This window comes from Ceratotherium simum, chromosome 11, assembly GCF_057802395.1.
Source record: "Ceratotherium simum simum isolate JZ-2026a chromosome 11, ASM5780239v1, whole genome shotgun sequence".
Classification (NCBI taxonomy): domain Eukaryota; kingdom Metazoa; phylum Chordata; class Mammalia; order Perissodactyla; family Rhinocerotidae; genus Ceratotherium; species Ceratotherium simum.
Genome location: NC_141910.1, coordinates 3,883,430 through 4,027,608, shown reverse-complemented (window position 1 = coordinate 4,027,608; position 144,179 = coordinate 3,883,430). Strand labels below are relative to the sequence as shown.

The following is a 144,179-nucleotide window of genomic DNA, read 5'->3' as shown; positions in this document are numbered from 1 at the left end:
TGCATTGATCAAGGTCAGAGATGACATTTGAGATGCCAAGTTTAAAAATAAGAATATCGCCTAGTGTGGGTTCAAACTGTTTAATACAAAGTTACAGCAAAAACTTTAAGGGATGCGAGAGAGAAAATGTATCACAAAGTTTGTACAAATATCAGTGAGGTTTTTAAATAAGAAAAACGGAAAAAACGGAGTTGAAGCATAGAGTTCATGTTCCCTAGTAGACATTCCATGGGTTTTGAGCAGGATGATGTCACTTCTTTGATCTATTCACCACTGCCTACAATGAGATTGAGATGAGGATGTTGACTTCAAAAAATTTGGGAGTAGGGTTATCTCTTTGCATCTTTGGGCCATTTGGAAGCAAGAGTTGTAAATATGTTATTTATTCATTTTTTTGGTCTGGCTTCACTATAACATTGCTCCTACATAATTGAGCATCATGGGAAAACAGAAAGAACAATAGTAAAAAATATATAATAAACAAATAAATAAACGTACAAAATAAATGTTTCTCTTTGCTCCAATAGAATTTCTAAGACTAAAAGAGGCAGAGAAGTTGTGGATGTCACTGTGCCATTAATACTTCTCTTGGGTTCCAAGTCAAGATGGCGGCGTAGGCAGACTCTGAACTCACCTCTTCCCGTGGAGACAACCAATTTACAACTACTCGTGGAAAAATTACCCCTGAGACAGAACTGAAAACTGGATAAAAGGAACTCCTGCAACAAAGGACAATCCTAATTGAGGTGGAAGAGGCAGAAACTCCCTTCTAGAGAGAAAAAACGCCACCTTCACAAGCCACCAGCTTCACGGCCGCCAAAGCAGCCCACAGGTACGCAGCCCTCCCTGGAGGAGCAGGGCCCTGAGCCAGGGAGCGCCCCACTGTAGGCATTTTGTGGACCCAGCACAAACGACACAAGTGGCATAATATCTGACTTTACCTGCTACTAAAACATTGGGGGGTACCTTCCAGAAAAGCTGGTTCACAAAGAAATTAAAACCGGCTCTTAAAGGGCCCACACGCAAACTCACACGGTTCAGTAAGCAACCTAAAATCACCAGAAAGAAAGGTGCACGGTGCTTTGGTGAAAAGAGACTCACCTGATAGACTGTGAGTGCATCTTGGTGAGAGGTGAGACCTCTCCAGGGACTGGGACATTGGAGGTGGCCATTGTTGTGGCCTGGTATGGGCATGCTGACAAAGACACCATTGGAGTTCTCCCTGGGACCTGCTAGCCCAGGTCTGCCCCACCCACTAGAGCACCGATTTAATCCAGCTTAGCCAGGGCAGGCAGCCCACTGAGGGACTGGCCCCATCCAACAACAAACACTCAGGCAACTTGTGGGCCTGCATAGATTGGTGACAGGATTCTCTGCAGCCTGGCGACTGAGCCTACTTCAGTGGGGCAGGGATGCACAAGGAGCGGGTGGAGAGTGTGGGGAGGTGGTGGAGTGTGTTGGGCTCCCACTGTGGAGAGACTGGGTCCACTTGGGGAGGTCGGGGCGTGCACACGGGGCAGGAATGTGTTGACTGTGTGTGTGGACCTGTGGGCAGCAGGGCTTGTCAGCTGCAGAAGACTTGTACTTCTCAAAGACTCACATAGGGTGTTTGCCCCACCTTCCAAAGCCTGAAACAACTGGGTGCTCCCATGCCTGAGGCCAGCCCCACCCAGCTGCAATCCTCAGACAGCTGACAAGAGACATAAGGAGGCTTATAGCAATTGTAAGCCCCTGAGCCTAACAACCTGCCACACGGGGGGCCTACTCGCTTAAAAGAAATACTGCAACACAAATGTGGTATTAGAACTTGCAGCCAACTGTGCTGGGGGTTCCCACACCTGATAAAGAGATGGAAGGGCCCACAACAACCACAAGCAGCTGAGCATTACAACAGCTGGCCAGGAGCATAACTCAGCCTCCCTGGGTGCCTACAGGGAGAGCAAACATGCCACAACAGAAGGACACACATAGCCCACATAGGCGTCACCCCTGGAACACTGAGAACTGAGGGAAGCACACTGTAGGCCTCCTAAGGCATCGCTTATATGAGGTCACCTATCCAAGAGCAGGAGACGTAGCTGACCTACCTAACACGTAGACAAGCACAGGGAAAGAGGCAAAATGAGGAGGCAGAGGAATACATTCCAAGTAAGGGAACAGGACAAAACCCCAGAAAAGGAACTAAGTGAAACAGAAATGAGCATCCTACCTGACAGAGAGTTCAAACAAAGAGTGTTAAGGATGCTCACTGATCCGAGGAGAAGAATAGATGAACTCAGTGAGAATGTCAACAAAGAAATGGAAGATATAAAAAAGAACCAATCAGAAATGAAGAATACAATACTGGAAATGAAAAACTCATTAGAGGGACTCAAAAGCAGAGTAGAGGATACAGAAGAACGGATCTGCGAGCTGGACAAAAGACTAGAAGAAATTACCCAAGCTGAACAGGTAAAATAGAAAAGAATTAAAAAGAGTGAGGACAGTCTAAGGGACCTCTGGGACAACATCAAGCACACTAACATCCGTGTTATAGGTGTCCCGGAAGGAGAAGAGCGAGACAAAGGGTCAGAGAATCTATTTCAAGAAATAATAGATGAAAACTTCCCTAACCTAAGGAAGGAAACAGACATCCAGGTACAGGAAGCACAGAGAGCCCCAAACAAGATAAACCCAAAGAGGCCCACACCAAGACACATCATAATCAAAATGTCCAGAATTAAAGATAAAGAGAGAATCCTAAAAGCCACAGGAGAAAGACAAGTTACATACAAAGGAAAGCCCATAAAGCTGTCAGCTGACTTCTCAGCAGAAACCTTACAGGCTAGAAGAGAGTGGCACAATATATTTAAAGTGCTAAAAGGAAAAAACTTACAGCCAAGAATACTCTATCCAGCAAGGTTATCATTCAAAATGGAAGGAGAGATCAAGAATTTCCCAGACAAGCAAAAATTAAAGGTTTTTGTCACCGAGAAACCAATGCTACAGGAAGTGTTAAAGGGACTGATTTAAGGGGAAAAGAGAAGACCACAAATAGGTAAAACTATCTATTTCCATGATAAGAGGGTAATGGATACAAAGGCACAAAAAAGAGGTTATATATGTTATCAAAAACATAAAATGAGTGAGGAAGGGAGTTAAAGAGTAGAGCTTTCAGACAGACGTCAAACTAAAGAGACCATCAATTCTGTATAGAAGGAGAAAGGAACAGAGAAGGAATACTAAAACACTGAGAAAAAAACATTAAAAAATGGCAGTAAGTACATACTTATCAATAGCTACTTTAAACGTCAATGGACTAAATGCTCCAATTAAAAGGCATAGGATGGCTGATTGAATAAAACAACAAGACCCATATATATGCTGCATGCAAGAGACACACTTCAGACCTAAAGACACTCACAAACTGAAAGTGAAGGGATGGAAAAAGATACTCCACGCAAATGGCAATGAAAAGAAAACTGGGGTAGCAATACGCATATCAGACAAAATAGACTTTAAAACAAAAACTATAAAAAGAGACAAAGAAGGGCATTACATAATGATCAAGGGAACAATCCAACAAGAGGATATAACATTTGTAAATATCTACAATGCACCCAATATAGGTGCACCTAAATATATAAAGCAATTATTAACAGACATAAAAAGAGAAATAGACAGTAAGACAGTAATAGTAGGGGACTTTAACACTCCACTTACACCAACGGATAGATCATCCAAACAGAAGATCAATAAGGAAACATTGGCCTTAAATGACACACTACAACAGATGGACCTAGTAGATATATACAGAGCATTCCATCCAAAAACCGAAGAATACACATTCTTTTCAAATGCACATGGAACATTCTCCAGGACTGATCATACATTAGGTCACAAAACAAGTCTCCATAAATTTAAGAAGATTGTAATAATACCAAGCATCTTTTCTGACAACAACGGTAAGAAACTAGAAATCCACTATAGGAAGAAAATCAGAAAAGCCACAAATACGTGGAGACTAAACAAAATGCTACTGAACAATTATTGGGTCAATGAAGAATTCAAAGGCGAAATCAAAAAATGCCTGGAGACAAATGAAAATGAAAATACGACATGCCAGAATTTATGGGATACATCAAAATCGGTTCTAAGAGGGAAGTTTAGAGCAATACAGGCCTATCTCAACAAACAAGAAAAATCTCAAATAAACAATCTAACAATGCACCCAAAGGAACTGGAAAAAGAACAACAAACAAAGCCCAAAATCAGTACAAGAAGGGAAATAATAAAAATCAGAGCAGAAATAAATGAAATAGAGACTAAAAGAACAATAGAAAAAATTAATAAAACCAAGAGCTGGTTCTTTGAAAAAATCAACAAAATTGACAAACCTTTAGCTAGACTCACCAAGAAAAAAAGAGAGAAGGCACAAATAAGTAAAATCAGAAATGAAAGAGGAGAAATTACAACAGACACCTCAGAAATGCAAAAGATTATAAGAGAATACTGTGAAAAGCTATATGCCAACCAATTCGACAATCTGGAAGAAATGGATACATTCTTAGAATCATACAACCTTCCAAAACTGGATCAAGAAGAAGTAGAGAATTTGAATAGACCAATCACCAGTAAGGAGATCGAAACAGTAATCAAAAACCTCCCCAAAAATAAAAGTCCAGGACCAGACGGCTTCCCTGGTGAATTCTACCAAACATTCAAAGAAGATTTAATACCATCCTTCTCAAACTCTTCCAAAAAATTGAGGAGCGGGGGAAGCTCCCTAACCCATTCTACGAAGCTGCCATTACCCTGATACCAAAACCAGACAAGGACAACACACAAAAAGAAAATTAAAGGCCAATGTCACTGATGAACATCGATGCAAAAATCCTTAACAAAATACTAGCAAATAGCATGCAACAATACATTAAAAAGATTATACACCATGATCAAGTGGGATTTATTCCAGGTTTGGGGATGGTTCAACATTCACAAATCAATCAAGGTAATACACCACATTAATAAAATGAAGAAAAAAATCACATGATCATCTCAATAGATGCAGAGAAAGCATTTGACAAGATACAACATCCATTTATTTTAAGAACTCTGAAAAAAATGGGTATAGAAGGAAAGTACTTCAACATAATAAAGGCCATATGTGACAAACCCAAGCTAATATCATTCTCAATGGTGAAAAACTGAAAGCTATCCCTCTAAGAACAGGAACCAGACAAGGATGCCCACTCTCACCACTCCTATTTAACATAGTACTGGAAGTCCTAGCCAGAGTACTCAGGCAGGAAAAAGAAATAAAAGGAATCCAAATTGGAAAGGAAGAAGTGAAACTCTCACTATTTGCAGGTGACATGATTTTATATATAGAAAACCCTAAAGAACCCACCAAAACACTATAAGAAGTAATAAACGAATATGGGAAAGTTGCAGGATACAAAATCAACATACAAAAATCAGTTGCATTTCTATACACTAACAGCGAAGCAGCAGAAAAAGAAATTAAGAATACAATCCCATTTACAAATGCAACAAAAAGAATAAAATACCTAGGAATAAACTTAAGTAAAGAGGTGAAAGACCTGTACACCGAAAACTATAAAACATTGCTGAAAGAAATGAAGAAGACACAAAGAAATGGAAAGATGTTCTGTGCTCTTGGATTGGAAGAATTAACATAGTTAAGATGTCCATACTTCCTGAAGCCATCTATAGATTCAATGCAATCCCTATCAAAGCTCCAACAACATTTTTCACAGAAATAGAACAAAGAATCCTAAAATTTATATGGAACAACAAATACCCCAAATAGCTAAAGGAATCCTGAGAAAAAAGAACAAAGCTGGACATATCACACTCCCTGATTTCAAAATATACTACAAAGCTATAGTAACCAAAACAGCATGGTACTGGCACAAAAACAGACACACAGATCAATGGAATAGAATCAAAAGCCCAGAAATAAACCCACACATCTATGGACAGCTAATCTTCGACAAAGGAGCCAAGAACATACAATGCAGAAAAGAAAGTCTCTTCAACAAATGGTGTTGGGAAAACAGGATAGCCACATGCAAAAAAATGAAAGTAGACCCTTACCTTACACCATACACAAAAATTAACTCAAAATGGTTAAAGATTTGAATGTAAGACCTAAAACTATGCAACCTCTAGAAGAAAACATAGGCAGTATGCTCTTCAACATCGGTCTTAGCAACATCTTTTCAAGCAACATGTCTGACCGGGCAAGAGAAACAATACAAAACATAAACAAATGGGAGTGCATCAAACTAAAAAGCTTCTGCACAGCAAAGGAAACCATCAACAAAATGAAAAAACAACCTAACAATTGGGAGAAGATATTTGCAAAACATACATCTGATAAGGGGTTAATCTCCAAAATATATAAAGAACTGATGCATCTCAACAACAAAAAAAACTAACAACCCAATTAAAAAATGGGCAAAAGACCTGAACAGACATTTCTCCAAAGAAGATATACAGATGGCCAACAGGCACATGAAAAAAGATGTTCAAAATCATTAACTATCATGGAAAGGCAAATCAAAGCTACAATGTGATATCACCCCATGCCTGTCAGAATGGCTGTAATTAGCAAGACAGGAAACAACATGTGTTGGAGAGGATGTGGAGAGAAGGGAACTCTCATACACTGCTGGTGGGAGTGCAAACTGGTGCAGCCACTATGGAAAACAGTATGGAGATTCCTCAAAAAATCAAGGCTAGAACTACCATATGATCCAGCTATTCCACTGCTGGGTATTTATCCAAAGAACTTGAAAACACCAATGTGTAAAGATACAAGCACCCCTGTGTTCATTGCAGCATTATTCACAATAGCCAAGACTTGGAAGCAACCTAAATACCTATCAAGGGACGAATGGACAAAGAAGATGTGGTATATATACACAATGGAATACTACTCAGCCATAAGAAACAATGAAATCCAGCCATTTGTGACAACATGGATGGACATTGAGGGTATTATGCTAAGTGAAATAAATCAGAGGGAGAAGGTCAAATACCGTATGGTCTCACTCATTAAGTAGTAGATAATAACAACAATAAACAAACACATAGAGACAGAGATTGGATTGGTGCTTACCAGAGGGGAAGGGGGAGGGTGGAGGGCGAAAGGGATAATTCGGCACATGTGTGTGGTGATGGGTTGTAATTAGTATTTGGGTGGTGAACATGATGTAATCTATGCAGAAATAGAAGTATAATGATGTACACCTGAAATTTATACAATGTTATAAACCAATGTTACTGCAATAAACAAAAAATTAAAAAAAAAATAAATTAAGAAAATAAATAAAATTAATATCATAATAAAGAAACAGTTCTCTTGTCTAATCAGTAGGGTTATGAGCTATTTTTCAATTCTTTTTCTTTATAATACCTCAGCATTTGATTATTTGTGGAGAAAATTTATTTAATTCTATTACCATTCAGCTAATTTATAATTACTAATTGTAATTTTGTTACTTATCAAACTTCGAAAAGTCAGTGTTATTAATTTTATTGATGATGAAACCTTAGTTCTGGAACCTACAGAAACTTGTCCAGATCCAGGACAAACTGGATCAGATCCGGGACAAACTTGTCAGATCCAGGTGGATCTGATTCCCAAGACCATGCTCTTTCCATGAGACTGTACTTGCTCTCTTCAAGCCTCTTCCACCTGCAGAGTTTTTATCACTTTGAGTGATTACCAACTTAAAGAATCGGGTGCAGTCTTTTTTACAGGCTGGTATAATTCTGAAATTCAGTGGCATTTTAGAAGATTTCTAGACCAAAATCTCATCCAATGTAAGAATAACATCTTCATTTTATGTGAAGCCTATTCTTTCATCCTTGATCTAAATATGCCACATAATAAGGAGTTTCAGTATTTCAGAAGGAAGCTATTGTACTAAGCAGAAATTTCTTTATTTTGTTAACTATCACTTAACAAACTTTTGTCCTGCTGTGTGGTGCTATTTAGAAAAAAAATCAATCCTTCTTGTACATGACCTGTAAAACATTAAGCAATGGCTAAATCATTTCTGTTCTGGACTAAACATCTTTAGTCTCTCAAGTTCTACTATGCCATGAAACCCCTAGGAAATCTTCTATTTGGGCTAGAAGGTGTATTAGTCATTTGCCAAGTAACAATCTTTCCTTCACCGGGAAAATGGGAGTTTTATAAAATGTCATTAATTAATTTATCAAAATTAAGACAAATGAAGGAAAGAAGTAGAAGCATGCCATGTTCTGCCAAGCTCAATCATCTTGATTTCTGTCCAGATAAATTATACACACTTGCTATTTTCTAATTATTCTAGTCTTAAATAGAGAAAGCCCACTTTTATCAGAGTCTGAAATTTAGGAAAGATATAACTGCATATCATTCTCATTCATCTGGGCCAAGTAACTTAAGTCTTGGGGAAGTAAGGAAAGGCTATATCCATTTATCATGGCTCTGGATGAATCACTCTGACTTGAGAGGCAGGTTGAACTAAATGAAAATGAAGACACAACTTACCAAAATGTATGGGATGCAGTGAAAGCAGTGCTTAGAGGGAAATCTATAACATTGAAAGCATATATTAGAAAAGAAGAAAGATCTAAATTTAATAACCTAAGTTTCCACCTAAGGAAACTTGAAAGAGAAGAGCAAATTGAATCCAAAGTAAACAGAAGAAAAGAAATAATAAGAGTTAGAGTAGAAATCACGGAACTTGAAAGCAGGAAATCAATAGAGAAAATCAATGAAACCAAAAGCTGTTTCTTTGACTAGTTCGATAAAATCTATAAGCCTCTAACCAGACCAACTAATAAAAAAAGACATATGATGCAAATTAATATCAGAAATGAAAGAGGGACCGCCACTATAGATCCTATGGACGTTGAAAGGATAATAAAGGGATACTATGAACAACTTTATGCCCCAAAATTTGATAACCTAGGTGAAATTGATTAATTCCTTGAAAAACACAATTTTCCAAAACTCACACAAAAAGAAATAAATTATCTCAATAGACACATATCTATTAAAGAAATTGAATCAATGATTAGTAAGCTTCCAACACAGAAAGCACCAGGTCCAGATGGGTTCACTGCTGAATTCTGCCAAACACTTAAGGAAGAAATTGTACCAATTCTCTATTATCTCTTTCTGAGAATAGAAGCAGAGGGAAACTTCCTAATTCATTTTATGCGGCCAGCATTATCCTAATACCAAAACCATACAAAGACATTACAAGATAAGAAAACCAAAAACCAATATCTTTCATGAACATACCTGCAAAAATCCACAACAAAATATTAGCAAAACAAACCCAACAATATATAAAAAGAATAATACTCAATGACCAAGTGGGATTCATCATGGGTATGCAAGGCTGGTTCAACATTAGACAATGAGTTAATGTAATCCATTACATCAATGGGCTAAAAAAGAAAAATCACAAGATCATATCAATAGACGCAGAAAAAAGCATTTTACAAAATCCAACACCTATTAATGATAAAAAAAATCTCAGTAAGCTGGAAATAGAAGGGAACTTCCTCAACTTGATAAAGAACATCTACAAAAACCCTACAGCAAACATCACACTAATGCTAAGAAGCTTGAAGCATTCCCAAAGGTCAGGAAAAAGGCATGGATGTGCCCTCTAACCTCTTCTTTTCAACATCATACTAAAAGTTCTAGCTACTGCAATAAGACAAGAAAAAGAAACTAAAGATATATAGATGGGGAAGACAGATATAAAACTGTGTCTGTTCAAGACAGCATGATCTTCTATGCAGAAAACGACAAAAAAGCTCCTGGAACTAATAAGTGATTATATTAAAACTACAGAATACAAAGTTAATACATAAAAGTCAATTGCCTTCCTATATAACAGCAATGAACAAGTGGAATTTGAAATTAAAAACACAATACTATTTACATTATCACCAAAAAAATAAAATATTTATGTATAAATCTAACAAAATATGTACAAGATCTATATTAAAAAACTACAAAATTCTGATGAGTGAAATAAAAAAATAACCAAATAATTGGAGAGATATTCCATGTTTGTGGATAGGAAGATTCAATATTGTCAAGAAATCAGTTTTTCCCAACTTCGTCTGTAGACTCAATACAAACCTAACCAAAATCACAGCAAGTCATTTTCTGGATACTAACAAACTGATTCTAAAGTTTCTATGGAAAGGCGAAAGACCCAGAATAGCCAAGACAATATTGAGGTAGAAGAACAAAACTGACACTACCTGATTTGAATACATACTATAAAGCTACAGTAATGAAGACGGTGTGGTATTGGCCAAATATAGTCAAATAAATCAATGGAATGGGCTAGTCATCCCAGAAATAGACCAACATAATTATAGTCAACTGATCTTTGACAAAGGAGCAAAGGCAATTCAATGGATCAAAGATAGTCTTTTCAGCAAATGGTGCTGAAACAACTGAACATCTACATGTGAAAATTAACTCAAAATGGATCAGAGACTTAAAAGTAAAGTGTGAAACTGTAAAACTCCTAGAAGATAACATAGCAGAAGCCTCAATGACCTTGGGTATGATAAAGACTTTTTAGATACAACACCAAAAGCATATACATTAAAGAAATAATTGCTAAATTGGACTTTATTAAAATTCAAAGCTTCTGCTCTGTGAAAAACAATTCCAAGAGAATTGGAAGGCAAGCCACAAATTGAGAGAAAATATTTGCAAAAGACACATTTGATTAGGGACTGTTATCCAAAATATACAAAAAATTCTTAAAACTCAACAATAAGAAAACAAGTGACCCAGTTAAAAATTAGGCCAAGACCTTAACAGACACTTCACCAAAGAACATATACGGATGGCAAATAAGCATCTGAAAAGATGTTCAATATCATATGTTACCAGGGAAATGTAAATTAAAACAACAATGAGATACTACTACATACCCATTAGAATGGCCAAAATAAAATCATGCAGACACCAAATGCAGGCAAGGATGTAGAGCAATAGATACTCTCATTCACTGCTCATGGGAATGCCAAATGGTACAGCCACTTTGGAAGACAGTTTGCTGTTTTTTAATGAAACTAAACTTCCTGTTATCATAAGATCCAGTGATAGTGTTCCTTGGTATTTATTCAAAGGATCTGAAAACTTATGTCCACTCCAAAACCTGCACATGGATGTATATAGCATCTGTATTCATAATTGTCAAAACTTGAAGCATGCAAGGTGTCCTTCAGTAGAGAAATTGATAAATAAACTGTGGCACATCCAGGCAATGAAACGTTATTCAGCACCAAAAATAAATGAGCTATCAAACCATGAAAAGACATGGAGGGACCTTGTTACTAAGTGAAATAAGCCAATCTGAAAATGATACATAGTATGATTCCAAATATATGACACTCTCAAACAGGCAAAAATATGGAGACATTAAAAAGATCAATCTTTGCCAGGAGTTAAGTGGAGGAAGGAATGAATAGGTGGAGTACAGAGGATTTTGGGGGCACTGAAAATACCCTATGATTCCATAATTCTGGATACATGTCATTATACATTTGTCCAAATCCATAGAATGTACAACACCAAGGGTGAACCATAATGTAAACTATGGACTTTAGGTGATTATGATGTATCAATGCAGGTTCAATTGTAACAAATGGTAAAGTATGTTGATAATGGGGAAAGCTAAGCATGTGTGGGGCAGGAGTAGATATGGAATCTCTGTACCTTCCCTCCAATTTTGCTGTGAACCTAAACTGCTCTAAAAAAAAAAAAAGTCCTAATTAAAAAAAAGGGACATTTAAAAATACTTTGATTTCTGAATTTGGAGTTTTTAATTTGTTCTCACCAGTATATAAAGAAAACCAATTAATTAGAGCTTGGCCCTGTGCCAAAATACCCTAAAATAATGACTACAGAACATGACGTCCATACCTTTGTCATCTGGTCCTAGATTTGTGAAAATTCTCTAGTTTGTTAGTTGTTATCTTTCGTGCTATATTTTTGGTAACAGAAAATCCAACTAGTCATAAACCATCACTGAGTCTCTATCTTAAGATGTAACTCTATGAATTAAAAGACAAAAGAACTTTATTCTTCATGCAGTACAGAGATATTTACATGGTTTTCTTTGTGCCAAAACTTCCTTTCCCTGGGGGAAAACTGAGGGAAAAGTCATATTTTGAGAGAATTTCTGGGTATTGGCAGAATGGTTGAATGACTTTGACTGTCAGATCCAAGAAAAAGGGAACAATCAGAACTAAAAATGAAGTGGAGAGTTAAGACATATTAGCCAGAGAAGGATTTAATTAAGTCAGCATAACTCACCATCAGAACCAGAGATGTTGGAGTTCAGAGGTAAATTCAGTGCTCATAGAGAGAGGGATATAGGACTTGACTAGCGATAGATCAGAGTGGCAAGAGAGCCATCCTAGCCAAAACTATATCTAGGGTGGAGCTGCTGCCTATGGTTAGGTATTCTCTCGAGTGTGTTTCTGAGGAAAGCTGGACATTTTGGATTCTATATATTTGGGAAGCTCAGAAGATTTCTGACCCGATCTAATTCTTTGAACTCTTCTGCACATGAATGACTCTAGAACGGACTATTTAATTACATATGTATATATATAGTTACTTATATGTATATACATGCATACTTATATATACATACTTACATATACATACATACAGAGGATATATGTATATCTCCTCTTAGGTTACCCAGATAATGTAAAACTATTATGTGAACCTCCAATCAGTCACTGCTCTCGATGTCCACTTATAATATTTTGAAAATTGGTTTCCTTTAAGGATTATCTGCTTGAATACATTTTCTAAGTCCTATTGAAAGATTTACCAGGTGTGGAAGACTATGGCCATTATGCCTTTGGATATAATTAATATCAGTTTTACAAAGAATGAAAACAAAATAACACAACAACAAAAACAACAGTAACAACAACACTGCCTTATCTGATTATATTAGTTTCCTAAGGCATTCATAACAAAGTGTCACAAACTAGGTGACTTAAAACCACAAAAATGTATTGTCTCATAGTTCTGGAGACCAAAAGTTCAAAATCAAGATATTAGCAAAGCCATGCTGCCTCTGAAACCAATTGAGGAGAATCCTTCCTTGCATCTTTCTAGTTTCTGGTGATTTTTTGGGCAATCCTTTATGTTCCTTGCTGGAATTTGCAATAATTCAATCTCTGCCTCTGTCATTACATGGCATTCTCTCTGTGTGGCTATGTCCAAATTTCCTTCTTCTTATAAGGACACCAGTCATATTAGATTAGGGGCCCATTGTGCTCCAGTATGACTTCACCTTAACTAATTAATCTGCAACGATCCTATTTCCAAATAAGGTCACATTCTGAGTTTTGGGCGTTAGGATGTCAACATATCTTTTCAGAGGTCACATATCACCTCATAACAATGACATTTTACCAGGCTAGTTGATACTGTAGTAACAAAGCCCAAGATATATGTGGCTTGCAGTAATAAAGACTTATATCTTGTTTATGCTGGATGATAATATTCTGCTTATCATAGTCATTCAGGGATCCAGGCTACATGAGTCTTGTCATGCACTGCATAATGACGTTTCAGTCAACAATAGACTGTGTGTATGACGGTGGTTCCACGAGATTATAATGGAGCTGAAAATTCCTATTGCCTAATGACAGTGAAGCCATCGTAATGTTATAGTGCAACGCTTTACTCACGTGTTTGTGGTGATGCTGGTGTAAACAAACCTACTGTGCTGCCAGCCATATAAAAGTATAGCACATACAATTATGTACAGTACATAACACTTTATAATGATAATAAACAACTATGTTATTGGTTTATGTATTTACTATACTATACTTTTTATCATTATTTTAGAGTGTACTCTTTCTACATATAAAAAAAATTTACTGGAAAACAGTGTGCCAAGTTACACCAGCAGCAGCCTCATATATCTCGTTTACTGCATCTCTTGATTGCATCATTTCTCTTATGTTGGATTTAATCTCATGTTGTTTTGTTCATCATGGCCACTAAGCATACAAAATTCACTGCTAATGTTGCCGGTAAGAGGCCATATCAAGTGATTGACATGGAAATGAAATTAAAAGTGATCAAGAACTACAAAGGGGGAAAATCAGTGACAGTTATTGCTCACCAGTAAGGCGTGTCCCATTCAACCATAGCTATAATCTTGAAGCACAAGAACAAAGTGATGGAAGCTATTAAAGGATCTGCTTCATTGAAGGGAATCAGACTAACAAAATGTTGAGAAGGGCCTATATCAGATGTGAAGAAATTTCTAATGACCTTGATTGAAGACCAGACACAGAAGTGCATCCCTCTCAACACCATGACAATCATAGCCAAAGAAAGTTTGTTTGTGATGTTGAAAGAAAAGGCTGGACCTGACTACGATGTTGAATTTACTGCTAGCTCTGGGTGGTTTAAATGATTCAAGAATTGTTATTCATTACATAACGTGAAAGGGAGTGGTGAGTCTGCAAGTGCTAATGTGAAGGCAAGTGAAGAATTTTTGGAAACTATAGACAAGCTGATTGTGGAGGAAAATTACTTGCCGGACGAAATATTCAATCTGGATGAAATTTCCCTATTCTGTAAATGGATGCCTGAAAGGATTTTCATCCATAAGGAGGCCAAGTCAATGCCAGATTTCAAGGCTTTTAAGGACAGAATAACAGTCTTGTTTGGGGGCAATGTTTCAGGCTACAAATTGAAACTCTTTGTGATCTGGCACAGTAAGAACCTCAGGGCCTTCAGGCATATCAACAAGTGCACACTGCCAGTGTACTACAGGAGCAATAGGAAGTCATGGATGACCCATCGCCTCTACCAAAATGCCCTTCTAAATTGCTATGCCAGTGAAATGGGTAAATACTGTTTGGAGAATAACATGTTTCAAGATTTTGCTTATTGTTGATAATGCTCCCAGACATCTTCCTTTTATTGGTGATCTTCATCCCAATATCAAAGCAGTGTTTCTCCCTCCAAATATCACCTCTTTGATCCAACCAGTGAATTAAGGAGTTACACCAACTTTTAAGGCCTACTACCGGAGGAGCACTTTTGCTCAGGCTGTTGCTGCAACTGAAGAAGACACTGAGAAGACACTGATGCAATTATGGAAGAATTATAACATCTACGACTGCATCAGGAAACTCATGATGTCACCAAGCAGTGTATGAATGGCATCTGGAAGAAGACACCCAAGAGGTTCGTCCAAGACTTCAAAGGATTTGTCAAGGATGAGGAGGTTGCAAAAATCAACAAGGATGTAGTTGAGATGGCAAACAACTTTAACCTAGATATGGAAATGGATGACTTTGAGGAGCTCCTAGAGGTGGTTCCTGAGGAACTGACTAATGAGGACTTGTTGGAGCTGAACAAGAATGCATAGCTGAGGAAGAGACAAGAGAAAAGGAAACTACAGGAGAAGTAAAAGAAGAACCTCCAAGAAAATTCACAGTGAAGGGTTAGCAGAAGCTCTTGCAGACCTCAGCAAGCTCCTTAAAAAGGTTGAAAATATTGACCCCAACATTGAAAGGTTTTCATTAATAGAGAGGAATGTTCCTGGTGCATTATCTGCTGACAAGCAAACCTATTATGAAAAAAAGAAACAAACCAATCAAATTGCCACGGACATATTTCTGAAAAGAGTGACACGTCCTCAAGAGCCTCAGGCAGGTCCTTCAGGAGGTGTTCCAGAAGAAGGCGTTGTTATCATAGGAGAGGACAGCTCCATGTGTGTTATTGCCCTGAAGGCCTTCCACTGGGTCATGATATGCAGGTGGAAGACAGTGATATTGATGATGCTCACCCTCTCTGTAGGCCTAGACTAATTGTGTTTGTGTCTTTGTTTTTAAGAAAAAAGTTTAAAAAGTAAAAATAAATAAACAAATAAAAAGGTTAAATATAAGGAACCTTATAGAATAAAGATGTAAAGAAGGAAAATATTTTTGTACAGCTGTAAAATGTGTCTGTGTTTTAAGCTAAGTGTTATTACAAAAGAGTCAAAAAGTTTAAATAAATTTAAAAGTTTATAAGGGAAAAAGTTACAGTAAGCTAAGGTTAATTTATTATTGAAGAAAGAAAAATATTCTTTTATAAATTTAGTGTAACCTAAATGTACAGTGTGTATAAAGCCTACAGTAGTATACAGTAGTGTCCTAGGCCTTCACATTCACTCACCACTCATTCACTGACTCACCCAGAGCAATTTCCTGTCCTGCAAGCTCCATTTATGGTAAGTAACCTGCGCAGGTGTACCATTTTTTATCTTTTATACCATATTTTTACTGTACCTTTTCTATTTAGACACACAAATACTTACTATTGTGTTATAATTCCCTACAGTATTCAATACAGTAACATGCTGTATAAGTTTGTAGCCTAGGAGCAATCGGCAGCCTAGGTGTGTAGCAGGCTATACCATCTAGGTTTATGTAAGTACACTCTATGATGTACAACAATGAAATCGCCTAACGATGCATTTCTCAGACTATATCCCCTTCATTAAGTGACGCATGACTGTAGTAATCATCCCAAAAGTTGCCAGTCACTGTGCCAGATAGAAAAGAGCACTGCAGGGTCTCACAGGTGGCCACTGAATATTCATCAGCCAAAGGGAGCCAGGAGTGTAGTACTACAATTTGACCAGAAGCCAGTAGGGTCAGAACACCACCGACGTCAGATGCTTTCAGCCACAGAGAACAGAATGTTAGTAATATTAGCTTAAATCTCAAGGTCATTTTTTGTTACTTAGCAAGGTTTACAGTGATTAAAAATCAAAGGGTTGATTTGTTGCCTTATTGATGTCATCAAGAACCCAGGAGTCTATCTATCTGTATATCTGTATCTACATCTATATCTATATGTACATCTACATCCCTCTCTCTCTCTCTGCCTCTTACAGTCTAGTCCTTAAGCAGTCACCACCAGAGGTGAGCTAGGTTGCCATCATTAGCTTGGACCCATCCTGATATATCCCTTGAGGCCGAGGATGTGGCCATTCAAACTAAATTGGCGCTGTTTGCAAAGACAGGGAGTAAACTGGTGAATTGCTGTAGAACAGGAGCCATGTAGGCCACAAACAATGATGAAGTTTGTATTTAGGTGTTATCCTACAGCATATACAAGAGATGAACATCTTGGTAAAAAACAATTTTTCTTAACATGAGTTTTTTAAGTTATTAAGAAATAAGTAAAATTTGAACATGGGCTTTAGTTGGCTAATATGCCTGTTCAAGTGTGTTTAATAATTGTTCACCAAATAATAATGACAATAATAATAATAATAATAATAATAATTTCTCCCAAATGCATAATGTTTATTATGTATATTATCATATACATTTTTTTGTTTCTCAGAAAAAAATGTCAGGGAGAGAGAATTATTATTTACCTTTGTTAAAAAATAAGAAAACAGACATAAGTGAGTGCTCTGGGCAGGACTGAGGATGGAATTTCCTAATCCAGATCAGTGCATTTTCCACTACCCCCCGGCGCCTCCCCCTCTTCTCGTGCTTCGTCCATTTTTATAGTAATGCATATTCTCAAGAATAAAACCCATGGAGCCAACTCAATAGCACATATGGTTAATCTTTAGATTTCCCTTGAACCAAAGCGCAACTAAAATTACAGACTACTTGAAATTTCAAGGAAACAAACTTTATCAAATACATTTTGTGTTTCAAAAGAGAAGAGAAGATTAGATACCAAATAGTACTACACAGAGACCTTAAAATATGTCTGATTTCATAAGATTTTATATTGAAAAGTGTGCTCTTTAAGAATTTATATATATGGATGTGTGTGTGGAACTGGTGATGTGACTAGCCCCTAAGCCATCATTATAAAGAGCTTCAACATTTTCTTTAGAAATGCCATGGTTATCGCAGTCACTCAAGAGTGATTCCACACATTTGATTGTTCAGAATTGCAACAAAAGCAACTCTAACTCCGATGGGATTTTATCATGCTGAGGGATCTCACAGCATTTTGAAATCATATTAAAAATAAAATGTGAGTCAAACTTGAAATGTTTGTAATTCATGAAAGTTTGATGAGTAGGTCTCAGCACCAGCATCAGGATCAATGTTAAGTGCTTGCCTGTGGGGATTGTGGCATCATTGCTAGGTACCCGGGACAGTCATGTCATACAAAACAGAGACAGCGTGTGTCCCTGCCTGACAGATGCTGATAAAATGGTGACAAGAATAACAAGTGACTAAAGAGATTGTTATGCCAAAATCCTCTGGCTGGGACTACGTATAGTGCTATAAACACCAACTGTAGTGGTATGTGACGCCCCCCACCCCAACCAGACCAATAGACCCTGTCATGCCCTGCAGAAACAGACAAGCAGTATTGGCTGGGAGGGATTCCAGACCCTGCCAAAAGAGAAGATGTGTAACTGGTAGAGGTGTTAATGGCATCAAGGCCAATATATAGAAACAGCATCAAAAAGACTGAGCGTTAGAGCTACAGAAGCTGGTGACAGTTAAGAATAAAGATCCTGGCAGTTGTCAGCAAAGAGCTGACAGAGAATAAAATACAAGTAAAGAAATTCAATGTATGCCATGAATCCTACACACCTGCTCAAGATGTGTCTTCCTGGATGGCTGGCTTAGTGCCTTGCTCACAGTAAACCCTAAGTAATAGTGTGCTGAATGAATAAAAAGTTATTCCTTAAAGAAAACTCAATTGTGTTAAATTATGTAGCAATTATTTATCTTTCTTTTCTTTTTTCTTTGGTTTACTGTCCTTCTTGATCACTGGACTATGAAGAGGCCGTGTTTTAATGGCTGTGTTCTCATTACAACCACCAGTGCCTTTTAGGTAGAAAAAAGCCAGAGGGCGTAAGTAGACATTACTTCTGGGTAATCAGTGAGCAATATTTACTAAAGGGAAGGAAGGAGCCCTGCTTGATGACAAGCATAAAGATGGTGAGCATAGACCCTGCCAGCTGCATTCTCAGATAGAGGTGAGATTGACAGAAAACAGGTTTTGATTTACATCTTCCATAGCACCATGTATGGAGCAGTGTTCACCTCATGGCCATGACGGGTACTGTGGACAACCTCTGGCTGCTAATGTTGGATCTTTCTCCCCATTAGATCTCTGCAGGTGTGGCCTTGCCATCCTGAGCCCCACTGATCTCTCTCCCTCTTCATTTCTTTTTGTTTTCTCTTTCTCCTGTTACTGGGAAAATCTTCTACTGTCTAGGGTGAGATAATTGTTCTAAAGATTTTCATCACCTTGCAGCCTTGGCTTTTGAAACTAAAACTTGTTCTCTGTATTTCTGTTTTGTCATTTTTTTCTCCATGACCTCAGGTATCTCAGAATCTATCTATTTTAAGGAGAGAGGGGCATCAGGGTAGAAAGAAATCAAACATTTGCCTTGCTTTGTCTCACAGATTACCTTTCTCATTCATCATACTCCAGCCATAATGGCCTATGCTCATTTTCTTGAATATTTCAATCTCCTAGAGCTCAGCACCTTTACACATTCAGTTCTCACTTAACAACCTCTCTTTCCACCCTCCACAAAGCTGATCCTTTTCTTTCAAGTGTCAGTTGCAATGTCATCCCTTTGAAGCCTTTCCAGGTCACATAACCTGAAGTGGATCATGCCTTCTCTAACACTCAAATACTCTTTATCATAGCATTTGTTTTTTTTCTAGTATAACATTTATTACAATTTGCAATCAGATGAGTTTGTTTACTTGCTAGCCTTTTTTTTTGTGTATGAGGAAGATTACCCCCGAGCTAACATCCAATGCCAATCTTCCTCTTTTTGCTGAGGAAGATTGGCCCTGGGCTAACATCCGTGCCCATCTTCCTCTACTTTACCTGGGACACCACCACAGCATGGCTTGACGAGCAGTGTGTAGGTCCACGCCCGGGATCTGAACCTGCGAACCTTGGGCCACTGAAGCGGAGTGCACGAACTTAACTGCTATGCCACTGGGCCAGCCCCTTTGCTAGCTTTTCTTCCCTCAATTACCATAAGTTCCCTGAGGGACTATGTTGGTTTTTGTTTTTCCTTTTTTATTGAGGAAGATTAGCCCTGAGCTAACATTTGTGCCAATCTTTCTCTGCTTTATATGTGGGTCACTGCCACAGCATGGCTGATGAGTGGTGTGGGTCGATGCCCAGGATCCAAACTCGCGAACCAGGTCCACTGAAGTGGAATGTGCCAAACTTAACCACTACACCATGGGACTGGCCCCAGGACTATGTTGGTTTTGTTCAACATTTATAATCTGAGCCTAGGACACATGGATGCTTAAAAATATTTATTGAAGAAATATACAGCAAACATAGATATGGCCAATATCCAATTTCCTCTTCTTTCTTAGAACCACAGTTTTTTTGAGATCCTGCTATTTATTACATGCACAGTTTTGGTACTTATTTCTCAATACTCCCTTAGATGAGGCTCTTAGTGCAAAGTTTTGCCCAACTTAGTGTGAGTCAAATTATCCTGGAAAAGGTCAGACTCAGTCTTTTGTATTTTTCTTTTGCCCACTATATGTCACCTGGAATGTGGAAACAATATCTCAAAGAGGAGAAGCCATCATAAGAGCATGAACAAAAAAGCCACACGCTAAGAATGATGGAGCAGGAAGCTAGCAGGTCTCGAAGTCCTTCATGGCTTCCTTGAGTACTCACTCCAGGCTTGGGCTCTGCTTCTGGAGCTCTTCGTGCATGAGAAAAAAAACCTTGACTCGGTTAAGCCAGCACAGTCAGGTTTCTGTTATGTGCAATCCCAATTCAAAATGCGATTTTAGGAAAATCACTTCATATCCAGAGGTCCTAATTTAATCATGTTGTCATTGGACTAGACAATTTCTAAAATTACCAGTTCTAACGTGGGGTTTCCTTTGAAATAAAAACATAGTTTATCCAAACATCAGCATATCTTTGAATTTAAATTATCCCTTTAGTTTTGAAAACCAATGTGATATATGAATTTTTGAATAACTACTATGTATAAGACAATGTGCCAGATGGCTTAATTAACAATATTTCCTTTTTAAATGCACATGTTGTACATTTTCCCCATTTTCCCTGCATTTTTTTAAGTATCAACATGTCATTAATTTAAATGCTTGTAATTAAGTATTCATGAAAAACAAGAAGGGACAGTTTTTCAAATTTATTTTTATGCAATCAAATATTATTTTCCTCTGCAAATTGTACTGCAGGCCAGATTGTAGAGGGGCAGGGAAGATGTGTAATTTGAGGCAGTGGTTCAAAAATGCTGATTTAGAAACCAGCACTAAGCAAGCTATATCTGAATCACTTGGGGAACTTCACAGTCCCATCCTGAATCCCTATGTGTAGTAAAGAATTTAACCTTGCCCAAAGAGAGATCTAGCCTTTGCCCTTGGCTTTTGGGAGGTAATGTCCAAGCCCTTGGAATGTCATGCCTGATCAAGTCTCTCTTTGCTGCCTTGAGCCAGTCTGATAATAATAATGTGATTAAGGGTGAGGACTATGAGCCACAGGATAACTGTAGGTTAGGGTGAGGACTTTGGGTCACACAGTATCATCTTGACCTCCCGAGGGTTTGGAAACTGACATCAGGCACGTGGACAATCAACCATGCCTAACTGATGCAGCTCCAATAAAGACTCTTGACACCAAGATTCAGGTGAACCTCCCCAGTTGACACTACTCTATGTGTGTTCTCACACATCATTGCTGGCAATAATTGATGCTGTCTATGACTCTATGGGGAGGGGACCTCTGGAAGCTTCATGTTTGGAACTCTTCTAGGCTGTGGCCCATGCATCTCTTCCCTTGACTGATTTTAGTACGTATCCTTTCCCTGTAATAAACTATACTGCAAATATTACAGCTTTCAGTGAGTTCTCTGAGTCCTTCTAGTGAATTATTGAAATGGAGGGTCATTATGGGAACTGTCTGAACTTGCAATTGGTGTTGTAAGAGAAGGCAATCTATGTGGGCTGTGTTCCTTAACTTTGCAGTTGCAAAGTTGCTATTAGTAACATAGTTGCAAAGTAACTATTGCACGCCAGATAATCTGATTTAGTAGGTCCACGGTGTTTACAAATACCCTGATTTGGAAACCATATCAGGAAATAAGTTGTGTTAAACAACTAAGAAAGAGCCATTTCTGTGTTAATAACCTGTACCATACATAGTAACAATAAGCGTTTGTTTATTTTGTTTATGTTCCATATTTGTGTGTTTGTGCATGTAATGGCAGATGTGGATAATCACAATCATTTCTCTAATTAAGCCAGCTCAATGGGAGTCCTTCTTAGGAAAATATTTGGTTTGATTAGGTAAAGTTTTTATAGGTAATTGACTGAATAAAACATTATTTTCCCTGGAGTAATTTTACGTAGAGAGAAAGGAGAAATATAGTTAAAGAACCTGAATTCAGGTTTTACTATGCAGCTTAACAGCTGTATATCTTAATAAGTGAGGTAATGTTTTAGAAAGACAAAGTGTAAAATGTAAATCACATACAAATGCAAATTAAGATGTTTTTAAAATCTTTGTTTCTTCTCCGACAATTTCTCAAAGGGTGCCGGGATTATCAAAGTGCTCTGGGGGCACATTTCTTTCTATGTTTGTTTTTCTTCTGTAAGAAAGTTAAACCTAACCTATATACTCCTACTGTAGCCCAGCCTTGTCATCCACGCTTGTTTGATTCCACCAGCAGGAAAGCAAAGCAGCTAGAGGCCACGGATTCAAAGATTAGTATTATTTTTAATTATATAAAATAAATGAAATAATTTCCTTGCCTTGGAGTTGGAAAATTATTTAAACAACTTTTCATGTTTGCCTGCTATCTTTCTGTTAGTTTATGCCAATTGGGGGTATGAGGGTGATCTCAAGAAAGACCAGAAGGACAGTAGAAAAATAAGACAAGGCAGGGAAGCAGCCAGTAAATGGTCACTTATCTAGCTACTTGCTACTGTGGGAGCAAAATCAGCCTGGGGAGCTGTGCGAATCTGTGTAGAACACGTGCTTCAGCATATCTCAGCAAAGGGACAAGTGAGCTGGGATATTTACGCACCAACTCTTGTCAGTCATTGGTTCATGGCTATTACTAGCCATCTGCTAGTGCTGATAGGTAGAGAGATTTTTGGCCTCTAGAGAAAGCCATCAAGCAATTAGAAGTCGAACCCACCTTGTACTACAATGGTAAGGCCCATGAGGTATGGACAGTGTTTACTATATGGTTGATACATACTTGGTACCAAGAGTGATTTTAGGAAATAGACTTAAAAAGACCGAGTTCTATGATTAGTTTAGCTATAGTTCTCGGTTTTGAATGCAATGGGAAATGGCGCTGTTAAACACATGGCCTGCAATGGCATCATGACTAATTGGAAAATCACCTGTGGTTTGCTGAAACCAAGTGCCTATTAAAAGGGACATACCTAGGCAGACCAAGTGGCTTATGCATGTTAATCTATGGCAGTAATGAAGACTGCAAGGATGGGGAGTGGGATTGTTATTTCTAAATGCACTAGAGAGATAAAAGAAAGAATCAAATATTAAGCTCAGAATTTTAAACTCTCAGTTCAAATCATGATCAGAGATCCTGAACTTTTCCAGGGTGGCCCTAAAATGATCTAGTTCTTTTAGTGGCAGGTCCAACCTAAATGAAAACCAGGCCCAAATTTTGCTGGTGGCAGAGTTCTAATGGAAGTTCAATTCGCAACCTTGCCATACTGCTTATGTGAAAATAAGGGCATATTTTAGCCACAAGTGAGATCCAGAAGCTTAGAACAGAGACATCTGTGTGTACTGAGACAAACTTGGGAATCTCGAATCCCTAAGTCTCTCTGAGATATCATTGCCCGTATAGCAGCCTGCACCCTCTTGTCTGAAGTCATCCTAATTTGACGACCATGTAATAACGTCATTTAAGTTAGTTTACAAAGGGAGGTCTATTCTTCTCAGGACACACTCCAACAATTCTTTATTGCTTCCAGTCTTGTAACTACAATGTGATCTTATCCTCCAGAGGGACAAGAGCTCAGCCTGACCTGGGATGAAATAGGTTATACTCCAAAAAGGTGCCAGATGTTACTATTTCATTTCAGTAAAAACCTGTAGAATATGCATGGGAATGAAAGCCAAGGGAATCAATCCAAAGAAGATGGGGTATACTACTGGATCTTTTATGAGTTTATCAGTGTGGCTATGTTTACCAGAGATTCCAGAATTATTATGCTATCTCACACTACAGGAAACACCTCAAACAGTTGCTTTGGTCGATTGGAAATTGGAATCAATAATGGCCTACTTTCAATAAGGATGAGATGCCAGAAATTCCCTAGCCTAATGTGGAGGATGAAATCAAAAGCTGAGGGAAATAGAAATGATGGAGTAGAGCTTTCACATGTAAACTGCAAACAGCCTCCCCGCAAAACACACCCACACAAATACACACTATATGCCCAGAGAAAGCTCAGCGGACACTCTTGTTATTAAGACATTGAGAAAAACATTAGTGAGGGAGCACCGTGTCCTCAAAGACATCTCTGGTGGCTGTCCTTTGTAGGTTGGGAATGATGGTGGAGGTGCCATCATTGAGATGAGCTCCCTGACCTTTATGGGATTAATGGCATGCTAGAATGACAGGGGCTAAATGCCAACTATGATGCTCCAGAGACGAGATGGGCTGGATTACTGTAATAGGTAGCAAGAGTGGGGTATTTTAACCCACAGGGCTCTTTGGAATGCCTAATTATCGTGGAGCCTCTAAATATAAAATAGATGAGAAACCTACTGGATAAGAAAGGATTAACTCAGCAGGCCTCCGTTGCTCAAATACTGCACATTCCAAAGAAAGTTTATTTACAGGACTGGTCCTTGGCTGCTTCCTGGGATATAACCTCTGAGTCCTTAGAATATTCTGCCTGATAAGAGTGTTTTTGTATGCCTGAGGCCTTGGGCCTTGTATCAGTTTGCCCAGAGGAGTTTATCCTAACAGTGTGACACATGGTGGAAGCCTATTCTTTTCTGAGAGTCAGGGTGGAGTCGAGTAGCTGAGGTCAGTCACGTGGGTGCTGCCTGCCTATGCGGCTGACCCCCAATAACAAGCCTGGGCATCAGGATTTGGGTGAGCTCCTCGTTTGACAATACTTCTCACATGTTGTCACACATTGTTGCTGGGAAAATTAAGCATGTCCTCATGAGACTCCACTGAAAGAGCGTGCCTAGAAGCTTTTTCTTGGTTTCTCCTGGACTTGACCCATGCGTCTTTTCCCTTTGCTGATTTTGATCTCTAATCTTTCTGTGTAATAAATCATAACCATGAATATAACGGCTTTTCTGAGTCCTGTGAGTCCTTCTAGCAACTCATCAAGCCTGAGGGTGACCTTGGGGACCACTGACACACCTACTAAAATATTACTTCATTTATATAACAGGGAAAACTCTAGATCTGGTCTCTAGAAGCCTGACTTGAGTCACCATAAAGGAGAGTAATGGCTTCTCACCCAGGTTTCCAACGTAAACCAGTAGATTGACTGGACAACTTGATTAAAATGAAGGCCCACTGAGGAAACAACACAGCCTAAAGTATACATGGTAACTCTTCCTCCAAGATTTTCCAAAAAATCATATGGCCATTTATGATGGAAAAGTAAATATGGAGACTATCAGGGATTACCAGACCCTGGCTCTGAAATGATGCTAATTCCTAGAAACCTAAAATGTCAATGTGATCCACCAGTCAAAGTAGGAACTTAAGATTGAGGAAGGAAAAAAAAAAGCAAAACAAACAAAAGTTCCCACACAACTAAGAAAAAATTGATTATTCTAAAGTTGATGCATACACACGCAAATCTCCATGTTTGATTCACCATTATTAGTTTATTCCTTTATGTGGGATGGAAAGTCTATTAATTTTATCATAAAAAAAATAGTATGTCCAATAACGTGACAGACTTTGCTTTTCAGAATCTCCTACTGTATAGTTAACAATAGTTATAATGTATAGCTATAAATCATTAAGACTATATCGATTTGACAAACATGCCAAAGTTTCTAATAATAAACATAAATCCCTTACATCTTCAGGTTTTTATCTTATGCAATACATGGATTCAAAAGAATCAGCAGACTCACTAAATTTGTGGAAAACTCTCTAAAGAATTTCTTTCGTTGATTTTCTTAGGGAGACCACATTATGTTCACTTTTGTTATTGTTGTCATTTGAAAGATGATTTCATTTTCCAGAAAGGTTAAATAAGCATTTATAGACAAATATAGTAAGTGGCTATTAACTGGGAAGCAATGATTTGATTAACTAAAAAAAAAAGAAAATTTCCGTTAAGAATCAAAAGTGTGTGAGAGTGTTGGCATGCAAAAAAAACAAAAAAAGGAATCAATCAGGCAACCATAAATTTTGTCTTCAAAAGGTCTATATTATGAGTTCTTTTCTGACCAACCTTGTGGGCTGGGATTCTGCAACAACAATGTCATGAATGTCAGAGAGAGAAATCATTATTATCTTCACCTGTTATTTTGACACGCATATTTTCTCAGGTCTCCTGGGGCCTGTGTGGTTTGTTTTTTTTTTTTGTTTTTTTTTCCCCCCAGCAAGCTGTGATGTTTTGTCTCTGGGTCATTCTAGAAGCACGATATTTTATGATCAGTTGCTTCTTTATCACAAACATTGTCTCCTTCAAATTCTATGGAAAAATCAGAACAAATGTCAAGCTGTTGCTGCTTGTCTTCATCACTCAAATTAAATGGCATGGTTTTTTTTTTCATATCTTATTGTTTTTCAAAAAGATTGTTTTATCTGATTGTTCTTCAAATATACTCACAGTAAATTGCCTATTGAAATGAACCAAATCTCTGAACTTTTTGTTATTTTATCAAGATTGTGGGAAATTGTCTGCCTATGTCAGGTACCCATAATTTATATCTTACTCCCTTTTTATATATTTGGAGTCAATTTAGATACACAGTTCCTTGACGTTTCTTTATCCCCATCTAATTGCTAAATTTACAGGCAGAATTGCTTAACTTCACACAAAAATTTACATTTAGTTTTTGTTCTATGAAATTGTTACTCATTTTTATACCAACACAGAACACCACCCACATCTACTACCCACATCTGTTCAGAAGAAAAAAACAGCTCATGTTCATCTCAAAAGTTTTGTTTTTGTTTGTTGAATCTCATTGGTGATGGTTCTTAGCTAAAAACACTTTTATTCTACTGTTTAAAATCCAAAACTCAAAAAAGAAAACCTTTCATTATTCTATCACCAATTAATTACATTTTGCTAACGTATAAAATTGAAGACATTTCCTTCAGGATGAAGGAAAGCCTAGATTCAAATAATATGACCTTCTGAAATACCAGTGTAAACAATAAAGTGCCATTCAATATGAGTTAGAGACTGTAATTGCTGTTTTAAAGCAAATTAAATGTGATATTTACCTAAGAATTAATCTCACGCTGTATACCATTTTAAATCAAGATATATTTAATTTTTATACTATATAGCTTTCTCTTTACTTTTTACATCTTTTACTCTAAATTCTAAAGAGCTTGCACCCCTGTTTTGTTATCTGCTGCAGACATCTTATGAAGGCCATTCTTCAGCTAATAGGATAATAAGAAAAAAGCCGACTACAAGTTGCCCATTATTGTTTCCCATCCCCACAGACCAAGGAGAAAATAAACTCCTGACTCCTCTTCCCACAAAGTCAACCTGTAGAACTCCATTCCAAGCTACAGTTAAATATGACCCAAGTCCTTAGTAGACAATCAACTCTGAATCCAACTTGCCTTTCAGCTCTATTTTCCTTACTCATCTCTATACTTTCTCTGATCACATATTAGTTAACTTTACTTCCTGCTTAACAAGATAAATAGAAATAATCAGATTGGAATTACCATAAACTCCCACTCCCAAATGTATGAAACTACCAGATTCTAAACCCATTCATTCCTCTTCTCTATTACTATAATAGATGGATTTCCCTTGTCCTATCTGAAATCAACTAGATCTGACCCTCCACTCCCACACAACTTCTCAAGGATTAGACCATCCACCACCACTTCTCCTCTAAAATCATCCCATCTCCCTTCTTAGTGTTTTGTTTCCTCTATTACTGTTTCAGCACGTTAGCACCATTCTCTCTTATTCTCTATTCCTAATTGCCTCCATCCCTTCCTCACTAAGTACTTCTCTCCCCAACTCCTTCCCAATATCGTTAATATTTTAATACAGTTAATTCTCACTTTCTTGAAAAATAAGAATGAAAGGAAGAGGGAAGGAAGGAAGGAAGGAAAAGGGAATGAAAAAGAAAGGAGAAAGATAAAAAGAAAAGAAAAGAAAGGAAAAAAAGAAGGTCTCAGACTGACATAACCTGTTCTCATCTTGGTTCTGTCCAATCCTTCACTTCAACAGAAAAACTTCCTGGAAAAATCCCTATCTCATTTTCCAACCTTCTGTGTCATGTAGGATGTTTTTAGTTGCACATCACAGAACACGCACTGTAGATGACTTTAGCCTTAAGGGGCTTATATCTCTTGTAATGGATAGGACATACAAAGATAGGGCTGCATTGGAGGGCTAACTCAACTGCTTAACGATGTCATCAAGGGCTCAGGCACTTTCCATCTTGATATATATCTATATATAAAATCATATTCAGCAATATCTTTCCTTGTGGTCCCTGGATGGTCACAGAATTTCTGTGTTTCAATGGCAAGCATGATTTATCCAGAGAAGAATAAATTTTTTGCCTCAGCATTTCCTTTGTGTTAGGGAGGAAGTCCCTCCAGCAAGCACTCACTCTTGATCCTATGGCCAGAACTTGATCACAGTCCTATGTGTCAGAACTTGGTCACAGTCCCATGTGTTGAAAGGGACCTGGGGAAGACAGTTATGTGACGTGCAACCTCTACTGTGGAAGACGAGCTAGTCAGGAAGGAAGGGTGCGTGTGTGTGTGCGCGTGCGCACGTGCGCGCATACAGGGTTCGCATGGGGATTAGCTCTTGAGAAAACAACCTATGTTGTTTCCCATGCTTGCGCTCACTTTTTAATCAGCATACATCTGGCTTCTGTCCCTGACCCTGCAACCTCCGCTAAGTTCAAAAACAAAGCCCAGATCTCTAAGCTAAGATTTCCAGTTATCTTGTTTGATATCCGATCAGTATTTGACAAAACTGACCATTCCTTCATTACCAAAACACTTGTATTCTGTGGCTTCCACACATTACCAGTTTTCTTCTATCACTGGGTTCCTTTACCAACCTCCTTTATATCAGTTATTAAATGAGGAATTTCCTTATGGCTACTTCCTAGGCCCTTATTTTTTAAACTCTGTACTCTTTTCCTGGAAAGTCTCTCCTTCTCCAATGGCTTTGCTTATTTTCTACATGCCAGTGGCTTCCAAAGGTGTGTATCTGAGTTAACATGCTCTTCTGAGTTCCAAATCTCTATACTCAAAGCTTTACTCAGCGTCTTACCTCAGAAAGCTCTACAGAGTCTCAAGGTCAACATATGTGAAAATACATGTGTTATTTTCCCCAAATCTTGAACACCAACCCAGTTGCTCAAGCAAGAAACAAACATACCGTCCTTCACTCCTATCTACTCCTTACCTCCCACATGCAACCAAATGCCAAGACTGAGACTATAAAAATCCTTAAATCTGTATTTTTCCCTGCTATCATCATTAGTCAAGAAGCTGTCATCATCTCTTACTTGGGCTACTGCCATTGCTTCCTGACTGGTTTTCTTACTTAAGCTCTTTTATAAAATTTATTTTTTTAATATTAAAACCAGAATAATCATTTTTTAAATGCAGAAATGATTTTCTAACTCCTTTGATTAAAATCTTTTAGTGGCTTTCTATTGCCCTTAAGATAAATACATTTTTAGTATTAACCGTAAATTCCTTTATAATTTTGTCCCTGCCTACCTCTATGACTCCTCTTACATCATTTAGTTCCTCACCATAATCCTACCTCACTTCCTTCTGTTCCTGTTCCATGCTTTAGTCTTTTATTAATTTCACAATCTTCAAACGTTTTGGTCTTTGTAATGACTTCACCCACCACCCTCGTTACCACCACCATCTATTCCTTTAGCTAACCCCTATACGAAAGTCCAGTCTCAAATTCAGTATTTTCTGCTAAACAAAACCTTCATAAAACTTCTAACTTGATTATATTCACCAGGTCCCTACTTCAGTAGTACTCACTCTGCACTCTCCTTTCAAAACACCTCTTTGTGGGGCCTGCCCCGTGGCGCAAGTGGTTAAGTGGCCACTCCGCTGCTGCGGTCCAGGGTACGGCGGCTCGGATCCTGGGCATGCACCAACGCACCGCTTGGCAAGCCATACTATGGCGGCGTCCCATATAAAGTGGAGGAAGATGGATACGGATGTTAGCCCAGGGCCAGTCTTCCTCAGCAAAAAAAGAGGAGGATTGGCGATGTTAGCACAGGGCTGATCTTCCTCACAAAAAAAGAAGAAAAAAAAAAAACACCTCTTTGTGCTTTTAAGTACTCATAGAATACCTATTTACATACCCATCAGGGGAATGTAAATTTATCCATCTTACAACCAGCCGGAATTACTACTTTTTCTTTTCAAACCTGTGAAAAAATACAACCGACTTCTCTATCTTTACATGATGAAGGAACTCAGAAAATTTAAAATCCCCAAAAATATACAACATGGTTCAGTATAACTAGTACAATGTTTATCTTGCTTACCACACTGTTCCCAGTATCTTCCACAGTAAGTGGCACAAGGCATATGCTTTGTTCCATGAGAGTTCTAAGAGTGTTTGTATCAGGGAACCTAACTGAAGAGGGGGGAGTTTTTTACTGTTGTTTCATCCTGGTTGCCTTAAACCCTGAACCTCCGTAATTGGCAAGCAAGTTCCTTGGTTCCGCTTTAACTTCCCTGTTAAAAGCCCTTTTATGTGATTTGCTGGAGTTCTCTGTAACTGAGCAGTTCAACCACCGCCATCTGGCCCACTGTCCTGTGTAGCCTCCCACACTTTCCTCCTCACCCTTAACTCCACATTTCAAACATTATTCATTCATTGTCTCATTTCCAATGGGTCTTACTTGTTAATGTCAAAAGTGTTTATTGGTTGATAAATTAATCTATTATAAAATATTAAAAGGTAGTAGGATAATGTACCCCGTTAAATATATGTTTCTGGAATTCAAAGGAATCACAAGCCATTAAGCCAAAGACATTTTTGTTTAATGACAAAATGTGCAAGTATTGTAAAGTTCACATTATGGAGATATTTTGGGGTTGATGATGCTTTGAAAAATACCCAAATCATGCTAGGTAAATTATACCTTATTCTACTTCATCAAAATCCCCCTGTGTGTGCTCATGCACACACACACACACACACACATACACACATACACACCATATGTTAGCACAGATTTTTATGTGGCTTTTGTTAAGAAGTTATTAAGTAATCTTTCTTCATCTTGTCTTGGGGAGGAGATAGCCCATAGTTAATGCCTAACTTGTTGAGGGGATTGACAGTCTTGCTTCTATCTCTTTTTCCTTCTCTTTTTCCTATTCCTCTTACGGTTCTACTCCTTCACAACCATTGATCATGATTACTGTTAATGTGGGGTAGGGATTTTACCTCTCACACATCGCATGCATGTCCCAGCTTCCATCCTTGTCAGTTTCATGGTGTGAGCGGGTTACTTAACATCTCTGTTTCCTTATATTTATTTTTGGAATTATAAGAGTAGTCCCATTAAACAACAGTACTTTGCTTATATCTCCTTAGTTAGAAGTAGATCATATAATGCAAGATTTTTTGTTATTGTCTGTTTGTAGTTTTGATCTAGGACTGCCAATCTTCTAACAAAATCAGATGTTATGGGCTGAACTGTGTTCCTCCAGAATTCATATATGGAAGTCCAAACTCCCAGACTCAGGATGTACCTTGGAATGTAACATATTTTGAGATAAGGTCTTTAAAGAGGTATATATATAAAAAAAAAAAGTAAAAAAAAAAAGGCAACTCTGGCAGGTGCTACATAATCTGAAATAAACTAATTGGATTAGGATGGGGCCCTAATCCAATCAGACAGGTGCCCTTACAAGAAAAGGAAGAGACACAAGGGGGTCATGCACAGAGGGAGACCTTGTGATGAGGCAGTTAGAGGCTGGCCATCTCCAAGCCAAGGAGAGAGGCCACAGAAGAAACCAACTCTGCTGGCATCTCAGTCTTGGACTTCCAGACTCCAGAAATGTGAGAAAATACATTTCTGTTAGTTTAAGCCACCCAGTCTGTGGTATTTTGTATGGCAGCTGTGGCAAACTAATAGATCAGAGTTTTGTTGTTAAGGAATGAAGTCACACACACTATAGGTTTGAGAAGAGAGAAGAGAGTATCAGGTCCCTCGTTTTTGCATCTGGCTACATCATTTCCTCATCATCCTCCAGGTAAATTTCTAAACCCTTCTGGTTTACAACCAGAGGTTCTCATTGAGAGTACTCATGTATCTGGAGATACTAATAGCACTTACGTTATTGGATAGATGACATGATGATGAAATGAAATAAGATTTATAAACTTATTAACACAGCGTCTGCTTTTAGTAAGTTCTCCATCAAAGTTATGTACTTCATTTGTTACAAATTTCAACATAATAGAGTCAATTCTTTCACAAATATTTTTCTTTTCCTTGAATATAGTGATCAACCTTTCTGAAATCTCATATTTAAATACACACATACCATATTTCTCCCTGAGACCTCTTTAATCTGCTTATCATGTTATTTCTTTGCAGAAAAGAGTTGATAGGGGTTTTCCTTATTTTGAAATAAATATTCATTTGATTAACGACATTTTACAGACACCTTCAATAAGATAAATGCTCTTCATGTTAGCTTTAATTCTTTGCTTAACTATTTTCTCATAGCAAGAAGGAAATAAGTTTTCAAAAGTTTAAAAGGCAGCAGAAGGAGTTGCATGCCATTTTCCAGAAAAAGAGCAGCCTGTGACAGGTTTGCAATCTGAACCTGAGGTTAGTGCTGAACAGGGGTTGTCGGAATGGGAAATACCAGCTGCTTCCATTTCTGCAGTCACTCGAGAGAGCAAATACGAAGGATGGTACCAAACAGAGTTGGGGGCTTTGAAGTGGCGATCAAACACACTACAGAAACAAATGGAAGCAAGTGATACTGTGGACTCGGGGAGGGTACAGTTCATCCCTCACATAACCAGCCAAAATTGCTATTTGTTCTTTTCCACCTTGTGAAAAGTTGAAGCTCACTTCTCTATCTTCAGATGGAGAAGCAACTCAAGAGATTTAAAACCCCCAAAATATACCACAGGACTCAATATAACCTTACATGAAGAAAGGGATTAGAACTAGAAATCTGATTAAAATATCTATCTGATTATCAATTAAATATATTTGTATTTTTCAATCATTTTTCTTGCATACTAGGGCACTTAACTAATTTTATATCTCATAAGTTTAGATACCCTAGGATTTACTTACTATTTTTCTGAAAATATGAGATTGTTTGAAAATAATTCTAATTATCTAAGCAATTATTTGTTGAATTTGTTGTATAAGTCACTTCTCACATGTTGGTTTGAATCCTCTCTTCTCTACCTGTCTCATGTTCTATCTGTTGTTGCTGCAATTACCAGCTCTATGTGGACATTGCCCAACTTCGTGCCAGCAAACCAACCTGACGGAGCATCTCCTGATGCCCCTGCCTTCTGCCCCATACCTCACACATCCTGACTCCCATGGCAGGGCTGCTCTGTTGACCCTTAAGCAAACTCTACAGTAGAACTCAGAAAGATTGGTATTTATCTATGTGGCTCAAGGGCCATATGGAAACTGGAGGCAGGCCAGATTAAGCCCTATAGTTTGTGAATCTCTGCTCTAAACCTATGAAAAGTGATTTTTTTCTGTGTATTATCCTTCAGTACAAAGTTTTAAAAATACAGCCACTTTGAAAGGATAGCAGAATAATATTTAATTAAAATACTTCAGAATATATTCTTGCAGCAGACTAGAATTTAACATCCAGGCTGATATTCAGCTGGTAAGTTAGTACAGTGAAATGGCTAGTATCCAGGCCATTCTGATTGATTGGCCCTTCTGGGTTACTATTATTAAATATTTTTAGTATCACTCATGATATCTTTTTTTAAACAGATTTATTGAGATATAATTCTCAAAGCATACAATTAATCCATTTAAAATGTACCATTCAATGATTTTTGATATATTATGTTATTAGTGTTTTTAACTTGTCATAAAATATATCTAACAAAATTTGCCATTTTAACCTTTTTTTTTTTTTTTTTTTTTTTTTTTTTGCTGAGGAAGATTTGCCCTGAGCTAACATCTGTTGCCAGTCTTCCTCTATTTTGTATGTGGGCTGCTGCCACAGCACAGCTGATGAGTGGTGTAGGTCTGCGCCCTGGATCTGAATCCGTGAACCTGGGCCACCAAAGTGGAGTGTGCCAAACTTAACCACTACGCCATGGGGCTGGCCCCCCATTTTAACCATTTTTAAGTGCACATTGGCACTTAAATCAGTGGCATTAAATAGCTTCACAATATTGTGCAACCATCATCTCTATCTACTGATAAAACTTTTTCATCAACTCAAACAGAAACTCTGTAACCATTAAGCAATAACTCCCAGCCCCTGGTAGCCTCTAATCTAATTTCTGTCTCTAAACTTGCTTATTCTAGGTATTTCATATAAGTGGAATCATAGATTATTCTTCCTTTATATTTGGCTTATTTCACTTAGCATAATGTTTTCAAGGTTCATCCACATTTTAGTATGTGTCAGAACTTCATTCTTCTTATGGCTGAATAATATTCCATTATACATATAAACAACATTTTGTTTATCCATTCATCTGTTGATGGACACACAGGTTTTTTTCCACCTTTTGGCTATCATGAATAATGCTGCAATGAACATTGGCATACAAGTACCTACTCAAGTCCCTATAGCCATCCTAATAAGTGTGAAGTGGTGTCTCACTGTATTTTTGATCACCTCTAATATCTTCAACCACAACAACATAAACACATTTGTTGAGTGCTTGCTGTGTGCCTAGCATTATGCTAGACCCTCTATGCATATTTTCTCATTGAATCCTGATAGTAGCTCAGTGAGGTCAGTGTTATAATGTCCATTTTACAGATTGATGACTGACTCTTCATCAAGTTAAATAATCTGCAAAAGGCCATATAACCAGTGAGTGCATACATGAGATTCAAATCCAAGTCGATTCTGAGTGCCATCTATGATAAGAGAGCACAGAAGTTCTGCAGTCAGAACAAATTCTCTCTCCTTCCACAGATTCAGAAACTCAAGATTTGAAAGAGATTCTCTAAAATTTGTTCATTTATTAATCAATTAAAATTAATTTATTTATATATCCAAGTATATGTACATTTTACCAATTTACATGTGTATCTATTTATATAAAAATTTATTCATATTATATAATAACTGCACCCACTAAATAATCAATCCATAAAGATATTAAATGAAGAGAAAAGATATCTGCCCCCACTGCTACCCTGTCCTACACCCAAGAGATGAACACCTTTAATCATTCTTGTATTAGTTCTTCTCTTGGCTAATAGTATAATTCCAAATATTATACTGATATATCTATTTCTTGATTGTATTGATTCCACCAAAGTATTTATTGATTCACCACAGACCATTTTGTTTACTACGTCATTAATTCTTCTATCATGTACATTTTCAGCCATAAGTAACATACTTAACTCTCCTTGCATGTTATTTGAATTTGTGTCTTCATTTAAGATGAGGATGTTAGGGTCCCTACTCCCAGCCTTCTTCTATAATTCCTAAGTTCACTTGCTTTTACATCACCAGGTTATACAACTGTAACTTTTCCTTGTTTTGTCTATAGGTTAATTCTAAACAACAATGATAATAAGGTCAACAATTATGATTATGTAACTATTAAATTTAGAATCAAATAGGGTTGTTCTGTAGTTTTAGAACTACATATTAAGAATACAATTGAGTCTCTAAATTTATGACATTTTAAGAAAAAATATTTATACATAGGTTCAAATATTTTCATACATTGCATCAACTACTCAAAAAGAATGCCACAGTCAATTCTGCTTTATATTTTATTCTTAATTTTGTAGACAGCTTTTAGACTAAAAGCTTAAATCTAAAGATTAAAATTGCCTATATTTTGAATTTTCTACAGAAAAATAAATGTCTTCTTTTTAATGTCTGTAATATCATCATCCAGTTTTTTAATGATGCTGCTTAATGGAATGGTAAAATATAAGCTGATTTTCTAGGTCTTTTGAACAGCTGTCATTCTAGGAAGTCTTTCACTGCATCCCTGTTTTAATGTGATTCTCTCATGTATTTTATCTTCCTCTCTTGGTTTTCTTTTTTTATTTTGATTTAGTAATTCTTAAAACATTTCTGAGACTTTAGAAGTATGAGAGTATCTTTATCTTGCCCTCCTACGTTATGCATGGTTTGATTTGGCAGAGAAGTCTTCATTCAAAATCAGTCTCACACAGGCCTTTGAAGGCAGTATGTCCACTAGCTTTTAGAATTCAGTGTTGTTGATGAGAAATATGATCTGCATTTGGTTGTAAGTAACCTGGGTTTTTATTTGAGATTTTCTAATAATTTTTTAAAATTCTATATTCTAAAATTTCTTGAGCATGCATTTGAGGTTTTTTTAAAAATTATTTTTAAATTTCCTTGTTCATTCCTTCTGTGTTTTTTAAATATGAAGGTATATATCCTATCAAAACTCTGGGGGGCTGGCCCCATGGCTTAGCGGTAAAGTGCGTGCACTCCGCTACTGGCGGCCCAGGTTCGGATCCTGGGCGCGCACCGATGCACCGCTTCTCCGGCCATGGTGAGGCCATGTCCCACATACAGCAACTAGAAGGATGTGCAACTATGACATACAACTATCAACTGGGGCTTTGGGGGGGAAAAAAAAAAAAAAGAAAAACTCTGGGAAATTATTTTTTATGTTCTTGAAATTATACAGGGAGAGGCCAAGACCTAACAAGTCATACTCATAGAGTAAAGACAGGACCTGCAGAGAAGTAAACCAGAAAGATGACTAGAAAGAGAAGATTTGGTCAGCTATCAAAGAGTATATTAACATCTGAAAAAGAAATGGCAATATAAGTTCCAATCCTAACAGTCAGAGCCAAAGTTGTCCAAGGATGTCCCAAAGTGCATTGAACATAGCTCTGGAGAATGTGGATAAAGACAGATCCTAGGATGATTATCACCCTAAGAGATTGGCAAGAACAAATGAGAGACTCATGAATATGGTGTTATACAGATCCCTATATCCTTACTTTCAAAAAAAAGGACAAAGTAAAACACAGACATCAGAGCTGGAATGCAAAGAGAAGGCTACGGCTCAGAAATGAAGTGAGAACCAAGACATCAGCCCCGGAACAGAGCATCCCATTACTGTTGGATGAAGTAAGTGCCCTGCTGCCTTGTCCTTAAATATGAGGCTATTATCTTCTGCTCAGGCCCGGTAGTTCCAAAACTGAAATGGGATTTAGCCTGCAAATCTGGATAAAATGGGACAGTAGGGAGCAGAATATGGGGAAAAGATGGCTCCAAAGGTATTTAAAAGCACATAGGATGTAAATTGAAAATATTAGTTGCCTAGGATTAATGTTGACAGGGATCAAGTGTCAAAAGGTGGCCCTTGGTTTGACTTATATAATAAAATTGTTTATCCTGGGATAATTATTATTATGCTTATTCTGTTATGAGTTTACTATTTAGCTCAAACATTCAGGAAAAAACCTTAGTTTTAATATGTTTCATAAATATGTTTTCCACAAACCATTATTTCCAACATCTTTTCTTTCCCTTTTCCCAGTGACAAGAAAAATGGGTGAGATTTTCTACTGGCAAAGGGTTTCATGAATCATAACACTTGAAATGTACAACCTCAGGACATTCTGTCAGCAGTTATATACTTATGTAAGATTATTTGAGGTGGCACATTTCCATTTTTGGGTGTTAGAACTACAGTCTAAGAATGATGGTTTTATCACTTGTGGACTTCATGGTTCAAGGTTTCTTGTATAACTTTACTCAGCCTCAGTTTCCTCATCAGTAATATTGTGACAGTAACAAACAAGTTGTAGAGTTATGACTAATGAAGTACACAATCTATACTTAACTATTGATATTTTATTTTACTTTTCAAAGGTCAAGTCACTCACTGTGACTGATCACAGCCTTTCCGTTTAACCTTGGATAAGTCATAGAATCTGTGATCTCTCTGGATTCTGTTCTGCTCTATAGAGTATTGATTTTTTTTTCTGTTTAAGCAGGGAGTTAACTGAGTTGAATTCAAACTCTAAACTCTTTCTTCCTTGCAATAGGCAGAATTAAAATCTCTGTTTAGTTCCTTTAAACTTAGCTGGGTGTTCTGGAGTCTGTCCACATGTGGGTACTGCATAGGTCGCCAGATTGCTGGACAGAGTGTATGTTTCTTTTTGCAGCTGTGGTCACAGTGAACGTTGTACTGTCCTTCCTCACGTAGTAAGAGTGTATTTTTTTTTTGTTAGTTTTAGTCAGCCCTCAGGGCAACAACTAGGACCTGAACCTAGATGAAAAGTCATAAAACAGGGAAACTTTCCCCATGTTCTCAGACAAAAAGTCTTAAAACCAGGAAATTCCAAGCAGTGCTTCCCTTCTAGAATTTGCCTGCATTTGGTCACTCTGTAGTGCCTTCGGACATTTAAAAAATATTTTGTTTAGTGCTTTTAATTGTTTTTGGTAAGACGGTTGATCTGATATGAGATATTCTGCCATTACCTGAAGTAGCATTCCAGATTTATTTCTAATGCAAAAATTCTGAGGCTTTTATGAAAATGATTACTTTTTCTTGAAAGATACCCAAAGTACATAAATAATCACTCTAAAGTATTTGTAAATTTTCACCTTTCTCTGCCATTTCATCAAAACAGACCAATAATAAAAATAAATGAGCTGACGTGCATCCTGACAGCAAATACACAACAGCTAGCATCTAGCAAGTGTAGAAATCTGTACTGATCTTCATTACCTATCCTGTCTCATCAGAATTCCTCAGTGTGGGAATGAGGTCTGTGACTAAAAGATAATGGCTGATCACAGCCACGTAAAGAAGTGAGAGGCAACATGATCTCAAAGGCACCATGACTAATTCAAAATATTTTCATACCCAACAAGAAAATTGATTAAGCTTACAGTAGAAATAGGGTAGGGTTATTTCTCTTACCAATAGAACATTTTCCTTTCGTCTTGAGGGAGGCCTTGTTATAAAGATTAATTTTTGAAGGTCATGCAAATGATGTCTCAGTGCTAACTGCTTTAAAAGGCTGCCATGCGAAAAACAACTCTCTGCGGGTCAATGTCACAGTTTGAGAATTAAAGGTCTCAGGGGGTTGCAAGTGGCTGAAAGTATCCATGAGGCTTTGATTTGGCTGAATCAAGTGACATTGACATCCCTCCTGCTGTATTTCTCCGTTGGATCCTGTTTAACTTTCTTTACTGTCTTTTGGTTTTAAAACTGTTAAATTTATTATCACGAGAATCAATTCTTTGTTCTGACTGGAATTACCACTATGGATTATGACTCATTTGTTGCCCACTCTTCTGCTTATCTGTTTTGACCACAGTTGGAACCATATAAAATTGCAGATTTAGGCTCCTATAGCACTCATCATTTAATATTTTTGTTACTAAAATACACAGGAAAACTCCATTTTAGGCAAGTCTTGTATGTAGGGAATAGAAATTAAAAAAAAAAAAAAACAAGAAAGGCAAATGTGAAGTATTGGTATATACAGTGTGTCCTAATTTTAAGAACTGCTCACGTTATAGATGTACAACACAATATACAATAATTGAAACCTTCATTATTGTCCGTCTGTTAAATGAAAATATAACATACCTCAATTTATAAAATTGGAAGCAGTGGTGGAATGTCAGCCAAGGTTTTTTAAAATATACTTAATATTTTCAATGTGTCTAGAATACATAGTGGAAAAACTTGGGAAAAAAACAGAAAATCCTGTTTGGTCAGGAGGTCTAAAACATTTCAATATCTATCTGGGCACAGTCCCAAAATGTTCAAGCATAAAAGGCAAGGAATATTTTAGATAAATTTGATTAAATGTAAATATTTTATCATAGTACTGGGACAGAAGATTATAAATTATGTTGAACAGAAGGTTATGAATTATGAAAAATTAGTCGCTTCTGACTTCTCAGATATAAAAAAGAAATCACCTAGATTAGAAAATAAAGCTCAAATCCCATACCCACCAGCCATTGAGATGGGAAGTTTTGACTGTCCTAGAGACTGGTGCTGAAAACTTGCCTTGCACTCCAATAGCCCTAAATATCAATAACTGCATTTCTAATACTACCACATTTCTAACATTAGTCTGAGAAATCTTATCAATTCTGCATCAGAAGGACCTAAAATTTGTTTCCGTTGTTGTTATTTTTCTTCAGAAGGAACCAAAGATCTGCAGAGCACTATTTCAGTAGGTAGTACCAAACAGTCAGGGAAAGGAGGAAGAAAAGGCTATTATGTTAATAATCTAATAATTTTGACCTTATAAATGGCCTTCTATGTTTAGAGCCCAAGAATTAAAGGGCTTCAATTTGAAAGGAAAGTAGGAAGCACAACATTTACTGAGAGTTATAATTTTTCTCTGTCTGCGTGCAGACGTAGCTACGGCCCTTTTATACTACCACATACTCAAATCACATCAGATATGTCAAGTGCACTTCTGATTTGCCTGGTCTGTCCTTTTCCACTATGTACCTCTGTATAGTGGCCTGACATTTTAGACAAAAGTTTGAGTGGTCGGTTGATTAGATGCCTCACTGAGACCATAGAGATAAAAAATCAAAAACAAAAACAAACTCCAGAAAGTCTCCTTGAGCCTTTTTTTGAACAAGCAATCAGGGAAGAAAAGAAGTGGGGTCAGAGTGAGATATATTAGCTATATTAGATATATTAGCTCATGAGGAGTAAATTTTCTGGTGATGAAAATATGCAAAATGTGTGTGAGGTTGGTGGTAGAGGTAGAAAGTAGGATAATGAGAGAAAAATTCAGTAAGAGTCTTCCTTATTGGGTACATCATCCACATGCTGTTGAAGGCAGTGAGAATGATGGCAAAGTCTTGATGGAAAGTAAAGCTGGACTAAATGCAAAAGTCTTCAATGAATGAACAGGGGTGAATAGAAGGGAGTAGGAGTCAATATTGTGGATGTGAGAAGATTGTGGCTGTGTGTCACACTCAAATTGTCCTTATTTTTCTATCTTTTCTCATGCCATCTCCTCTATTCATAATTGTTTCTAAAATACCATGCATTTTTTAATATAGTCTGTCTCAAAAGGTTTTATGCAGTTTTAAGTTTTATTAACTTAATAAGCATAAATGTCACAAACAAAATAAACATCAATTGGAAGGTTTTCCATTTCAATTTGGTACATACTCATGAAAGTTTTAATTCTTATTTTTTAGTCAGTGTGTACTACTTTTAATCAGATGAACCAAAACAAAAAAATAAAATTAAAAATTTGTTACACAAAATGCACAAAACTAAATAAATCTATAAAAACTTGAAATAAAAATTTCGAATTATTTTTATGTTTGTATCATTTATCCTTCTGAAGTTATTAATTCTTAGAACTGCTTCAAGACTTTTAGGATGCCCTGTATTAAACTTTCCAGGCTATAATTTATTATAATTATGTGCTTATGTATCTACTTCACAAAATAAATTCTAAGTGTCTTAAAGGTAGGTAGATACCGTATTTTATTTATCTTCTTTATCCCTTGGAACATAATGGGACCCAGAATATACTAGAAGCCTGATAAATAATTTTATTGATTGATAAAATAAATGAATGAATGTGGGCCAAGCAATATGTGTATGTATTTTCCACCACATTTGGTTTATCTGAATAATTTCCTTCCCTGACTTTTTCATGTTAGAAGGGCCTTGAATCACAGGTGGTTATAGGTCCATGCACATTGCCAGACTATCAAAAAAACACTGTGATTCAGAGCACTTATGACATGCCCCACATTGTTAACTCTCTACATGTCCAACATAAAAGACAAATCATTCCTGATAGTTAGAAAGCAAAACTATCTCCTTTCCCAAATCCCCTTTTTCTTTATGGCAGATATATAGGGCTGCAGACTCAAAGCGTAGATATTATACTGAAAGTATTTATTCATAGCTTTAGTTCCTGGTTCATAAACTAACATTTCCTCTTTCCAGCCTTAATAAATTTGCATTTCTGAGCCTATATAAACAACATGGCCTGGCTCATCAAGTCCATGATTCAAGTGACACTAACACACTTGCATCCATAAGGAGAATATACTGTTTATGAAGGGGATTCACAGCAGACAGAGACAAACCCGTTCTCTCTGGGTGTAGGTGATACCAGTGAAAACTGGTGATGGATGTGATTAATATCTGTTTTTCCTGGAGATGGATTAAATGGATCTAGGAGGTAGGCAATCAGAGAGGTAGAATGGTATTGTAAAAATATATGTTCTTTAGAATATTGCAACCATGGTTTTGAATAATGTGCACATCACTTAAAATGTATGGAATTTGGATGAAAGCTACACACATTATGTGAATCTCACATTTCATTATGAAAGTAAGTATGACAATATTAATTTAAAAAGTTGAACAGAACCACATGAGATAAGAATGAGATACAATTAATGGCATATACAGACTATAAATATATGATCCTGGTATTAATCTGACTACCTGGTTCATTCCTACTCCAAATAAATATTTAAATTGCAGAGCCTACCTGTCCATTCTCTGATACCCTAAGCAACAGGGAGTCGTTTTTTGTGTTTTTTTTTTGTGAGGAAGATCGGCCCTGAGCTAATATCTGCCAATCCTCCTCTTTTTACTGAGGAAGACTGGCCCTGGGCTAACATCCGTGCCCATCTTCCTCCACTTTATATGTGACGCCACCACAGCATGGCTTGACAAGCGGTGCATCGGTGAATGCCCAGGATCCCAACCAGCGAACCCAGGCCGCAGCAGCGGAGCACACGCACTTAACTGCTTGTGCCACCAGGCCGGCCCCAGGACTCAGTTTTGATGTCCAATTTCTTAACAATAAAATTACCTCAGTGGAAGTAAAACAATCTTTGATATTTCCCCCCATTTGCTTGCAAATTTCTATTCCAGCTGATTAGAGAAACACTTATAAGGTAATTAGAAATTAATATAAAATTAAAATAAAATTTAGGATTGAATAATTTCAACTATATTCATATGAAAATCTCTCTATATTGAGAAAAAAGTGCAATCACTTTGCTTAATCTAGACTGAAGTTGAACAGTTTCAGTATATTTGGTTTATTTTGGTGGGGGGGTCCCATTTAAAAATAAATATGGGCTGTGGTAGATACATAATTTGATTGTATGAAATCCTTTTATCTAAAACTGAAAATCCACAGCTGGGAAATTCTCCAATGGAAACATGAGCAGGACAGAGACAGTTTTCCTTCCTAGGCTCTTAGAAAAGTATAAATTGCATGGCAGTTTCTAACCCAAAAGGAGAAATCATGGTCAGATTTGTTGAAATAATCTTACTGATTTTTAGGCATGTTCACAAACGTGACAGTGCTTATCACCAAGAATAAAAATTCAAGTTCAAAATGAATATCTGCTGTAATTTCTAAATCCAGCTAGATAAGAAATAAATTTATAAGTCCATTTGTAGTTATACTATTGAGTTTTCAACAAGTGCCTGAAATTACCGGGATGATGTTTCTTGAGTTCATGACAACAGCATTATTAATGGCTCCAAAAACTTGGATATCATTTCCTGAAAGGATTGTGGAACATAAAATGGGATTTAATTTACTTTAATCTAAATAATTCTAAGTATAATTTTAATTTTAAACATTAAATTTAATCTTATAAAAAACAATGAAATATTGAAATTGCCAAAATTTTGATATATTGTGAAAAACATAGGATCAATCATGTAAAATAAAATATTTTTAGTACCAGAGCTATTAGTCACCTTTTTTAGTGAAAATATTTCAGAGGATATTAGAGTTACAAATGATATTAATGATACTGAATCTAACATTCTCATTTTACCAATGAGACTACCTAGTGTAAGAGAGAATTATTCTTTCCAATGTCACATAGCTGTTAAGGGCAGCTTTGATTCAAGAACAACAGAAACTTGATTCCTGGTATAACATATGGGCCTTATCAAGTCATAGCATTCTAGATTTGTATAGGTCATTGGAGAAGTCATAAGTTAAAAGCAGATGAGAGTAGGATGGGCACAGTCTTGATTAGAATATAAATTGGAGCAAACATTTTATGATTCAAAAGTATTAATAACAAAAAATATGATAATATATAATACCTTTCATGCACTTTAGGCAAGAAATACTGGTAATAATGTCTTAGCCTAAAGTACTCATATTTAAATGTCTGAAATACATAAACATTGTCTTCATCCTATATTTAAAAGCTTGAGTATTGGTAGGAGGCAAAGATTGTTCCAATATAGAAGATGAAAGGGTCATATATTAATTTTCTCAGAACTTTTTGCAGCTAGGATATAAGGATGTGGCTCTGAATTAAAGTGAGAACTCAAGACACAAAATAAGTTGCATCAAAAATCTATTTTGGTGATGGTGAGAGCATGGGCGTAGTGTCATAGTGCTAACAATAGCGCCATCTGCAGCACGTGGTGTTGAGCAATGAAGATGCCACTGTCATTAGACTAGTCTGTGACATGCCTGTGGTCATGGATTCTACAGCCTCCCCTCCTCTTCTATGAGCCATCTTATAGCTTTTAAATAATTTCCATATATATATCAGCCACATTCAATTTTTGTGGTATAATTAAAACCATGATAAGTGCAGGAGTATATCGGTTCAAACAACCCAAATATGTAAGAGCTCTCTGTGATTACTGGTAAGCTTAATTATTAGATTTTAAGATTACAAAACTTTTTTAAAAGCTTAATAACTATTCAATTATTTTATGTAATAGATTTTCAAGGCACAATGCTACTGACTTGAGAATTTATATAAAAGCACATATATTGTCTGTCATTTCTTCTTATCCAAATGTAATACTTTTGTCCTTTTTTTCCAAGCTTATTTCTACCTGACTATTCTCTTTGAGACTGTTTCACATATTATTATATCTTTACATGCAAAATGATTCCTAATGTAAGAAATTGTTACTAGAGGAAGGGAATGAGATCTACATTATGCAGTGCCTCAAAGCAATTTGAGCTTCTCAATTACACTATATATTTTAAAGGATGGTCAATAATTTCATTTGGCTATTTGGTCTACTTGGTATAGGCACTGAGCCAGATAATGACTAGTATTAGCTTTCTTCCTTGTTTGGGAATCATTCTGTCTTGGAGAGCTGTGCATCTTTTGCAATTACATCGAATCAGCACAGTTGTCTTCTCTTTATGTTTTTTAGCACTCTCTCAATGTGACTTTCATTGCCCCGTGGCTCAGCATCAAGCAGTATACCATATGTATAAAGAAAGGTTCATATTTATTTCTTAAGTATTAAGAAACATTTAAATAAGTAATTGCTGCAAATGTTCCTAAACTGATGAAAAATATAAATCCACAGACCAAATAAAGTCTAAAGAAACTTAAGCAAAATAAACACAAAGAAAGCCATGTAGCATCATATTATAATCAAATTGCTGAAAACCAATGATAAAGAGAAAAATCTTAAAAGCAACCTGACAAAATTATCCTTGAGGGACAATTTAAAATTTAAATGTGAACAGTATGATATTTCTTATATAATGCTAATTTACAAAGACATGAATACTTTTGATTAAATACAATAGTGTCTTTATTTTTAGATATACATGCTGAAATATTTAAAGGTGAAGTATCGTGATTATTGCAACTTATTTTTAAATGGTTTGGTAAGAAATAGATGATAGATGATAGATCAATAGATAGATCAATAGATAGGTAGATAATATATTAACAAGGGTACATGGATGTCCATTGTACTATATCGTCAATTTTTCTTTGAGTTTGAATTTTTTTTGAAATGCCATATTCAACCTCCAGGGCCTGAACAGATTTGTTTTGTGAGATGTAAAGGAAAGAACCGTCAGTTTCCCTGGAGCATGTGGGAGGGAGGAGATACTGGAGGAGCAAAGGAGGGAATATGGTGGAAGGCCTCAGGCATTTGCTGAAGTGATTTCTCTCTTCAATGTTACTAAACTCATGAAATGTGCAGGCTTATGCTCAGTCTGTCTTTCATGGAAATTAATAATGGTGTATGCTACACATTACTGATGCAGACAGACAAAGGCAACATGTGTGGCTGGAACATGAAGACAGGGAAGAGAATGAGGAATAAGCTCCGTCATTGGATGGCATTTGGTCTTTCATGGGCCTATGGAATCAAGATGCAGGAAGCAGAATGCAGCTAGAGCGGAAGCAGGGAAGCCCAGAGGACACCTGTATCATAACTCCCCAAATTATTTTTATAAATCAAGTTTTCATCAGGCTACTTACTTGCTCTTGAATGCTCCTTCAATGACTCAAGTTCCAACAGAATAAAACTAGTATTTTTAGCCTGAAGTTATAGCTTCTCAATCATTGGCAATTAATTCAATTTCTCACACTTCTCCTTGACTTGCTATATGCTGCAGCCAATCCAAATTATTCTGTCTTCTATGCTGTATTTATGTGGACTTTTCTGACTCTGTGCCTATTATAGCTCCACCTGGATGGCCTAACCCTCTCTCACCTGCTAAACATTACTAATACTTAAATACAAGTTCACATTCCACCTTTTCTAATGTCATCAACAGAAAATAGACAACCTCTTCCAAACTTTCAGATGACTACATTTGTTTCCTTCACACAACAGGTCTCAAATTTGCTTTGAAATGTAATTTTAATGTTTTGTCTTTTGTGCTTGATTAGGGGTATAAAGGGAACTCAATAAATTTATAATTTTTTAGAGATTTAGAAGTAAGACAAAATATTAATTTGGAACACCAGAATATCACCTTTATTAGTTAATAGAGACAATTATGGTTGCAACATAGTGTGAGATCAAGTAGGTTTTAAATAATAAACCACTGTGGTTAGTTTGCTTCAAAAGGAGGGGAGGTAGAGCTGAGCCAAGTATAGCCAGCTTCCTGTCTCCAGTTTCCATATTATCCAAACAGGTAAGTCACTGTACCTTTCTTAGGGTAGAATATGTGAAAAGGTGGAGAGAGACAAGCAGTATATGAACTCCCTTCACATAGAAAGAAAATTCATGAGTGGAGGAAGCCACACCTTTCTCTAAAATACACCTCTAGAAGTCCAAGCTCGTTAAAGGCAGGGGTCACATCTGAGTTCTCTTTGTGTCCCTCATTTTGTCAACCAAACATAGTGCTTGTACCATTGATAGGCAACTAAGAAATGTTTGCTCACTGATGAATGAATGAATTTGTATCAGTGCTCTTGAAGGAAACCAGAATATGTCATCTCAAAATATGCCTCAAATTATTTTGAGCTGAAGATAATTAAGAAGCAGCAAATGCAGGAAAAACTATATCCTCTCCTCCTCCTGTCTAAAGACTGTGTGGAAGGTGATTACAAAACAGAGTCACCATGTCAAGGGCACCTAAAATGGAGCCAAGAGGCCATTAGGCAAGTGGGGCTTGTGCAAGTCTCCACCGAGGTGGAATGTCAACTTTTGACCTGTGCTTCACCCCTATCATCCTAACCTTCTTCCAAGAGATATGCTTACTCCCGGAGATAAGACCTTTCTGCCTTAAACATGGCCTTAGCAACCAATCCTGTATAGCCAAGAAGTAATAGTTGTTGCCAGCACCAATCACAAATCTTGCAAAACAACCTATGTGACTTTGCTGGAATTTATCTCTTTTTGCCTTCATAAACCCTTGCCTCTTTTGTTCTCCTCAGAGCACATTTGAGTTTCTACTTGAATCTCTTTCTCCTAAATTGCAATTCCTAAGACCCCAAATAAACATTTTGATTCTCTTACAGTTTATAACTCTTATTCATTAACAACTGGATATAAAGTCTCTTCTGGAGAAGACTTTAAACTCTTATCAGTCCAGAGATGGCACCAGAGGAATCTGCAAACAAACGTTGTTAACCTAACCATTATCTTCCCAGCTTCTTTTCCACCATGAACTGCCCTATCCCAAGCCCCTTTGTCTTGTCACAGTTTCACAATTTACTACTCTTTGACTGACTTAGTATAAAAGCTGTTCAGGTGGCTGGCCTGGTGGCGCAAGCGGTTAAGTGCCCACGCTCCACCGCGGTGGCCCGGGGTTTGCCAGTTCGGATCCCGGGAGCACACAGATGCACCACTTGGCAGGCCATGCTGTGGGGGCGTCCCATATAAAGTGGAGGAAGATGGGCACGGATGTTAGCCCAGGGCCAGTCTTCCTCAGCAAAAAAAAAAAAAGAGGAGGATTGGCAGATGTTAGCTCAGGGCTGATCTTCTCACACACACACAAAAAGCTGTTAAGCAACAACCTCTGCTTTGGGTCTTCATTTTTCCTGTGTAGGCTCCCTTGTATGTATGACATATACATGTTAATCAACTTTTGTTTTTCCTCTTGTTAATCGGTTTTTGTTACAGGGACCCCAGACCCTACTTAGAAGGGTAGAAGGAAAGATTTTTTTTTTTCTCCTACATACTCAAATTCAAATATTTTCAGAAGCAAGGTAGAAAAGATAAATGTAAGAAGAGTGGACAGGCAGTATCTGCAACTAACTGAAAACACGGGTCCTGGCAATAAGACATTCAAAAGGAAATAATAATATTCATAAGCATGTGATAACCAACTAAAACCAAACAGGGGATTGACTCAGCCCACCAGGCCACCTGTACATTAGCATTAGTTAGTTCTTGCATCAAGTTATTTGCATTTTTACCTTTCTCCTTCTAAGCTGAACAAGTCTAAAGAGAACCATTAACACCATAATCTACGTAAATGTTTTCACTTGGAGTTCAACCTTCCATGGCCTGGGGGATCTAAAATCCTTTATCTCAAGTTAAGTGAATTACAGATCATATCGAGTTGTAAGAAAATTATGCATTTGTTTATATATCTTTCCATATTTTCGATGCAAAATAACCAATAACAATTCTATATATAAGAGAGATAGGTGAGTTTTACTTGAGCCAGGATGAGTATTATATCCCAGGAAGCCCTTTTCTAGAAAGGAAGAAAGTGTTCCTGGGAAACAGGGTTTTCAGTGCAGTCTTATACCTTTTTAGAACAAAGAACATACGTTAAACATGCCCAGGAGACATAGTTATCAAAGTTTCAAAGAGGTATTCAGTTGCAAATTAGTGGGTCAACGTGACCGTGATGTAGGGAAAGGGACTAATATGGGCGTTACCAATAGGGCTTGGAGGGGAAGTATGCATTCTTATCTTAAGAGACTCCATTCCTTGCCTCAATGGTTAAAGCATATGTATGATGTGTATTTAATAGGCCATGAGTCAGGCTTCTTTAGTACAAGCTGAATCAGTTTTGAACCAGAAGAGTTACCCCGTATACCTCAATATGTGAAAATCTCTTGTCAATATCCATATCTATATCTATATTTATACATACTTTTTTTTTTGGTCTAGATTAACTTACTTAGGCCATTGAAATCATATTGTATCATATAGGCTCTCATCTCTGGCTTATCTACCTTTGTTCACCACCAGAACTTGCCCAGTAAAATGGAAATGTAAGAACACTGTGATTGTGGCATAAAAGAAAGAAGAAGAATGAAGCAAATAATCCAGACTATCTTTAGTTGTTTATGCTTAAACACGTTCTAACTCTTTTTGCAGAGCTGATCAAAATAAAAGATGATGTAGTGACTTTAATCTTTCTTTCCTTCCACTATATTTTATATTTAATTGTGGTCTACTTGAAAGCTCTTTGAATGCACCTTTCTGACAACACAATCTCTGCAGAGGATTTCCTAATGAACACTTCCCTCTCCCTGCCATTTTTTAAAAGAGAATATGCATGTCCAATATCTAACAGGCACGTTAGAGATCTTAGACTATTACAGAACTTCTGAAATCACAATGGCTTGGGTTAGCAGGGAAACAACTTAAAATATTTACCTTTAGGGAAAAAGATTTTAGATGTTCACAGGTCTACCAAAACCTAAGAAACTTGAAGATAATTATTAACTTCACAGAGGAGAAGAGCATTTTGTTAAAGGTACAGGTGAAACCAGATTACTATTATAATTGTATTTTATATCCCACATCCAACTCTAGCACATTTTTGATAGCCATATAAAATAACAAAATACTTCGACAGAACAGCTTTGTTAAAAACAGTCATCTTAATGACATTTCTAAGAACTTGGTGTTACTAATGCCTTGTCTTCCTCCAATTCTTCAAGATTTCTTAAATGAGGACTTAAAACTTCTCATGAGCATAATTTATGTCCATAAATTCATTTTCCTTAGTAGCACTTACCACCGTCTGATATTCTGATATTACATTATTTATAGACTTGTTTATTTGTTATATCTTTCTACCACTCTACAGAATAAGCTTAATGAGACCTGGAGCTTTGTTCATTTATGGTTGATGCTCCAAGTCTACAAAATATTCCTGGTTCATAATAAAAGCTTCATAGATATTAGCAGAGTGCTTATAAGTAAAGGCAAATTTACTGAGAGGAAGATGATGACAAGGAATGAAGATAAGGGCTTCACAGAGTCCTCATGAGGGGGGAAAACCCATGAAGAAAATGGAAAGACTTAGGGTCACTCCTGTCTCCAAGTGTGTGTAGGATTCAACTATAAAACAGAAATGTCTCTAAAATGAACTGAAATAATAAAATAGCAACACAAAGAAATAAAAATAAAAACAGTGGTTTGAGGGAAAACATGGACCAGGAAAAAAAAAGCAAATAATTCATATCTAGAAAATATAAAGAGCTCATTCAAGTGTAGAGAAAAAAAAAGAAATCCCAATAGTTAAATGTGGAAAGGATATAAACTCACAACTCAAGCAAACATATAGAGGAAATTGTACAGAAACATAAGCAATTAAATAAATGCAAATTAAAGCAATGTCAAGGCATCATTTCACATGCATAAAATTAGTCAAAAAACAAGAAAACACAATGCTTAATGTGGACACTATGGATTGAATTTTGTCCCTTGAAGGAGAGGAAGACTATCCTCTACCCATTCTGGGTCCTTTCTGGCTGAGCTACAAATTAAATTGACATGAGACCAAATAGCAGAAAATCAAACAAAGCTTTATAACATGTATAGATGGGAGAAACCCAGGAAACTGGTTAACTCAACAAAATGGCGGAGGTTCTCATCTATACTATCTTTAGCTAAAGACACAGGAGGATGTTGGGCATGGGAGGAGTCAGCTGTGGGAGATCACCAGAAAAGCATGGTAAATAAGAGGTTAATATTCAGATTTAAGTCTTTGCCTTCTGCACTGATAAGAGTTTCTAGAGGTAAGATCATCCCCTTTTCCTGGTACAGAGAGGGATATACCTTTACAAATGGAGATTTCTCTTATAAATGTAAATGTCTCTTACAAAGCATAGCTTTTACTTTTACTTGATTTTCAGAGCTTTGATAAGAATGGGCTTAGCAAGGACCCTCCCAGTCTATCCATACCCAGAGTTATCTATGGTGATGGCCTGTTGTGGGGACAGGCTTTCTATCTTAAATTCTTTTAGGCAGTTAGGGGGAGGGAGGTCAAAGTTTCTTTCGGAGTCTCCTGTTCTTGAAAATAATCAAGGTAAAGAGATATATTTTGAGGTGGCCAATTCTGATGCCCTACACCTCCCAAAATTAAATGTTGAAACTCTCATCCTCAATGTGGTGGTATTTAGAGATGGGAACTTTGGGACATCACTAGGTTTAGAGGAAGTCATGAGAATGGGGCCAACGAAACCAGAATATGTCACCCCACAGTGTGCTTCTTTGACGTAAAAGTTATTTTATGCTGAAGGCAATTAAGAAACAGCTAATGCAGAAAAAGCTCCCCCTTTTCTGCCTAAAGGTAGGATATAAATTATTGTTTTACTGGAGACTGAGTCTTATCAACCCAGAGATGGCACCAAAGGAACCTGTAAACAAGCCTTAACTCCATTGGTTTCCACCCATATATTTACCTTCCCACAATTTGCCACCCTTGGAAGCCTAAAACTGCTCTCCTTTTCCTGTTATTTCTCTACAAATTTGTTGTTCTTTATTGAAGATGCTACGTAAGCTGGAATTCTAAGCTATCATTTTGAGTCATTGTTGGTTTAGGTTTCTCTCATGTGATGTGCACTGCGCATGTTAATAGACTATTTTTCTCTTGTTAATCTGTCATTTTGTTAGAGACCCACCTGAAAACCTAAGATGCATAGAGATAAATTTTGCCTTCCCTACAGGGCTCTCGTGATGAGATTAGTGCTCTCATAAGAAGATACACCAGAGAATGAGTTCACTTGCTCACATTCAAGAAGAGAGCTCTCACCAGGCCCCAACCCTGCTGGCACCTTGATCTTGGACTTCCAGTCTCCAGAACTGTGAGAAAGAAATTCCTATTGTTTAAGCCACTCAGTTTGTGGTATTTTGTTATGGCAGCCCAAGCTGACTAAGACAGTGGACATGGTTGAAGCCAATTTGGAACACCCTTATGATGATGATATCTTTGTAAATTGTTAGTAACATTTTGGAGAGTGAGTTACAAATCCAAATCAAGAGAAATCCTGCATTTCCACTCCTAGGAACTTATCTAATGGAAACTATTCTGCAGAAAACAAAATAATCTTAGTACCTACTTAGTACCGTAGTACCTATTTCTAAAAATGAAATATTGAAAAACAACGTAAACACTCAACATCAGAATAATAAATATATAAATTATGATACATCAATCTGATGGAATATTATGTATCCTTAAAATTATCATTATGAAATATATGTGGCTATGTGGAAAATATAAAAGGTATTTCAATAGAGAGGGGAAAATTTGGCTGACCTCACAAGTGAGAAATCTGTCAGTGTTGTAAGGAACTTTACTGTGATTAAAGGATAAAGTGCACTGGACGTGAGTTTCCTGGATGATCTCAGAGTCCATGGAAATTAAGGAGTCTGGGAAACACAGGGGCAGCATAGCTCCCCCCAATAGGAGAACTATTGGACACCAGCCCCCAAGTCCCTTCTTCTTCCCTGGTCCAGGAGCCAGAGTTTCATCAATTCCACTTATTTCATCCTTGGCACCACTGAGCCCTCTCCCCTCGAGAGTGAGCTGGTTGGTTTCTCCCTTGTACTAGCTGCATTTTTACTTTGCTGAGTTGTGGATTTGTGGTTTCTCACATGCAATCCTGACATTCTGTTGTCCTCTCCTATAGTGTCACTGCTTATCATGGAAGTCACCAAACTTAACCCCTGGCCACAGGGAGACTGGACCATGGTGTACATAAGCTGGGTCCTTCTCCAGAGAACACAGGTAGGGACAGAATCCACACCCTGAACGTCCACGTTTGAGAGACAGGTGGTCTCTGTCTACTGTGCCACCTTCTGCCTCATCTAGCTTAGCATCCCTTGTTTTCCAGTTGTCTCTCACTGAATGACACTGGGAAGTTCTGCAGCTATACTAGCTGTAGTTCGTGAAATTGATTTCCAGATTTCGGCTTTTCCTCTGGATGACAGTCATTTAAATAACTATTTTTCTCTTTGTTTTAATGAAAAGGAAGTTGAGTTAATCAATGATGTAATTTTGACAAATTAAAAAAGGTATTATAGGAAATATCTAGGGGTTATGAAGTCTTTTAAGGAAATACGCCAGAATTGGTAATTAGTTAGTTTTACTTTCTGATCATGGAAGTACTGTCTGTTTATGGTAGAAAATATAGACAAGAGAATAAAAGGTGCTACTGAACCCAGTCTTTAAATTTTGGTATTTTTTTTCCCTTTTTTATGAGTGTTATTTTAGATTGCCACAGATACATTTTCATTTTTTAATACAATACTTATATATTTTCCTGTTATTATTTCTTTGCACACATAATTTTAATGTCTGCATCAAATTATACATAATCATTTTAATATTCTAAAGCTTTATCTACTTATATTAAGATTGTTTTTATTTGTGCACATCCTTTATTTGTTTTACAGACAAGGAACATCTTTGCATAAATATTGGTTTGTATTTTCTATTGGCTTCTAAGGATAAATTGAAAAGTAGAATTACCAGGTTAAACATGATGAAGAATGTAATTCTAATTATATTGTCTAATTGTTTTCTAAAATCTATCCTTGCTTCTGGAACCTGCATTGAGCTGTCTCCAGGTGATATTTAAGAATGTGACAATAAGTTTACAAAAGCAATTTTTAAAGTTGGTCTGGCCACCAAGCGGATACTCGTTTAGGATGACATTCTGTTTAATCTTCTTGCCTACATGTATGAGAAATTCAGTTTAGTAGCAAATTCCTGTGCATATAGGATAACAGAAAAATCTACTTTCCTTCTTTAAAGCATAATAATTCCCTTGTCATAGATAAAATTTCCTATCTTCTCATGTAAAGTATTTCATTTTATTTAGCCTGCATAGTAGGAACCTGATAAATAAATCAGCCACATATATAACAAATAAAAAATTGGTCATAATTATCCTGCATAGAGCCCACAGATGCATTTTTTCTTTGGCCTAATTTTTAATTTAAATGCCTTAATGTGGCATGTTTGCCTATTAGTTCAGCTACATGTCTTATACTTCCTATTACTACCAGAGTGAGTTACACATTGATGTTACCTTCCTGGCCTCTGTAGGTATGAGCTTTTGAATGCAGGGTAAGTACACTATTACTTAATTAATTTACTACATGTTCTAGTTCTTTGTTTAGAAAATATAGTTATTGCAGATACAGGGCTAAAAATTTTTTAAAGTTATAATCTATAACTCCACTCTCTGAAATCTCTCAAATATGGATTACTTCCAAAATCGGATGCGCTGGCTTTTCAAAGTATAGCAGCCCTATCTCTGAGCTTCCTCTGAGCAAATGTCCTCACAAGCCCACAGTGTCATATTGCTTTTTCTAAGATGGCCTGGGCTTCATTTGACAAAATATGTGTACAAATCATCATTATAAAGTTCAGCATTAAGACAAAGGAGAGATTGAAAAATAAAAATAAAAATATGGTAGTTAAAAGGGGCTAGGCATTTAAAGAAGGCATTTTCTTTTCTTTTATTCAAGATAAGGACATGTCTCTTCCAGTTTCATCTCCAACATGTAAAGAGCTTGGAAGTTGTTTCTCTCATCTTTACAACAACAAAAAAGCTGAACAAACTGAAAATCAGTGACTTTTCTTGGACTAATCAGAGAATATAAACCATAGAGCAAATTGACACCCCACAATCTAGAGTAGCAGACAAATACAGAGATCTATAGCTGAGACTGATTAACCCAAAGCAGAAACCACAAGAGCCATAAATTGGTAGCAACATTTAATGGTAATTTTGATAAAATGCTGGAGGCTAAGTGTGAAAGGAAAACACTCATAGAGGTCTGCATTCTTAGGTGGGTCCCCCACACTTTAATGGGCTTTACTTCAGGTGCTATACCAGGTTGTCACCTGTACCCGGTGAAGAGTCAAGAAAAATCCTCTCATACTTCTGGAAGTGGGAGGGTAGAAGTAACAATTTTGAAATACTCCCAGAGCATTCTCTATAACAAAGGCCTACTCTCCAAGGGGGAAAGACTTTATCAGAGCCTTCTCCCATTAGGGGGATGGGCATTCACCCATGGCCAATCTTGTCTAGCCTTCCTGTCTCGCCTAAGGCAGCAGGAAGCTAAGAAATACTTGTGAAGGTCACAGGCCATGGACACAGGCTCAGTAAATCACTGAGATTTAATCATAACATTGTAGAAACCTTTCCCTCCCCCACATCTAGTCAACGCATCAATAGGGATCCAGTATAGTAACAATGGATGGCAACTAAAAGAGCTATAAGGTGAAAACTGTATTTACAAAGTTGTTAGACAAACCCAGAGACAACTTGAGGAATTGAAGCCTATAGCACCTAAAGTTATAGCAAATGTAACACAGCCCAACACCTAGTCAGATTCACATAAAACTTCAAACTAAAGACTTATTTACATTAGCCACTTTTCCCTGATACATATTGTCTGGCTCTCAACCAAAAAACTACAAAGTGTGATAAAAGGCAAGAAACACATACAGTCAGAAGACACAAAGTAAATATCAGAACCAGACTCTGATATGACACAGATTTGGAAATTAACAGATGGAAAATTTTAAATAATTGTTAATAGGTTGGGCCTCTAATAGAAAAAGTAGATAACATGCAAAAAGAGATGGATAATGTAAGCAGATAAGTGAAAACTCTACAAAAGAACCAAAGGAAATGCTAGAAATCAAAAACATGTAACAGAAATAAAGAATGCTTTTATTGGACAGATCATTAGCATGGACAGAGCCAAGGAAATAATTGGTGAGCTTGAAAATAGTCAAGAGAATTCCTGAACTGAAATGCAAAGAGAAAAAAATCATTTATAAAACAGAATACAAGATCCGAGAACTGTGGAACAATTTGGTAAAACATAAGGTGTAACATGAGTAATTGGAATACCAGAAAGAGAAGGAATAGAATGAATATTTGAAGATTGGACATGATTTTTCTGAAAGCAATGACAGACATCAAACCACATATCTAGGAAGCTTAAGAACACCACGCAGAATAAATATCATAAAATCTATTCCTGGTCATATATTCAACCTGCAGGAAACCAAAGACAAAGTAAAAATCTCAAAAGAAGCAGCTATGGTGGGAGAGTGTACCTTATCTATAGAGGAAAAAGGATAAAAAGTATAGCTGACTTATTATCAGAAACTGTGCAAACAAGAAGAGAATGGAATGAAATATTTAAAGTATTGAAAAGAATATTAGCCTATAATTTTACATTCAGCAATATTATCTGTCAAAAGTGAAGGAGAAATGAAGATTTTCTCAGAGAAATAAAAAGTAAGGTAATTCGTTGCCAACAGACCTGTCATGTGAGAGATATTAAGGAAGTTCTTTGGAAGGAAAGTGAAGAAATCTGATTTACATAAACAAAAGAAGAACATCAAAAAAGTAATAAATACAGGTAAAAATTTTTAATGTTTTTATTTTTAATTGATGTAATAGATATCTGTTTCTTCAAAAGAATAATAGCAATAATGTATTAGGTGATTATAGCATACAGGTAGGGAAATGAATGACAGCAAGGTAATAAGGGTTTGGAAGGAGGAAATGGAAAGACATTTATGGGAACCTGCACTATTCATGAAGTAGTACAGGGACTACTCTAAAACAGACTTAGATAAATTGTAAATGTATATTTTAAGCTCTAGGAGAACTGCTAATTTAAAAATAAGTATAATTAATATACTGAGAGGAAATAAAATGGAGTCATGTGAAATGCTCAATTAAAACCAGAAAAAGTAGAAAAAGAAGGAAGAAAAATATGACAAAGAACCCGTGCAATAAATAGAAAAAAGTTATAAATACAGTAACTGGTAATTCAGCTGTGTCAATAATCACTTTAAGTGTGAACAGTCTAAATATGTCAATTAAAAGACAGAAACCATCAGAGTAGACAAAAAGCAAGACCTAACTATATGTGTCTAAAAGATCCACTTTAAATATAAAAACATGGATAGATTAAAATTAAAGGGATGAAGAAAATATACTATGCTAATACCAATGAAAAGAGAGATGAGATAGCTATATTAATTTCAGACAAAGCAGATCTCAGAACAAGGTCAATTATCAGGAATACAGAGTGGCATTAAACAATTATAAAAGGGTCAATTTTCCAAGAAGATATAATAATCCTTAACATGTATGCACTTAATAAAAGGCATCAATATATGTGAGACAAAAACTGACAGAAATGTAAGGAGAAATAGACAAGTCCACTATTACAGTTGTAGACATTAACACCCGCTTTCAGTAACCGATAGATCAAACAAGCAGAAGTTCTTGAAGGATATTGTTGACCTCAGCAGCACTATCAATCATCTTGTAACTGATATTTATAGAATGGTCCATCCAACAACAGCCGAATACATATTGTTATCATGCTCACCTAGAATATTCACCAAGATAGACCACATTCTGGTCCATATAACCCATTGTAACAATTTTTTTTTTTCTCCCCGAGCTAACATCTGTGCCAATCTTCCTCTGTTTTGTATGTGGGTTGCCGTCACAGTATGGCTAACGAGTGGTGTAGGCCTGCGCTAGGGATCTGAACCCACGAACTCAGGCTGCAGAGGCAAAGCACGCCAAACTTAACCACTACGCCATGGGGCCGACCCCTTAACAATTTTTAAAAAAATAGAAATCATATAGAATATGTTCTCAGGCCACAATGAAGTTGAACTAGAAATCAATAACAGAAAGACAGCTGGAAAATCACCAAACATTTCTAGATTAAACACACTTCTCAATAACACATGAATTAAAGAATATGTCTCAAGAGAAATTTAAAAAATATTTTGAACTAAATGAAAATAAAAATAAAACTTATGAAAATGTGTGGGGTGCAGCAAAACCAGTGCATAGATGCAATTTTATAACATTGAACGCATATATTAGGATAAAAGAAGGATCTAATCAATACTCAAGACTTCTACTTTATGAAACCATAAGCCTAAAGCCAGAAGAAAAAAATAATAATAAAAATTAGAACAGAAATTAATGAAATTAAAAACAAGAAATCAATAGAGAAATTGAATAAAACTAAAAGCTGGTTCTTTGAGGAGATCAATAAAATTGGCAAAACTCTAGCCAAGCTTACCCCCCAAAATGAGAGAAGACACAAGTTACTAACATCACTAAAGAGGAGTTATCACTACTGATCCCATGGACATTAAAAGAGTAATAAACGATGAACTACTCTGTGCCCACAAATCTGATAATGTAAATGAAATGGACCAATTCCTTAAAAGATAACAAACTACCAAACCTCACACAAAAAGAAATAAATAATCTGAATGGCGTATATCTATTATTAAATAAGTTGAATCAATAATTAGTAACCTTTCAAAAAAAACTCACCAGATTCAGATAATATCACTGGGAAATTATACCATACATTTAAGGAAGAAATTCTCTTCTCTATATCTATATCTAGAGAAATTCTATTTTCTATAATCTGTTCCCAAAAATGGAGGCGAGGGAATACTTCCCAGCTCATTCTATGAGGCCAGCATTACCCTACTACCCAAACCAGATAAAACCATTACAAGAATGGAAAACTACAGACAAATATCTGTAATGAATACAGATGTAAAAATCCTCAACGAAGTATCCAAAAATGTACAAAAAGAATTGTGCACCATGGCCAAGTGGGAGTTTTCCAGGTATGCAAGGCTGGTTTAACATTTGAAAATTAATTATTGTAACCCACTAAATCAATAGGCTACAGAAGGTAACTCATATGATCATATAAATTGATGCAGAATATGCATTTGACAAAATTCACACCCATTCACGATTGGAAAAACAAAAACTTCTCAGTAAACTAGGAATAGAGAGAAACTTTCTCTACTTGATAAATTACATCTTCAAAAAAACCTAGTGCTAACATGACATTTAATGGTAAGAAACTATACACGTTTCCTCTAAGATCAGGAACAACACAAGGATGTTCCCTCTCACCACTCTGATCCATCATTGTATTGGAAGTCCTAGCTACTGAAATATGACAAGAAAAGTAAATGAAAGGAATTAGAATGAGAAGGAAGAAATAATACTGTCTGGATATACACATTAAAAAAAAGAATCTAAACACATATCTAACACTTTTCACGAAAATTAACTCAAAATGATAATAGACCTAAATGTTAAAAAAAAAAAAAAAAAAACCCAGAAACTAGAAAACATAAGAAATCCTCTAGGTTTGGTGATGAGTTTTTAAATACAACACCAAAAGCACATTCTGTGAAAGAAAAGATAATAAGTTGGACTTTATTAAAATTAAAGTCTTCTCCTCTACAAAAAAACAAACAAAACTTAATACAATGAAACACAAGCCAGCTACTGGGAAAAAATATTTGCAAAACATATACCTGATATATAACATATCTAAAATGTACAAAGCACTATTAAAACTCAACAATAAGAAAACAACCACAATTAAAATATAGGCAAAAGAACTGAATAGAACCTTCATCAAAGAAGATATTCAGGAAGCAAATAAGCATATAAAAAGATGTTCAACATAATTTTTCATTAAAGAATTGCAAATTAAAACAGCAATGAGATATCACTACACATCATTTTGAATGGCTAAAATCCAAAAAACTGACAATAATAAATGCTGACAAGGAAGAATAGCAACAGGAACTCTTGTTCATTGCTGATGGGAATGCAAAATGTTACAGCCACTCTGGAATACAATGCAGCAGTTTCTTACAAAGCTATACTTAACGTTCCTCTTCAATGCAGCAAATGAGCTTCTAGATATTTACCCAACTAACTTGAAAATTTACTTCCACAAAAATACCTGCATTCTAATTTTTTGTTTTGTTTTTTTGTTTTTTGTTTTTTGGTGAGGAAGGGCATCCCTGAGTGAACATCTGCCAATCCTTCTCTTTTTTTTGATGAGGAAGACTGGCCCTGGGCTAACATCCCTGCCTATCTTCCTCCACTTTATATGGGACACTGCCACAGCACGGCTTGACAAGCGGTGAGTCGGCACATGCCTGGGATCTGAATCGGGGAACCCCAGGCCGCCGCAGCGGAGCGCGCGCACTTAACCACTTGCGCCACCAGGCCCGCCCCCCTGCATTCTAATTTTTAATATCAGCTTTATTTATAATTGCCAAAACCTCTAAGAAGCAATCAGGCAGCCTCTCAATAGGTAAAAGAAAGACCTGTCTCTGATTAGCAGTAATCAATTTAGTATAAGTCTATTTATACACTTGAAATATCCATAACAAAGTTCCAATTATTTCGTGTCAGTCAGTTATCTACTCTCCCCAGAATAAATTTTTAACAAAAATCACCACATAGCTTCATTAGCTACTTACTCTGATAGGACAATAAAACAAGTAAAATGTATCTTCTTGAGAATTACCCAGAGAAGCAGGGAAGGATCTTGCTAATGTTCTTGTTCAACTGCTATTAGGAGAACCATGGGAATGTGTGTTTATTATAACAATAGCTTACGTGGACACAAAACAAGAGATTTCTGAATTGCCTTGTTGTATGTAACAGAAAGACTCCTTTGTATTTATGAAGCTCTTGTGTAGTGATGAGGTTTTTTAGTTTAATCCCCATAGTGTGTAAGCTCCACTGCAGAAAAGGAAGCACTTTCCAAGCGCCATTCCCTCTCTCCTTTCTCTAGAGGATATTTTGTAAATTACAGCTTCTGCACACTACATAGGTCCCTAGTGGCCTGCTATAGGTAATATAGTTCCCCAAAGTGCATAATGAGTCCCAAGTTGCAGCTTAAATAGTGGGGAATTATAATGAATGATGGAGAGTGAGAATATCCCGGGTTCCTTTTCCTGGGAGAGTGGACAGGGCTGGCCCTCTAATGGTACCAGATGAAGTACAAACAGCATCAGCTTCAGACTTGTTCCCACAGCTTCCCAGCGTAGAAACAAATCCCAGAGACAGACACTAAATAAACGAAAGGGATTTTTTCGTTCATATTCTTTGTACCTGATTTGCAGATATTGTTGTTCTGGCAATGCTTTGTCATACATTGAAGTTACAGAAGTGCTTTTAAAATGCAAAGTGCTTTCGAGATGTCTCTATAGTCTCACCACTTAAAGGCCTGAATCTTCTCACTAAACAATGAAATCATCCATATATTATGTTAGCCTGGGTTTGTTTCTAAAAATACTGTCAGGATCACTCTGGCAGTAAAAGATGAGTCAGGAAACTAGTGGTTAGAGATGTTAAATAGACAGGCAGCTATGAGAGTGCTCAAGTGCAGACGCTAAGAATTCTCCAATGTTATCAGCAGTGTTGTCCTATAATATTGGCAATGTCTAAATCAAAGCCATAGAAACACGACTTGACTTGTAAGAAAGCTTCCTAGAGACAAATAAGGAAATTTCACTATGGCAATATAGGGGTTAAGAGATGAAAAGGGAGATGGCCTGATTGGGCTACATTTGGGTAGAAAACAGTAGCATTGCTATAGGCCACTACTTCCCCATTCCCATCAGCAGGCTCATTGTGCCCCATATCTGACCCAACCAACACCTGACTACCTCCAAAAATGACAGTGTCTCATTATCCCAGATATCAACCCATATCCAGGGCTTTAAACTAGACCAACCATCCTACAATGTATCAACTATTTAACCTTACCTCAAACGCTCTATCTTTGTCCTATCCACTATCTTACATTGTGTTATGTTCTTGAATCTTCTAGGCCTATCTGTTTCTTGTTAATACCTATTTTTTCCTGCTTTGTGGTATTCTTTAAGATTTGATTATGGCTTTTGACATTCATTCTTTTCTTTTTAACATTTTAAAATAAAATTTATTTATTAAATTTTTTTGAAATAAATAATACGTTAACAGTAAAAAGATTATCTCCTGCAACTAGCCTCTTTCAAATCAGACCCCATCTTCCAACTGCCACAACAAATGATTAGTACTATTTTTGATTCGGTCAAAGTGTTACCATGCAAAGTGCGCAATCTTCTCACCACAAGACAAAAGCCAGTCTGTCAAGGGGCAAGACAGTGGTAGAGAAAGCATGTTTGTTACATGATGAGCCAGCTAATCAGAAGATGGTGGAATAATGTCCCAAAGAACATTAGGAGGTATATGGAATCTTGAAGTAGTTATATAGAGCCATTGGGCTGCAGAGGAGGGGGTCAGGGATGTTGACCATCTGGCACTGTAGACTGGGGACGCCACACCAGATCTTTCAGCTGTCATTGATGATGGATACCAGTATGGAATTTCTGTTCAGGGGCAGTCACATTCCTAAGGAACTCAACAAAGTTACTGTCTCATTGCAGCTGGGAGATATATAGCTAAGCAGGGGTCATAAATCATGAAGCATGCAGTTTTTTTTATGTTTCAGTTATTTATTATCTAGCCTACATGCAAGCCAGATTATGTCCAGCTGGGTTAGTTACTTAGAGGTCATCCATAGTTACGATATGGCTTCCCTCATGCCAAACTTGTGTTGAGCCAGTATCAAAAGGGTCCTTAATTACATATGCAAAATTCCTTCATGCTTGACTTGTAACTTGAAATAATCACAGCAGTGACAGCGGATTACTTTTTACCATATTTATTGGTTAAGAAGCAAGTTATAGGTCCAGCCTACACTTGAGGGGCTTGGATTATACAAGGGCGTGGGTCTTTAGGGATCTTCTTACAATTCTGCCTACCACAAATATATTCCTTGATGCGAAATTGTGGGGTCAGTTACAAGTTTGAAAAAAATTGACAAAAGGCCCTTCCTGGAGAATTACACTTTCATAAAGCAGTACATTCCTGTTTCCTTATACCAGTACTGTGCGTTAATACATTTTGGAATGGTATCAGTCGGATAGGTGAATTGAGGATTCTCAGTATAGTTTTTATAATCTTTCTCTTACTATAAATGAGATTTAATAGCTTTTCATATGTTTAAGTACTGTTTATATGCCATTTTCACTAATACTTTTATTTCTTCTCCCATTTTCCCACATTGGGTTATTGGTCTTTATCCTATTTATTTGAGAAGATTTTTAAAACTTAGAGATATTAGACCTTTGTTTGTGATAGGAGTTTCAAACATTTCTTATAACTTTATAAGTTTGCCATTATATTTTTACTTTATCATCTTTTAATTTGGAAGCTTGCAAAAGTTTTTATTTTTATGTTAACAGATTTACTTTTTTTATGATTTTTTGAGTTTAAGTAATAGTTGATATTGAAAAAAGAATTGCTAACATTTTCGTGTAGTAATTTATGGTTGTATCATTTTACACTTACTTATAATGGGAATTACATGTTGGGAATTTTCTAGTTTATGATGTTAAATATAGATCTACATTTTTCAATATGCTATGCATACCATTTATTCAATAATTTGTCTTTTTCCATTTGAATGTAACTCTTGTGGAAGATTGTATTTCACAAAAATAGCTGCATGATTTTCCTAAGTTGAGACCTGTGATATGGCTTCTACCTGTCTTTCTATCTCAGGAAATGTGCCTTTGGAACCTTGAGTGACCATGTAAGCAGTCCAGCTACCCTGACACAACCTTGATGGATAAACCGTGTGGAGAGACAGAGAGATGCCTGTGGAGCCCTAGCTCTTTCATTGTCCAGCTCTCAGCCCAGACACCAGACGTATGAGTGAAGAAACTCTGAGATGACCCCAGAACTAGTGAGAGTCAGAATTTCACAGCTAAGGTGCTCCCAAATTCCTAACTCACAGAAATCATGAGTGATTATAAATGATTGCTGTTTTGAGCCATTAAATGTTGGGGTGATTTACTACACAACAATAGTAACCAGATTGTCCCTCTATTATATACCAACTTATTTCTGAATTTGTGTATATGTATGAGTTTAATATTCTGTCCATTGTCTGATCTATCAATTCATGTACCAATACTGCACAGTTTTACTTACTGCAGATTTAAAATATCAGCTTTTAATGCGATTTTTTTTGTGTGTGTGTGAGGAAGATCAGCCCTGAGCTAACATCCGTGCCAATCCTTCTCTTTTTTGCTGAGGAAGACTGGCCCTGGGCTAATATCTGTGCCCATCTTCCTCCACTTTATATGAGACGCTGCCACAGCATGGCCTGACAAGCAGTGAGTTGGTGCGCGGCGGAGATCTGAACCCCGGCCGCCAGTAGCAGAGCGCGCACACTTAACCACTACACCAGGGGGCCGGCCCCTAAAATATCAGCTTTTAATATAAAGTAGTATTAATCTCCCTTTATTCATCTACTGTTTCAGTGTTTCTGGCTATTTCCTAATTTTTCATATGAATTTTAGGTTCACATTTTCTACTTAAAGTTGGTATTCTAATTAAATTGGAATAAATTTATTAAAAACTATAGGAAATGTATTTCTTATACTGAATCTTTTTTTAATTGAAGAATACATTATATTTTCATATTCAAATTTTTCTTAATACCTTTCAGTAGCATTTGGAAATTTTCTTGATACTTTTGTTGAAATTTTTAAAATTTTATTGCTGGGTATTTACTTTGTGCTTGCTACTCTTGCAAATGGAGTATTTTCTTCTATTTTATCATCTAATTTAAGTAGATTGTACATATAAATGCTATTGAATGCTATACATTATTTTTATAATCTATTATGAAAAAAAATATGATTTTTTTTGTGGTTTACAAAATTTTTAAAATATTAATTCTCCTAGTTCTGTTACCAGAAACATCCCAAATTTTAAACTTCAATTTATCTAATTTCATTGGATAATAGCACCAAAGATAAATAGTATTGATAATAGAGGGCATCTTTCTTTTGTTCATGCCTATATCAGAAATGCTTTTAGGGTTTCCTCATTAAGCAAAATGATGTCTTTAAAGCAAAATAAATAGTTTAAATTTTACCAAACTATCTATACATTCCTACTTTTTAATGAATGTCCCATCCTAAAAATATGACTATTATTGAACTATAGGGGAGGAAGAGAATTCCTCTACCCATCTCTAGATCCTTCTGGCTGGCCTAAGAATTAAATTGACATGAGACAGAATAACAGGAGAAAATCAAACAAAGCTTTATAACATGTATACATGGGAGAAACCCAGGAAAACTGAGCAACTCAGCTGGAAAGTCTGAAACTGCCACCATAAATATCATCTTCAGCTAAAGACAAAGGAAGGTTTTGGGGGTAGTGGTTTGGGACTTCAAAGGCGAGGAAGGCAATTCACATGGAAATAGAAAAGCAAATGTTTGGTAAACAGAACTTTGATAATGGGCTTAGCAAGGGATCTCACAGTCTACCATACCCAGAGTTATCTATGGTGATGGCCTGTCCTGGGGATAAAATCTTAAATTCTTTTAGGCAGTTAGAGAGAAGGTCCAAGTTTCTTTCAAAGTCTTTTGTTCTTAAAAATAATCAAGGCAAGGCAAAGAGACATATTTTGGGGGGCTGGGGGGGGCAATTCTCGTCCCCCACAGAACCTCTGGCACTTTTCCCTTCCAATGCACAGGACATAGTCTCCACTGACCGAATCCAGCTGCAGAGACCTGAAGGGAAACAAAATGCGCCACCCCAAAATGTGTCTCTATAACATGAGGATTATTTTAGGCTGATTAGCTTTAAGAAAAAAAAGACTCGGAAAGTTTTTTTTGTTACCTCCCCTTTAACTGCCTAAAGAATTTAGATAAATGGCCTGCAACAGGAAAAAAGCTATTACCAGAGATATCTACAAAAATTATGTGCTGTGTGGTGGGGGAGACCTGGCAGGACCCAGAGATCAGGGTCCTCTCCATATCCCACTGTCTCTGCATGGCATTGAAAATGTTTGTTTACCAAACATTTGCTTTTCATCTCCATGTGAATTGCCTTCCTCCGCTTTGAAGTCCCAGACCACTACCCCCAGCATCCTCTTTTGTCTTTAGCTGAAGATGGTATTAAAGGTGAGGGCTTTGACCATTTAGGCAAGTTACTCAGTTTGCCTGGGTTTGTCCCATGTATACACATTATTAAATCTTGTTTAATTTTCTCCTGTTAATCTATCTCATGTCAATTTAATTCTTAGACCAGCCGTAAGAACCTAGAAGGATAAAGGAAAATTTCTCCTAATTGTGATTCATAGTCTTTGGCTCTACTCAATGCTATAGGAAACTGGATTATTTATGTATTTTTTATTATAGACTATTTTCTATTCGAATGTTACCACATGTAGGAAAGAAGTCCTTAGCCCTGTAAGGGCACACATCTCCAAGGCGTTCCTTTAAGAGAAGCATTAAATCCTACAGTCACCTGTAACCCTCAAATAGTACTGTGTGATATTTAAATGCTATATATAACTGTAGAGAAAATAATTTCTCCTTTCCTCCCTTCCCAGGACTTAATATGTATTTTTTGAGAAGCACTGTATTTGTTTAGAGTATTAAATGAGTGGCATATTGAGAATATTTAAAATTCATGAGTATTCTATTTATATCAAATGCGGAAATAGTGTTTTATATTTCAAGAAATTTTCTGTGCCAGATTGCAGAAAAAAACAACAAAAAAGATAATTTATGAAATTCAATGTTGAATATCCTGCTATCACTTTGGGGAATCATCTATTTTACCCCAGATTTCAGCAATTTATAAATAGACATGACAAAGAAGATAAAGGAAAGTTTTAGATGCAAAGAGCTACATGTGTTTAATGAGGACATTAGCCTCACTGGGAGGTACCATGAAGATATCACACAACCAGCCCTCAGTTAAGGCTGTTAAGATCATACATGGTCTATAATTTCTACAGGTTTTTTTGAAAATGTTTATGGAATCAAGGTTTGCTAGTTTCTTTAAGGGTAGATATCAATTACGCACAGTCCCTACTTTCAGCCTTTAAAAAAATCCAAAATATATCCCTTCCATTGGAGAATAAATTTTTTTACCTAATTAACTATCAGTGAGTATCAACTCTCTACAATAACCTCATATTCTTTTATTTATTTAATGAGGGCCATTGTCTCTCTGTCCCTCTTTGTGCTAAACACAACTCTATCTTTTCTCACATAGGCTTCCTTTACTTCCTTTCATTGAATAATTTGGTAATGTTCAGTGAATGCTTAATTTGTACCAAGAACTGTTCAACTGCTGGAAATATAGTGGTAACTGAAAAAGACAAGGTCCCTATTCTCATAATAAATATTTGTGGCGTAAATGAAGGAGTGAGTGAATAATTAGTTGTTATTACTATTGCTGTTTTGTTGAAGTCAGGCATCACTCCTTTTTTATATTTGCATCCTCTTTGCCTGGTATTGTCCCTAGGTGTTTAATAAATATAAGTTTGTTTAACAAGGATATGATAGAAACATATTCCAACAGAAATGTTTAGTAAGCAGAACCAGTGTATAAATTTAATACCAATTTTATTCTGACAATTAAATGTAAGAAGATAGCTGGAGTTGCGCTGATGAGTGAGAGGGGAAAAAAAGAGCATAAGACTCAACCTTTGGATAGATACATAGCTGAGAGTGGGGAAGTGGAAATAAACAGAAAGAAAAAACGGAACAAAAGAAAGTGAGAATTGATAATGGGAAGCAGAAAATTTTTGAGAGAGGTAAAGAAATAAAACTTTGTGGCATCATTGAAGCTAAATGAGCAGTGTATTTCAAGCACCGAATCTTTTTTTTTATTCTTTACACCAATTTTGTTTTATTAGACCATCAGCATATTTATGAATACTCATCTTTCTGCTCCTCATGTAATATAGCTGCTTGCTCACAGCTTTAAAAACTCAGAGGAAACATTGTTCATGACATGGAGCCCATATCACATCCCCTGGCTCACCTCTGAGACAGTTCTGACTTACTTCATGCTCACAGAATCCTGTCCCAACACCCTACCACATGTCTTTCTGCATTCATCAAGCACCTAATCTTGGTCCACAGAGGCAGGTCCGGAAGAAGGAAGCTGGAGAAAATGTTCTCAGATCTCACATGATGTCACAGGTTACTTTGAGAGCCCAATTTTTTGATAGTTTCATGTGGGTAAGATTTGTCTTCTCAACAATTTGTAAGCACCTGTCACAAAAGCAAAGACTGTATTTTAATTTTACTCAAATTGTTTATAACTTCTGACCCATAAATGTTGTCAAATAGAATTTGCTTTGTAGAGGAGGAATAACATTTCCTCTACCCTCTGGGTCCTTCTGGCTGGTCTAGGAATTAAATTGACATGAGACAGAATAACAGGAGAAAATCAAACAAAACTTTATAACATGTATACGTGGGAGAAAACCAGGAGAACTGAGCAAATCCCAGAATGGCTGAGGTTGTCATCTTAAATACCATCTTCAGATAAAGACAAAGGAGGATGTTGGGGGTGGGGAGAGTCAGTTACTGGAGATTACCAGAAAAGGACAGTAAACAAGAGCAAGGTTATTATGCAGATTAAATCCTTGCCTTCCGCATTGATAAGAATTTCTAGAGATAGGATCATCCTCCCCTCTTCCTGATACAGAGAGGAAGACATCTTTACAAGTGGAGATTTCCCTTTCAAATGTAAATGTCTCTTACAAAGGGTAACTTCTACTTCTACTTGGTTTTCAGAGCTTTTCCCATCTCTGCAGTTTTTAAAAGTGAACAGCCCAAAATAATCCTTATGCCAAAGAGATACATTTTGGGGTGGGCAATTCTGATCCCGTACAGCTTCTTGAAAACATTCTGACTTATCTCCACCATTGGCCACATGACTTCCATTGTTCTCTATCTCTATTGACTTTTTATATATCACAAATTTATCTTTTCTGCTTCCAGGACAATTTTATGTGTTAAATATCCTATTCAATGGTTCCATCCTTTGTTATCTTTCTTTTTTCCACCTTTGAAAAATCCTTATGAATATTAATAGTCAGGAGGAGTCACTCCCATTAGCTAAAGCTGGATCTACATAAAACACATAAGGAGCTAATAAATTTAATTAGAATCTTTGCCGCATACGTATAGAATAGATTAAAAAAATATATTTTGAGCAGTTTGAAGCTGACTCTATTTACTAATATATCCAACTTTGACTACCAAGACAGTATACTTTGATGCCCTTGCATTTAAATATGAGTTTAAATTTACTGGGAAACATCTGGCAGGGACATGCCTCCTCTATGGCCACGTAAGTTAGTCTTATCTGCATTTCTCTACTCCTACACCTAAAGTCATCCTGGCATTTGCAATCAAGTCATTCTTCTGATTATATAACTATTATTTTTAATAGTTATATTATTAAACAATTATTACCTTACATACTTCAACTAGAATATTTGATCTCTGTCTTATTCCTGAAAATCTTTGTTCCTCGATTCACCTATCCATACTAGTTTCTTTATTTTCTTTGCCTGTGTCCATATCTTGGTACCATGCACAGTATCACTGAGTCCTCTAGAACTAGGATCTAAAAGATTGCAGGAAATTATTGAAACCCTGTCTGGATCGTGCTTTCCTAGCTTCTCTATAGAACAAAAGTCTTAAGATACTGAAGGAAGGGCAGCAAAACTTATCACCTTAACAGCATATGGAAAGGCCCATCCTGGGCAAGGGGCGGGAAACTCCGGGTCCAGGCCATTAGAGATCCCCTACTAGTTGGAGAGGGGCAGGATCTCTGAGAAGGCCCCACTCCAAAGATTCAGGAACAAACAGCTGATTAAGTCTGAGACTGAACGAGAGCAATAGATAATGCGGCTCTCTCTCGCCACCTTGCTAACAAATGTCCAGCGACGTGTAGCAGCAGTCTCCTGCTGGGGGTGGGACACGAGCCTGGGAAGAGAGTGTCTCTGAGCTCAAGATACAAAGAGAAATCATCAAGTTGGAGGTGAAGCACACACTGACCAATTCTCTCTGACCAACTGGTTGGTGCCCATCCTAAACAGAATGTAATGCTAGAGGACTTTGAAGCCTATAGTGCACTGAGGGTAACAATAGTGACCACAAAGCCCAAACCCAGCACAACACCTGATTCGATCGACTTAACCTTACCCCACAATAAAGCCTAGCCAAAAAGAAATGTGCCCATTATCTGGCATGAATGTTATTTATCTCAGTTTCCACTGCCCCACACAAGGTGTCTGGCTTTCAACCAAAGCTTACATGAAGCACAAGAAAACAAGAAGTAAAACAATAGACTCAAGAGAAAAATCAATCCCCAAAACCAGCCTGAGAGGTGGCCCAGACGTTGGAACATCTGGACAGGGAATTGAAGATAATTATGATTAATATGTTAAAGGTTCTACTGGAAAAGGTAAACATCAAGAATGAACAAATAATTCCAGCAGAGATATGGAAGGAGGAGAGAGAGAGAACAGGTCAAAATAAACATTTCAAGAGATGATGGTTGAGAATTTCCAAATTTAATGAAAGAAAATAAATCAAAGATCCAAGAAACCGAGAGAATACCAAACAGGATAAGTACCAAATAAATAAGTATATAAATATCAAATAAGTAAATGAAACACAAAGAAACCACCGAGATAGATCAGATTCAAATTGCTGAAAATAATAAAGAGAAAATCTTGAAGGCAGCCGGCAAATAAAAGACACATTACATGTGGAAGAACAAAGAACATCAGGATTCACCTGAGAACTTATGCAAGCCAAAGACAATTGTGTAGTGCCTTTAAAGTGCTGAAAGAATAAAGTCTATTGACACAGAATTCTATAACCAGTGAAAATACCTTTCAAAAAATGAAAAATAAGATTTTTTTCAGACAAACTAAAAGTGACAGAATTCTTTGACAGTACATTTGAATTATAAGTAATATTAAAGGAATTTTTAAACAAAAGGAATAATATCAGACAGAAACTTGGAACTATACACACATACAGACACACACATCAGTGAAGAACATTAGAAATTACATAAATTAAGGTTAATATAAAATTCAATTCTTTTTTTATTTTTCAACAGCTGTTAAAACATAAGTCTGAAAATAATAACAACGTATTATATATTTATGGCATATGTAAAATTAGAAAGTATGACAATGATAGCACTAAAAAAGGGAAGAAATTGGTAGTGTACTTCTGTGATAGCCTCCCATTACACTTTAAGTCATATAATTTATTTTAAGGTAGACTGTAGCTAACTGAACATGTATAAACTAGCCCTCGACAAACAGGCAGCACACGGCAGTGGAGAAAATGAGATATATTTCACATTGACTTCTCCCTGCTGCCTGTGCAGAGAAAGCCACCCTCAAACAAGGAGAAAGTGTCCAGAAGCTTTAGGGGGTAGCTATAAACAAGCTGAAAATTGACCTGTAACCCAGCAGAGAAGAGTAAGAAAGGTCCAACACTGAGGGTCAGATGTAAGCACATGACTCACTAGGCAAAATTCCTCCTTTCCCCATATATACAAGGTAAACCCTGAAAACTGACACCGCTGTAAAGGACACTTAAGAAGTCCCATTTGTCATGAAGCACAGAAGATGTTTTATAAATGCTCAGCATCTATGATACACTGATTAAGAAACAGGGATGAGAGCATCCTTCCTGTGCTGCCTTGGAAACGTGAAATCATAATTTAACAGGCTCGCTTCCCTTAAAAAGGCACCATACCATGTTAAGATGCAAAGAGTTACAGCTACTAAAGCTGGTCCCGGGTTTGGCTTAAAGTCACATTTAGACCTGGGTAACTTGGGGTCGGTTGTAAGAAACAACTCACAAAAGGCCATAAACAACCACCTACATCAGGCCTAAATCCAATACTTCAGGGACACAGGAGTGAAGTACTCACTCCAAAGGGGCCATGCTCAATACATTTGTATACAGAAAGACTAACTCAAAAGCCTCTTCACCCTGAACATCAATTCTGCCCTTCTTAATACCTGGTTCATGTGGAGACAGTGGAGTTTAGAGCACTGCATGCCCAATGGCACCAAAAAAAGAGACTGGTTTTCAGAACAGTCATTGAACCAGAGGCTTATTTCCCATCCAGACAGTGTCCATGCCAACAGCTAAAGGTTTATGTTTATATAGTAAATTACCAAGATAAATATTGGCAAAGAACCTATCATGCTAAGAAATTTTATTCTTCTAATACTGATCCTTCTTAAAAGCAACTTTCACTCCAACATTCTCTGCCCTCCTATGTCCGCCCCCATCTCCTCTGATTTCTAGTGCATTCTCTAAATCTGTAAAACATTAGCAGAGAACTTCAGACTGGACCCTTGGAATTCTTTCTGATTTAGAATATGGTTTCTACCTTGGAGCCCTAGATAAAGCAGCACAAAACTTGAGTTTATTTTCCTCTCTTTCCATGCTCTTGAATGCTAAATGTATTGCTACGAGAAGGTTGAATGAAAGATTCAGGGAGAGCCCTCAGCAAAGCAGTGCAGTGGGGAAAAGATATCTTTGGTATCACCTGCAACATTAAGTTCAAGGCCTTGCACAATTAGGAAATATCTGCATTATGTTTCCACTGTGGAGAAGTAGAGATTCAGATTTGAGTTGAAGTCTACTTTCTGCTACCTAGTAATTTGATGACTTCAGCTTCCTACATTGTGAAAGGAGATCATGTCTATCTCAAGGCTGTAGTGGTATTTAATTAAGGTAACAGGAATTGTCCAAACAGCATCTGACATGTAATGTGTAACTAACATTCCTCAGTGAATGCTAACTTCTTTATTTTGGCTTCTAGAGCTTAATTTATATAATCTCCTTTCTTTATCTAATGTAAACTATATCCAACCCATTTTTTGGAAGAAGAAAGTGTACAACTCATATATTTCAAATTAAGAGATTAATGTTGCTTACGATAGGTGCTCCAAAATACATATAAATTTTTATTGCATTGTTTTATAATACAAATTAATAGTGTAAAAATATTTAAAACATTTGACCAGTTAATTTCTGTATTCTATTCTAAGAAAATAATCCAAAATAGATGAATAAAAACTAAAAAAAAATTCATGCAGAAGATGTTTATTACAGTATACGTGTTGGGGGGAAGTGTAAATTTTCTAAATGCTCAACAATAGGCGAATGATTAAGTTAATGTTGGGCCATTCACAGAGTTGAGTGCTGTATAGCCAGTGAAAAGTTCTTTTGTGGAGAAATGTTATTAAAATATTAAAACAAAGCACGTTTTTATTATTTGGTCAAAAAAATAGAATACAACATTTTACATAGATTATTAGATTAATAATATAAAATACATATTTATATTGTATGTAAGATATGTAAAATACAATATACGTATACAAAGATACGTGTAGACACATATATACCATTTAAATATATTAAAAATATATGCATATTATATATGTATACATGTAAAGAGTGTCTATATACATATAAAGAGTGTGTGTGCAGATGTGTGTATGCATATGTATTTATGTGTATATACAGATAATATATATTGGGCATAAGAATATTTACTGGGCATTCATTAAGGATCAGGCAGTGAGCTAAGTGTTTTATATGTATTATATAACATTGTCATGTAAAAACCCTGGGTTAAGTTCTATCATCTCTTTATTTTGCAAATAAAGAAACAGCCTTTAGAGAGGTTAAACCATCCAAGAATATTGTACAAAGTCCCATAGCTGAGAAATGGGGCAGACTTGGGAGTTGAAATCAAGTCTATCTGACTCAGCGTGGATGCACCCTGCCTCTAAGTCTCTAGGTTCGATGGGCATTTATTGAAGCTAAAATGTGCCCGACAGAAAGTTAGTGGTTTTCGGGCATATTGCCTCATTGAAGGTCATGACTTAGCTCTTTTATTGAAGTGTGGCTGTAGGGGTTCACAGACTGTGTTCTCTCTGTGATAATGCTGCGGTTTCTGTTTTTGACCCTGAGTGTTTCTGAGACATTGACCATGAGCTGCTGCTTCTTTCGCTGATTTCAATGCTTGACCCTGACTTCAATCGCTGACTTCTGTCTCCTGACCTTTCATCTAAAGAGTTAATTTCTATTTGTAATACTCAGCTTTAGCCTAGGACTATATTTATTTATTTATTTATATTTTAATTTAAATATAAACATTTATATATATATATAAAACACTTCTATTTCTGGTATACAGTTGTACAGAACAGTGGGTCTAGGAAGCAAAAAAACTAAATTAAAATACTAGCCTCAATATTTTTTATCATGATTTTGGGGCACTTCACTTTAGTTCTGTTTCCATATCCTTAATGATATCTACCTCAAAGATTTTTTTTTTTTTGTGATGAAAATCGGCCCTGAGCTAACATCTGCCAATCCTCCTCTTTTTGCTGAGGAAGACTGGCCCTGAACTAACATCCATGCCCATCTTCCGCCACTTTATATGGAATGCCGCCACAGCATGGCTTGACAAGCGGTACGGCGGTGCGCACCCGGGATCCGAACCAACGAACCCCGGGCCGCCACAGTGGAGCGCGCACACTTAACTGCTTGTGCCACTGGGCCGGCCCGTCAAAGATTTTTTTTGAAGACTAAACAAACAATGTATGTAAATGTGCCAAGCATAGTTTCTGGCACGTTGTAAGCATGTTATAAGTTATCATTATTATTACATTTTTTAGCTTCCTGTGTCCTTCACGCTCTCCCCTCTTCACCCTCATATAGACAGCCACATTATTTGGGGTGATTTTGAACAGTGTGTATTACACAATTAAAATTTATCAACATTTTTTAATCACAGCTGAAATCTCACCTTTGTTAAATAGGTTCAAACACTCATCTGCCTTCCACATCAGTTACTTGCTTCAATGCAACCTCTGTAACTACTCAGGAGGAGGAGTACGAATGGCCCCTCTGTTGACTAACCACAAATCTGCTGGCATGAGAAGGTAATTTGAGAATAATGAACATTTCTTCAAGGTACGCATTGAATCTACTGTAAATTCTTCCCTTTAAGTTTACTCATCTATCAAATAGAACAGGAGGTTTTCACCTTATCTTCTGGAAATTGCTGCCAAGTGTATATATTGATTTAGCTGGCCATTTAATGGGCTGGATGTGTATTATATTTTACCACATTGGTAAACGGGGTTTATTTAATCTCATTCTCAGTTTAAAAGATTTCAGCACTGATAAAATCTGCAAAGACAGATGTGCAATAAATTGTGCTCTTTTAATGGAATTACTACAGAGAATAAAATGCCAAAGAAAGATGCTCACCCCAAAGCATAAATCGCCTAAGTATTTCTCTACTTCAAATATGTTTTGGAAGAAATGCTGTTGACAAGTTGAATTATTTAACCCTTGTAAATACAGCTTCTCTTTTAAAAAAATATTTTCCTCGTGTCAAAGTCATTTGCTAAAACAAGTAAAGAAAAGAAAAAGAATGGAAAATTATATCATCCATTGGATTGACTTATTCAGCAAATTGGAGTAATGCAAGCAAGATTACATTTAATTTTATACCTATGACCTACATCACCTGGCCACAGTAAGCAAACTATGCACATTAAGTTAAATATATATATATTTATATGTTTGCCTCAAAGTTCCCCTTCCTGCTTGCTCCACATCTGACAATCACTAGTTTACTGTATATATTTCTGGCTGTTTTATGTCCAGTTTTTTGTTGTATATTCCTCACCATATTTCTTATTCTGCAAGCCTCTTAGGAATGATTAAATTCTATTCTTCATTTGGCTTCCATAGAGATTATACGCAAAATAACGGTAACTAAATATAGGTGAATAATATTTGTATTGGCAAAAGACTGATTCACACTCATAATGATTTCAAAAAAATGTAAAAGTCTAGAAAAGAATGTTGAAAGAGTAAAGAAAATGTACAAATCAATCAAAATTGGTCATTCTTTTCATTTGGTAAATTTCCATAAGATTGTGCTGTGTGTACAATTTTATCTTTTGCTTTGACTCAACATTATGTCATAAGCATTTCATCAAAACTTTTAAGCATTTTTTATGGCTGCATAGTAGTCCATTTAATGGATGTATCATCATATTTTTGGATATTTACTTTTATTTCTGAATTTCTGCTCTCATAATTAATGCCACAAGAGATAACCTAAATTTGAGATTTCCCCTTAAGATATCACTAGATCAGCATGTGTACATTTTTTAAGTTCTAGAGAAATATTGCCAACTGGTTTCCAAAAATACTATAAAGTGTACAAAACCTTATCTGGAATTCTTAAATCCAAAATACCCTGCAACCTAAAAGTCTTTTTATAACTTAGTAACAAAATCTGACTTACCCGAACTCATTGTGTGTCAAAAGCTGACCTAAACTGATATAATGTGAGGTGTCAGTGCTTTGCATCCAAAACTATTAGGAACATATCTACAGTTGAACAACCTGGGTTTATTACTTGGTGTAAAACACATACCATGAGGAGCCCTGGGGTATCTCAGTAAGAGAGTGTTAGAAAGAACCTATTACAGGTCTTGGGCTTTGCTTGGGTGATGTTGGATTGAGTCTGCAGAAGTGGAGTTGGCTCTAGATTGGACACTGTCAGAAGACGGGCAATTCTTTGATTGGGTATCTCAGTAAATCTTATCTATAGAGAAGGCAGGCTATAATGACAATAAAGCTTTACCAATAAACAATTGGTAAAGAAGTAGCAGCCACTCATTTTAGTCCGGAGAGTGAACAATTGACATTGATTTTATTTGCGCTTAGACAAAATTATGAAGTAGCCATGTTTTGTCTCACTTTATGATGGAATCGAAGTAACCTTGTCCTAGGTTAGTGGTCTGAGATTGTTTATGTGAGATGATAGGAAAATACCATGGTCGAGCTGTGAGGGCCAGGACAGCTTTAGGATGTGAGAGGCTCCTTTTGTTTTACTTTCTCAGAGGCTAATTACACACTTTGTTTGTTCTAGTTTATGAAATATCCATATATTTTGCAGCAAAAATAATAAAATGTTCATTATGAGTGCTGAAAATTGTCTTCACCTTGTACTATCTGAAAAAAAGTGCATTCCATTATACATTTGTCTCCAGGCTTTTAAGATAAGGGTGTTTGGACTTGTACCATTTTATAATTGTATGTGCAAATAAACTGAAAGGGCCATTTTATTGCATACTTGTCAGCACTGAGTATCCTCATTTTCAGAAAGCTTATTTTATTGCATAAGTGGAGTGATGTGCCCAGTTCCTAATGGGATGTCCATGTGACGCTCTAATATTGGAATCGAGTATGACAAAAGTTACAGTCCACAGGCACTATAACTTTTTTTTCTCTCTTTCTATTTCCTGGAGATGTCCAATAACTGAAGCCCAGGGAACAAAGAGAGGGAGAAAAGAAACCACTTCTTGTTTATGCCCATGTCGCCAAGCTTCCTTCGTATCAGAGAGTGATGATAATTTGAAGTTGATCAATATTCATATTGTTTAACATAGTAAACAAATATTAAAACTACTATTTAAATTAATTAATGCATATAATTTATTGAAATAAAATCAGCAAAGCATCTTGTTCTCTGGACCATGCATCTACCAGTAGTCCAAAAATTTATACTACACTGAAATATCTTGAAGTAATTGTTCAAAATATATTTTCTCAGCCTTCACTCCATTATATTCAGAATGTGGATGCCTGTGGTAGAGCCGGGAATCTGCAGTGCATGGATTTTGTTGTGAATTACTCTATAGTGAGGTACTCTCCCTCTTTGAACCTGATATATAAATCAGTTATCAGCTTCTCCCCTAACCATGGACACAGTTAACAAGAAAGTCCTGGTAAATGAATGGGTATTTCAGGCAGCGTTGCAGTCATGAAACGCTTTGGAATAGGTTCCAACAATGATTGTACAATACTTGGAGCATATGGTCTTAGTGTTAAAGTGTGAACATGGAATATACAATTATTTTTAAATCTTGATCTTAAAAATATGCTTATCTGTGAAAAGCTTTCAGAGAGAACTTCTCTATTGAGATGGCTTTCCTGAAAAGATCTTCAGAGTGGCAAGTAATACTTAAATATTGGAAGATACAACTTGAAATTGACACAACTTCAACCCTCCCCTCAGAGAACTTTGGATTGTAATCTGAACTGTTTAAGAAAGGAGCCTGATACTGCAATTAGGTACCAATATTTAGCACAGGGCTCTATGATTCCCTCTAGAAGAATGCTAATGGCCTCTGTTGCTAACGCAGAATAGGATAGCAGAGACACCTCCTTCTTGTGTTTCTCAAGTGGACAAATAGAAGGAATCAGTAGAAGTGAGTGTAGGGGTGGAAAAGGCAATGATCAAGAGACGATTCAAGATGCTTGCAAGAGGGCATGAAGCAAATCAGAAAATCAAGCAAGTCATCACTAAGTAAAAGAAGAAATTGAAGAGGAGCCCAGACAAGGTCCATTAGCATAGTTATGAACTCAAGGCATAGTAGGGACGTTTAGGAAGTAGATAAATCGATTGTTCATCTACTCAGATCTTTCCTCCTGGAATTAACACTTGCTTGGTATTTCTTGGCTTTACTGAATAGAACTATCCCAGACTCCTTTTCTTTTCCTAAACCAAGTATCAGCCAAATATTTCTGCTCAAAAATTCATACTGGATTATAATCTTCATTAGAGTATCAATTTCTCACTAAGTAGGGCATTATTATTCAATTGTCATTCAATTCACATGCCCAATTTTATTTTTTAAAACCTGAAATGAAATGCAAATGCAGTTTAAATAATGCCCTGTGCAGGTGCTGATGCTTCACACCCGCTGGACTCCTCCACACCGGGAAAACAACATGAGCCCATGTGGGAAGCTGCCCATGGGTTCTCCACAGAGGGGAGAGAAAGAAGAGACAAAGGAGAAGAAGACAAATACATAAGCCAAGTACCTCATGGAAATGACTTTCTGGCATGGAGCAGTTTTTCAATTCCCTGTAGACAGTACAGCTCCATTTTGTACTCAGTGTAGCTGCTAAAGAAATCCTACTTAAGATTAAGCCATGAGTTGTGTTTTTTTTTAATTCATTTCTGATGGACTAGGTATAGTAACATGTCAATTTATCCTCAATTCTTAGACTCACACACTAATGTTAATGAAACCACATTGGTTTCCACACAATTAGGAAAATGTTCTGAATTTTCCACAGCAATCCTGATTTTAAACATTATTTTCTTCTTTCCTCACAAAATATTGAAATACTTGGAAATACTATGTTTTCATAACTCACAGTAGTGAAAATAAAATGTTTTTCAATTTCAAGCCTTGATTTCTGGTTTATAAATCATTATCTTATTTTAGAATATACAATCATGTGCCACATAATGACATTCAGTCAACTGATGGACCACATATACAATGATGGTCCCATAAGATTAGTACCATACAGCCTAGGTGTGTAGTAAGCTACACCATCTAGGTTTGTGTGAGTACACTCTCTGATGTTCACACAACTGTTAGCGCATAAAGGGCCCATCTGCTCACCACGAAACAAAAGCCAATCGTCAAGGGGCAAGATAGTGGCAGAGGAAGGGCATTTTATTACAGCTTGCTAGCAAGAGGAAAGATGGCCAACTAATGTCCAAAAGAACCATCTTAAGGGGGCACAATATCTTACGGCAGTTATATAAGCCGGTGGGTTATAGGGGAGGGGGTTAGGAATGTTGACCTTCTGGTGTTACAGACTGGGAGTCACCACACCAGATCTTTCAGTTTTCATTGATGATGGCTATCAGTATAGACTCTCTGTTTGTGGGTCATCATATTCCTAAGGAACTCAAAAGAAAAGAGTTACCATCTTATCGCAGCTGGGAGGTACATGCACAAGCAGAGTTCATAAAATCCACAAAGCAGTTAGATCTCCTGGAGGGTGCATACCCAGCTGGGTTAGTTAGTCAGAGGTCATTCAAAGTTACAATAGGGTTTCTTTTCTATAATATGTCATGTCAACCTTGTCTTGAGCTCATATCAGAACAATGAAATCACCCAACAACACATTACTCAGAACGTATCCCCGTCGTTAAGCAGTGCATGACTGTATAACATTTATATAGATCTATCCAGTTTGAAAAATGAAATGTGAGACAAGGAATGAAGAGGAGTGTTTCAAGTTCTGGTCCTTTGGTCATTTTACTGATTATGACACTGCACTAGGGCCCTTGAGCTTCTTTGACTAGTTTCTCCATCTCAGAAATAGTTTGAGATTGAGAGAACCCCAGGAAAATATTGTTTGACTTACAAAAATACCAACATATTTAGCCTCCCCAATGCCATCTGTTTCTTATCTGCCTATGTTTGTACCTTAAGTACCTCTCATGTTACTTTGAAATGATGACTTTGCAAACACATTCAAGACTAGAGCAGAATTATCTCCCAGTGCCATTTCCCTTTTAGCCACACTCTCACTCTTTTCATGTAGGACTTGTTTCATCAGAAGTTACAATGAACAACAAAGGAAGCAAAATGAGAAGTTTGAAGGAAAGATACAATGACATGAAACAAGGTAAAAAAAGATAGGGAATGGGGCTAGGTAGAACACATTTTTGAATTATATATTAACAGCATCATTGGAGATCATTGTTGAAAATTAAATGACAGAGTTGTAGTCTAGGCACCTCTGGAAACATCTCATCAATGTAGATTTTGTTCATTGAATATATCAAGCTACACAAGTTTTCAAATAACTATAGTTTATTTATTCATTTAAGAACATATACTTTTAAACTACTTTGGATAAAAAGTAATTAAAAATTATGTCACATACATCTTTGATTATAATATCCTATATGTGGGTCTTTAAATTGAATTTTAAATTATGATTCTTTCCTAATTTCTTCCAATTTGATACTGTACAGAGTTAGTTTTACAATGCTTCTAGATCTCTCACCCCAGCAGCTCTATGCATGAGTGGTTTGACATATGACTCTATGGAGGCAGAGCAGAAAAGTAAATAGTATTCTGTTCCAAGCGTCAGAAGATCTGGTTTATCATTCCAGTTCAGCCACCTGCTGCTGTGAGGTCTTGGGTAAGGCATTTAATTTCTCTAGGACTATTTACTCCTCTAAAACAAAGGTTGAACTCCCTGCCAACTCACTGTTCTGCCTCCACAAAGAAACAATAGGGAATGTAATGTAATGTTTTAAAAATAATTATTCATGATGATAATAACAGGATAATTGCCATTCATAATGAATACTCATATTACATTATTAAATCATCACTGCATGTGGTCAGAAAGATGCTTATTTTATCTCCATGTTACAGGCTCAGAGAGATTGAGCATCTAATATTGAGTTTACCAAAATATGATATGCAGGTTAAAAGGTGTTACATGAAAAAAAAAAAATTAGTGATCAAATGAGTTTGAGAAATGCTGGTATAAAGAGAGTTTTAAAACATTCTATCTTGAAAGAATTCTCAGAGCTCTCAATAACCTCACATATCCCATGGATGTGTAAAATAAGGAGATGCATTTTCTGCCACATATTTGATTCAAAACTCCCTGAGGGACTACTTCTATATAGTATTATTGGAGAAGTTCCTCTAACATCACATCCTTAGCAATTGGCTGAAAAAAAAAATACTTGAAGCCAAGTTTTCACAAACCAAGAAAGTTGTTTCTACTAAAACACAGTGAAGTGTACAGAAATATGGCAATTGTGTTGAACAAGGCTTTGATGACACCCTCCTCCCTTTGCTAACTACTGAATTTTCCATTTCTCTCTTGCAGCATCTAGAGGACTCAATTGGGAGCTCCGTGACTGTGGGGTGGGAGGAGATGAGGAGAGCAATAGATAAGATTCTCATTGGACAATAAAGGGATGCTGCTGACTGCTTTGTGGACTCCATTAGTAAGCCTGCCCAAGAGCTGCTGGGAAAGCCTTATCCACAGTTGCCCCCAACTAGTGTGGAGGCACCCCGTATACACCATGTGCCTCACCCATACATTTCCCCATTCTGTGGCTGGCTCCTTATGCATGCTTCTGGGGGCAGTGATGAAAGTGAGCTTTGGTAGACAGCTGGAGACACACACGCAAAAAGTAAATCAGGGTCTGTGGGCCAGGAAGACACTACTAACTTGAGCTGCAGCTCCACCTTCCAGAAAGCAACAGAGAAGCTATCAGCAGCCAGCCTGGTGCCTTGTAGGATCAAAAGAAGGCAGACAAACTTAAGAATTCTACCACAAGATAGAGCAAGAAGGGTGGAACAGGTGTATTCATACAAGGTCTGAGAATACCTCAGAGTCTCTGCAGGACTGATAAAAGATATTTCTTCCTTGAAGGCAGTTAGTAAAGATTGGAGGAGGTAACTGCTACTTCACATGAAAAGATAGAAATGCAAAACTCCAAGGAACGTGAAAAATTAAGGGAACTTGACACCACCAAAGGATCACAATAATTTTCTAGTAACTGGACCCCAAAACATGGAGATCTACAATTTACTCAATAAAGAATTCAAAATAGTAGTATTAAGGAAACTCAATGAGCTACAAGAAAACAAAGAAAAACAATTAAACAAAATTAGGAAAACAGTACACGAAAAAATGAGAAACAAAACCAGAAATCATAAAAAAGAAATAATCAAAGTCTGGAGCTGAAGAATTCAATGAATGAAATGAAAAATGTGAAAAATGAAAAATTTCATGAAAAATTCAAAAATGAAATGGACAAAAACAGAAGAATAAACCAAACAGAAAAAAAGAATCTTTTAGAAGATATAGAAATACTGAAATTATCCAGTCAGAGGAGAAAAAAGAAAAAATAATGAAAAAGTGTGAAAGCCTACATGATCTATGGGAAACCATAAAATGAAACAATATGCAAATTATAGGAATTTCAGAAGGAAAAGAGAGGGAGAAGGGGGCAAAAGGCTTATTTAAAGAAATAATAGCTGAGAACATTTCAAACCTAGGGAGAGATTTGGACATCCAAGATCACAAAACTAATAGGGAACCCCCAAATTTCAATCCAAATCTTCTGTATAGAAAATCCTAAAAGACTCCAGCAAAAAACTGTTAGAAGTAATCAATGAATTCAGTAAAGTTGGAGGGTACAAAATCAAATAGAAATCAGTTGCGTTTTTATACACCAACAGTGAAATATTTGAAAAGGAAATAAAGAAGATAATCTCATTTGCAATAGCATCAAAAAGAATAAAACACTTAGGGATAAATTTAACCAAGGAAGTGAAAGATCTGTACACTGAAAACTACAAGACTTAATGAAAGGAATCGAAGAAGGTACAATAAAATAGAAAGATGTCCTATGTTTATGGATCAGAAGAATTAATATTGTTAAAATGTGCATATTACCTGAAGCCATCTATAGATTCAATGCAATACCTAACAAAATTCCAATGGCATTTTCTACAGAAATAAAAAAAACAATTCCAAAAATTGTATGGAATCAAAAGAGATCCCAAATAGTCAAAGCAATGGTGAGAAAGAACAAAGTTGGAGGCATCACACTTCCTGATTTTAAATTATACTACCAAGCTATAGTAATCAAAACAGTATGGTACTGGCATAAAATTAGACACATAGACAAATGAAACAGAATTGAGAGCCCAGAAATAAACTCTCGCATATGCAGTCAACCTATAATTTACAAGGGAGCCAAGAATACTCAATAGGGAAAGGATAATCTCTTCAATAAATAGTGTTGGCAAAATTGGCTAACCCTATGAAGATGAATAAAGTTATACCCCATATTACGCCGCTCACAAAAATAACTCAAAATGGATTAAAGACTTAAACATGAGAACTGAAACCGTAAACCTCCCAAAAGAAAAAGGGAAAAACTTGATTCTGGTCTTGGAAATGATATTTTGGATATGATGCTAAAAGCACAAGCAACAAAAGCAAAAGTTAATAAGTGGGACTACATCAAACTAAAAAGCTTCTGCACAGCAAAAGAAACAGTGAACAGAATCAAGAGGAAATCTACAGAATGGGAGAAAATATTTGTAAATCATATATCTGATAAGAGTTTAATACTCAAATAGTATAAAGAGCTCACACAACTCCATAGCAAGAAAAAACTCCAAACAATCTAATGAAAAAATGAGTAGAAGAAGTTAAAAGACATTTTTCCAAGGAATTCATACAAATTGCCAACAGGTACATGAAAAAGTGCTCAACATCTCTAATCATCAGGGAAACGCAAATCAAAACCACAATGGGATATCATCTCACACCTATTAGAATGGCTATTCTCAAGAGATAAGAGATAACAAATGCTGGTGAGGATGTGGAGAAAAGAGAACCCTTGTATACTCTTGGTGGAAATGTAAATTGTGTCAACCTACAAAAACAGAAACCAGTTTAAGAGGCAAAGCATTTATTTGGGATCACAGAATTGCAATTTGGGGCACACAGATTCAGGCAGAAACCCAAACAGTGTCCCAATTACAGGAGAAGGGCTCAGGGTTTTTATGAGAAAAAGGGAGGAAGATGAGCTAAGTAAAGAAGAGTTTGTTGGTGCTAGATGAGGTAAGGCTAGGTTTGTGTTTCACAGATTGGCTTGAGATTCAGTCATCAGGCAAAAGGCTAGACTTGTACTTCATTGACTGGTTAGCAATTTGGTCATCAGCAAAGTCCAATTTCATCAGTTCTTACGAACAGGATATTCTTGTCCTTACTGACTTCCTGGAAAGTTGGCGATTTTGTCCGGTTTTGAGGATAAAGAAAACAAGATGTATGAGGCAATTCCTCTGAAATGGCTACTCCAGCTCTATTTTATTTTTTATTTTTTTTATTTATTATTTTTTTTGTGAGGAAGATCAGCCCTGAACTAACATCCGTGCTAATCCTCCTCATTTTGCTGAGGAAGACTGGCTCTGAGCTAACATCTATTGACAATCTTCCTCCCTTTTTTCCCCCAAAGCCCCAGTAGATAGTTGTACATCATAGTTGCACAACCTTCTAGTTGCTGTATGTGGGATGTGACCTCAGCATGGCCAGACAAGTGGTGCGTCGGTGCACGCCAGGGATCCGAACCCGGGCCGCCAGCAGTGGAGCACGTGCACTTAACCGTTAAGCCACGGGGCCGGCCCTCCAGCTCTATTTTAATATGGCTCCATTCATGTCATCTTTTTACATTTCTCCCTTTTGATCAAGATCTTTCTCTGAAAGTATTTCTGATCAAACACTTTCCAGTTCATATAGTCCCATGTAATTAACATTTGTTCTTCATCTTTTGTTAGCAATTTTATGAAGCCATCATTCTCTCCATTAGACTTCTGTAATTTCTTACCCACTTCAGTTTTATGATCTGAAAGTTTATCAGAAACCTGTATTTTATAGTGTCAGTGTCCTTTTCATGAATCTCTCTGAAGATGAAATGTATTTGCAAAAGCATCAGAGTAAAACAATAGCTGTCTATAAATGAAAAAAGACAACAATATAATTCAATTGACAAAGAAACTTGGTTATTCATTTTTTTTTTGTGAGGAAGATCAGCCCTGAGCTAACATCCATGCCAATCCTCCTCTTTTTGCTGAGGAAGACCGGCCCTGAGCTAACATCTATTGCCAATCCTCCTCCTTTTTTTCCCCAAAGCCCCAGTAGATAGTTGTATGTCATAGTTGTACATCCTTCTAGTTGCTGTATGTGGGATGCGGCCTCAGCATGGCTGGAGAAGCGGTGTGTCGGTGCTTGCCCGGGATCCGAACCTGGGCCGCCAGTAGCAGAGTGCGCGGACTTAACTGCTAAGCCATGGGGCCAGCCCGAAACTTGGTTATTCTTATGACATACAACATTTTAAGATAACTAGAATTACAGTTGATAACATTGTACCAAGACATGTTAGATTTTTTTTTTAATTTCATATAATTTCTGGAACACATATTAATAATATTCACTCATACAATATAACCTAAGAAAGTTTATCATCATTTATTTGACAATGCCCCCCATGTAATTTAACATACCAAATAAGCCTAATTAGTTTAATATCTCTATTTTTGTAAGTAGAGAAAACAAATCTTTCGAGGAGGGGCCCTCTGAAAAACCTCAAGGTAATTTCCATGTCAAAAAGATTTCATTTAGAATTAGATTTTGAGAAGTTTGTCAATAATATCAAAATATTTTAAAATACTTGGTCAAATAGGATCAAGAAAAACTTATAGCTCTTGTGACTAAAGACCTGATTAAAACTATACAGGAAATTACTTTGAGAAAACATAAAATCCCTGCCTTTCTGGTAGACTACTCAAAGGTAAAAAAAAAAAAAAAAACCTTTCATAATCTCTTATATCAAGAGCAGACTAAAACCCCCAATAAAAGCTGCCCTTGTAGTAGAGAGAAAACCAAATTCTAATCTAACACTAGCTTACTTTTGCTATTAAAGCTCATTTACTTAATTAAAATCATTCCAATCTTTAGCCAGCTTGACCATGCACAAAACTCTTTTCTTAGGATTCCTCTTCCACTAACCTTCTATAACTTGCTTTTTTACATTCAGAATTTGTCTTTTCTTCTTTCCCATTACCAGTCTTATTTTAGGACAAATTTACTTTCTTAACAAAAATATCTCCATTCCTTATACCTTTTTTTACTGAAAACATAAATTTACTTATAGCGTAAAGTTTTTAATGTGGCACAAGGCATGTTTGCTAATAAACCCAAACATTGTTTTATTTTTCCATGGTAAGAAGCCAAAAGTAGATAAACCCATGTTTAATAATTAATGTCTAATATTTTATCTTATTGGGAAACAATCTAGATACTCAATACATTTCCATCATTTAACTTAATTTAGCAAAACTCAAAGATTTCAAGTTACCAAAAAGTTTTGAAGTTACTTTTGAATACATATACCATAACACATAATTATTGTTAAAAGTTTACCTTTTACTTACATCTATTTAGTTTACTTATTCTCAATAATTTTGTTTAGGTTATCTACAAAAATTTTATGAGAAATTAGACAAAGTCAGCCATCAATTTTTTTTGCTGCCAAGTTTTGTAATAGAGATAATGTGGATTTGTTTGGCTTTTGGTAAACCTACGTAGAACAAAAGTTTTATATCACATTAACTTGAAAAACACTTGGGTTATTTTCTATTATATTTAGAAATTATATAAGTGCTTATTTTAACTCAATTAAATAGAGTTTTTGTAGAAATTATACCATCTGGAGGTGGAAAAATATCACATATACCTAACATACATCCATAGACATACACAGATACATAGGTAGCTGCAAGCAGAGACCTTAAATAGTTGTTGTTTTAGAATTTTACCCATGAGACGGGTGTGACAATGCAAAACTCACTAGTTTATAGAAGAACAATTAGATTCAAACTGTATTTCTGGCAGATGGAATAAATTAAGTTTATCTGTTTAGATAGCTAAAGCTTTTTTACACTAATATTTGTGGAGAAGACACTTAAGATATTAGATTTTGGGCAAGGGTGCTCCTATAGGCATTTGCCTCTTTTTACTTTTACTTTTTTCTTCGGTCTTAGGAATTAGGGATGGTCTAGATATGTTTCTGGAGGTTACAAGCCTTCTGAGACAAGTAGGGGAAGTTTTTGGGATTGGTGAAAGGGAATGGGTGGAATCTAAATAGCCTCTAGAGCTGCATATCTAGTTTTGCAAAGATTTGTAAGATAAGGACAGTTTCTCTCAATTCCTCAGAAATTGGATTGTAACTTAAATGACAACATGGTTGATCTACCTGTCCAACTATATCATCCCTAATTTGCTTCTTTCCCTCTGGGCACATAGTTCTATTTTAACTTAGGGAAGAAGGCCTATAAAAAATTTCCTTTCAGTGTTTGAATATCAGCTTTTAATTGGGCCAATTTTTGACCATAGCGCTACTAAAAAAAAATCCTTCTAAATATCCTGCCAGTTTTCAGCTGGGACAAACAGTAAATATTTCTGTCAGTATTAAACAACTTTACTAATTTTTAATTTTAGTGCCCCTTGGCTGTTTAAGGGAATAACACAGCATTTTACCAGAAAATCTCGCAGAGTTTTGTTAACTCTGGGAGGGGCCCATACAGGGGTCCTTCTTCGAAGGTAGATATGGGGGTGCCTGTAAAGCCATTAATTTAATGGACTTTTGTTCATGGTCATATAGTCTTTTTCTTTTAGGTACCTCTTCTATTTATAATTTTTCATTAGCTTTTTTACAATGAAACTTTCAATTATGTTATTTTGGAATTTTGAAGCCTTTGCTTTTAACTGCAACCTTTAAATGATCTTATCTAATTAGAATATTCCTTCTAATGGCCTATGTAATGCCCCTGAGGCTGGTGACAGTTTGGTAGGACCCTAGCCACAAATGCAGTTTAACCCCCATTTCTGCCCAGCGATGTCTGGCCACAAATGGAATGCAACCTACATTTCTGTCTGACCATATTTTGAGGCCCCCTAACTGATGGTTACCAAGCTAAATTCTCAGGACATGAAACAAGCTTAGTAAGATTTTGCTGTTCTTTGTGAATTTTTACAGCTTCCAGGAACCATAGTTTTTAAGCAAGTGTGCCAGAAGGTGGCATATTTGACTCTTTAGAAATTAAAGATCTTATATTTGGTGTTAAATTCACAGTTCTCAAGTCTAGAGTGCAAAAAGACAAGTTTTGGAAGCTCAAAAGAGACCCAAAGTGGCCACTGTAATTTTAAATCATCTTTAGTATTATAAATCCACTGGAACAAAAATTTACAAGAGGAAGGATCATAGTTCTTAAATATAAACCTGACTGGAGTTCCCAAGGCAGGAACTTCTCAGGAACTTTTAGAAGATGAAATTCGCATGTTAAAGCATAGCTGGACAGAGACACCAGTTGCAAGCCCCAGGTTGTTACTTGTGTTTCTGACCCGCTGGCTACAGCTGTTTGGGCAAACAACACAAAAGACACAATTTGAGTACTCACCAGATAGGGAATATACCCTCAGATGGCAGCAGCCATAGCCGGCTCAAATAGGGAAACCCTTCCAGACAGCAATAGCCATGACCTGGCTTACAGACAATTGTCTCCTGGTCGATTGACACCAGTTTGGGCTATTGCCCCCAGAATCCCAAAGAAAGGCAAAGACCTCAACCAAAACGGAGGGAGATCAGAACCTGAAAGAAGTCGGAGTTGGAGGAGCCAGCGGTCCATGGAAGCGATGAACACAGGAGGGGACATGTGTTGGTACTGAATCCGTTTCCAGAGGATTCCAGTCCACAGAGGTGAGATCACTTCAAGTTCCACTTTCTGACACCATATGTCAACCTACAAAAACAGAAACCAGTTTAAGAGGCAAAGCAATTATTTGGGATCAAAAAATTGCAATTTGGGGCACACAGATTCAGGCAGAAACCCAAATAGTGTCCCAATTGCAGGAGAAGGGCTCAGGTTTTTATGGGAAAAAGGGAAGAAGATGAGGTAAGTTGTATTAAAGAAGAGTTCATTGGTGCTAGATGAGGTAAAGCTAGGTTTATAGATTGGCTTGAGATTCAGTCATCAGGCAAAAAGCTAGACTTGTACTTGGTTGATTGCTTAGCAATTTGTTCATCAGCAAAGTCCAATTCATCAATTCTTACAAACAGGATATTCTTGTCCTTACTAATCTCTCGGAACATTGGTGGTTTGGTCCTGTTTGGAAGATAAAGAAAATAAGATGTGCAAGGCAATTCCTCTGAAATGGCTGCTCCAGCTCTATTTTAATATGGCTCCACTTGTGTGATCTTTCACAAATGGTTTAACCACTATAGAAACAGAATTAGAAGTTCATCAATAACTCAAAAATTGAACTACCATATGATCCAGCAATCCTATATCTGGGTATGGTATATATCCAAAGGAAATGAAATCGGGATCTCGAACAGATACCTGCACTCCCATATTCATTTCAGCATTATTTACAATAGCTAAGAAATGCAAACAACCTAAGTGTCTGATGATGGATGAATGGATAAAGAAGGTGTGGTGTATATATACAATGGAATATAATTCAGCCATGAGAAAGAAGGAAATCCTACATTTTATGACAACATTTATGGATCTTGAGGGCATTATGCTAAGTGAAATAAGTCAAACAGAGAAAGACAAATACTGTATGATCTCACTTATATGTAGAATCTAAAAAAGAGAGTAGAGTGGCAGTTACAAGTTACAAACTTCTGGTTAGAAAATGAGTAAGTTCTCGGGATCTAATGTGCAGCATGGTGATAATAGTTAAAAATATTGAATTGTATGATTGAAAGTTGCTAAGAAAGTAAATCTTTAAGTGTTCTCATCCTGAAAAAGAAATGATAATTATGTGACATGATGGAGGTGTTAGCTAACACCACGATGGTAATGATTTTGCAATATATTGGTATCAAATCAACACATTATATACCTTAATCTTACACAATGTTATATGTCAATTATATCTCAATAAAGCTGGAAGAAAGCAGAATACCACAGTTTTAACATTGTTATGGTTCCTGTTTTTTAAATAATTCTTTGAATTTTTCTTTACTTTTAGGCTTCATAATAGCACTATTTGTTTTAAGTGTCTATTTCTCGGTCTGCGTTCTCAAATCAATTGTGGCCTAAGAAACTAGAGAATCAAATTGAGAGAGTTATATGTAAACTAAGCTAAGTAACATTTGAGTAAGCATCTGGATGGATTTCTAATGAGTAAAATACATGACATTTGGAACATCTATTTGCGCCATATATAAGCACTGTCACCTCCCTTCTTAATATTTCTGGGAGAGGTATTTGTCCTGGCATCAACTCCTAAGTAAATAGAAAATTTATTATGGAAAAACTCCATGATGGTAGATGACATTTCTAAGAACCTTCTTAGGGATCTGACTTGAATGTTAACAATGAGGTAATGTGTTTTGCAAAATTTAGGCAAATGCTTTAATTTGATACAGATGATTTAATTGTTACCAGTGAGTGTGCATTAGCATTACTCTAGCTCTCCTTCAGAGTTTGAGAGTGGCATCACCAAGGATTAGTTAAGCTGATATAAAGGTAAAAATCAACTTTTTTAGAACTCAGGAATCTAACACTTTACAACAATCAAGGAAGTGCTTAATAAAGAAAGAAGATAAATGGGGCCGACATCACTGAACACAGAGCTAGAAAGACATGCACACAAGCAGCTCTCACAGTTGGGATGAGCCTGATCCACACACCACTGATTCCATTGCTAACCAGAATGGGAAGAAATTAGAAATTAATAAGAGAAGGAAAACTAAAATTCACAAACACATAGAAATTAATACACTCTTAAACAACCAATGAATCAGAGAAGAAATCACAAGATAAATTAGAAAATATTTTTAGATGAATGAAAACAACACAAAAACAAAGAAAACATGTGGGATGCAACAAAAGCAATGCTCAGAGGCAAACTTATGGCTATAAATGCCTACAGTAAAAGAAAAATAAGGTATCAAATCAATAACCTACTTTTACGCTTTAAGAAACTAGAGAAAGAAGACCAAAGTAAAACCAAAGTTGGCAAAATGAAGCCCATAATAAGGGTTATATGAGATACAGGAAATAAGTAGAAAAGTAACAGGTAGAATTGACAAAGCCAAAAGTGGATTCTTAGATCAACAATATTGACAAACCTTTAACTAGACTAAGAAAAAAAGAGAGAAGACTCGAATTACTAATATCAGAAATGAAAGTGGAGACATTACTACTGACATTACAGAAATAAAAAGAATTGTAAGAGAAGTCTATGAGCAATTATAGGCCACAAACTAATGAAATGGACAAATTCCTAGAAATACACAAACTAATAAAACTGACTTAAGAATAAACAGAAAAACTGAATAGACCTCGTATGTAAAGAACTAATTCGGTAATCAAAACCTTCCCCCAAAAGCCCAGGACCAGATGGCTTCGTTGGCTAATTTTACCAAATATTTAAAGAATGAACATCAATCCTTCTCAAACTCTTTAAAAAATTGAAGAGGTGGGAATACTTCCTAACCCAGTTTATAAGGTGAGTGTTATCCTGATACCAAAGCCTTGTAAAAGCATTATAAGAAAAGAAAACTATAGACAAATATCCTTTTTGTATATTAATAAAAAAATACTCAACAAAATACTAACAAAGTGAATCCAGCATCATTTTAAAAATGATTATACACCATGGCCAAGTGGGATTTGTTCCAGTAATGTAAGAGTAGTACAACATATGAAAATCAATCAATCTAATATAATAAAGGAAAAAAAACCCACGTGATCATCTTAATTGATGCAGACAACGCATTTGAAAAAATCCAATGCCCTTTTAGAATAGAGACTCAACACACTAAGAATAGAGGAGAACTTCCTCAGCATGATAAGAACATTTATTTTAAAAAGATAAAGAGAAAGAAAATGTATTTACGAAAGAAGAGAAAAGAATAGAGAAAGAAAAAAAAGATATCTAAATTGGAAAACAAGAAGTAAAACTATATGTGCAAATGACATGATTCTATATGTACAAAATCTTAAAGAATCTACACAGGAAAAAACAACTAGATTAGCTATTTTTAGCAAAAACTAACTTCAGCAAAGTTGCAGAGTATAGGAATAACACACAAAACAAATTGTGTTTCTATATGCCAGAAATGAACAAGTTGAAAAGGAAATTAAGAAAATCATTTTTTTATAATAGCATCAAAAATAATATAATACCTAGGAATACAGTTAACTAAGGAGGTGCAAGCATTATTCTCTGAAAACTAAAAAGCGTTGCTTGAAGAAATCAAAGCAGACCTAAACATGTAAAAAGACTTCATGGATTGGAAGACTTGATGTTATTCAAATGGCACCACTCCTCAAACTGATTTTCAGATTCAATGAAATTCCTATCACAATCCCAATGATCCTAAAGCTGATTCTAAAATTCATATGTAATTACAAGAAAGCTCAAATACCTAAAACATTCTTGTAAAACAACAGAATTGAACTCACTCAATATCAAATCTTACTCCCAAGCCTCAATAATGAAAACAGTGTAGTACTGACACAAGGATAGACATATAGATCAATGGAATAGAATTGAGAGTCCAAAATAAATCCATACATCAATGGTCAATTGATTTTTGGCAAGAGTGCCAAGGCCATTCAATGGGGAAGGAATTGTCTCTTCTACAAATAGTGCAGGGATAACTGGATAGCTACAGGCAAAAGAATGAAGTTGGACTGTTATGTCATGCCATATACAAAAATTCACTCTAATGGATCAAAATCTAAATATAAGAGCTAAAACTATAAAATTCTCAGAAGAAAATATGAATATATTTTCATGACTTTGGATTTGGTGATGGGTTCTTAGAAAGCACAAGCCACAAAAGAAAAAAATATATATCTATAGAACTTTTTAAAAATTCAAAACTTTTATATATCAAAGAACACTATTAATAGAGTGAAAAGACAATCTACAAAATGGGACAAAATGTTTGCAAATTAATATATCTTATGTGAGTATAGTACATAGAATATGTAAAAAATCTCTTATACCTCAACAAAAAATGGACAATAAAATGAGCCAAATAAAATATAGACAAAGGACTTGGATGAACATTTCTCCAAAGAAGATATACAAATGGCAAACAAGTACGTGGAAAAATGCTCAATATCATTAGTCATTAGGGAAATGCAAATCTAATCCAAAATTAGATGCTATTTTATCACCACTGGAATGACAATAATAAAAAAAGAATTAATAAAAAGATGGAAAAATATCATGAGTTGGCAAGGATATGAAGAAATTGAAACCCTCATACATTGCTGGTAGAAATTTAAAATGGTTCAGTCACTGTGCAATACAGTTTGGAAGTTCCTCAAAAGTTAAACATAAAGTTATCATATGACCCAGCAATTCTACCTCTTAGGTGTATACTCAAAAGAAATGAAATCTGGAGTTTAAACAAAAACGTGCACATGAGTATTCGCGACAGCAGTATTCACAATAGCCAAAAGGTGGAAACCACCCAAATGTCCATCAATTGATGAGTAGATAAACAAAATGTAGTATATACGTGCAATGGAATATTATTCAGCCATTAAAGGAAATGAAATGCTGATACATGCTACAACATGGATATACCTTGAATGTATTATGTTAAGTGAAAGAAGTCAGACACAAAAGGCCACATATTCCATGATTCCATGTATATGATATACCAAGAAGAGGCAAATCCACAGACACAGTAAGCAGATTAGTGTTTGCCAGGCATAGTGGGCAGAGGGTATGGGAGAAACTGCTGACTGGGAACAGGATTTCCTTTTGGGGTGATGAAAATATTTTGGAACTGGATAGTGGTGATGGTTGCACAACATTGTGAATATACTAAATGCTACTGATTGGTATATTAAAAAGTGATTAAAATGGGAAATTTCATGTTATGTATATTTTACCACAATAAAAATATTTGTTTTGAATGACCTTAAAGTAGTGATTTTACAAGGGGAAATTATTTTACCTTTCAATATGTTAATTAAATGTTTGGTTATTTCTACTAAAGGTATTTATGTGAGTTCATAAAATGTATCAAATAGCATTTTATTTTATTATTTTGCTTCCTCCTAAGCCAAATCTTGAAATATTACATAACAGGTTCATGAGAAATACACAGTAGATAAGAAACTTCATCTGAAAAAAAAAAAAGACAGAAGCAAGCTTATGGAATTATCTCCCAGCCTATTGATATAGTAAGAAATACTATATGGTCTTGTGATGGATATTTTTATACCCTTAACTTAAACTAGGGAAAATGGAAACTGGAAATGAAAATAGAAACTCAGTAGGCAATTTTCAAACTCCATTTCTATAGTTCAGATCCTTTTTCCCTTTATGGTATTTACTGCTAAATGGACATTTAGACTATTTTTTTAGATCCAGAGATAATAGCTATCTGAACTTTCTGTCTCTGGTTTTAGGCTTCAAGAGTAACTCTACCTCTCCCTTCCCACATGACGATCTTTTCTGGGTGATGGCCATTAACAAATCCCTCTTCAGTATCATCTTGTACAGACTCAATGTCCTAAGGTGTTAGTAAAATCTTAGGCATGACATTTCCTAGATTTGTACTGGCTCCCACATCTGGATACTTTTATCTGTCAGTGTCACAAATAAAATGTAGAAGTACCAATCTTAGTGATTGTAACCGTGTCTATTACTTGGAATTGCCTGGAAAGTTTTTGCTTCAGTGAGTTAAGGAGGGGCTCACACACTGGAATTTTATAAAGAGTTGAAGTACCACTGAGCCGGCCATTAAAATCGATTCGGGCTCTCACTTCCCCACACTAATCCTCTATTCCCTAGGCTAATCTGCCTGCTATTCCTTGAGCAACATTTCCTCATACCCACCATCTGGGTCTTTACAAGGAAACAGCTTCTTGTTGAAAACATCTTTATATTTTTCTCCAAAACTCATATGTATTATTCACTAAAAGTTAACACTTTCTTGACTGTCTCTCTAAAACCTACATAATAATCAGACCACTCTCTATCCATTTCATATTTTCTCAGCACTTCAGAAACACAAGTTAAACACTGCTTGTTGTGATGTTATAGGAGTCACCTAATGGCAAGTCATATTTTCCTACACAAGTGTATCATACATTTCTTACAGGCAATGAATGCCTCTGTGACTGCTGTTTACTCATTAAATTTTCTAAGATAATGCAGTATAGTGCTTGAATCAAAGGAAGGTCTTCTTAAATATGAGTGCCTCTCCCACATCTCAATCCTCCCTCAAACGCACCACCCAAGCACTAATAAATTATCCCTTAAGTTTCGGACTGATATTTATCATTATACCAAGGATGCTATTTTGTGTCAATACTTTAACAAATGCTAGTGAGACCTCCTCCAGCATATCTATTCTCTCTCCAATATTACAAATCTGGATGTTTATAACGGTCCTTCTCACTCTTACTACCTTATCAAGGCCTGTCTATTTCACCACCATGGATTCTAAGGATTGGATCTTACCACTGCAATGAATGGAAAGCCGTGCAAACAAAATGGCCTATGCAAGAGGAAAAGGAGGGAGGCAATAATAATGAGCACTTTTAAGTACCCCCCAGATAATGGACTTCAGTCATCTAGCCAACAATCAGGAAATGTGAATGGAAAATCAATATTATGGAGACTTACATAGTTCTATGTAATTTGGCAAGGGGACAAGGAATAACTGAAGCTAGCTTTACCTCAGTCATTATCCCCTAAGGGGATATTGAGGAAGATATATACGGAAAGAACAGCATCAAATAGCAAACCAGGTATCAATTTTTATTATTTAATGATAGCCTTTATAAATACTTTTGGTAAAGCTGTGTGGATTCAAACTGTGAATAAGCCAATAGACCCTCTCCTTTCCCTCAGCCCAAGTCCAGATATTGAGTTCTTATCCCCTTCTGCCTGACTCAAGTAATGGAACATTAAACAGTGATGAAGATACACAGACACGCACACACACAGGCACACGAACGGATAAATGTGATTCAAAACAAAAGAAAGCAACAAACGCAAAACCTGAAGGATATATAAATACCCAGGCACTAAGGAACCTCTGCTCAGCTTATATTCCTATTTCATAGATACAAATGGAACCTTTGATGCCACTTCCCCAAAACACAAATTGATAAATGTCACCCAAATGTGGTCCCGAAATCTACAAATTGGAATAACCAATCAAATTAGCTTTCCCCCTGCTGTGTGTAGGGAAAAGAAGGGAAAAAAGACAGCCCTTCACATTCTAAACAGCACTGTGTACACAATTCTCATTCATCACACTTCTCCTCGAATCTTACTTTCTCCAGTCTGTGTTTTGCTTCTTTTTTCTAAATAATTTTTATGATTCAATTTTCTACATTATTTATCAATTAATTGTGTATATTTTTGTATTATGGTTTCCTGTAATCCTTTCACCAAAAAGGCTGTGACTTTTTCTAGGATTGTGTTGAGTAGACACCTGCTACTACTTTTATTGCTGTTTACATAGCACCGGACTCAATAAAATTGGGCCGTATTTATGCACCTGTCAGAGTAGAGGTCACCTAAGTAGAACTGAAATGAAACAAACACAAATCTAGGCTATTGGATTAACTGAGCAAATTATCGTGACCAATGAGATGATGGCTGCCTCTTTCATAATACACAGCTATCTATTGTTTAATTCTATTTGATTTTAATTCTATGTTTGTAGGACTGATCATTCCACAAACATTGTAAGTTGTTTGATATCAAAGAACAAATATTTTTATTTCTTTGTTCCCTTATGCCTGCCCTAGGAAATAACCATGAACTGAAGCTTATTTAATGTTTCTGTTATATTTTTTGTGACAGGATAATTTGTTTGGTGAAAATATTTTGGGTATCAAAATTTCCCATAAGAATGACATTGAAAGAGTATGACCAATATTTGATTCACTATGTAATGCACAACTGGTATAGAAAGACTAGTTTCTGGGGCAGAATCTTAAGGCAGAGCTGATGTTTGTGCTGCAAAACTCAAATAAGGCAGTTTTGTAAATTACACTCAAACACACATACACTCTTCTCCCCAGAACCAAACATTAGAATTGACTCTAATAGGGCTGGCCCCATGGCTTAGCGGTTAAGTGTGCACGCTCTTCTATTGGCGGCCCAGGTTCGGATCCCGGGCGCGCACCGTCGCACCGCTTGTCCGGCCATGCTGAGGCCACGTCCCACATATGGCAACTAGAAAGATGTGCAACTATGACATACAACTATCTACTGGGACCTTGGGGAGAAAAAGGGAAAAAAGGAGGAGGATTGGCAATAGATGTTAGCTCAGAGCCAGTCTTCCTCGGCAAAAAGAGGAGGATTGGCATGGATGTTAGCTCAGGGCTGATCTTCCTCAAAAAAAAAAAAAAAAAGACTCAAGACAAAGAAAAAAAGAATTAACTCTAATATTACCTAGGTTTTATTAATCACTAGATTCTAAAGTGTAAATTGTCACCTAGAGAATGTTATGTCCACCCCATTCAGAGAACAATAAAGATTAGATGATCAGCATTAAAGACAATTGATATAATTTAAGAAGAGAAGAGCGTGAAAAGCATCTAAATGCGTTCCAATTGGTGTCTGGTTAAGTAGATTCTGACACATTCATGAAATGTGATGCTAAATCGACAAAAGACAAATTTTATATTTAAAATTATTAAATTTAAAGAATAACCTATATATCTGTATCTCTCTACATATATATCTTTATCTTACATATATAAATATTATATTCTATATGGAAATATTTTATATTATTTCATAACATTACTGTAGAAGATGCCTAACTTTCATCACATGAATTCTTGCCTGCTTTGATGTTCTTTTTTTTTTTTTTGTGAGGAAGATCAGCCCTGAGCTAACATCCATGCCAATCCTCCTCTTTTTGCTGAGGAAGACTAGCCCTGAGCTAACATCCGTGCTGATCTTCCTCCACTTTATGTGGGACGCTGCCACAGCATGGCTTGACAAGCAGTGCGTCGGTGCATGCCTGGGATTCGAACCTGGGCCTCCAGCAGCGGAGCCCGTGCACTTAACCACTATGCCACGGGGCTGGACCCAGCTTTGATGTTCTTAATATGTGCATGTGCTAATATTTCAGTAGAAGGTGGATCATCATGTGGTTTATGAATGGTTTCTTCTCTTTTTTCTTTCCCAGTTTTATTGAGGTATAATTGGCAGATAAAATTGTAATGTATTTATAGCATACAACTTGATGATTTGATATATGTATACATTGTGAAATATTTACCACAATCAAGTTAATTCACACGTCCATCCCCTCACATAGTTACCTTTGTGTGTGTGTGTGTAGTGAGAAGGCTTAAGATCTACTCTAATGGCAAATTTCAAGTGTATAATATAGTATTATTAACTATAGTCACCATACTGTACCTTAGATCCCCAGAACTTATTCATCTTATAACCAAAAGTTTATACCCTTTGACCAATTTTTCACCATTTATCCCACCCCTCAACTCCTGACAACCACCATTCTGCTCTCTGTTTCTATAAGTTCTTTTTTTCTTTAGATTCCACATATAAGTGATACTGTACAGTATTTGTCTTTCTCTGTCTGGCTTATTTCATTTAGCATAATGCCCTTCAGGTTCATCCATGTTGTCACAAATAGTAGAATTTCCTTCTTTTTTATGGCTGAATAATATTCCATTGTGTGTGTGTGTGTGTATACACATATATATCACATTTTCTTTATCCATTCATCCCTCAATGAACACTTGTTTCCATATCTTGGCTTATCGTGAATAATGCTACAAAGAACATGGAAGTACAGGGCCAGCTCTGGTGGCTTAGTGGTTAAGTCTGGCACATTCTGCTTCTGTGGCCTGGGTTCAGCTCCTGGGCATGGACCTACACCACTCATCTGTCAGTGGCCATGCTGTGGTGGTGGCTCACACACAAAAAGAGGAAGATTGGTAGCGGATGTTAGCTCAGGGCAAATCTTCCTAAGCCAAAAAAAAATAAAAACAGAAGTATAAATATCTCTTCAAGTTAATGATTTTGTTTCCTTTGGATGTATACCCAGAAGTGAGATTTTGGGATCATATGGTTAAATTTTTAGTTTTCTGAGGAACTTCCATATTGTTTCCCATAATGGCATTTCCAGTTTATGTTTCCACCAATAGTGTACCAGGATTCTCTTTTCTCCACATTCCTGTCAGCATTTGTTATTTCTTGTCTTTTTGATAATACACATCCTAACAGGTGTGAGGTGATATGTCACTGTAGTTTTTATTTTCATCTTTCTGATAATTAGTGATGTTGAACATCTTTTCCTATACTTTTTGGCCATTTGTATGCTTTCTTTGGAATAATGTCTATTCAAGTCCTTTGACTATTTTTAATTGGGTTATTTGGTTTTTGCTATTGAATTGTAAGACTTTCTTATATATTTTTGGATATTAACCCTTTATCAGATATATGATTTGCAAATATTTTCTCCCATTCCGTAGGTTGCCTTTTTATGTGATTGATTGTTTCCTTTGCTGTGCAGAAACTTTTTACATTGTTGTAGTCTCACTTGTTTGTTTATACCTTTGTTGCTTGTGCTTTTGGTGTCAGATCCCAAAATAATTGCCAAGACTTATGTCAAGGAGGTTTTTCCCATGTTTTCTTCTAAGAGTTTTATGGCTTTAGGTCTTATATTTAAGTCTTTGATCCATTTCTAGTTGATATTTGCATATGGTGTAAGATAAGGGTCCAACTTCATTCTTTTGCAAGTGGATATCCATTAATCCCAGCACCATTTATTGAAGAGACTATCCTTTCTCAATCGTGTATTCTTGACACCTTTGTAAAAAAATAGTTGACTGTATATGTATGAATGTTTTTCTGGGCTTTCTATTCTGTTCCATTAATCTTTGTGTCTGTTTTTTATGCCAATTCTATACTGTTTTGATTACTATAGCTTTGTAATATTTCTTTTTTTTCTGAACTTTGGACTTATGTTAACCCTGGGTACTTCCTTAATCCTACTTTATTCCAATATTTGTAAGAAGGAAGAGCTGGAGGTGTAAACATTGTTACTGTTATGTAGTCCTAATTTTTACCAATGTTGAAGTTTATCAGCATCTCTCTTCATTCTTCAGTCCCAGGATTATTAGAACTCCCAAATTGCTGCCAAGTAGACTTAACACCTGAGTAAGCTGCTGGATGAGACTAATCTTTGCAGAAAGTCATGACTTACTTCCAGTATCAACTCAAGGGGCCCTCATTAAATAAAACATTGAATTCAAGTATATTTCTTGCTCCCTTTGCTCACTTGCTTTCTGATGGTTCAAAATTGCTCTTAGGCATCTTTTACGAATAATTTATGAGAGTATGAGATGTGCCCAGCACAATTCCAGATCTTTGTCTTACTTAATACCTTTCTCTTAAGCTATGTGAATAAAGGTAAAATAACTTGATGGTGGGGAGTGGATTTCATCAGACTGGTGTTTGGAAGCATGGGTGGAAGGGCCCTCTAGGTTCCTGCTTTAAACTTGCAATCCATCTACCACAGCATCCTCTGGTCCAACTCCTTATCTGTTTTTTGAGTGAGACATTTCATTTCTTTATAAAATAATATTGCAAAATTTCAATGGAATTATTAACTTGTCATTTTTGTTCACAGTCTCTGGATTCGGAGGAATCTGAATATGGATTTGACGTATATCATGAGATTCTAGATTGTAGGTGAGAAATAACAAACGCTGAGTAAGATGAAAATGACTTTAATTCCTTAACTTTGCTTACTTTGCTACAATAAGTATATCTTCTATTATTTGATCCTCATAGAATGTATATGGAATTCAAACATTTTTATTTTACTTCATTATGCACCAGACACTATTATTTGGTTCTAGAACTATGGAAATAATAATTTCTAATTTACTTATCATTTTTTTTCTTCCAGACACTATTATGTTTGTTACTTTAAAAGCAGTATTATTATCCATATTTTATATACAAGGAAACTGAAGTTCAGAGGAATTAAATGCCTTACTCTAACCCACACAGTGAGGTGCTGTCAGAAATATGATCCCAACCCAAGTAGCTGTTAATACACTATTACCATCATGCAATTGGATGTCGTAGATTAACATAAAAACTATAATATAGAAAACAGTCATAAAGTTGGTAACTTGTTTTTTATTTTGCCGAGTAAGACATAAATGCAATTATCTTTCCTTCTTATCATGATTTAATAATAACAGCCTTTGTTGGTAGAACAGTTAGTATCTTTATCCTGATATTTTCCCCAAGGCCCAGTGAAAACCTCCTCAAGAAATGGTGGTGGTGTGGGCCAGGCCCCATGGCCAAGTGGTTAAAGTTCCACGTGCTCTGCTTTGGTGGTCCCCATTCACGGGTTCAGATCCCGGGCACAGACCTACTCCACTCACCAACCACACTGTGGCAGCGACCCACATACAAAATAGAGGAAGACTGGCACAGATGTTAGCTCAGGGCTAATCTTCCTCAAGCAAAAAAAGAGGAGGATTGGCAATGGATGTTAGTTCAGGGAGAATCTTCCTCGGCAAAAAAATAAAAGAAAGAAAGAAATGGCAGTGGTGTCACTCCACAGAAATACCATTTGGAAACTCTTGCAGAAAGACAAAGATATTTTCCTAAAGAGTTTCAGATCTTAATAAGGAAACACAAATGCAAAAGAAGAGCAATACATTCAACAATATATGTGTGCCAGGATATAGATGTAATTCACACAGGATTCAATTGACTTCATCAGTGTTGGGTAAAACAGATAATATTTATCAAAAATTCACCAAAGGAGACAACATCTGAGAATTGAAGGAGAATTAAGAGTTGGGAGATTCTTGGGTCTGGCCCAGTGGTTTTGTGGTTAAGTTCGTGTGCTCCTCTTAGGCAGCCCGGAGTTCACAGGTTCAGATCCCAGGCTCAGACTTACACGCCGCTCATCAAGCCGTGCTGTGGTGGCATCCCACATATCTTCCTCACCATTTCTTCAGGGCTGTCCAAGGATTGCACTGAAGATTCCTACCCTGGACAGCATCTTCTGGTTAGGCCTCTTGTCCCTAGCTTCTGTCACCATTCCGGTCCTCTCCCTTCCTTGAAACACAACCCCGTCCAGCTTCACAATCCCATGAAGCCTTTCACATGTATTTAATTGCATTATAAAGATATTCTTAATCTAAATAGTAAAAAGAAAGAAAGGAAGGAAGGAAGGCAGGGAGGAAGGAAGGAATGAATGAAAGAAGGAAAGAAGCTGATGTACTTTAAAGGGAAACTTCTAGAGGTCCATTATCTACTGTTGTAGAAGCACAGTAAAACTGGGAATCAGTAATATTCACTGTTATATAAACTTTTAATTTTTTCTGAATGAAGATGGTGAAGAGGAGAGGGGAAAGGTTGGTAATGAGGAACATCTGAGAAACAACGTAACCAAAATGAAATAAAATTTACCATAAACCCACTGGCTCCTGCATTGCTTTTACTTGGCCTGCCAGAGGCAAATTGTGTTCCTTCTTTCTCATTGTAATCTCATTGTTTGCTTACCATCTCCGGACAAGGTTGTGAGCTGTGTCTTTTATTTGTGCATCCTTAATGCGTAGCATACTGCTGGATACAGAGTTCCTAACAATATTTAAATCCAATTTTCACAAATGAATGAATAAATGGCCAGGGTATGAAGTTGGTGAGAGTGTTAGGGGCCACCACGGTGACAGAGCTCAGGTATGTGAAACACTTTGCTTTCCTGCTGCTCTGCTAACTCACCTCTCCTCACTCATGGTAGAATGTCCCTCTGTTTCACCTGATTCATCCGGTACGTGACACATCTTCTGACATTGCTCTCTGTGTAGTTATTTCCATGTTTTATCATATTTCATATTTAAAAGGTTTATAAGTCCACCCTACTAACATCAGAGAGAAAATCAGAAGTTAATGCTGTAACTCTGGAAGTTTGAATATCCTCCTTAACGTAGAATTTTTAGGTGCAATAATACTCCATGGTACCATTTTTCAAGACACCATAGGGCTAACATATCATATTGACCTGGGGGAAATTGATTTATGTACTTTTCGGTTTGTATATAAAATTTAAATTTGACTTGCAGAAGAAAAATTGAATGTAAATTATACTGCAAAAAAATGAAAGAGAGAAAAGTTCTATGATATCATTCATCTTGAGTAGAACTGTCTCCCATACTATACAGATTTGTTTTTCATGAATGTTATTTGTATCTGTTACATAATAAGTAAGTTTTTCTTCCATCTGAAAATAGTTTGTTGCCAGAATTGGGCTTATTGAACTCTCAAGCTCTTCTGTCTTCCAGTGAATCAATGGAATAAAAGCTATAGATTTAGTCAAGCTTTGTACACCCAGCCTTGGCCAGAAGAAACTGTAAGTCTTATTCTAATCCCAGGAGATTTAGAAAAAAAAAATATATATATATATACATATATATATATATATAAATGTTTTAATTAAGTAAATAAATATATATAAATTCCTATAAGAATAATGATCCCACACAAATATTAGAAAATAATATTTTCAAAAATTATTATATCCACAATTATATAAGAATTCTGGTGTTTTTCTTCCCCAATCAGTAGTCCCACCCTAGCACATAGTCTCCTTCACTCTGGATATCAGGCAAGCTGATATCCCCAACAGGCATAGAAGTACATTTCTGTTCTTGTGGTTCCAGAGTAATGATTAATAATATCCTTTTTCACTCAGAGAAATGTCCTAGTTTTGATGATACATTTTATGGTCACCTATGAAACTCTCATTTTCTGACATGTAATCTTTTAGTATAGATTAATTTTCTCAATTGTCTGCTTTCAAGTACAGCATGGCCATCAGAAGCCCATAATTATATTTTACTTACTATCTTTTTCATTTTTATCTCTGTTGTCGGTACAACCAAGATTTTGGCTGCAGACAGTCCCAACGTTTTCTCCCATTTTTGCTAATGTCATCAAACCTTTACCTAAGTTCGCTTTGCAGTCTAGAAAGAAGTAGAAAATTGGACTCAGGCAATTGGCTACCAAAGAGCCCGTCTCTGATTCTGCCCCTATTTGTGCTCTGGCTGACAAATGTTGGATTCCAAGTTGATGATGCTGCACATTTTTAAAAAAGAGAGGAGGAAGGCCTGCATGGTTATATTGCTACAGTTGAGGTGCAGGGCATTTATGTTCTATTGTGTTTTTTTCATTAATTTTAACAAATTGCCTCTTTATTTCACAGATAGAGAAATAGTGGTTGATATGTTCTTTTTGGCAGTTAGAAAGGTAACTTTATCTACCTGATCTGAAGAGGGGCCAGATTACCTGAAAACCGCAGTTGTGAGAGGAGCCTTCTTTGGGTTGATTTGTATCCTTAGAATAGATTTGAGAATATGTGTTTAGAAATGTAATTCTCATTCCTTCATGTATGCAAATTAAATGAAACTGAAGTAAGAGAATGTCACAAAGTAGCAGTCCTCCAGGGTCCAGATTTAATGAACAATTTATAATTAGGTTACACTTGTTTTGCATCTTTTCATATTTCAGCCTGTTAGTGCCTCTTTGAAAAATGATCTTTATAAAGCCATTGCCTGATGTTCCTATTAAACTTCAGGCAAGCCTACTCTCAGGTTTAATATTCTGTGATTTGGTGAATTAGTCAGGTTCCAAATCTTGATTTCCCCTGGACTGTCTAGATTATTTTTATACACAATCAAATTCCATTCTTTTGAACTGAGAAGAGCAAATTGTTTCCATCTGTCTTCAGCCTCCTCTCATTCTTTTGATCATTAAGAAAATTATTCTCTGTATTTTTCCCAGCAATATTAAGACATTCGTTTATTCACACAGTAATATCTTTACCCTCCTAAAATGTGCTAGGCGTTGCTTTCTATTTGTAGATGCTGCAGTGAACAAAATAGGATCCTGTTCACTTTAAACTTGCTTTCTTGATGTTGAAGGATGTAGTCGGTGAGGGGACACAGGTAATAAATTAATAAGTAAATGTTTTCAGATAGTGATGAGATCAGGAAGAATGTAAAAAAGGGTAATAAGATAAGGAATAATTACACACCTTGACAACATATAGAAATCACACCAGAAGTTAATATAGGATGCATTTAAATATATATATTTATATTTATAAATTTTATATATGAATAAATTATTTATTTATGTAAATATATATATTATATATAAGAATATGTATAAAATACATTATATAGATCTAAAATATATCTCTCTTCCCTCCTGGTGCATGAGAATGAGATAAATATATGTATGTTTTTGAATTAATGCATAAATTAATATATATTAAATTTATTTAATAATTTATATATATATTCATCATTCATTCAAGAACACGTATATATTTAATCTCATTCCAGGCACCAGGAGGTAAGCCAGATTCTGGGGAAAAATTCTGAGAATACTCAAATTCTTTGCCATAGGTAGGGTGCATTACAATATCCTCTTTTAATAGGCAATACATTGGGTACAGTGGATGTTGATAATTTTTATAGTAGAAACTCAGGGAGTAGAATCCACTTCTTATAGTCAGTTCAGTTATTTCTCCCCTATATCTAAGAAATCCGGGTTACTTTGCCTCCTTCTTTCTATGAATCCCAGGAATTTTTATAACTTGTGCTACAAATTTGTTTGTTATTAGTGAGAGTTCATAGGCACGTGGCTTATCCATGCCCATGGATCAGAAGCAGTTTGAGTACAAAATTTGTTTGGACTTTACCCTAACCTGTAACTCTAGCAAAGAAGCATTAGAAGCGTATCATAGATTTCTGTGCCTTGCATGTAAGGATTATTTCATACTTCCCTGAGTAATATGCAATTTTTAAAACTCACTATTTTATATGATAGATGTTCAATTCATATTTATTTCAGTTTCCATTATCAAGTTCCCTAGTTCGCATTATAGACCAACCACATGATCTCATTTGTTTTTATTACCTCCTTCAGGGTGACACTCAGGAAGGATTAACTCACTATTGTCGAAAATCCGCTAGAGAAGCAAACTATATAGTTGAACAGTGCCCAATTCTATTCAAATTTTGAGAAACCCAAGAGAGAATTGAAGAAAGGATTCTGAGGTCATATTCAGGCAAAGTGGAAAACCTTCATCAATAATTGAAATCGATCAAGGGAATGTAATGGGAAACCGGAAGTAGCGTGCCATGTATTTGTCATTCATTCATTCAATCAGTCAACTAAAATTCATTGAGCATTCTTGACCATGGCAATTACTTAGAGTTTATTCTAAAACAACAAAAAAGGACATAATGATTTCCCTACTCTGCTGCTCATTGCTTTTGCTCTATGTTCTAGAGTACAGTGCTTTTGTACACTTCTTTATACCTTTAGTCTTACAGATTATACTCATTAAATCAACACCTTCCCCTTCCTCTTTAAATTCACTTTTTACTGTATTATACATTTTACTTCTTTTTTCCCCACAAACAATTGCAAACATAATAAATTGGATGTAGTTATATATCTGTGTATATGTGTGTGTATGTGTGTGTGTGATCTATTGCTAATTTTTTCATCACGAAACACATCAATGTTTTAACAGTCTAAAATGAATTTTCTATGTCTTGTAAATTTGATTTATTTTCAGATATTTTTAGCAGAAAAATTATTAACCATTTTGTTTTTCCTCTGAATTCTCTAGGAACTAATCAGAATTCTGTCCTGAAACAGTGCAGTGGAGTGCATTGTGCTCTTCTCAAAGACAGGTTCATAGGGGTTGGAGCTGGCTCTCTCCCAGAGGAGAGATTTGATTTCTCTCCTGTTCTCCTGATCACACAATGTGTAATTTCTCCCTATCTTCCTTTCAAGGACTATATGCCCACTATTATTGGGCATATAGTTTAGACAGAAAATCTGTCTAGGAAAGAAGACTGCATATCAATTCTGTTGCCTTCTCTGCCTAACTATCAAATGTTAGCATGGTTGGAATATTGATTAGATAGATGAGGTTACCCACTTAACACTACATAGATTCTTCATATTTTTGGCCTGATAATATTCAAATTACAACCTAGACATAGAGGTGATAAAAATAGTAGAGAGAAACATTCAGCCTTATAATTGCCAAGCATATGGCTACACACCATATAGTTAGGGTGATGGAAAAGTTTAACTAAGGATAAAAAAGGCTTGCTGTGTAATTTTAATAATGAGGATGGCTCACTTCCCGTGTTCAGTTTTTCAGTATAAAGATCCAGGGACTTGGATTCTGACAGACCAGGTAGAGAATCTCAGTTCTATTACATGGAAAATAGCTATCTCACAAGGAAGTTGTAAAGATCAAATTTCATGTATAATCATAGGTGAAATTGCCTAGTACAGTGACTATTACATACTAAATAGTCAACAAATGTTAGCTTTGTTTCCCCTCCTCCCACCTTTGTTTCTTCCTCCTTTTCTTTAATCTAACAAATATTTATGGTTTCAGGCCATGTTTCCCTCATCCATTGGTTCCTTTGTTCATTCATTTATTCCTTCCTTATCTTTCTTTCTCCCTCAATTCTATCTTACTCTCTTCTTCCCTTCTTCCTTTTCTGTTTCTCTCTTTCTCCCTTTCCTCCCCATCTCACATGATCTGATTTTATTTTAAAGATATTTGAAAATTATAAAAATACACATAATATTGTAAATCACTGCATGGCATTTTTTAAAATTTAGGGATCTTCGGGCACATAGCATAGTTATTCTACATCAACATGGGGCTGGGAAGTAAGATCTGAAATTGAGTCAGAAACACACTGAAGATCTCAAAGGATGGAGCAAACTACTCGCTATGGATCTGAACTGAGCTTATGGTGAAGTGTCGTCTAATGGAGGAGATGCTTACGAAGACAGTGGGGTTTCTCAAAGTCCAAAGTCCAAAAACAGGCTCTAGCCTATTGCTGTTACTAGGAGATCTAGCCTCTTCATGGATCTTCAGGTTTTCATACCCAAATGTTTATTGAATAAAGCCACTGAGTTATCAGGTAAAGTTAGGGTATTCAACTCTTACCACTGAGTCCCCAGAACCTCTATAGATACAATGGTTTAACCAGTTACAATCCAACTTCCTGTAAAATCATTTAGATCACCTTTCTTCATCTTCTCTGAAAAGATACTATAGGATATGTTGGCGAAGGCATTGCTGAAATCAGGTTTCTTAAGAATAAAAAGATTTTGCTTATCTATAAGCCAAGAAAGCTCATGCAAAAATTTTTATTAAATTCTTTTTCTTCTCCAAATTACACCCATATACAACTGAAGAAATATATGATTAATAATAAACATTGGTGAATAAACTATTGTCAACTGAGAAGTTGGGGGACTATTTAAATACTGTTCTTTGGGTTTTTTGTTCTTGGTTTAATTCACTCTACTGTCATTTTTCATTCTCATATAAACTTAAAATTCATATACTATATATTTCCATGTGGGCTTAATCAAAATTATATAAATATGTTCAAGAAAAACTATAGATGTTCAAAATGCAATACATTCTGTTTTAGAAATACATTGTTCTAGCATACATAGATTTGGTTGATTTTTCTCTTTATAAAATTGAATTTCCTTTTCTTTGTTAATTTTATAGGGCCAATGATCAAGGCTCTAGTAACAATAGTAGGTATTAAATAAATATTCATAGAAATATATTGACTTCTGAAATAAATGCTCAAGTTTTCAATGTTGCTCCTACCACTGTTTAAAATTTCTGTTGTCAAAGAATGTTGACAAATGTTGCGAGAATGTGCTCACTTAATTAATCTATGCCATACAAACAGTAGACCCAGAAAAGATGTCAGAATAATGTAAAATAGCAGCATATCTACCAAAATTATATACTCGAGCCATTTCAGCTGTGACACAGGTGGGTTAAGTCTATCCAGATACATTTGTGTGTCTGTTTATGCTGCCTCTGTCCCCAGTAATCAGAATATTTTGTAATGTAAGCTTACAATTCCAATCTGTAACCCTATTCAAAATATTTCACTTGTAATTAGTCAAGAGAAGAAAAAACAAATTGAGTTCTCCTAATGAAAATCAGGTGCATTTTTTAACTAGAAAAGTAACCCCAATGAATAAGTAACATGCAAGAGCAAATAGATAATAACTATCTGAAGTTACTAGTGTTTACGATGATGACAGGCCTGGCCATGAGGTTCTCCAGTCATTCTTGTTAATATAAGAGTCATTATTGTGTTCATAATCATTCTGCTTATTTCATCTGCTCATTCTAAAACTCAAGCTCAAATTTTTGCTTAAAGTCTCCGGTTTCCATTACCACCTGCCTCTTCAGCTAAATATCTTAATCTGCTAATCAGTTACACAATTGCTTCAAATGCCATTATTTGGGAATATATGGCAGTGCATAAGAAAAAAGAAAGCAGAATATGTTATCTACAAGACCTGGCCTTGCTTGTATCTTTATTTTTTAATCTTATTTTTGTTAAATGAATTTCATATAATGAAAAGGGCCCAAAGTAAGGGATTGCTGAATTAACTATTCTTTCCCAAAAAGAATGAAATTCCAGTAAAATGAAATTATGAGTGCATGTGATATATCTCTTAACAGTCCCCACCCGGCTCCTTCTTTCTCTCATTCTTCCTCTCTCTCTCCTTGCCTGCCTCCTTCCCTCTATTTTCTTTGATACCAGATGCCAGGTGAAAAATAGTTTATGGCTGACCAAACTGAAGAAGCAATAATGAGGAATATCAATCAGCAATTCTAATGGTTAAAATTACTGCCCATGAAGCCAAAACTATCTCATGTAAAAGATTTCTGGCAGTTTGTGAGGGCTATTAATATTTTTCTCATTGTCGATATGAACCACATCTACAATTATGAGAAATACGGGAAAAATCCCTTCATCTATCCTCACACCAGATTTGCAGCAGGCCTAAGAGGCAGGGTGGATATAGTAACTGGGCATTTTTCCATTTAAATAATGCTATTTCATGTCAACTAATTATTCACTATTTTAGTAAAACTTTCTATGCCTTAAAAATATTAATGCTAAAAATTAGTTGGATGGGAAGCAAATGGTGGACTTTCACACACACCCCTTCCCAACCATGCTCCTAATTTGGGAAAAAAGTTTTGTAAAAGAATTGACTTTTTCTTAATGCCATGTCTCTATTATTTTGTTGTACTACTTTATTGTATTAACTTCCCAATCTTTTACTCCTTCACCACTAGAAAGCTTAAATAGTTACCACTTTCGTCGTTTTTGCTGAGTTAGCTGGCTTTTCGTCCCAATTTGTTCATGCCTCACAGATTGATTTTATTCCACAGAGGAAAAACAGTAATACCAGATCTTAGTCAAGGAGAGTACATGCCTCATTGCCGAGACAGACTCTACTGAGTATAAGCATGGCGTGCACAGCAGCACCAAGTTGGTCCTGACCTCGTCTTTACCTGTTCATATCCACCCACTGTATCTAATTTTATTTACAGCCTGAACAATTGCATCTATTTGGAAAACAGACATCTAGAACAAAACTAGGTTCCTCTAGGGGTTACAAATATGCAACAAGCAAAAGCCTGTTTGATATGGCTTTTTGACAAAATCATTTTGACATGTTTTCTTTGAATAAATTATTCTGATGAGGATTTTAGAAACCACTGAAATTTTAGCTTTTTTATTACCAACTAGTATACTAGTAGAAATATTTACTCTATTCCTGGAGCCTGACCTCAATATCATACCTACCTTCTTTGAAATATAAGGATTGACTAAAGGATGGGATATGGGATGCAGTGGGAGGATCTGAGATGGACTGAGAGTCAGAACTGGGGTGAGAGTAAGGAACTATCATGCACACTGATTGGAGATGAAGTTATTTTGCATTGTGATTCAACCACAGACAAAGAGTAAGGTCAAAATGACTGCATAAATTTGATGGTGACAAAATGAGCTTATTATTTACATAGAATGAGGCTTAAAGTAACTCCAAAATTATAATATTTTGAGAATAATTTTATTCTGAAATAATTGAAATATAAAGGGCTTATAATGTATGTTTTATTTTTCTGTTTTTATGAATATCTAACCTACATGAATGTGGGAAAAAATGCCTGTATTGTCTTAATTTTTATCCACTTTTTACTTATACATATGGATAGTATACAAATTCAACAGCTATATAATGATTTCAAAAAAATGTAAAACTAGACAGTGGCAACTACTAAAATGATAGAGAACATAAGACAATGGAAAGTTTCATCATAAAATATTTCAGTTGAAGATACTCATTTTAGATATTTGAAATGGGGTTCATAGAGACAGGTGACTTTGCTAATTACTAGAAAACTTGAAATTTAAACCCTGATATGCTTACTGCAAGTCCAGTATTCCCTTCATCACATTAAACAGCTTCCACAGTGTCAGCCACAAAGAATGCATGAAAAGCGATGCCATATGCATGTAAGTGTTTGGTGTTTGTCTTTTCATAATTATTCAGCATGCAATTTCTTTATATTTTTTAGTGAGACATATATTTTATATATATATCTTTTATATATATCTTTTTATATATTTAATGAGAGATATTTTTATATATATGATTATATAATTCATAATTATAATATAATTATATTATTTATAACATAACTTATTTAGTACAATTTATATTTATATAATATATTATTATATTTATATTTTTATGTCCTTCCCAATTATATATTTTAATTGTTCTGTCTCAATAACAATGATTAAATGCCACAGCAAAACATATATAGATGTAGATATAGATACATATATTATATATATTGCATGTGTGTATATATACCTCTCTGTGCAAATTTGAACAGAAATGTTTCACCAAGAGTAATGGGGTTTTTCTCAGATCCGAAACTCATAATCGTTGACATATAAGTTCTTAAAAAAATTTATTCCACTTGTTATACACTCACATATACTCTCTGGACTTTGTCTTCATTGTGAAACAAATGAAACTAGAAATCTTCTGTTAAGAAAATCTGCTCTTTGATTTTTATCCTTATTTTCCTCGTGTCTCTCACTCCATTTCTTTAAGTTGGCTTTTCACTTTTGTTGAGTCTTCCACTTACAGAGACTAACTATATCCAGCCTCTCATGCTACATTCTCTAGTTTACCATGCCTGTGCTTTATAGTTACACTATTTTTTAAAATATTATCACTTGTATTCTCAATTCTATCACAACCTTTACCTTCTGACCTACAAATGTTCACAAAGTCTTCCTCTAAATAAAGTCAAAATCTGTCCTTTTTTAAAAATCAGTTTATTCATCTTTATTATTATTTTTTTTTATTTTATGGTAGTGAGAACACCTAACATGAGATCTACTGGAGGCATCACACTTCCTGATTTCAAAATATATGACAAAGCTACAGTAATCAAAACAGTATGATACTTGCATAAAAACAGACATACAAACCAATGCAACAAAATAGACCAGAAAGAAACCCACATACATATGGTCAACTGATCTTTGACAAAAGTGTCAGGACTGCACAATGGGAAAAGGATAGTCTCTTCAACAAATGGTTTTGATAAAACTAGATATCCACATGCAAAAGAATGAAATTGGACTGTTGTCTTACACCACACACAAAAATTAACTCAAAATGGAGTAAAGACATAAACATAAGACCTGGAACTATAAAACCTCCGGAAGAAAACAGGGGAAAAGCTTCATGACATTCATCTTGGCAACGATTTCATGGGTACGACACTGAAAGCACAGGAAACAAAAGCAAAAGTAGCTAAGTAGGACTACATCAAACTACAAAGCTGCACTGCAAAGAAAACAATCCACACGGTGAGAAGACAACCTAGGAGAGGGAGAGAATGTTTGCAAACCATATATATGAGAAGGGGTTAGTGTTAAAAGCTATCCTCCCTTCTCCAACTTTAAGCTGCTTTAAATTTTGGATACAGCGATCTGACTGACATAAAGGGCATCACTACAAAAATATGATCTCCTATAGCCTTCAATATTGTCCAGCATTCTTCATGAAATCTAGTTCACTCTTAAATAACATTTCTCTCAAGATCTGAGAGGCTGTCACAGTCAAAAGGAGCCTAAAACAACACGACAATTAAATGTAGTATGGTACGCTGGATGGGATGCTGGAAGAGTAAAAGGACATTAAATTTTAAAAAGTAAGGAAATTTGAATAAAGTATTGACTCCAGTTAATAATAACAAATCAATATTGCTTCATTAATTGTGACAAATGTACCGTTCTGACGTAAGATGTTATTAACAGCCAACACTGGGTGTGGGTATATGAGAACTCTCAGTACTATCTTCTCAATTTTTCTTTAAAACTATTTCACAATAAAAACATTTATAAAAAATGGGCAAAAGAATTCAATAAGCACTTCACAGAAAAGGATATCCATATTTCCAGTAAATGTATGAAATGGTATTCAATGTTATTAATCATTAGAGCAATTCAAGTAAAAACCACAGTGAGATCTCACCAGGCACTTTTTGAATGGTTTAAATTACAGACTGACACTACCAAGGTTTGACAAGGATGTGCAGCAAAAGGAATTTTCATATACTGCTGGTGGACATGTGAATTGGTACAACAACTTTGGTAAAATTTTTTGCAGTATGTACTGAAGTATAATATATACATTCCCTTTGCTTCTACCAATTACACTACTAGGTATATATCTACCCACACTGCAAACTTACGTGCACCAAAAGACTTGTGGAAAAATAGTCATAGCAGAATTATTTGTAATAGCCCAAAGAGAAAACAATGCAAATAACCATAAAGAATAGAATGCGTGAATAATCAGTGGTATATTTATACATTAGAATACTATAAAGCAATGAAAGTTAATGAAACAATAGGGATAATAGGTTGGTTATAAAATATTGACTGGAAAAAAGACAAAAAAGAATGCATAGCTTGTGATTCTGTTTAAATAAAGTTTGAAAATAATCTAGTGTGTTAGAAGTCTCCTTGCACTTACCTTTTTAGAGGAGGGTGGAGATATTGACTGGGAAGAAGGATGTGGGGGACATTTTAGATTCTGCTGATTCTATTTCTTGATTGAGTTGTGGCTTCAGAGCAGTTTTTATGTTGTAATAATTTATAAAGCTACCCATTTATGTTGTACTTCAAACGTTTGTTAAATGAAACCACTTACTTTTTTCCCCCAATTACATCTAGATTCTCTACCTTCTGAGGTACAGTCACCAGCAATTCCCTGCTTACTTAAACTAGTAACAAATTTTTATTCCTTTTCCATTCTTGATCTCAGTCATATTGTTTATTTCTTGAAATACTTTCTTCACCATTGTATCTCATTTTATTTTTCTCTTTCATCTCTGTTTTATTAAATATTTGTAACCTAGGGTTCTATTCTTGGTTCTTGTCATATTTAGGATATAAACCAAAATGTGTCCACTACAATGTCTTCAATTAAAATTGGTCATAAGCTAATGCTCACTCCTGAGATCCAAACCAATATATTCAACTATTTACTGAATATCTTCACACTTATTCCCTTAAGACGCTATAGATATAACTTGCTGGTCTTTCTCTCGTTCACTTCTGATGCCTCTTACTGTTAATCACCTTTAAACTGGAAAATCAGAGAAAACTCTGATCTAAGTCATCCTACACCCTCAAATTCTTCATCTACAGGCCACTGCAATAGCCCTTAATTAACTTACTCCAAGCTTTGCCCCGTTAATACTGCTACTAATTATTTTCTCTAAACCAAATCTGCTAACGTTACAAATAGAACCATTTCTTGTCTTCTACATGTCTACATATTAGATTTAATTCCTCAAAATGGCAGATATTTCAAAGTCTTGGCCCTACCTATCCTTCCACTGTTATTTTATTCAACCTATTCCCCTAAGCTTGTTAAATCAGCATATCCACATTTTGTTACTACTTCAGCCCTTCGACATCTGTTATGGCTCTGTGTCTGTGCATGGGCTTTTCTGTGTGTGTGTATGAGGAAGATCAGCCCTGAGCTAACATCCATGCTAATCCTCCTCGTTTTGCTGAGGAAGACTGGCTCTGAGCTAACATCTATTGCCAATCCTCCTCCTTTTTTTCCCCCAAAGCCCCAGTAGATAGTTGTATGTCATAGTTGCACATCCTTCTAGTTGCTGTATGTGAGCTGCGGCCTCAGCATGGCTGGACAAGCGGTGCCTTGGTGCACGCCGGGGATCCGAACCCGGGCCACCAGTATCCGAGCACGCGCACTTAACTGCTAAGCCACGGGCCAGCCCTGCATAGGCTTTTTAAAGCAAGATTGTTTAACACTCTGCTGCCCGTCTCTGCCTGGAAAATTCTATTCCTCTTTTAAAGTCAACACAAATATTATTTATATTTTCTCACATCTAGAGATCTTTGCATCCTTCTCCATTCCCAAGTATTCCATTTCCAAGAGTGTGATTTTAATATTGAAATAAAGAATCCATGAGCAATATGGGAGTATATTATACTTCATAACTTTATTTATTAAAGGTATTTTTAAATTGACTACAATAATATGCATTGGAAATGCAGTAAAAATCTCCAAATGCTAGTTAACAGGCATAATTTATAGAATATTTTGACTAAGAAGATGTAAACCCTCACCCACCCACGCACCTGCTATTGAGAAATCTTCAGCTCTCTCTAGTGTACTGTAGGATGTCCTTTAGAGAATTATATTTATATAAAGGATGGAATGAAATATTTTGCTAAATTTGAACTTTGTATTTGGAAGGACTTCTAGGATGCAGTTGATTTCCAGATCTTTTCTCTATATTTTTTTTGTATATTTTCCGTATATTTTTCCCTATATTTTCTCTGGCTCTCCTTTCATCAACCAAACAAATTTTACAGTGCTCATCTCCCTGTAGCACTGTAACAATTTGAACAATGATTCAGATTATCATAACTTCCATTGTGGGCACTGTCATTAGAGCTTTTTTATTCAACACATGTGTAATGAGAACTTTCTAGATGCCAGCGGCAGGCCCGTGAGTGAACAAGCCATGCTCTCTCTTCTTGTGGATTTTATTAAAAATGGGCAACCTCAGGTATTATTTTCCTGGTTGATATTTGAGGTGGAAACACAATTCATTAAAGGCAAACTTAAAATCACTGCAAGTATACTTAATAAGTTTACAAGCAATGGCTTAAAAAATGGCTCTTTCTGATGCATTAGGGATTTTTTCATTTGTAAATAATTAAAGAAATGGCTCGTAAGCAAATGTACTAGTTGATGGTATTGTCAAGAATAATGACAAGGCAAATAGATAAAGTAAACTGCTAGGTAAATGAAGGTGAAACGTCTTTGTTCATTGAAGTCCATGGCATATATTGCTTTTCAGTCAATAAAGATGTTTGCCATATAATGAAATTGACAATTACTAGAGCCCAGCATAATAGTCTGTCTTTAGATCAGATGGGGAAAGTCTGCCAAATATTTTAAACTTGTAATTATCACTGTACGTGTTTTCTCAGACAGTTGATTTTTTTAAAATTAACGATATTATGGAGAGAGAAATATGAATACGCTGGAATTTTTTAATAGCTTAAACAAATAGTTTACCTTTTAAAAAAAAAGGGCAATGTAAAATTATTGTCAGTTAAAATTAATTAAAGGATATGTATAAATTAGAGTTTTATTCTATAAAAATTATAAATTTGTAGAAATTTATGACATAATGTTTTTGGACCTATTCCATTCTATTTCTGTTTCTTTATATCCCTTTGGAGAATTTCTTCTCTTTTTCCCTTTAGGTATCCACATCTCTGTTTGTGGCTTTCAGCTGACCGAAGTTGGTCATAATGTCCCCAATGCACCCTCTCCGCCTGTTCCTTCTATCGAGTTTACTTTTTTCACCCCTCAGTCCCCCTGGATCCTAGACTGGGCTTTTTGACTAATGATAGTAATAAGAGGAAATGGTTTCATGTTGCACTTTATAGGTAGAATAAACTCCAGATCAGGAAAAAAAGAGCCCCTCTCTTTAAGGATCAATTGGGGTTTGGCACATAATGAAGGAATTAGTTTAGGATACTTGAAGGAAGCACTTAACAGTGACATTACATAAATAGAGTGCACCATTTGTTTTGCAGCCTTCTGGGATTATATTTTAAATTACATAAGCTCACTTCTTTCTTGAGGCTGCCACTAGCCTAATAAGGAAAGTCCTGAAATAGTAACTATTCAAGGAAATCACAGCAACCTCAAGAATAAAAAATGTATATTCCCAGATCCTACATCTGAGTACAACAACCAGCACTTGTTACTTGTTGGATTTTTAGACGTCACATCACCTCTCAAACTTGCTTGTCTCTGTCTCTCCTCTCTCATCTTCTTTTCTGCAAAATCCTAGAGTCAGAATAAAGATTTCTTTCTTTTTCATTTATTAGCCTACTTTCCTCTTTACCAAATGGTTACTTTTACTTGTGTTATGTACATAGATTTTAAAGATAACAGCTCAGACACTGTAGTTGATTTCACAGGAGTGGTTAGATTTCCCAGAGGCTGTATCACAGCCCTCCTCTTGTGTCTCTCGACTGATGACTGACAAGATAGGGAAGCCCATCTTCCTGGCCACTCAGAGTGGAGCTTCCACCAAGAAAACCTACAGATAGGGGTGGGAGCAGGTCATGGCTCAATGGCTATACAACTTCCCCCTTATTACCTAGGTTTAGTGGATTTTATTGAATAAATGTTTCTTCATTTTTTCTATGTTCTTAGTACAATTTCCAAAAATTTTGAATTTTTTCAGTTTTCCCCAGTTACGGTTGTGTATTAGTTTTGAAGGGCTGCCATAAGAAATTACCACAAAATAAGAGGCTTAAAAAAACAGAAATGTATTCTCTCACAGTTCTGGAGGCCTGAAGTGTCCTCTCTTCTTTTTATAAGGACACCAGTCATTGGATTTAGGGCTCACCCTAAATCTAGGATGATCTCATCTCAAGATCCTTAGCTTGATTACATCTGCAAAAATGCTATTTCTGAAGAAGGTGTTGTTTCAGGAGGACACGAAATTTGGGAGGATACTATCCAAACTATTACAGGTTGTTTTACCTGGAAGAAGGTCTATGGAGCACCTCAAGTTGCTATTCCAGAGCTGGGAGTCCTATTTATTCTTTTTTTTTCCACCTTTATTGACTTATACTTAATATACAAAAAGCTGCAATATTTAATGTATATGTTTTGGTGAGTTTGGATATGTGCATGCACCCTTCATGCCATCATCACTATAAAGGTAATAAACATACCTATCACCTCCAAAAGATTTCTTGTGTCCCCTTGCTGATTGTGTGTGTATGTGTGTGTGTGTTTGGCAAGAACACTTATCACGAGATCTACCCTCTTAACAAGTTTTAAGTGCAAAATAGCATATCATTCATTATAGGCATTGTGCTGTACAGCAGATCTCAAACTTATTCATCTTGTATCACTGTAGCTTTATATGGATTGAAGAAGTACCCATTTCCCCTTCTCCTTATCCCCTGGCAACCATCATTCTATTTTCTACTTCTATGAGTTTGACTATTTTAGATTTCACATATAAGTGAGATCATGTGGTATTTGTCCTTCTGTGACTGACTTAGTTCACTTAGCATAATGTCATCCAGGTCCATCCATATTGTGGCAAATTGTAAAAAGTCCTTCATTTTTAAGGCTGAATAGTAGTCCATTGTATGTATATATCCCACTATTTTTATCCATTTGTCTGTCAATGGACAGTTGGGTTATTTCCATTTCTTGGCTATTGTAAATAATGCTGCTTAATTGCTTCTTGATTGCAATTTATGTAGAATTATTACTCACCTCTGTAATTTCCTAGCAATATTCATGCCCTGATTAATTTCCCGATTATATCATAATAAACTTTGATAGAATACCAAATATTACATGCTAACATTTCCCATTTTTACTACTTGAAATATTTGACTTTCTGAATGACTTGCACTTTTTTATTTTGATATAAGTTGTATTTGAAGGAAATGTTATTTCTTTTTACCTTTTGTAGTTTTTCACTTAAAATACATAAACTACATAAAAAGTATGTATAGTGCTCTCTACCAGGATACCTTTGAGAGAAAGAAAAACGAAATTATAACATGGACAGCTGCTCCTCCAAAGCTATGCACTACTTGACTGGAACATTCAGCCAAAATATACTAATTGTCATCCTTTACACTAGTGTTGTGAGTCTCAAGGCAAAGAGTTTCTCTGCATGCTGACCTCAGGAATTTTGACACACTAGTAATAGTATTTCAGTCTCAGTTGGTGAGACAAAAGCCTACCCTAAACTCTAAATTCTATGGATAGAAAGGGAGATAGTTCTCTGTAAAATGCTGATCCTGACTCATATGAAATGTTAAATGCCACAATTCCACCTCAAATCAGATGATTTTAAATATGATTTATGTGAAAAACAAGCAGAACAAAATGTGGGTGGATTAATATAAACACTAACCAGTCTCTAAGCAGGACAGCAAAAGCAGAATTATTTGATAAATTTAAAATAGGAAAATTCATAATATCTAGACATTGTCAACACAAATAATCCCTAATCAATCTACAAATGAAAATTGGGGTGAGTTTATTATGAGCCAAATTTGAGGACCATGTAGCCTGGGGCCTTCCTTCCCCAAGGAAGGAAGGGCACCAAAGAAGTGGGGTGTACAGAGTGGTTATATAGCATCAAAGAGCATGTATCACCTGTGATTACAATGTCCCTTTTACAATAGTCATGAGATTGCCCTGTCAGATTGCCCTGTCAGCACAATGATTGATGGACACAGCAGGTAGCAGGTCTGTTGTCTCCAGTTGGGTGGTCACAGGATGAGCTCAGCAATCAAATCCTAGCCTAGGGAAGAGATGCTTATCCTTAAGGAAATGCCAATGTGGGGGAAGTTGCATCCTTATCTTAAGGGCATTTGTTCTTCTCTTTGGGACATGTTAATTGCTTAAAGGAGATATACAATGCATGTTCAAAGGCCATAGGCCCTTTTGAAAAAACAAGCTCAGGCCGAATTTGTTTTACACCAAATGGCTTCCTCATATGCTCCAATATATCCTATTGCTTGCCATTTATTCATCAACATTTACAAAGCAAAGAAATGCAATGAGCTGTCCTGGTGGAATGTCCTGGTGGAATTCCACGTTGGTGGAATGTAAGACTGTGAGAGATGATCCAGAAAGGGCAGATATGAGCCAAGTTTTATATGACCTTGAAATGTAGGCTAAGGAGTTTAGACTTGGAAATATTAAGTAGAAAATAGTTACAGCAGTAAGAGTTTGCTTTGTTTACATTAAAGCTTTTGAAATTTCTTTTTATCACACACACAAAACTTCCTTAACTGAAATTTCACATCAGACATTACTATAATAAACAGATGACAGTAAACTCCTCTGGTTGAAGGAGAAGCAGGGCTCAGGACACTGTGTCTTTGGACTCTGCTTTGTCCCTCTACCCTATCTACCCAACGCTGAAATTCCTCCAGAGAAAGAGGATCTTCTCAGGATGCAGAGACTTCCTGCTTCACCTCATAAACCATCCCAGAATCTGGATTCCCAATCTGGGGTTCTCAATTACTATTTTGTTTCCTAGGTTTTGCTGTCATAGCAAAGATTTAAAATGTAAGGCAATAACTTAATCTCATGGATAAATTAAGCAAGAACAAACTCCTTGGCATTTCATTCATTCAGATTATGCCGTATTTATTGGACATAGTTGCGGGGAGACTTGTGTTCTCCTTGTAACTGGGTTTGTTTTCCTTCCCATGTGGTCTCCTAGGTCCCTCTACTGGCTTATATCACAGCACTTATGACACTGCTATGTAATTTTTTATAATTTATCTGCCACCCCTTTAAACTCTAAGCTTCTTAAGAAAAGGAACTGTGCGTTACTTTTTTATTTATCTAGCACTTCACACAGTGATTGATATGGATAGGCACTTAATGTATATTTCTGTAATAAATAAATAACATTAGTAAGATATGCACTTTGTGCTCTGAGTTTTTCAGTGAATTAGTAGATTTCTTTTAAATCTCTGATACTTGGAATACACTTCACTCTTTACTGAAAATGTTCTTTCCCTGAAGGCATATCAAAGGCCACAGGGTTATTTTATGATGCTTTTGGAATAGGAGCTGTGGCGCGTGGGGCAAGACCAGTAAAAGCTGGCAGACAGCAAGAGTCTTCAACAAAATCCATTAGAGCTCTCTGAGACCTGTATCTCTGAGTTTGTATCTGATGCCTGGAGAACGACCAGCTTTGCTCGCCCCTTGCCCATTGCCTCATCACTTGGGTTCCTCTTTGAAATGACTCCCGGGGAATCTTTCCAGGATTGACCACTCGTGACTGTATTGGCAGCCAAGTACTGCCCTCTGGATGACAGATGAGTTGAGACCTAATCTCTTTTCATCCTTATTCACTTACCCCTTATAGATTTTAAGTCAAGTTAGAAGTCAGGCCAGTCAGATGGCCTCGAACACCAACTTATAATGGGTACTAAATTATATCCGGAAATATCACATGGTGGGTAAAACATTATCTTTTACCAGAACTCCTCTTCAGCAATTCAGTTTAAAAAAGTACTCTGATAAATAGCCTGGTTTGGTAGCTGCTGGGACCCTTATAAATAACTATTGAACAAATAACTAAGCAAAGCCTCTTTAAAAATTTGCAAAATTACTAGCCTGTTTTTCGTCTACCCTGTCTATACAGTATCTTTGCCAAATATGCCATACTGGACAGAACAAAAAATGAATGTTGTATAGTTGTCAAAATAACAACAATTCATTTAATATTTGTTAACCAAGCCTTTATGCAGCACCTACTCTTTGACTGTCATCGAGATTCTATTCTCATGCTTCTTATACTCTGGATGAGCAGGACAGAATATAAACAAAACAAAAGAAATGAATATTAAAATGTCAGACAGAAAGAAATTTAAAAAAAAACTGTGATGTGTTTACAATGTAAAATAGATAATAATACAGACAGTAATTAAGAATAGGGAGATGCCACTTTGACCAAACATAGCTCAATTTGGAAAGAAAGTATCAAGAAAAATAGAGTATTTTAACTGAGATTTTTAAAATGGGAAGAATTTGAGTAAAGTGGGACAAAGGATAGGGAATTCCTTCTGTTGAGAAGAGCATGAGCACTAAATTTACCCCCCATCCCCCATATAATACATAGCATACTATAACATGATAACTGGTTGGAGTTGTGTTCATTGCAAGGGTGGTGGGGTAGAGGAATCCTTTAAGAATCTTATAAAAGTGAAAGATCTATATGGCAGGAAGAAAATTCATACAGTTTCAGGAATTCATAAGCCAATCTAGGGGCTGATAAGACTGTCAGGTAAGAATCAGAACTACACCCACTGGAATTAATAAGTAACTTTGATACTTAACAACTAAAGAACTGACAGTGCCTGTCAGACTCAGAATCCTGAAAATTATATGATCTGTCAAAGTTATTTTAACTTTCTTTATAATGAAAAATAAAGGCCTAATTACAAGATTGTGAAAATTTTGCCAAAATACCAAGATAATTTTGTAAAGATGTTAGGCTCTAGAATAAAATGCAATTGTTGCTTAGCTCTTTCAAAGTACATCTGAGTAAAATAAACCACGATATTCTCCTTCACATTTGTACTGATGTTCATCTTCTATGATCCCAATACACAAGAAAACACAGGGCACATAAATATTGAATTAGAGAGGGATAAATTTTGCCCAGTGTATGATATTCCTTACTGCATTCAGGTAAGAATAAAATACAGTTCTATAAATTTCTCTGCACTCTCCCAGTATGCCCCAAGGTTCCAGCCACAAATATTCTTAGGATTTATTCTTTCAAGAACTTTATTTCATTTTTCTAGGCAAGTTAAATGTCTTTTGAGTCATTACATGAGACTGAAATATCTCTATTCAATATTACCATTTAAACTAGTGCATCCTAAAATCAGACTCTAATTTTGCTTTTCAAATGATTTTTATTCTCTAAATTGTCATTCCCCAAACATCGTTTTGAATTAATATTGCTGTGATACTACATAGTGTGATTAAAAATTTGTAATGTAGGTTGAAAATCTCATCCACTATGAAGAAAATTCCAGTCTCATTTCTTTTACCCTGTCATAAAATTTCATCTTGAGAAATTGAGGTGATCTAGAAATAACTGAAGCAAAGGAAATCATTTACATTTTATTAGTTTAATAAAATTCATATGTGTCTCAACCTGATTTTAAATGTTGATATTTCATCTTTTTGTAGTTAAAAAAAATTGAATAAAATTAAACTATTTTTTTTTTAGGATAGGAGTTTTTATTGAGCAGCATCTTAATCAAGAGATCTGAGGGTTTGAGTCAATTAACCAGCGGAAATAACTCCAGAGTTCCAGGACATTCTCTCTTCATTCCAATACTATAATTGTCAATCCTTAGGGTACATGTGAATTACCTGGGGTGATTGTTAAAATTGTAGATTCACATGCACCACGCCCAGATATTCTTATTTGGTAGGTCAAATATTTTTTTAAATCATGGAAAAATCAAATGTTAGAAAATGTGCAGTCATAAATCAATAGTCAAAATGCTTAACCCTTGTTGACCTCTTGGTTAATCACAAAATATCTGGGATAGAGCAATGAAATGACCAAATAAAGCGGTAGATGGATAACAAAACATAGATGAAGAGAGTTCTCAGAGGCTCCTTACTGGCAAGATTGTGTAAAGGGGTATATGGAGGAGATGTGGTCAAAGAGCAGAGATTTATAGGCACATAATAATTTAATAATTAGGATAATAAGAAAAAATAACAGGACTATGCTTAGGTTGAATATATCCAAACCCATATGGGAAGAGTCAACAAAAATTTGCTGCATGACAGGCAAATTGCTAAGTGCTAAGTATGCAGAGAGGAGTAAGATATACCTTCCAGTGTTAGATAATCTTTGCTGCTAACAGAGCATTCTTTTAAACAATTAAATAGAAATTAATTGAAGTAAAAGAATGGCATTTGTGCTGTGAATACATATGGATGTTTAGTATAATCATAAAATTTTAGATATTTTCTATTCCTAAAAAGTGATTTTCACATGAGGACACAGATGATAGGAAGGTGGAAAAAATAAATCACTCCTCTTCCTCTACTTTCTTTTTCAGTGAATGCCATTCCTCAAAGCATCCCAGGCCATTCCATCATCTCTCACACCTTCTTCCTTCCCCAACCACCTCTATATGTAAATCCTGTTCATTTCTCCTTTCCATTCACTCACAAATCTTGCTCTTCTAATATCCTACACCCTCGTGCCTTGCAGACTACTTTACTTCTTCAGTTGTAGTGTTATAATTGGTTCCTAACTGGTCTTTTCACCTCCAGTCTGTCACCCTAATAGTCCATTCCTCAAACTGCAAGCAATGTTGTCTTTCTGAGATAGATGTGGATCCACACACTCTACTAGTAAAACATTTTAAGTACAGAAGGTTAAAAACTAGCCTTTGTTTATTTCTCTTTAGTGTCTAAACACTTTCTCTCAGCCTGTAAGCTTTTAGCATTCATTCATTCACTCATTAATTATTCAACAAAAATTTAGTGGCTACAGTGCTAAGGATACAAAGTATGTTTGCATGCCAGAGATAGAGCAGTTAACAAATTTGATGAGTTTTCAGCGGTCAGAGTATTACAGTCTAGTGGAAAATGGTTTTCTGTACGAGACTGCACCAACTTTGTATTCCACCCTCAGCTTCTAGCATGCTGGTTCCCTTTTGAAACCTCCCCATCTCACTGTCCTCCAAATACATATACTCAATTTGACTGCCCATACAGTTATTAGTTTCCTGAAAACATTATACCTCTGTTCTTTTCCTTTTTGCTGTGCCTAGAATATTCTCCCTCCATCAGTTCTATACCAGTCACAGTCCTACCCATTCAAATCTCTTCTGTACTTCCTACAACTGAATTAGAGTTAGATCTCAAGGTGTTCTTCTGGTTGGCACAATGAAAAACTTCTGGAGGGCAAGAGTCTGAAATATAATTGATTATTGACTACGGTTTCTTATATTGAATTTCATTTGTGGAAAAGGCCAGCCTATACCTCAGGTAGCTTTCAGATGTACTACTCCATTTTATTGTCTTATTTTGCTGATAGATAAGTTCCTCTGCAAGGATTTACTTAGAACAGTGACTAAAAATCTCCAGAAGAAGCACACAGGTTGATACTTGCCTAAGCCTTATGTTTTTGTTTTAAAAATATGAATAAATAAATAAATAAATAAGAAAAAATTACTACACAAAGTAAAAGAAAATGTAGACTAATCTTTACATGACACCATTGGTAGCATGGCATTTCAAATCATAAAGATGTAGTTTAAAAATTCAGTATATAGAGTATAATAAAATATTTGACATTCCTGTCAAAAAAACATGAAGATCAAAGATCTTAAAATTTTTTGCCCATCAAAATTATGAGCTATTTATGAGATATTGTCAGATTCCCTCTGAAATCTTTTTTTTTTTTTCGTGAGGAAGATCAGCCCTGAGCTAACATCCAATGACAATCCTCCTCTTTTTTGCTGAGGAAGATTGGCCCTGGGCTAACATCCGTGCCCATCTTCCTCTACTTTATATGGGATGCCGCCACAGCATGGCCTGACAAGCAGTGTGTCGGTGTGTGCCCAGGATCAGAACCTGCAAACCTTGGGCCGTGGAAGCAGAGCACGTGCACTTAACTGCTGTGCCACTGGGCTGGCCCCTCCCTCTGAAATCTTAACGTGACCTTCTACTCTCCAATCCCTGTTACAGAAAGACTTAACCACCATAAACTTCATGCAACCTCTTTCCCTAAATAAGCATGTGTCGTGTGTCATGGCACCACAGACCTTTGGGTGAGTTTATTTTTTACATACCATCCCTCTGACCTTAGTTTTAACATTGTGAAGATCATCTATCTTTGTATCAATTATCATTGAATGGAGGAGTTAATATATGAATTAATGGATAGATGAATGGATGAATGTCATTGCTCTGACACAGAGGCCCCTAAAGTCAGATTCCTGATCCCATGCCTGCCCTCTGTGTCCAATTATACAGGACTCAACTTCTATTTGTACTCCTAGTCTAGAATGCTCTTATTCCAGGACCCTGACTTGCTCCGATTCCCTTGCAAATGCTAGATACCTGTTTTGGTCTCACCTTTCTATTTTTGGGGGACTGAGGCCCTAGCTAAATCTCTACCCTCAGTACGTAGGACCCTTCTGTCCATAGATAATTTTTTTAACTTCAATTTTGCCTTTTTTTTAGATTGAGGTATAATTGACATAACATTATATTAGTTTCAAGTGTACAACATAATGATTTGATATTTGTATATATTGCAAAATGATCACCACAATAAGTCCAATTAGGCGGAGTCAAGATGGCGGCGTAGGCAGACTCTGAACTCACCTCCTCCCGTGGACACAGCCAATTTACAACTACTCGTGGAAAAATTACCCCTGAGACAGAACTGAAAACTGGATAAGAGGAACTCCTGCAACAACGGACAATCCTAACTGGGGTGGAAGAGGCAGAAACTCCCTTCTGGAGAGGAAAAACGCCGCCTTCACAAGCCGCCAGCTTCACGGCCGCCGGGAGCAGCTCACAGGTACGCAGCCTCCCTGGAGGCGCGGGGCCCTGAGCCGGGGAGCGCCCCCGCTGTGGGCATTTTGTGGACCCAGCACAATCGACGCCAGCGGCATAATATCTGACTTTGCCTGCTACTAAAGCATTGGGGAGCACCCCCAGAAAACCCGGTTCACAAAGAAACTAAAACTGGCTCTTAAAGGGCCCGCGCACAAACTCACCTGTTCCAGAAAGCATCCTAAAATCACCAGAAAGAAAGGTGCACAGTGCTTCGGTGACAAGAGACTCACCTAATAGGCCCTGAGTGCATCTCGGTGAGGGGTGAGACCTCTCCAGGGACTCGGACATTGGCGGCGGCCATTGTTGTGGCCTGGTGTGAGCGTGCTGACACAGACGCCATTGGAGTTCTCCCTGAGGCCTGCTAGCCCAGGGTCTGCTCCACCCGCTAGAGCGCCGATCTAATCCAGCTCAGCCAGGGCAGGCAGCCCACCCTAGAGACTAGCCCCACCCAACAACAAGCCCTCAGGCAACGTGTGGGCCTGCATAGATTGGTGACTGGATTCTCTGCAGCCTGGCAACTGAGCTGACTTGAGCGGGGCAGGGTGTGCACAAGGAGCGGGTGGAGAGTGTGGGGCGGTGGCAGAGTGTGTGGGGCTCCCGCCGTGGAGAGACTGGGTCCACTTGGGGAGGTCGGGGCGCTCACACGGGGCAGGACTGTGTTGACTGTGTGTGTGTGGACCTGTGGGTGGCAGGGCTTCTCAGCCACAGAAGACTTGTACTTCTCAAAGACCCACATAGGAGGTTTGCTCCACCTTCCAAAACCTGAAACAATTGGGTGCTCCTGTGCCTGAGGCCAGCCCCACCCAGCTGCAATCCTCAGAGAGCTGACAAGAGACCTAATAGGCTAGAGGCTTACAGCAATTGTAAGGCCCTGAGCCTAACAACCTGCCACGGTGGGGGCCTACTCACTTAAAAGAAATACTGCAACACAAATGTGGTATTAGAACTTGCAGCCAACTGTGCTGGGGCTCCCCACAGCTGATAAAGAGACTGAAGGGCCCACAACAACCACAAGCAGCTGAGCATTACAACAGCTGGCCAGGAGCATAACTCAGCCTCCCTGGGCGCCTACAGGGAGAGCAAACAGGCCACAGCAGAAGGATACACGTAGCCCACATAGGGGTCACCCCTGGAACATTGAGAACTGAGGGAAGCACACTGGAAGCCTCCTAAGCCATCACTTACACAAGGTCACCTATCCAAGAGCAGGAGACGTAGCTGACCTACCTAATACGTAGACACAAGCACAGGGAAAGAGGCAAAATGAAGAGGCAAAAGAATACATTCCAAGTAAGGGAACAGGACAAAACCCCAGAAAAGGAACTTAGTGAAACAGAAATGAGCAACCTACCTGACAGAGAGTTCAAACTAAGAGTGTTAAGGATGCTCACTGATCTGGGAGAAGAATAGATGGACTCAGTGAGAATGTCAACAAAGAAATGGAAGATATAAAAAAGAACCAATCAGAAATGAAGAATACAATACTGGAAATGAAAAACTCATTAGAGGGACTCAAAAGCAGAGTAGAGGATACAGAAGAACGGATCTGTGAGCTGGAAGAAAGACTAGAAGAAATTACCCAAGGTGAACAGGTAAAAGAGAAAAGAATTAAAAAGAGTGAGGACAGTCTAAGGGACCTCTGGGACAACATCAAGCTCACTAACATCCGTGTTATAGGTGTCCCGGAAGGAGAAGAACGAGACAAGCGGGCAGAGAATCTATTTCAAGAAATAATAGATGAAAACTTCCCTAACCTAAGGAAGGAAACAGACATCCAGGTACAGGAGGCACAGAGAGCCCCAAACAAGATAAACCCAAAGAGGCCCACACCAAGACACATCATAATCAAAATGTCCAGAATTAAAGATAAAGAGAGAATCCTAAAAGCCGCAAGAGAATGTCAAGTTACATACAAAGGAAACCCCATAAGGCTATCAGCTAACTTCTCAGCAGAAACCTTACAGGCTAGAAGAGAATGGCACGATATATTTAAAGTGCTAAAAGGAAAAAACTTACAGCCAAGAATACTCTACCCAGCAAGGTTATCGTTCAAAATGGAAGGAGAGATCAAAATTTTCCCAGATAAGCAAAAATTAAAGGAGTTTGTCACCAAGAAACCAGTGTTACAAGAAATGTTAAAGGGACTGATTTAAGGGGAAAAGAGAAGACCACAAATAGGAAAAATTATCTATTTCCATGATTAGAACGTAATGGATACAAATGCACAAAAAAGAGGTTGGATATGATATCAAAAACATAAAAGGAGGGAGGAGGGTAGTTAAAGAGTACAGCTTTCAGACAGAGGTCAAACTAAAGTGACCATCAATTCTGTATAGAAGAAGTAAGGAACAGAGAAGGACTACTAAAACACTGAGAAAAAAAAAAAAAAAAAGTTAAAAATGGCAGTAAGTACATACTTATCAATAGCTACTTTAAATGTCAATGGACTAAATGCTCCAATTAAAAGGCATAGGGTGGCTGACTGGATAAAAACAAGACCCATATATATGCTGCATACAAGAGACACACTTCAGACCTAGAGACACTCACAAACTGCAAGTGAAGGGATGGAAAAGATACTCCACGCAAATGGCAATGAAAAGAAAGCTGGGGTAGCAGTACTCATATCAGACAAAATAGACTTTAAAACAAAAACTATAAAAAGAGACAAAGAAGGGCATTACATAATGATCAAGGGAACAATCCAACAAGAGGATATAACACTTGTAAATATCTACGCACCCAATGTAGGTGCACCTAAATATATAAAGCAATTATTAACAGACATAAAAACAGAAATAGACAGTAACACAATAATAGGGGACTTTAACACTCCACTTACACCAACGGATAGATCATCCAAACAGAAGATCAATAAGGAAACATTGGCCTTAAACGACACACTAGAACAGATGGACCTAGTAGATATATACAGAGCATTCCATCCAAAAACCGAAGAATACACGTTCTTTTCAAATGCACATGGAACGTTCTCCAGGATTGATCACATATTAGGCCACAAAACAAGTCTCCATAAATTTAAGAAGATTGAAATAATACCAAGCATCTTTTTCTGACCACAAAGGTATGAAACTAGAAATCAACTATAGGAAGAAAATCAGAAAAGCCACAAATACATGGAGATTAAACAAAATGCTACTGAACAACGACTGGGTTAATGAAGAAATCAAAGAAGAAATCAAAAATACCTGGAGACAAATGAAAATGAAAATACGACATGCCAGAATTTCTGGGATACAGCAAAAGCGGTTCTAAGAGGGAAGTTTATAGCAATACAGGCCTATCTCAACAAACAAGAAAAATCTCAAATAAACAATCTAACAATGCACCTAAAGGAACTGGAAAAAGAAGAACAAACAAAGCCCAAAATCAGTAGAAGAAGGGAAATAATAAAAATCAGAGCAAAAATAAATGAAATAGAGACCAAAAAACAATAGAAAAATTAATAAAACCAAGAGCTGGTTCTTTGAAAAGATCAACAAAATTGCCAAACCTTTAGCTAGACTCACCAAGAAAAAAAGAGAGAAGGCACAAATAAGTAAAATCAGAAATGAAAGAGGAGAGGTTACAACAGACACCTCAGAAATACAAAAGATTATAAGAGAATACTATGAAAAACTATATGCCAACCAATTCAACAATCTGGAAGAAATGGATAAATTCTTAGAATCATACAACCTTCCAAAACTGGATCAAGAAGAAGTAGAGAATTTGAATAGACCAATCACCAGTAAGGAGATCGAAACAGTAATCAAAAACCTCCCCAAAAATAAAAGTCCAGGACCAGACGGCTTCCCTGGTGAATTCTACCAAACATTCAAAGAAGACTTAATACCTATCCTTCTCAAACTCTTCCAAAAAATTGAGGAGGGGAGAAGCTCCCTAACCCATTCTACGAAGCTGACATTACCCTGATACCAAAACCAGACAAGGACAACACAAAAAAAGAAAATTACAGGCCAATATCACTGATGAACATCGATGCGAAAATCCTCAACAAAATACTAGCAAATAGCATACAACAATACGTTAAAAAGATTATACACCGTGATCAGGTGGGATTTATTCCAGGTATGCAGGGATGGTTTAACATTCGCAAATCAATCAACGTAATACACCACATTAATAAAATGAAGAACAAAAATCACATGATCATCTCAATAGATGCAGAGAAAGCATTTGACAAGATCCAGCATCCATTTATGATAAAAACTCTGAATAAAATGGGTATAGAAGGAAAGTACCTCAACATAATAAAGACCATATATGACAAACCCACAGCTAATATCATCCTCAATGGTGAAAAACTGAAAGCTATCCCTCTAAGAACAGGAACCAGACAAGGATGCCCACTGTCACCACTCCTATTTAACATAGTATTGGAAGTCCTAGCCAGAGCAATCAGGCAAGAGAAAGAAATAAAAGGGATCCAAATTGGAAAGGAAGAAGTGAAACTGTCACTATTTGCAGATGACATGATTTTATATATAGAAAACCCTAAAGAATCCACCAGAAAACTTTTAGAAGTAATAAACGAATATGGTAAAGTTGCAGGATACAAAATCAACATACAAAAATCAGTTGCATTTCTGTACACTAACAACGAAGTAGCAGAAAGAGAAATTAAGAATACCATCCCATTTACAATTGCAACAAAAAGAATAAAATACCTAGGAATAAACTTAACCAAAGAGGTGAAAGATCTGTACACCGAAAACTATAAAACATTTCTGAAAGAAATTGAAGAAGACACAAAGAAATGGAAAGATATTCCGTGCTCTTGGATTGGAAGAATTAACATAGTTAAGATGTCCATACTTCCTAAAGCCATCTATAGATTCAATGCAATCCCTATCAAAGTTCCAACAACATTTTTCACAGAAATAGAACAAAGAATCCTAAAATTTATATGGAACAACAAAAGACCCCGAATAGCTAAAGGAATCCTGAGAAAAAAGAACAAAGCTGGAGGTATCACACTCCCTGATTTCAAAATATACTACAAAGCTATAGTAACCAAAACAGCATGGTACTGGCACAAAAACAGACACACAGATCAATGGAATAGAATCGAAAGCCCAGAAATAAACCCACACATCTATGGACAGCTAATCTTTGACAAAGGAGCCAAGAACATACAATGGGGAAAAGAAAGTCTCTTCAACAAATGGTGTTGGGAAAACTGGATAGCCATATGCAAAAATGAAAGTAGACTCTTACCTTACACCATACACAAAAATTAACTCCAAATGGATTAAAGACTTGAATGTAAGACCTGAAACTGTGAAAGTTCTAGAAGAAAACATAGGCAGTACGCTCTTCGACATCAGTCTTAGCAACATCTTTTCAAACACCATGTCTCACCAGGCAAGAGAAACAATAGAAAAAGTAAACAAATGGGACTACATCAAACTAAAAATCTTCTGCACAGTGAAGGAAACCATCAACAAAATGAAAAGACAACCTAACAATTGAGAGAAGATATTTGCAAACCATACATCTGATAAGGGCTTAATCTCCAAAATATATAAAGAACTCATACATCTCAACAACAAAAATCTACCAACCTAATTAAAAAATGGGCAAAAGACCTGAACAGACATTTCTCCAAAGAAGATATACAGATGGCCAACAGACACATGAAAAGATGTTCAAAATCACTAACTATCAGGGAAATGCAAATCAAAACTACAATGAGGTATCACCTCACGCCCGTCAGAATGGCTATAATTAACAAGACAGGAAACAACATGTGTTGGAGAGGATGTGGAGAGAAGGGAACTCTCATACACTGCTGGTGGGAGTGCAAACTGGTGCAGCCACTATGGAAAACAGTATGGAGATTCCTCAAAAAATCAAGGATAGAACTCCCATATGATCCAGCTATTCCACTGTTGGGTATTTATCCAAAGAACTTGAAAACACCAATTTGCAAAGGTACATGTACCCCTGTGTTCATTGCAGCCTTATTCACGATAGCCAAGACTTGGAAGCAACCTAAGTGCCCATCAAGGGACGAATGGATAAAAAAGCTGTGGTATATATACACAATGGAATACTACTCAGCCATAAGAAACGATGAAATCCAGCCATTTGTGACAACATGGATGGACATTGAGGGCATGATGCAAAGTGAAATAAGTCAGAGGGAGAAGGTCAAATACCGTATGATTTCCTTCATTAAGTAGTAGATAATAACAACAATAAACAAACACATAGGGACAGAGATTGGATTGGTGGTTACCAGAGGGGAAGGGGGGAGGGAGGAGGGTGAAAGGGATAATTGGGTACATGTGTGTGGTGATGGGTTGTAATTAGTATTTTGGTGGTGAACATGCAGTAATCTATGCAGAAATAGAAGTACAATGATGTACACCTGAAATTTTTACAATGTTATAGACCAATGTTACTGCAATAAACAAAAAATTAAAAAAAAAAAAAAATAAGTCCAATTAACATCCATCACCATACATAGTTACAATTTTTTTCTTGTGAAGAGAACTTTTAAAATCTGCTCTCTTCACCATTTTCAAATATGCAATACAGTATTATTAACTATAGTCACATGTTGTACATTACATCCCCATGACTTATTCATTTTATAACTGGAAATTTATACTTTTTGACCCTCTTCACCCATATACCTCCATATATATGCACACATATATAACAAGTATATCTATATACACACAGGTGTGTATATGTATACATATATATATGTATATCTTATTTCCTATTGGTTCTGTTTTTCTGGATAACCCTGATACAATAGTATAATGATGGCATTATTTCTTACTGGTTGTTGAGATAGGTACAAACTTCTATTGTGTCAAAGGAAGAATTGTGCACTTTTAGAAATCCAGGTAGAGAATGGCCTTGGCATGCAGAACACTCATCTGCCAACTGTGGATTAGTGAATTGTCCCTCTGTTCATCCCTCATAATGCTGCCTTCCGTTTTAACTGATAGAAATCGGCAGTTTGGCATTGCTCCACAGTCTCTTCTCAACAGAACGTTTGAGGATATTCAGGGGATTTTTGTAGGCTCCATATGTGAAAATTTAAGAGAAACTCATTCAACTGTTTCTTTTTACCACTTAACCTTGAGAATTCATTTTCTGCTTTTCAGCAGAAAAGGAAGAGATAAAACTGCTCTTATAAAACTTATAGTCTCCTTCTGTTATGAAACACAACTTTTTGGCTTGATTAGGAGAAAGGGCTTGGTTCCTTCTGCAGAGACACCTTTAAGTTTACTGGAGTAGGAGGATGGGATAGTGTTAGAGTGTTAGAAATTCTTAAATTCTTCTTGTCATATCACAGGCCATGGTTGGGCATAGTCAGGCTTCTGCCACGGTGTAAGGTTGGCTGAGAAAGAGAGCTCAGGATTCAGAATGATTTTGGGAGAGAGACAAAATTGCAGATGCATGAATGAAGCCTAATTTGGTGGGAATACCATATCCAAATACAAAGTGATAGAACAATGAAGCCCTTCCTCTCAAGGCACAAGTTATTAGAGCATGAATGTAGAAGTCAGCAAAGACGAGTGCATCAAACACCATTCTTCCTTGCAAGACTAAGACTCTTCCAAGATCAAGAACTGTGTTCTATTTGACTGTGTATTCCCAGCAGCTATCACAGTGACTGGTACGTGGAAGAGGCTTAGAAACTTTTGGGGGGAATTACTGCTTGAATGCATGAATTTATATGCAAATGAATTAATAAATGACAAAATTATTAAAAGTTCAAACCAGGAGGCTGTTGGCATAATCAAATTTGATCAACATCCCTAAAGGGAGTCTGGTGAGAATAAGGCAAAGCTTTTCCATGTCTAAAAAGGAATGGAGAATTCCACAATTTACTAAGACAAGGTTTTCAGCACAGAGAAACAGCAGAATCAAAATGGCTAGGTCAGCAGTAATAACTCAGTTGCCAATATTAGAATGTTTGATTGGAGCCTAGTAAAAATCTCCTGTCCAAGGTGATTTGAGAAAGAGACTTAGCTTGTGAATAAGGGTCAAATGATTTCAGAAGTCAGGACTTGAACAGTTTCTGGTGGTGCCTGCTTTTCCTTTTCTATGTCTCTGAACCATATAATCAATAGCTACTTTCCTAGACTAAGTTGTATTTATTTTGTGTGACTTTTCAAGCGTTGGAATAAAAATAAGAAATGGTAGTTGAGAATGGAAGCCAGATTTTGTTAAGGACATGGCTAAAGAAATAATAGAACACCCAGATAATTCACTGTTTTTTAAAAATGCATATAAAGAGTTTACAGTAAATGCTTCAACCATAAAGTTAAATTTTACAGAAGTTTATAAAACTGTGAATGCACTGTAATCTGAACCATCCCTTAACAAAAACATGACGTCAAAAAATTAATGACCTTTACGAGTGATTGCTTCCTGGTAGTGAATCTATGGATGATTTATTTTGTTCTTTCTAGTTTTCCAGTATTATTCCAGTGATCTATAATGAGTATATATTAATATTACAACGAGAAGACTACATTTATTCCCATTTTAAAAACATTGTGTTTGTATAGTTCTGTTCAGTTTTTAATAAATTAATATTGGTCCCACAAGCCCCGGATTTTGCTTTAAAACCTGTATAAGTTCCTCAGAAATTCTTTTAAGGACTGTGTGTGTGATTGTGTGTGTTTGTGTGTATGAGTTTAGTTAGTTCATAAAGGAATTGATTGTACCACCATGGTGCAATGTAATTGGCATTGGTCTTATTAAACTTCCTGTATCAAAATGGGAACTATGGTCTCGGGAAATGAGTCATAAAGTAGGTGCTTGGCAGATATTTGTTAAGTTAAGAAAGGGAAGAAGGAACAATAAAGGTAGGGAAGGTGAAAAGTTGAGAGAAATTCATTCTGCTTTAGAAAAGATTATGACAGGCAATTCTCAAATTCTGTATCATCTAGGATATCATACAAAAATGTTCTTACAAACTAGTAAATGAGTTTTATTAGAATTTTAGGGGATACACAGCAATGATCAAGGGACAACAAGGAGGATGAAGTAGCTGGACTAATCACTAAATCACTGTGTGATTTTTGGCAATTTATTTCCACTCTTTTAACCTCAGGGTTCTCATTAAGTATAACGTTGGCCGTTAACCAAAGACCCTCTAAATTTTTTCCTCCATTTGGGCCTTGTGTTCCATGAATCTATTCTATTTTGTGGCACATTTATGGCTGACAGATTCCTCAAATAACAGTGCAGATATTCTAAAAAGTGAGGTTTCCCTAATTTATTTAATTTGGTGAAAAGTCTAAAATGGAATGAAATTATATTTAACAAATTAGCTTTTTGGAAAAGAAAAACTAAGTTTCTGACATAATTCTGGAAATTATCATCACTATCTTTTTTTTTTTTTTTTTAAAGATTTTATTTATTCATTTTTTTCCCCCCAAAGCCCCAGCAGATAGTTGTATGTCATAGGTTCACATCCTTCTAGTTGCTGTACGTGGGACTCGGCCTCGCGCTGGACGGAGAAGTGGTGCCTTGGGGCGCGCCCGGGATCCGAACCCGGGCCACCAGCATCAGAGCGCGCGCACTTAACCGCTAAGCCACGGAGCCGGCCCATCACTATCTTTTATGATTTATTATTTGCTGTATTATTATAGAGGCCTTGGAAGAGGAAGAAAATTAAAATCCTATGTTCCAGTGACTATGCCAGGTTCTTTGTATATATTACTGTATTTAATTGTTTAATACTAAACAAGCTTTTATATATAAATATATGTGTATATAAATTTTAATGTCCTAAAGGAAGAGATTGAGTCTCACAAACATTGAATATCTGGAAGATCTATGTTCAGAATACAGAGATTTCTGATTCCTAGACGTAAATTATCCCCCCTTTAGATTTTAACCTACATGAAGACAAGCACTGCATTTTGTTTACCTTTATAATCCCTACCCTTTTCCCTTACTCCCAACATCAAATGGAAAACATCATATTTTAAAAATACACCCGAAATTTTTACAATGTTATAAACCAATGTTACTGCAATAAACAAAAAATTTAAAAATAAAAATATTCAGTAGTGATTAAATAAGTGAAACTAAACAGAGAGGGATGGAATAAAATTGGATAGGATTACACAGGTTAAGCTTGGGAGGAGTGGAATGAATTAAAATGAAATGGAATTGAATGAGTTGCCCTGAAGTAAGAGAAAGAGCTTTATTCCTTTCTTCCCTGTTCTGCATCTGAAATGGATCTCTGCTCAAGTAGGTGTTGATGTGTGTAATGACCACCAGATACTCCTTCCTCTGATCTATTGCAGCAATTAGAGTTGGCAACATTGAAATAGGCCAAAATTATTATTTTTACTATTGTTAATAATTGTTAATTTCTTCTTCTATTAGTTTTGCTCCTCCTATATTGCCACTTCCTCCTTGAACAATGGATTACTGACCTACTAATGCCAGTGACTGTAATGTTGAACCTGCTGAGTGGTGTTCAGGGTCCCCAAATTCCAAAATAGCAGTCATTGCATCTTCTTCTTGAGACAGTCACTCTGGAGCCACCAAAAAGGGAACATTAAAGTACAATTAAGATTCAGGAAACAGATAATGACTTCTTGGACTGGAATTTTAGCAATATCCATCATTAATTCTGTATCCTTTGGCGATTGATGGACATCTTTTGTCTTTACTTAATCTTCTTCAAAATAGGGATGATAGAAGCACCACACTGTAAGGTTGTTCTGAAGATCAACTGCATTATTACATGTAAAGTATTTGGGACATTGTCTAAAATGTAATTAGAACTTAATAGATATTAGTGTTTATTATTAACCTAAGTTCTCTCTGACATTATCTTTCTTCCTTTTATCCAATTCCACATTTCAAGAATGATTCACACAAAAATATTTATTATGCATCTCATATGTGCCAGACATTTTTCTTGTTTGGAAGAATGCAGAGATGAACAAACAGACCAAGCGCTTGCCCTTATGGAGCTCACATTTGTGGTGTGTGTGTATCTGTGTCAGTATTTTGTGACTGCAATAACAGCAAATCTAAACTAGAAATCAGTAAGCAAAATACTTTCATATGTGTCCCATGAGAGTAGTTGTTATTGGAGTGGGCCAGTTACACTTCTAACATGGTAGGTGGAAGGAAGCCCACTTGGTAGAGATAATGGCTGAGCTAAGATTCAATAGATGGATGAGGAGATACATGTCATTCAAAGAGCAGAGAAAGAAGCAATCCAAGAAGGAAGAACAGCAAACTAAAGTGGAAAGTATCTTGCAATATTCAAGGACGGAAGAGTAATGAGTGCAGCTGAAATATAGCAAGTGAGATGTATGTTGTGGGGAGAGAGGGACAGTGAGGGCAGCATGGCTTGAGATAACATTGGAGAATGAGGCAAGGGCCAAAGCATGTAAGGTCTTGTTTATCATGAAAGGAGTTGAATTTCATTCTAGGATAAAGGGAAAACCATTTAACTTTTTATGGTATGATCTGATTTGTGAAAGGGTAACTATAAATGTTGAATAGAAAATGGATTGCAAGAATGCCGGAGCTGAGAACTAAAAGGGTACGGAGGCTACTACGACAATTCCAATGAAGGATAATAGAGCCTTGATCAGGGTGTGATGAAAGAGAGCAGAGATGACGCGCTGGATGGCGTGTGTGGGTCCGGAGTGATGAGCCAAAGTATTATGTTTTAAAACTAGGAGGTTACTAGAGAATTTTGATATGCTGATAGTAACAATTAAGCAAAGAAAAAAATTTATGATGCAGAAGAGAGAAGGATTAACTAAAGGAATCAATCCTTCTGATTAATGTCTCTTATGACTGCAGCACAACACCATTTCCCCAGGACTGATAATGTGGTTACTAAAACCTTATCAAAGCACAACACAACTGTTGCCTCAGAACATAAATGAGAGGCACCGGGGAGCAGGAGCTGAGTGTGAGGCTCAAGGATGAGAGGAGAACAGAGAGTGAAATGAAATACTGTCAGATGCCGCTTAACAACGGGGATACATTCTGAGAAATGCATCATTAGATGATTTCGTGGTTGTGTGAACGTCATAGCGTGTGCTCACACAAACCTAGATGGTATAGCCTACTACACAACTAGACTATATGGTATTAATCTTATGAGACCACCATCGTATATGCAGTCCGTCCTTGACCAAAACCTTGATATGGGGACATGACTGCAGTGCCAAAAAGACGGCAAAGGCTTCAGCTTCTTTGCACATTCTCCCTTGGAATTATTGCCCCAGCATTGGCCACTCTAATTGAGCTACATTAACAAAATGCCTTTGCTCTAAATTATTCCAGAGAGGAAAATTCAGCACATTTGCCCTTTAGGCAAGAAGCTTCTCACCCACTAAAGCTTCTCTCTGTCTAGCAGGCCCTAGCACCTCTGCCTCCCTCTCTCCCTTAGAGACAGAAACTATGAGACATTCCCCTCTGTAATGCACATTTAGTGGGAGCCCCATAAATCAACCTTGCTTGACCAATTGAGAATTAACTCTTGAAGATCTAGTGAAAAAAGGAGGTTCTCAATTTCTCATTGGTTAGTAATTGTGACATGAAGTCAGAATCAGACCTGAATCAAATTGCTTTTCAGTGGAAGGCACGGCAAATTGAAATATGGTTGATGCACCAGTGACAGTCCACTGACCCTGCTGATTTGAAGACCATTTAAATGACAGACAGTGGATTGCACAGACTTCACCAAAGGCATTTTCCAAATTGATCTGTGGTCATGCAGTTCAAAGATGAGCTTTTCAAGGAGCATAGATGGGGCCCTATAGCATAAGGTATTCCTTTCATGTCACATACCCATAAAATATTATTTTAAGTGTGTGACATTCTAGAGTGAAGCAAAGAAAAGTTGCCTACAATAGTGCTGGAACACTCATATATCTCTTTAGCTGTTCCCATATTCACATTATTTTATTTTCTGATGTGTGAGGCACATCACGCGAGACTAATCACCACTACTAGTGATTTGCCCTCCAGTGTCCTCCGACCATAAACTGTTTTATGTATCTAATTCAATAAAACTGTCTTTGGCTCCCTGATGAACGACTACATTGTAAAATAAATTATTCTTAAACATTTGCCAAACTAGCAGTTCCTATGGGCATCCATGACGGCATTACGGAGGCTGATGTGTCATGGAAATAATTCAGAATAGAGAAATGGCTGGAAGCAAGTGGACGCATTGCCTAAAAAGCAAGTGCTTCCTCTTTCTCCCTCACCTTGTACTGTGCTCTCCTGATTGCACCAAGGAGGTGGGGGAAATGGTTTGAAGTCATCATTTGACAACCATCCAAAAATAATCCCACTGTGGTACACGTACTTTGGCTTCCTAATAGTAACCCCCAGCCACTTGTTTTCTGGTAGTCTCCCACAAGAGAGTCTTCAAAAGCCATATAGCTTTCATGGCAGCCACAGGGGTCATCTGAGCCAGTAATGGTCAATGAGAAAAAGAGATGCTTGCTGGGGGTTTTCTGGGAAAGGCTTTAGATCCTGATAAGAGAGAGAAACTCTTATCCAGGTTTTCTGTTACATCCTAAATGATTCAACCGTTTATTTTACTAGGACAACTTGTGATTCACTCCAGATTATCTGAGACCCAGGCAACAACTAAATTGTTTTATCTAGTACAAAAGAAGGTTCTTCAAAGTCAGAAAGACAATTAAATCTCAGCTGTGCCATGTGTATTCTTTTCTACTTTGAACATGTTTGTTAACCACTGTATATCTCAATTTTCTTACCTCTAAAATGTAATTTTCCCCCCTTGAGATTCATATTGGCTTTATTTTTTAACATAATAGATTTCCCAAATTTGAGCTAAGCTCATATTTCTAGAAGAATCCTCACTTGGTTGTAGTATGTTATTTGTAAGTATGTTTATTCATGTTGCTAATATTTAATCATAATATTTTAATCTACATTTACAAATGATATGGTGTTATTTATTTTATTTTTTTGTGACGAATATTAGCCCTGAGCTAACATCCGATGTTAATCCTCCTCTTTTTGCTGAGGAAGATGGGCCCTGGGCTAACATCCATGCCCATCTTCCTCTACTTTATATGGGACGCTGCCACAGCATGGCTTGACAAGTGGTGCGTTGCTGTGAGCCTGGGATTTGAACCTGTGAACCTGGGGCCTCTGAAGTGGAGCGTTTGCACTTAACGCTATGCCGCTGGGCCGCCCCGATATGGTGTTATTTTTGTTCAATTTTATTTTGGAAAAATAAAAGATCAGGAAATTTGGCCAAAGATCAGGAAATTGAAAGTTTTTCATGGTTTCCTATGCTTTGAGAAAACTTAACCTAGAAATTCTCATTTTCTTGAATATTTTATGAAAATGATCAATAAATCCATTTGGGCATAGTGTTAGGTGGGAGGTAAATATTTGACAGTCTTTTATGTGCCCCTTGACATGGTTAATGATCTATTCAGGTTTTTCTTCTTTCCTTGTGACCATTTTTGTCATTTAAATTTTCGTGAAAAATTATCCATCTCCTCTCAACTTTAAAAAATTGCAAAGATTTGAAACTGCACATTGAATTTTCTGGTGTGTTTCAGATTCTTTTGCATTTGACTCTATATTTCTTTTCATGTTTAAAATGCTTATTACTTGTTTCTTTTGTTTTAAATTGAGCAATGTTGTGGTTTGGTTTAAGCTATGGTGTGGTTTCTATGTAATTATTTTAAAGAACCATTCTTAAATTTATGTTATTTTTCCTTACCCCATTATTTTTTTTTTCTTTTTTAGTACATTTTTCTTCTTACTTTATTTTGATGTGTTTGAGTCAAATGCCTGCTTTGCTTATTTTGAGTGTGCAAACTCTGGATTAGTTACCCACAAGCTACTCACCACTCTTTTCCTTTGTCTTTCTCTGTTGTAGTTATGATGAAGACAAAACAATCAACTTCAACTGCCTTGCACCTACAGATAGTTCTGGCCAGTGGTTGCCACGGGTTTTCAGCACTTTTCTCATGGTCCTACCTCTTTCTTCCCACCATGACCACAGATCTCATAATTGGAAATACCACAGCAACGGATCTTGAGAAAAGAAGCCAAATGCTGAGGATGGTAAGGAAGATTAAGAGCAAGAGCTTATATATATTGATGACATTACTGGGCTGTCACAAAGACCTGGGCAGCTTAATCCTAAGAAAGTATTTGCTGAGATCAAAAAAACCTCTTACTTATTTAGGCTAGTGTGGGTTGTATTTTCTTTAGCTTCTTGCTGAACACATTTCTGACTTACAACTTGTAATGTTTCTTTTTCCAGCATATGTTTAAATCATATATGAGTACCATTGACCACACATATATGTTGTATACTGGTTATTCTAAATAGTCTGGAATGTTTTATGTTCTTTTTCTTTTCTCTTTTTACCCTTAAGATATTTATGAATGTTTACTTTTGTTTATTTGTTGACACATCTTTAGTTTCTAGATAGGTAGATTTTATATTTTGTGTATGCCTTTCTGTTTTAGAATATAGAAAGCTATTGCCTGCACTTCCTTTCTGCCCATTCACTGGAGTCCACTCCAATTAGTAGTGCATCCTTATTTCTTTTTAAAACTGCCCTTGTAAACATTATCAATATGATGAAATCAATCATCAGTTACATATTCTTGTCTTATTCAAAGTCTCAGTATTGTTCGATACATTTTTGTGAGTTCCTCATGAAACATTATCTTCACTTAAGATTAGGACATTAGTATCTCTTGGTCTTTTGGGGGGTGTTTTCTCTCTTTTTCAGTCTCTTTTGCTAGTTTCTCCTCATCTGCTTAACTATTAAATGTTGGCATACACGAGAGTTTAGTTTTTACACATCTCTATTAATACTTACTCTCTAGGTAATATAATTTAGTCACATGGCTTTAAATACCATTTATATGTTGAAAACTCACAAATTTATATCTCTAGCCTTGATTCTGCCCTGGATATCCAAATTTGTATATCTGACTGCCTATTTGGCATCTCCATCTGGATATCTGATAGATATCTCAAACCTTATATGTCAAAATATACTCTTGATTTCCTCCACATAAGCATTCCTTGCATAGTTTTCCCTATCTCAATGACAATTCTATTCTTTTAGTCATTCAAGTCACAAAACCTGGCATCATTCTTACCTTTTCTTGTACTCTCACTGCCATCAGTGAATCTTACCAGTCTACCTATCAGCAAAGTTTTATTTTATCGTTATTACTTTTCCTTGAGTAATTTACAGTT

At 36.3% G+C, this 144,179-nt stretch overlaps 1 long non-coding RNA gene across 1 annotated transcript; it reads right to left on the bottom strand.

Annotated features, from left to right (window-relative positions):
* Positions 1–68,216: 68,216 nt before the first annotated feature.
* LOC147915904 (uncharacterized) lies at positions 68,217–128,384 on the bottom strand. Its single transcript, XR_015553545.1, has 3 exons — positions 128,149–128,384; positions 89,835–89,985; positions 68,217–68,938 (listed from the first exon to the last, which is right to left on the bottom strand). It is a non-coding gene; the product is annotated as an uncharacterized LOC147915904 (long non-coding RNA).
* Positions 128,385–144,179: the final 15,795 nt, after the last annotated feature.